The sequence below is a fragment of the Scomber scombrus genome, chromosome 5 (genome assembly GCF_963691925.1).
Source record: "Scomber scombrus chromosome 5, fScoSco1.1, whole genome shotgun sequence".
Classification (NCBI taxonomy): Eukaryota; Metazoa; Chordata; class Actinopteri; order Scombriformes; family Scombridae; genus Scomber; species Scomber scombrus.
In genome coordinates, this window is record NC_084974.1 from 1,097,747 (window position 1) to 1,207,972 (window position 110,226).

The 110,226-nt window shown below is 40.7% G+C and overlaps 4 protein-coding genes across 6 annotated transcripts; 1 reads left to right on the forward strand and 3 right to left on the reverse strand.

Annotated features, from left to right (window-relative positions):
- The first annotated feature begins 2,819 nt into the window (after positions 1–2,819).
- Positions 2,820–92,381, forward strand: nf1a (neurofibromin 1a). Of its 3 annotated transcripts, none has more exons than XM_062418456.1 (57): positions 2,820–3,033; positions 11,240–11,383; positions 18,343–18,426; positions 20,551–20,741; positions 21,379–21,485; positions 21,610–21,677; positions 22,754–22,829; positions 23,046–23,203; positions 23,372–23,545; positions 26,676–26,804; positions 26,909–26,983; positions 27,078–27,209; positions 27,717–27,854; positions 27,997–28,110; positions 28,607–28,686; positions 29,509–29,632; positions 29,818–30,064; positions 30,180–30,253; positions 31,119–31,202; positions 32,211–32,600; positions 33,311–33,450; positions 34,783–34,905; positions 35,027–35,110; positions 35,224–35,340; positions 36,122–36,303; positions 36,416–36,627; positions 36,734–36,895; positions 37,073–37,170; positions 38,051–38,186; positions 40,631–40,693; positions 50,446–50,604; positions 51,436–51,533; positions 52,125–52,271; positions 52,355–52,501; positions 55,605–55,715; positions 72,573–73,005; positions 73,145–73,485; positions 74,148–74,350; positions 75,369–75,562; positions 75,687–75,827; positions 79,497–79,776; positions 79,859–80,073; positions 80,241–80,302; positions 80,392–80,533; positions 80,729–80,830; positions 81,189–81,329; positions 82,189–82,315; positions 82,690–82,821; positions 83,334–83,469; positions 84,225–84,385; positions 84,480–84,602; positions 84,693–84,811; positions 84,933–85,033; positions 87,640–87,782; positions 88,128–88,174; positions 89,011–89,227; positions 90,678–92,381. In XM_062418456.1, the coding sequence occupies exons 1-57, from the start codon at positions 2,974–2,976 to the stop codon at positions 90,818–90,820; spliced, it is 8,331 nt and encodes a 2,776-aa protein (XP_062274440.1). In that variant the 5' UTR covers positions 2,820–2,973; the 3' UTR covers positions 90,821–92,381. The 3 variants fall into 3 exon arrangements, with proteins under 3 accessions (XP_062274440.1, XP_062274441.1, XP_062274442.1); XM_062418457.1 differs by having other exon boundaries at positions 32,214–32,600; XM_062418458.1 differs by lacking the exon at positions 40,631–40,693.
- Positions 59,472–61,633, reverse strand: omgb (oligodendrocyte myelin glycoprotein b). The gene is made up of 2 exons (XM_062419552.1): positions 61,440–61,633; positions 59,472–60,492 (listed from the first exon to the last, which is right to left on the reverse strand). The coding sequence occupies exons 1-2, from the start codon at positions 61,631–61,633 to the stop codon at positions 59,499–59,501; spliced, it is 1,188 nt and encodes a 395-aa protein (XP_062275536.1). The 3' UTR covers positions 59,472–59,498.
- LOC133980534 (uncharacterized) lies at positions 66,375–69,221 on the reverse strand. Its single transcript, XM_062419287.1, has 2 exons — positions 69,109–69,221; positions 66,375–68,573 (listed from the first exon to the last, which is right to left on the reverse strand). Exon 2 carries the CDS (start codon positions 68,564–68,566, stop codon positions 67,307–67,309), a length of 1,260 nt encoding a protein of 419 aa, XP_062275271.1. The 5' UTR covers positions 68,567–68,573; positions 69,109–69,221; the 3' UTR covers positions 66,375–67,306.
- Positions 70,216–72,314, reverse strand: LOC133979932 (uncharacterized). Its single transcript, XM_062418471.1, has 2 exons — positions 72,211–72,314; positions 70,216–71,935 (listed from the first exon to the last, which is right to left on the reverse strand). Exons 1-2 carry the CDS (start codon positions 72,268–72,270, stop codon positions 71,303–71,305), a joined length of 693 nt encoding a protein of 230 aa, XP_062274455.1. The 5' UTR covers positions 72,271–72,314; the 3' UTR covers positions 70,216–71,302.
- Positions 92,382–110,226: the final 17,845 nt, after the last annotated feature.

Below are 110,226 nucleotides of genomic sequence, written 5' to 3' on the forward strand. Positions count from 1 at the left end.
TTAGTGTATAAGAGTTGGACCCAGCTAACAAATTTCCTGCCAAAACCAAAAGCCTACAGGATAGAGAACCAGTATTGCCACTCCACCATGTCAAATGCCTTTTCAGCATCCAAAAGAGGTCTGCAGCAGGGGAAGTTTCATTTTGGGAGGCCCTCATAATGTCAATCAGATATCTGGTATTATCAGCTGAACTGCGAGTATGAATAAAGCAAACTTGGTCGGGCTGAATCAGGCTGGTTACCACCTTGTCTAACCTTACAGCTGGGATCTTTACAAGAATTTCACTGTCACAGCCAACCAAGCTAATTGGTCTATAGCTTCTGCAGTCTAATGGATCCTTATCTTTCTTTAAAATAAGAGAGATAAGTGCTTCAGAATCAGTCACTTTTTCAACTGCAACATACAATTCTGATTGTATGTATGTGTCATAAGTCAAAATTGATCTTAACTAATGGTAACTAAATTATCAAATCATCTTACTTAGCACGTGTTTTAACAAAACATAGAGTTAGCACTTCAGATATCTTTACTGAACAGAAATACAGAAACACTAGTACTTCCCTTAATTGCAAGTAAATGATCATGAGCAAACAAGCAGTTATATACTTAACTTTTACCTATGGTGCTCAAAATGTTCTGATATCTGGTCTGGCCTAAGAAATGTATGAGGATTACTAGTTGTGACAGTTTTCTGACAACATCATTCTTCAACTTTAAGGCCTGCATTCATGTCTCAAAATGTCACAGGACTAAAAGAAAGAAAATGTTTGTGGAAAAATATGTGTGATTAAAGGTTTGAAGAGCTCCAGTGACCACTGTATTTGTCATAAAGATTCACAAAAGGGCTCTAATGAAAACCTAGAATGTCCCTTTAAAAGGATACCAAACACATTATTTAATATTGACAAATATCCTGAACATAAGTCTAAACCAAGATATGCACCAGCGTCCAAAATGCATTTTTTCTAAGTTGGAGGTTAACTTCAACAGCTGATAACTGTAATACAGCTGTGACTCAGGAAGGGTTATCATACCAAAATATTATCTACACACATGGATCCTTTCAAAAATGATAAGTAACCTTTGCCACCTTGAGTGGTACCAGCATGTGGTCTGGCCCATGGACTATATTACATAAGTTACATCTTACATCTCAAACATTACAGCGTGAAGCACAACGGTTGACATGACTAACGGACTCAGCAAGCTAGCGCAGCTTCACTCAAAGAAAGAAAAGACAGAAATAATAAAGAATAAAACGGTGACACAGTCATAGTCAAAATAACTCAAATAGCATAACATGTAATTAAAAGCAGTTTCATAGATGAATATCTGATTAAATCACGGAGCTGTTACAGTACATACTACATCTGCGGTCGTCAACGGCAACAGGGACAAACTGACGCTGTTGCCGTTGACAACGGAAACAGCGTTTTTCCGGTCGTTCTATTTATCACCACTGGCCACAGGAGGATACTTAATTACAACAAATAAAAGGAGCCTTACATAGATAAACACAAAATGTTCATTTGTTTCACAGGAAAATAATGAAAATGGAAAACAACAAAATATCTTGCTTTCAAAATTAAATAAATATTGAAGTAATGTAAAAATACATTTTGACGAACTTCATTAATCTATAAACTGTTAAATAACTAGGCTTACCTGTGTCAATTTATAAAATATGATATTAGTTCTGGGTTTTCCTTTAATTTGAAGTGTTCCTGTTGTTTTCACAGCCTCCATGACACATTTTTTTTCTTATGCCCATTGTCATGTTTCATTCAAGAAATACATGTGTTTAGTGTCATCTTCAGATGGTAGCCTAATGTAGCCTATCTTTTCAACATTCTTTATTGCCTTTAATTTAATAAAGATCCCCGCCATACATGTTTTATGCCATTTAAACATCCTGTACTTGGAATAATAAACTATATCTGGCATAGTTTTCCACAAAAAAACAAACTGCACATACATCATTGTGCACAGAGAAGAGATCATCATCCAAATGAAGGAACAAAAAGAAAGACACACTTTTACTTAAGAGAGACTTTATGCTTGAGTCATTTCATAAAGTAGGCTATTTAAATGATGAACTTTTAACATTCTTCAGTTTTTTCTCTATTGAGGATCAAACTTTTTCTTATACAAAGTATAACAAGTATTTTTTGTGGTCTAAATAAGCTTTAAATGATATTTGAGTACACTGTATACATAGAAGACATGGTAAATAGTTTAAATAGCTGGTGTTGAGCCTCCATATTGTGCGCATTTGTTTGTGTAAACACTTTTTAATGGTTAATGACAACAATAAAATGCATTGGAAACATCCTGATAGGCCTAAATGTAGTTGACGCATGCGCTCCGAGCAAGCTGCCAATGTGCCAGTTTTCTATATGAGAAACGGAAGTTTGAACAATCTACTTCAAACTAAAACACCAAAATAGAAACAGTTACGATTGTTTTGGCAGAACAGCTGATCCCAGCTGTGTGGGCTCTTTCAGACAGTTGATGTTTTAACATAACACAAACATATGACAGCAGAGACAACAGAGATGTATCATAAACTAAACGCAGTGGCCTGAAAAAAACCTTTAACAGAACAGAAGGAGTTGCAGTTTTCTTTAGAAGGTGCAGATGTGACCCTCTTCAATTCACCACTGCATATGTATTCATAAACTGGAGCAACATGTCGTCATCATCTGTGTTACTTTGAAGCTTGTGTCTGGAAGTGGACTTCATCCTCGGACGCTTGATCCTGGTCTCCAACACCTCCCATCAATTTCTGTGAAGAAGACTTCCGGTGGTGTGTCATGGCGGTGGCATGGTGAATCCTACAGAAAGGGAAAAATACTTGCCCCTTTCGTCCTTTCCCATCGATTCAGGACACATTTTCATGCATATCTGAGCCTGTCAGCTCCGGCCTTACATCTTGGATCCAGCAGCACAGCGTCGCGGTTCCTCCGCCCGGCCATGGCGGCTCACAAACCAGTGGAGTGGGTCCAGGCCGTGATTACTAGATTTGATGAGCAGGTAAGATGGGCTAATATGATTCAGTGGATGGGTGTAGCAAGCTTTGGTCGCGTTGAGGCCCCAGTCGTCCGGCTAACGTTACAGTTAGACAGAGAGTAAACACAGGAGCTATGTTCTCTCTGTTGTTTGTTCCAGCTGCTAAACACTGAAGATGAGCTCTGTCTAGCTAGCGCCGTCTCCTCCATCAATTAGCACATTTATTCCTCATTTGTACTCGGCTATGGACGGAGTTACCGGCCAGCTGACAAAATAATACACAGTAAAGCAACGTGTCAGTGACATTTAAACCTCCGTACAAGCCTGTGTGTGTCAATTCAAGTTCCCCAGCTAACGTCTTCTTTCGTGCAGCTAGGTAGCTAACATTAGCAGGCCTAGCTGTCTAATGTAAACAAATAAGCTGTGGCTGGGTTAGCACGCTGCGTTCATAGCAGCACATCACCTCAGTGTTCATGTCCCAACCACTGCTGTCTGCCCGCTGTGCCAGCTCAATCTACAGCATACAAGCTTCATTCCACCTTTTACTTATTTAGAAGCACTCTGTAGCTACAACTGATATGACTGAAGATGTTCCTGTGCTCACACTAAAACGGGTCACAGTCACTAGTTGGCATCTTTAAGTATGATCAATCAACAGGATTGAATCGTGTTGTAATACGGAACTGTGAAACTGTGTGTGCTATTGTAGCCAACAGTCAAACTATGCAACTAATAACAAAGATGAAATCCAGAGCAAAAGGTGAATGTAGGTCATGTTTAAACTTCCTGTCAGTTTGCATTACCAGATGAAATGTATTTTCCTGTTCAGAGGGAAATCTGACAGCCACTTTGTGTTGGATATTAAAGCAATGCTTGTCATTTAAAAGTGATTGAGCTGTGTTTAGTCTCCAGAAGTCTTTGCATCAGGCGTTAGTTGCCACTGATCATGGATTGTAGCCGGGCTTAGCAGCTCAGCTAGGATTACTTCAGCTGGGTAAAAGTGGCTTTAGGAGTTATATCTACTCCTTGGTCATTGTAACCCTAAGCCCCAGTTAAAGCCTTCCAATGTGTTCATTTTACTGTTTGTTCTTCTAAAAGTTCAGATTTACTGACGCTAGAATGTATTTCCTCTTGTTAACCAGCTAATCATCATCTGGTGTGTCTGGTATATAGCAGTGATAACATTAAGCTTGATATGTGGAACGTCCTGATTATGGATCTGAAGCTGGCTTACAGTAAGATTAGTAAACCCAGACTAGTTTAGGTGCATCATCTTCACTGACTGTTTAGTGTCATATAGCTGGAGAGCAGATGGTCAGTGTGAAGTGTTGATGCAGGAACACAATGTTGAAGTTTAAATGCAGCTTCCCACCAACAGCACTACAACCACAGAGCACAGGTTCACCTGAGAAATGGAACAGAAATGATAATGGCTGGCTGCTGTTAATTGTTGTTATTGTTGTGCAGGTCAGTGCTCATATCACAGTTTATTAAGTAGTGGTTTCAGTGCATCAGTGTAGCACAGTGGGGCGTGTTCCAGAGCTGCTGCATCACACCTCAAAGTGCAAATGACAAAGATTAAGACATTTGGAGTTTTTAAAATACTCACAATAGGGCTTTAACTAATCATTATTTCCTGTGTCTGTTAATTATTATTATTTTGACTAATTGATTAGACTTGTGTATAAAATGTCAGACTGGTGAAAAATGTCTGTTCTAACCTGTTAAAGCTCATGGTGATATCTTCAAATGTGTCGTTGTCAGATAACTAGAACTAATCAGTCAGTTTTTAATTGTTGCAGCTGTAATTCATAGGGATGTATTTTGTATAATGGTAAATAGACTGTACTTATACAGCACTTTTCTAGTCTTTTGACCACTCAAAGCACTTTTACACTACATGTCACATTCACCCATTCACACACATTCATACTGTACACTGATAACAGGAGCTACCACACAGGGTACCAACCTGCTCATCAGGAGGAAACTAACATTCATACACTGTTGGTGCAGCCATCAGGAGCAATTAGGGGTTAAATATCTTGTCTAAGGACACATTGACATATAGACTGGAGGAGCCGGGAATCGAACCACAGATCTACCTCCTGAGCCATAGCCACCCCACTAATGTGGTTTAGTAGGGGCATGGTTCATCATGTCTGCATTAATGCCAGCACATTTTCATTCTAGCATATGTGCATGAGCAGGGAGATCTGTTGCATCAAAACTCCCAATTTCTCCTTAAATTGTATCACCCAAACACAAGTCTGCATTACTTCATGTGACACCGTGCAGAGGAAGAGGAGGGCATACCTAACATGTGTGTGAGACAGGAGTGAAATACAGTGTAACAAGAGAAATAGAGCTGCAGTGACCAATTGATTCATAGAAAAGTTAATAATAATAATAACAATAATACATTTTATTTATAGAGCACTTTTAACAATAATCAAAGGTGCTTTACAGGAAGAGGATAAACTGAACAGAATAAATGAAAAGATAATCAATAAATCTATCAAAACAATCAAACAGTAAAAGCAGAAAGGTGGGTCTGAGGTCAGTGCAGTCATGGAGGGATTTGGGGAGTGAGTTCCAGAGGGTGGGCGCGGAAGGTGAGGGTGGAACTGAGAAGGCTCTGTCCCCCCCAGGTCTGGCACTTGGTCCTGAGAGGGTTGCATCTAAAACTAAAACTAAACAAACATAAAATAGCTGCCATCTATTAAATTGTTTGACTACTATTTTGATATTTGATTAATCATTTTGAGTCAAAGAAAAATGTCCTAATGTTGTGGTTCCAGCTCCTTTTAATGTGAATATGTTCTGGTGTAGTTCTTTCTGACAGTACAGTGAGTGTCTCTGGGTTGTGAGACAAAACTAAATATTTGAGGGCGTCACTTTGGGATTGGTGAGACAGTTATTGACTTTTTTTCTTTATAATTTTCTAACATTTTATGAACCAGCTGATTGATAATGGAGAATTTAATTGACAGATGAATCAATAATGAAAATAATAATCAGTTACAGGTCTAATGATGATGAAGATGAGCTGTGATGATGATGCAGTTATAAACACACCTTACTTTGAAGGTTAATGTCTCACCACAGACCTTACATGTAACAACAAATTCAATGTGAAGAAGTGATTAGGGCCCAGAAAACTGGAACAACCCTGACATCATAACAGGAGCCTCATACAGTTGTACAGTACACTACACAACATGGAAGACTAACCTCAGCTAGCCAAACCAAAAATCTGCTCAAACAATCAAAGTTAAATGTTCTATCTTGAAGGACACATATTCTGCACATTTCCAGCTCTATATTTACACTCTGAGACTATATTGGAATATCATTCCAATTAAAAACTCTTTGTTTATCTTCTACTGGTTCTTAATACAGCCCCTCAGTTCAGCCTCTGTCTCAAACAGGCCGTTTTAGCTCCTGTCTCTTTAAGGCAATGAGCTCACTCTGCTCTGATGGACTGGCTCTTGGACAATGATTTCACTACTTTTTTTTTTTGGTGTGTGTGTGTAAGTGTGTGTGTGTACTCTGTATTTCTAAGTGCTGGTATATATGTGTGGATATTTCAGTTATAATGATGATATTAATAACAACAGCAGCAAAGAAAAAAATAAAAATAAATAATAATAATAATAATAATAATAATAGAATAAATAAGAGGGGAAAAAAAGAAAAAAAAAGATGTGTTGCAAGGTTCTGTGGAATTGAGATCAGGCATTTGTAGAGGTGGATTTTTGAATAAATGTGGACCAAGTTTTGTTGAAACTATTGTGATTTGATCTATTAACAGATTCTTCCAGTGTGTGATATTCAGTTGATTTCTTGTTTTCCAGTTTAGGAGGATTGTTTTCTTGGCGACAGCTTTCAAATTTCGCTACTTTTTACTGAAAATATCACCATCTCAAATTCATCTGAACATATTGGAGCCTAAATCAGATGTCAGATATGAGAGTGAACAACGCAAAGTACACCTGGAAAACCCTTAGCAACGACCTTAGCAACTAAGGCTAGAGAACGGATGGCCTTTGATGGGCGTGCATGGTAAACTGTCAGCTTGTCAGGAATTAGTCGGCCCTGAGTTTTGACTGGCAGGCAGCATTTCTACATATACGTTCACCCCAAGTTTTGGAGCTGTTACCATGTTTAGCATAGATATCTGACATCATACACACACACACACACACACACACACACACACACACACACACACACACACACACACACACACACACACACACACACACACACACACACACACACACACTGATGGTGGCAGAGCAACTCAGGGCTTGCTAATTGAAAGGATAAATGCTGTAAATCAAATGCTACTCATTGTCCAATCATAGTGCATACTCTTACTGAAAAGGAAACTGACTTTTAATCTTAATAGTCATTTTGAGGACTGTGCAGCATTATTCTGAAGTTTTGAACATGTGCTGTGGTAGAAGGTGTGTGTATGAACAAAAGCCTCCAGTTCACAGCCTTAACACAGCAGCACTGAACACTTCCACAGCAGCTGTAATATTACCAATCACTCACTGCTGTAAATATAGCTGTAAGCTGAAATTTATAGAGGTCCATGAAGCAAAGTGCAGCACTCCCAGGTACAATGAGGGCATGTCTGCATTCATGGCAAGTCTGATCCTGATTGGAGACAGCATCGTAAAGACACTTCCTGTTTACGTGATCTGCAATAGATGATGTGTGTTCCTGACACATCTGGAGGAATGTGAACTGGTCACTCACTGCTTAAAGAAACTGATAAGACAACTGTCTCACAGCGTGACTCATGATGAGTAGGTCTTCTAAATGACTGGTCCCATCCCAACCCAGGCAGTGTTGATGGATTGTTATCAGCTTCATAAAGTGTGATTCAAAGTTCAGCCGGGACAGTGACTGCATTAATGACATAATTACATTATTAACCCTTACATACTGTTCATATTCTACACCCGTAGTGTTCTGGGTCAGTTTGGACCTGGTCTAAGAATCCCCTCATAAAAAGTGTTTAAATCACATTTTGATCAACAGATGTGTTTAGAAAGCATCAATAGTCGATCTGACTGATCAATAAATGTGATTAAACCTTGATTCATGTTTCATTTCTCATTTTTGGAGAAAAAGCATCTACTATCACACAATATCATGTCCTATTTAACCTAAGACATGAAAATATAACAGTAATAATGATGTAAATGTATTTTATGTAAAGTGAAAATGAAGTGTGGGGTTTATTGTATAACCATTAGAGCCATCAGTCTTCACTGTTACATCATAAAAAGAAATGTGTAGCACAAATATTATAACATTTTATAATATTTTCATTTTTGAACATTTTGGGACAAAAAGTCATCAAATTTCAGGGTAAAAGACATTTTGGATGTTTTTACAGCTGTCAAATGTCAAAAACGTGTCAAATTTGACCCAAACTGTATGAAAGGGTTACAGCACTTCATCACACTGATAAACAATCTAATACAAATCAATCCACACAACACAACAGTCCAGCTCATTGATTTAATGATCTAATACATACCCAGAGATATTAAAGAGATAGATACCATGATACAAACAATACAGCACAATCTGGGTTTGTTTCTGGCCTCTTGGTTTCATATTATCATATGTTGTACTTACTGCTGTCAGCATCACACTAACACATCAGCAGTGTGTCACTCAGCTGTGAGTGTCAGAGGAAAACAACATACATTCAGCTGTTTTGGAGCCCAGAAGTTTTCAGCTCCTGCACAGGTTTCCTGCTCATGTTTCTACATTAGCATCTGGGTGCAGTTGATGTCTGCGTGTCCTTAAGTGGAGACAAACAGCATGTATGGGAAAGATATGTTTGACCTTTCGAGGAATGGCTACGCCTGGCTGTATGAAACAAAGAGCTCAGTGACCGTGCTGCGCTGCACTGGACTGCAGACAGAGACATGGCCTGTTTTACATTGTGTGTTATGTGCATGTGATGGTTGGACAGGCTGACTTCATGATAGAACCATGGGGCTGTAATGAGCTCCTATCCCAAGACTTCCCATCAAGAGCTGAGTGTGAGGCCCAGTACAGCTGAGAGGAACTGGAACTAACTTTGGTGAATTGTGAGAGAAATATTAGAAATGATTGAGTGTATTACAGAGACACACAGTGTGTCTGATGCTGTAATGTTTGGACACATCTTTGTGTCATTGATGGGGAAAAACTGCACGATTTTGTAATTGGTACTCTGGATTTGATCATTGGTGGTTTTGATTTAACTTAACTTTGACATTAATGTTTTTTGTCCCTCACACTATCACCATGAGCTACTTGGATTTAATACTGTTTTATATAGATCTTTATTGTATAGATATACTGTGCACTGATATGTTAAACACTAAAGCCACATATCACAGGATAAAAGAATATTTCACTGTCACCACAGTAATGATGCTGCAGATGTCACCCAGTTAATAAAAAGTCACATGTGTTCTTGGACTTCTTCTACTCTGTGTAAAAAGGTGACCTGTACAAAGTCTGTTAACATGATTAGGGCCCGACCCATACTGGATATTTGGGGCCGATGCTGACTTTAGGGAATAAAAAAATTCTGAGATTGATATTGATCAGCTGATAATCTTATATATCCAGAATATATATGTTCACACACTTTTTTTTCCTCCAAATGTGGTTATCAAACACTTGTTACAAAGATATGTAATGGAGGCTGTGATATTTTACAGTTAAAGAATAAACATCATTTTTATACAACAGTAAACTTCACTGGGAATTTAATATGTATATATTAAACTTGAATTAGGAAAAAGGATTAAATATACATAAAATGTGGCCTGTATATCTTTTTTTTCTTCAACTATTTTTATTGATTTTTCTATTAGTTCCATGCATTTATTTGCAGCATATATTGAAAATTATAATATTCACAAGAATAGGGCAGCTGCATCATTCAAATGATTATAATTGTAAACGGTACCCAGTCCACCCCCCTCCAGAACCCTCCCAACCATCCCCACTTGTCCCTTAAAATGGGGGGCGGGGATCTTATTCCTTATTTAATGGTATTTGTAAGCTCTTATAATACTTCAGAAAAGGGGTCCAAATCTCCCTAAAGTTTTGCAGGGAGCCTTTAAGGGTGTATCTGAATTTCTCAAGTTTTAGAAAATGCATAGTATCTCTAATCCATCTTGGAAAGTTGGGAGTTGTTTCCTCCTTCCAGGAGAGAAGAATGAGACGTCTTGCAATCAGGGACGTGAACGCTATGACTACACAAGCTTTGTCTTTAGGGAGCGAGTTTTTACTGTAGGCACTAAAGATGTTGGCCCAAAATGTGCTGAGTTTTGGGGCAGGACCAGAGCATGTGTGTATAATGGGATGGGTAGTGTGTGTGTGTGTGTGTGTGTGTGTGTGTGTGTGTGTGTGTGTGTGTGTGTGTGTGTGTGTGTGTGTGTGTGTGTGTGTGTGTGTGTGTGTGTGTGTGTGTGTGTGTGTGTGTGTGTGTGTGTGTGTGTGTGTGTGTGTGTGTGTGTGTGTGTGTGTGTGTGTGTGTGTGTGTGTACGAGGTTAGAACAGTGCTCTAACTAACAGCTTAAAGAACACCTAACTTGCACTAGAACTCTGTTTTCAGAAAAAAAAAGCGGAAGTCCTGGCCTGCATATCTTTAAAAAAATATTCACACATATCAGACCGCTTTAACACCCATACCGATGATTATGATAATAAAAAGCACAAATATGTGTTTTTGCAGCTGTAATTCCATCAGTATTTCAGCAGTTATTTCTCTTTTTAACACATATACAGAACGTTTATTTCATTTGCATGAAGAAAAAAAAATAAAATCATATTTTTAGAAAAATATAATAAATTCCTTTGAGAATAAAGACCTGTCTGAAATGAATGCTGAGTTAACAAATATCCTGCCTACTATTTGAAGGGTTTACTGCAGTGTATCTTCTCTCTGCATGTGTGATTTGTGTGTACATTTTTATCAGTTAAAGTATGTATAGCTTTCTCAACCTTAATAGTGATTGTTTCATTATCACTCCATCATTCTATTCAATCTGGGAGTGATATAACATGTTGTGAATGACGTTGGGGAACTGAGTTCTTAATGTATTGACTGTAAATATTGTGTAGTAAAGACTGAATATCGTGGGTCATTGTGAGTGGACTACCACACATCATAATCATCCTCTCCTGTCTTTCCCTCCAGCTTCCCATTAAAGTCGGACACCAGAACACTCACACCAAAGTCAGCACAGAGCACAACAAAGAATGTCTGATCAATATCTCCAAGTACAAGTTCTCCCTCGTCATCAGCGGCCTCACCACCATCCTCAAAAATGTCAACAATATGGTAAGAGAGCACCTTCTTCTTCTGTTTGACAAGTGAACGCACAGTGGAGGGATTCTTTATCTTTACTACATTATCTTCCTCTCAATACTACAGCTTATAGTGTTACATGTGGAGCCAGGTTTGAATGATAATGGCAAAAATATCCTATCATGATTCAGTTTTAGGCAGGATCATGATTCACAATCTTATCACCATTCTTATTCAGGACTATTTTGCAGTCTACTTTTATTGTCTATCACATGATAAAAATGGTTAGGGGCTCACAAACAACACAAAAACATACACATATGAAAGTCTCATAAAATGACATTAAAACACTACCATAAATAAATAAAGCAGCTGTGCATTAAAAAGTAGTGACAGTCTATATTTAAAATAGACGTTACAGTGTTAAACCAAACTAACACAACAACCAAACTAGTTACACAGCTGAAAACAGGTGATGATGTGTGGAAGTGTTAGTGAACCATTTCAGATAACTAGCAGAATGTGCACCATTTAAAAAAGCAGCAGAGCTGACATCATGCAGCCAGAATGATAAAAGTTAGTGCTAACCGGTTAGCAGGCGAGCTAACAGCTAAACTGTGGTGTTTACCTGCAGCCCAGCTGTTAGATTAACATGATGCTCAGACTAGGGCCCAATCAATACTGATATTAGGAAATTAAAAAATTCCAATATCGATATCTCAGCCGATAATCTTATATACAGTGCTGCTTGAAAGTTTGTGAACCCTCCAGACATGGTCATTGTTTTGTAAAAAAAAAGAAAAGAATAAATAACCCTATTAAATATACATCCAAACACCAATTAGTGAAGGTGACCTTCCAAATAATAGACACAAACAAAAGAAATAGATATATTTTAATTATTTATTCAATAAAAATGGTTCTCAGAAAAAAAAGAAAATTTGACATGCGCAAAAGTATGTGAACCCTTTCAGTTAATAGCTCGTGGCACTTCCCTTTGCAGCCATTACTTCAACCAAACGTCTTCTGTAACCACTAACCAGTCTCTCACATCTGGTTTTGGGAATTTTTGCCCACTCCTCCTTGCAGAACTCAGCCAGTTGAGAGAGGTTGGATGGACATGAACTGCCCGCTTCAGGTCTTGCCACAACATTTCTATAGGATTTAGGTCTGGACTTTGATTAGGCCAGTCCAGACTACGAATCCGCTTTCTCTTAAGCCATTCCTTTGTACTTTTGCTTGAACACTTTGGGTCGTTGTCCTGTTGCATAATCCATTTACGACCCAGCTTCAAATCCCTGACTGATGGCATTAAGTTCTGATCAAGTATTTGTTGATAGGCCTGAGAATTCATGGGTCCCTGGATGATATGAAGCTGTCCAGGTCAAGAAGCAGATAGGCAAAGCCCACACCTTCACATTTCCACCCCCATGCTTCATTGTTAGGAGGAGGTTCTTTTCTTGATATGCAGTGTTGACTTTCCTCCAAACATGGTGGTTTTGATTGTGACAAAATAATTTAATTTTGGACTCATCTGTCTAGAGAATGGACTTCCAGAAGGCCTCTGGTTTGTTCAAGTGCTCTCGAGCAAAGTTCAAACAGGCAATTTGTTTTTTTTCTTGAGAGCAGAGGCTTCTTTCTAGCGACCCTCCCATGAATGCCATTTCTGTTCAATTTTCATCTGATTGTAGACGCATGTACCTTTACCCCAGATGCTGCCAGAGAGGTCTGCAACTCTCTAGATGTGATGTGTGGGTTGGCTTATACCTGATTTATTATTCTTCTGGTTGTTCTTGTTGATCATTTTGATGGGCATCCACTTCTAGGCTATGTTGCGGTGATGTTAAATGCCCTCCATTTGTAAATAATTACTTTAACTGTTGACGGATGGGGCTGGAATCTTTTAGAGAGGGTCTTGCAGCTTTCCCCACACTGATGGCCTGTCACTACTCTCTTCCTTACATCCTCACATAGCTCTTTTCCTCTCGCCATTGTTGATCTGTGTCAGTATGCCTTGGCACTACAGTGATTTGGTTGGTTTCCTCTCTTAAGCAGTGCTGACAAACCCTTTCCAAAGGATGTCTCATTTCATTGGTCTGCTTAATTGGTTAAAGTAGCACCCAAATGTGTTGCACTTTAATCTATTTCTTACTTGACTTCACCAATGCAGCTGGGGGCTCACTTACTTTTGCACATAGACTAATTCCATGTTTCATGATGTTTTTTTGGCCACTCACACAATTCCCTCTAAACATGCAATTCAACTAGACATTAAATATATAAATAAGAACTGTTGATAAAATAAGAAAATCATGATGAAACAACAGAAAAACTCTAAACTGCTCACAGGGTTCACATACTTTCAAGCAGCACTGCCTACAGAATATACACATAAACACCCTTTTTTTCTCCAAATGTGGTTACCAAACACTTCTGACAAAGATATGTAATGGAGGCTGTGATATTTTACAGTTCAAGAATAAACTTAATTTTTATAAAATGACATCAGTGCTCTGAAATAGTAAACATCTCTGGGAATCAGGGAACATGTATATATTACACTTGAATTAGAAAAATAGGTTTAAATATACAGTCAAGCCTGAAATGATTCATACCCCTGGCAAATTTTGACTTAAAGTTACTTTTATTCAATCAGCAAGTTTTTTCTTGATTGGAAATGACACAGGCGCCTCCCAGAAGATAATAAGACAATGTACAAGAGGCATCATTGTGGAAAAAAAATATTTCTCAGCTTTTATTTACATTTGAACAAAAAGTGGCATTCGAAAATTATTCATACCCTTCTCAATAATGAATAGAAAAGCCTTTATCGGCTATTACAGCAATCAAACACTTCCTATAATTGTTGACCAGGTTTTTGCATGTCTCCACTGGTATTTTTGCCCATTCATCTTCAGCGATGAGCTCCAACTCTTTCAGGTTGGAGGGTCTCCTTGCCATCACCCTGATCTTTAGCTCCCTCCACAGATTCTCAATTGGAAGTCAGGACTCTGGCTGGGCCACTGCAAAACGTTAATGTTTTTGTCCACTAACCATTTCTTCACCACTTTTGCTGTTAGTTTTGGTATCTCGATGTATTGCTCTTTTTTCATGGTGCCGTTAACTGTGATTAGGTTCCCTGGTCCATTGGCTGAAAAACACCCCCAAAGCATTGGTTCCCACCACCATGTTTGACAGTGGGGATGGTGTTCTTAGGGTTGAAGGCTTCTCCTTTTTTATGCCAAATGAAGGATACATCATTGTGGCCAAACAATTCAATTTTTGTTTCATCTGACCATAAAACAGAAGACCAGAAGTCTTCTTTGTCCAGATGAGCATTTGAAAAGGCAAAGCAGGCTTTTGTGTGCCTTATCTGGAGAAGTGGCGTCTGCGTCCGTGGAACCCAGCAGTGTACCATGTCCGTTGGACTAGTGTCACTTTTGGCTTCCGACCACTTCCTCTGAGATTTTCCATAGTGTGGAACGTCTTGTATTTTTTAATAATACTTTGCACTGTAGCCACTGGAACTTGAAAACATTTAGATGTGGCCTTATAGCCCTTTTCTGACTTGTGAGCAGCCACAATGCGCAGCCGCAGATCCTCAGTGAGCTCCTTTGTCTTAGCCATGACTGTCCACAAACCAACTGCAGAGAGCTGCTGTTTTTCACCTGTTGAGTTGATTAAAACAGCTGTTCCCAATGAATCAGGGTAATTAGGATGCTTTAGAACAGCTTGGACTATTTGGAATTGTATAGAACTTTGGATTTTCCCATAGACTGTGACACTTTACAAAGGGTATGAATAATTTTGGACATGCCACTTTTTGTTCAAGCTAAATAAAAGCTGAGAAATAATTTGTTCCACAATGATGGCTCTTGTACATTGTCTTATTATCTTCTGGGAGGCGCCTGTGTCAATTCCAGTCAAAAAACAACTTGCTGGTTGAATAAAAGTAGCTTTAAGTCAAAATGTGCCAGGGGTATGAATAATTTTGGGCTTGACTATACAAAAAATGCTGCCTATGCATCTTTAAAAAGTCAGCACATATCAGACAGCATAAACACTGATACCGATATATCAGCCGATGATATGGGTTGAGCGATATATGGGTCGGGCTCTAGCTCACACAGGTGTCAGGCTACCAGTGAGGTTGAGTCTTTTACCATTAAAAACATGTAGTTTGGGCTCTTGATGTGAACTAAGCATAGTTTGCTTGTTTTTACTGGAGATCCGTGTCACTGGAACTCATTTTCTCCAGCAGATTGGAGATGTGGTCATGTCAGTGCTGTGCTCAGTCACAGGGTGTGCACATTATCTGTGCAAAGGCACATCATAGAACAGTTTAATCATTTGTGATTTAATATCAGATCACACAATGAGCATCTACTCAATCTACATTCATTTAATGTGACATTTGCATTAAAAGTTCACTATGTAAGAATTGTGAAGCAGTTTATATGTATTAATGGTTTTTATTGCCAATGAATGGATGGGTTGGGAATGGATCGGAACTATTGAATTGAATTGAACTGATAATCAGTGAAAATTATTTCAAATCATTTTGTAAGAACTTTTCCACATTCTCTGACTCCAGCTGCTCAGATATGAATATTTTCTGCTTTTAAAGTAAACCGAATGTCTTCAGGTTGTGGACAGAACTAGACAGTAATGGCGCTTTTCCACTATACAGTTCTAGCACTGCTCGACTCGACTCAGTTTGGTACCAGGAACGACCTTTTCCATTACTATAGTACCTACTCAACGTGGGCGGGGTCGTCATAGCACGGCTGTGCGAAACTGCCGTGACTTTGTTTTATACGCGACACAAAACACATAAACAATGGAGGACATGGAGGCGATGGTGTACTTGCTGCTGTATGAGGCTTTTTGTCACACACAAAGCAAGAAAATTGAGCCGTATGGCTGTAACTATGGTTGTAATGCTGTTGCCGGTATTTAAAAATGCTGGGTTTAATTTTTGTGTGGGACGGCTCGTGACTCTTCCAGTAATGACACTCTCTGACCAATCAGCGGCCGGCAGTTGAAATGTTGACGTCACATTTATGGCGCTTTTTCACTACACAGTTCCAGCACCACTCGACTCGCCTCGGTTCTTTTTGCGTTTCCACTAGGGAAAGTACCTGGTACCTGGTCCTTTTTTAGTACCTGCTCTGGTGAGGTTCCAAGCGAGCCAAGCCGGTACTAAAATGTGACGTCGACACACTGCTGGCCGCTGATTGGTCAGAAGAGTTGTCGCTGGAAGAGTCATGAGCCGTCCGGCATTTTTAAATACCGGCAGCAGCGTTACAACCATAGTTACAGCTATACGGCTCAATTTTCTTGCTTTGTGTGAGACAGAAAGCCTCATACAGCAGCAAGTACACCACTGCCTCAATGTCCTCCATTGTTTATGTGTTTTGTGTCGCGTATAAAACAAAGTCACAGCAGTTTCACAGAGCCGTGCTATGACGACCCCGCCCACGTTGAGTAGGTACTTTTTTGTAATGGAAAAGGTTCCTGGAACCGTGTCGAGGCGAGGAGTAGTGTGGAAATGTGTAGTGGAAAAGCGCCATTAGTATCGACTCGGCTCGCTTGGAACCTCACCAGAGCAGGTACTAAAAAAGTAGCAGGTAGCAGGTAGCAGGTACTATCCCTAGTGGAAACGCAAAAGAAAAAAGAGTCGAGTCGAGTGCTAGAACTGTATAGTGGAAAAGCCCCACAACACACTCTAAACTTGGGAATTTGGGAAACATTGATCAACATTCTCAAATAATGAATTGAGGAAGTAATGGACAGATTCGTTTTTTAATGAAAAAATGGTTAGTTGCAGCTCTAGACAAGCTGCAGTTGTTTAGGTTGCAGCTTCTTGAATGTGAGGATTTGAAGCTTTTTCTGTGTCATACATTACATCTGTAGATTTTGGTACATTTTATAAACCAAACAATTAATCAGGAAAACAGAATCAATGATGGAAAATAGTTAGTTGCAGCCCTATCAGAACACTTGGTACAGCAGAGGGGGCTTTGCACATTGTCTGACACCAGCTGTCAATCAAAAAAAGAGCAATAGAACTGGACACATGAAACACAGTTACTTTATACAATCATTAGAAGATTAATGACGTGATTTAATTTGTTTGTTTTTAAATTCTGGTTCCCGTTCTTGCTCATGATTTTGAGTTGACGATTTAGATAAATGCCTTTACAGATTCATTTCTTTGATGATTTACCAGCTGAACTTGTTTTGACACACCATCATCTTCTGTTTTTAATAATAATAATAAATATAATAATAAAGGGACCTATGTTGCATGTCGTACCCACTTCTCTCTCCCCTTTTTTCCTGTCGGCCTCTCTGCCACTAACTTACTAATAAAAGGCAAAAAAACCAAACAAAAAGTAAAATAGTGATGTAAGGTGAGCGCAGAGAAACGTTCCTCCTTTAGCAGGTGAATGAAGTAAAGTGAGTATAACATTGTATAACAACAACAATCAGGCAAATAATAGTAATAGTTTGAATGTTATTGTAGTAGGAGGTTATATATGTGTGTGAGTTAATGTACAGATATATTCACACAAGGACTACAACCCTAAATTCAACTTAAAAAATAAAAAAGATTGTGAGCAACTGACTGTGTATTGGTGTTAGATAGTAATTAGGAGGTTTATTATCATTATTATTATTACTATTTTTTATGTTTTTATCGTTAAACCTCTGAAGGTTCTGTTATCCTGATCACTGCACCTGATTTGGCAAAAAACCCCAAAACCAAATCAAGTGTCTCCTCTTTATTATTATCAGAACAGGATGTTGACTGAAATAGGGGGTTAGTCTCCCCCCTTCACAATGTAATGATGTCAGTGTGGCTGAGGTGACTAATCAGTTCATCAGTAATGTAACACTAACACTGTTAATATGACAACAGTAAATGTGAGCTTTCATCCAGCTGTGTGCTCATGTGTAACAGCTGGCTCAATGTTGCTTCTCCACAGCGAATATTTGGAGACACGTCTGAGAAGAACCTCTACCTCTCCCAGCTCATCATCCTGGACACACTGGAGAAGTGCCTGGCTGGGGTAAGTACCCCCCCCACACACACACACACACACCCTGCTGCCCCCACTGTAGAAAACAACAAGCAGCATATAGACACTCATTTTTTTTATCAAACTAGAGGAGAATTGTGTCAATATTAAAATAATCTTACCACATTAGGATGGCTTTTAAAAAAGATTTTTAAGACTCAGTATTTGTTCAGATGGTGTTTCTAAATTTAAATGTAAATCCAACCTGAGTCACATAAGATGTGATGTGTTTTTCTGTTTTACTCTGAAATCCAACCCAGAAGTGTGTGTGTGTGTGTGTGTTCACACGCAGACACAAACTTCTGTTAATGTATTTATCCTCCATCAATCACGCTCTCCTCAGCCGTCCAGCAGGCCTGGATGACATTAACAGGTGTTTCCTCCTCACTCCAGTCAGTGAACTGCTCTCAGCTTCCTGTACAGGTTTTTGTCATTAGTGTTAACAGTCACATGGAAGCCAGATACCTGTCTTTATGTGTGCTTCTCAATTACAACTGCTCTTATATTTGCATCCATGATTTTTAAAGAAAGTAGAGTAGTAGTAGCAGTACAGCTCCTGCTTTTCCATCCACATACTCCATAATGTACACCCCAGTCATCATCACTGTTAAGTTTTACTGTATCAATTTAGATCATGGCACATGTATGCAACATCGTTTAGGTAAAACTTCTGTTCAAAGCAATAATCTGTTACATTGTACATGAAACTTTTCATATGTGTAAATTCAAAACATTAACTCATTTTATGAGTTTTAATGGCAGACTGGAATAAAAACAGACAGTCATATCATCATAATTAGAGAGTTCTGCAAAGAATCACTAAACAGTGTCACCAAATTACTGCCCACATCTCCATGTAGATAACTGTTCAGCCCTGAGCCCATATTTATGAAGCTTCTTAACCCCTAATTGCTCCAGATGTGTAGTGTTGAGTGGTCAGACTAGAAAAGTGCTGTATAAGTACAGTCTATTTACCATTTACTATGCTCAATAGAAAATAATCTTATGAGAGATTGTTCACACAATACATTTCCTAACATTTATTTATTAGTTTTTCTTTTACAAAATTTAGGTTTTTAACTGCAATTAATTCATTTAGTTGTTGTGTTTAATCTGTTGTGTTGTCTGTGTGGTTTTTTCTGTATTCCTGCTGCAAACTAAATGCCCTTCTGTAGGTGTAGTTAAATGAATTGAACAGTGGAACAGATGATGTTATAGTGGTGTGCCACACCTTACTATATGTGTCTGTGTAATATATGCAGGATGCAGCAATGTTATGGGAATTTTAAAACAATGTGGGTGAACAGGGCTGATTGTACACAGCTGAGTGAAATGAGGTCTACCTGCTCTTTTAATGTACTTAGCGTAGAGTGTTCAGTGCTGTGTTAACCTGCTACACTAACTGCATGTTACAGCATCACAGAGCATACTGTGCCTACAGTCAGCTGACATTAAATACAATGCACACTCTAAATGTATGTGACAATTGAAAGGATTGGAAATCAATCATATTTTATTTAACAGATAGTGATCCATCAAAAACATTTCTGGAATTCCTGATCCTTATCCAGATTCTGATCCCAATCCTGATCCCAATCCTGATCCCAATCCTGATCCCAGTCCTGATCCCAATCCTTATCCCAATCCTGATCCCAATCCTTATCCCAATCCTGCACTCCTTGATAAATTCCCAGTTAAATGGAAGTGAATCTCTCAGGAAGTGTTGTTGAAGAGCTTGATCACTACATAAGATTTAGAAGTTATAGTGATAGTTGTTTTTAACAACTGTTTAACACATGGCTCCTTTGTCACCAGAGTTAACTGGGAATGTAGCATGAAGCTAATCGAAGTGTTGTTGCTATGGTTACCTGTGATTAATTTACCTTTAGATAAGTTAAGTTTACCTTGATGCAGAAACACTGATGATATGGATTGTTAACATCTGGCCCACACTCCATCCACTCAGTGAGGTCAGTGTGGACAGTTTAGGGGTTCTGCTACAGGCCATGTTAGAAACTGACTAAATGTCTCACTGGGCCAGTCAGTAACCTGTTTTAACCTGTTCTTTGACCTGGAGTCTGACTGCCTTCCTCTTACTTGTCCTCTCCTTCTCAGCAATCAAAGGACTGCTTGCGTCTGGATGAGACCATGCTGGTCAAACAGCTTCTGCCAGAGATCTGCCATTTCATCCACACATACCGCGAGGGCCACCAGCACGCCGCCGAGCTCCGGGCCTCCGCCTCAGCCGTCCTCTTCTCTCTGAGCTGCAACAACTTCAACGCCGTCTTCAGCCGCATCTCCACCAGGTAGCCCTGCTCACAGTGTGTTTATGGGACAGCGTGTAGTGACTAGAAACTTTTTGATACTTCAGCATATGCATACATAAGGTTAATATATGGACCCCAGGAAGAGTAGCTGTTGCCTGGGTAACAGCTAATGGGGATCCAAATAAACTAAACTAAACTAAACTAATGTAAATTTATTGCACATAATACAAGAAAAAAAAACATGCAAACATTTTTTGAGATAAGGAAAAGATAACATTAAGCAACCAGAGAGAAATGTGCAGAAGGAGCCAATAAAACCCATAAGGGCTTGTTGGGTGGCCCTCCTATGATGAGACATGCACACAACAGAAAACCTTAAGAGTAAAGAAATACAGACAAAGACATACCAAAGCTCACCAAAAACAAACCGTAGATTACTGATCAAAGATATTGTATACACACAAAGTAAAACAGACATTACATAAATGATTAATTGATAATGAAAAGAATCATTAGCTGCAGTTTGTGGATGACTGGAAGTTAGGACTGCATGGGTAATAATTGAGTGTATTTTTATACGACTAGACTTGTAGGAGAATCATATCATGATGAAGAAGTGTCCCTGTGTTTTTGACCAGTACACTGCAGCAGAATACATGTGTGTATGTGTCCTCAGGCTACAGGAGCTGACTGTGTGCTCGGAGGACAATGTGGACGTTCATGACATAGAGCTGATGCAGTATATCAATGTGGACTGCTCCAAGCTGAAGAGGCTGCTGCAAGGTTAGCTTCTAATGTCCTCACATGTTTGCATGATCTTAAAGGTGTGGTGGTGGTGTAATGTGATTATATTCTTATCATTAGAGCTTGTCTTTAGAAAGCGTTCATTCTGTGTGTTTTCTTTCAGAAACTGTTCTGAAGTTTAGAGCCCTGAAGAAGCCTGCTCAACTAGCAGTCATCAACAGTTTAGAGAAGGTTGGTCTTTCATTGTTCACAGGTATCTCAGTCCTGAAATGAAATAGTATAGTTTGTTTACTACAGCATACATATCCTCTTTGTAGATCACTGTAGGTCATGTGTTCTCCTCTGAGAACAAACATTCAAAAACAAAAGAGAGAAATTTATATTGAATATTTTATGGTTGGTGCCCTCTGGTTTTGCATTAGCTGGACAGAATATCATTACTTTCTTCTCTTTATATAGCTGAAGAGCTTATTTGGGTACAGTATATCAAACTTTACATAAAGAACTAATGTGGCATTCTATCAGAGGCAGAGCAGACAGTCACACTAAGCCTGACAGCATCCTGCTACACAACACAAGAGCCACAGACTGAGTAATAACTCACACTAGCTTTCCTGCTAAAGCTCATTCTTATCGAACTTACATGAATATGAACACACATGTTGTCCTGCACCTTAGCTTGTTCAATGAGCCACTAAACAAACATTCACAGGGGAAAAGGGCACGGCTAGTGTCAGGCTAGATAGCTGCTTAGCTGCAGCACAGTAAACAACATGTAAACGTAAATGCAAATGTTACTTCACACTTTTAGATGCTGCTGTGGTTCTTACTCTTTAACATCACTAGTTGTTCCTAGTAAACAAACTGCTGTATCTATAAGTGATGGGCAGACAGTGTGTTGTTACTGTTACTTATTGTTTACTGTGTCACCATTGGCTGCCAGCTGCTGTCAATCAAACACAGACCTTTTGAGTCTGAACATCAAAGTACATCAAACTTTTTTTCTTCATTTTAAAAAAATAAAATCTATTTTATTGAACAGTTTGGTTTATAGACATGAAAATGAGTCAGTTGTTTCTCACTTAACATAGCGAAATGATACACTGTCCACTTGACATTCGGTCACTACACAATGAAGAATGATTAAAATAAAAGCAGAATAAACTGACAATGAAATAAGGGGGAAAGGTAGGGTGGCATCAGTTGCACATGTTTTAAAATCCACATCATTATACAGAGTGTATTGCAGTGTGACAGCTGTAAACTTTACACATTCTTTCCTCTAAACATTCTTTATCACTCTACAGGCTTTTTGGAACTGGGTGGAGAATTACCCAGATGAGTTCACCATGCTTTACCAGCGACCACAACAAGATATGGCAGGTATGAAGATATTGAAGGAGTTTAGTACATCTTCACTTCAGTGTGCTAACCCTTTTGGAAGTGAAGTGGCTGTCAATAACTGTGTGTGTGTGTGTGTGTGTGTGTGTGTGTGTGTGTGTGTGTGTGTGTGTGTGTGTGTGTCTGTGTGTGTCTGTGTGTGTCTGTGTGTGTCTGTGTGTGTCTGTGTGTGTCTGTGTGTGTCTGTGTGTTGTACAGAAGCTGCAGAGAAGTTGTTTGACCTGGTGGACAGCTTTGCAGAGAGTGCCAAGAGGAAGGCAGCAGTGTGGCCTCTACAGATCATCCTCCTCATCCTCTGTCCAGAAATCACACACACCATCTCCAAAGACACCGTGGAAGAGAGCAAGGCCAACAAGGTGACAGGAAAGCGCAAACACACACACACACACACACACACACACACACACACACACACACACACACACACACACACACACACACACACACACACACACACACACACACACACACACACACACTCTCCAACACTCACTGTGTTCCTTCCCTGTGCTGTGTGTGTTCAGAAACTGTTCATGGACAATTTGAGGAAAGCTTTAGCGGGCCAGGGTAGCAGCAAGCAGCTGATGGAGAGTGCTGCTATCGCCTGTGTCAAACTGTGTAAAGCCTCCACCTACATCAACTGGGAGGATCACTCCACCATCTTCCTCCTGGTCCAGTCCATCGTCATGGATCTCAAGGTCTGATCCCCTTTCTGTAAACTCTGTTCATGTTGTAGTTATTCATATTTTCATAGAGGTTTGTTACTATAGTTACTAGAAATTATACTGGTGAATTTTCCACAACATTCCTTTTAAAACCCCAATTCCAAAAAAGTTGGGACGCTGTGTAAAATGTAAATAATAACAGAATGTAATGATTTACAAATCTCATAAAACCATATTTGAATCACAATAGAACATAGAAAACATATCAAATGTTTAAAGTGAGAAATGATACTGTTTCGTGAAAAATATTAGCTCTTTTTGAATTTGATGGCAGCAACATGTCTCAAAAAAGTTGGGACGCGGGCAACAAAAGGCTGGAAAAGTAAGTGTTACTAAAAAGAAACAGCTGGAAGAACATTTTGCAACTAAATAGGTTAATAGGCAACAGGTCAGTAACATGACTGGGTATAAAAGCAGCATCTCAGAAGTAAAGATGGGCAGAGGTTCACCAATCTGCAAAAAACTACGTCTACAAATTGTGGAACAATTTCAGAAAAACATTCCTCATTGTAAAATTGCAGAAACGTTGAATATCTCATCATCTAAAGTAAATAATATCATCAAAAGATTCTGAGAATCTGGAGAAATCTCTGTGTGCAAGGGACATGGCAGACAATCTATATTATATGCCCCTGATCTTCGGGCTCTCAGGCAGCACTGGATTAAAAACAGGCATGATTCTGTAATGGAAATCACTGCATGGGCTCAGTAACACTTCCAGAAATCATTGCATTCTGTTTTTATTTACATTTAACACAGTGTCCCAACTTTTTTGGAATTGGGGTTGTTATTGGACAGAATTATTCTAATTTTCTTTATACCTCTGTGCTGGTGATATGAATGTTTTCAGGTTGTCCGTCCTTCCATCTTTCACATTCTTTTATAAATGTGATATCTCAGGGAATATCTTGAGGGAATTTATTCAGATTTGGCACGAATGTTGACTTCAGGGGTATTCTATTCAAATTCACTGAGGTCCAATTAGTGAAAATGTCCTCAAGTAAAGGTCTGGAACATCATCTGTGTTATTTTTCAGTAGCTTGAAGTAGCATTGTAGTTCCAACAGCATCTGTGGCTAGATTGGAGACTGTCAATAAATACAGTGGAATTCATTTATTAAATGGTAAATGGTAAATGGACTGTACTTATATAGCGCCTTTCTAGTCTTTTCGACCACTCAAAGCGCTTTACACTACAACTCATTCACCGCATTCACACACATTCATACACTGATGGCACAGCAACGGGAGCAATTAGGGGTTAAGTGTCTTGCCCAAGGACACATCGACATGTAGACTGGAGGAGCCGGGAATCGAACCGCCAATCTTCCAATTGGAGGACGACCGCTCCACCTCCTTAGCCACTTAGAGTTTACACTCAACTAGTGGGATTCAAATCAATAATTAAATAAAATAATAAAAAAAGATAAATAAATGTTCTTTTCTTATATCAAATAAAGATGGCATTTCAAAATAAAGTGCATTACAGAAAGCTTTTGATAGTGCTTCTTAAATAAAGTGATTAGTTTAAAAAAATAGGAAATAAAATGCGCCCGTTAAAATCAAAACGCTCACTCAAAATGTAACGATCCTTAATATGTCATCAGGTACAGGTCTGGTTCCGGATAGGATGGCGTCTGGATCCGGATTCAGACCGCGGTCCTCCTATTAGTGACATCTGGTCTACTTGGACTCAAGGATGAACTGATCAGATTAGATACTCGACTCGGTTTGGTACCAGAAACGACCTTTTCCATTACTATAGTACCTCCTCAGCGTGGGCGCGGTCGTCATAGCACGGCTCTGCGAAACTGCCGTGACTTTGTTTTATACGTGACACAAACACATAAACAATGGAGGACATGGAGGCAGTGGTGTACTTGCTGCTGTATGAGGCTTTCTGTCTCACACAAAGCAAGAAAATTGAGCCGTATGGATGTAACTATGGTTGTAACGCTGCTGCCGGTATTTAAAAATGCCAGGTTTAATTTTTGTGTTCATGACTCTCTGACCAATCAGTGGCCGGCAGACTGTTGACGTCACATTTAGTATCGGCTCGGCTCGCTTGGAACCTCGGCAGAGCTGGTACTAAAAAAGTACCAGGTACCAGGTACCATCCCTGATGGAGACACAAAAAAACCCGAGTCGAGAAAAGCGCCATAATAGGATAAAATGATGCAGTGATGACCTTTTATATTCAAAAGTTCAAAGGTCAACTTCACTGCTACATTATAATGTTCTGCAAAAAAAATAACTAGATAAATAAACAAATAGATAAATAAATGAAATAAATAAATTAACAACAACATATCAAAACAAGGTTGGATAAAATAATAATTAAAAAAAAAATTTAAAAAATTAAATAAAATAAAAAGGAGAGACTAAAGAGGAGAAAGAAAGGAGGGATTTTCTCTCTCTCGCAGACTCTGCCTAGGAAGTATCATCAGTGTCTGGAGCAATAAGGAGATTATTAGCAACATAGGTTAGCAAGGGATTCCAGATCTTGTGGAAAGATTCAAAAAAGACTTTTCTGACCATTATTCAACACAATAACTCAGTATTAGAAGGGGAGATGTATAGAAAGCAGTGTAGAGATCAGTTTGTCAGCTCTGGTGTTACTGATCAGCTGCATGTGTACTCTGATAGAATCTGTCTGTATTAAGTTGATGTGGAGATCACAAGAGAAAACACAGATTCAAACACATGGGACTGTATCCATGTGTGTGAGACTTTTGGTTTCATGAAAATATTAAATGTGTCAACTTTGGTATATTTTAACATCTTCATGCATTGTCTCGTATAGTTTTAATAGTGAACGGAGTTGTACAAGTAATCACTGTTATATTAATTAGAGATATAAGGGGGAGGATGTCAAAGTTATGTTCCAAGTATAGTGGAGGGTCCAAAGAGAATAATACTAAAACTGTGGAACTCAGTGATGTTAGTGCAGACCCTAATGTTGCATGTCTGCTGGACCCTGAGAAGACTTAGGAGCACTACTTAGTTTCCATCACTTCTTGCTCTGATAAATTACTGAGTATATTTGATCACAGATGTGCTTTTGAATGACCTTTTGTGAACTGTGGCCCTCCCTGTCCCATCAGGCTTTGCTGTTCAACCCAGCCAAACCCTTCTGGAGGGGGACGGGCAGCCAGAACGCTGACGTGGAGCTTATGATGGACTGCTTCGTCTCCTGTTTCCGCATTAATCCTCACAACAACCAGCACTTTAAGGTGGACTGGAGTGATGAGTTAAAGTTTGCAGTGTTAGTGCGTAACAGGATCCTCTGGGTAATCCAGTGGACACAGCTGTGATCGGTTTGTTCTTTGTCTTGAAGGTCTGTTTGGCCGCCTCCTCCCCCTCCACCTTTCACTTTGTCCTGGTCAACTCGTTGCACAGAATAATCACCAATGTAAGTGTGAGGAGCTTTTTCAGACGTCAGTGTTAAAAGAACAGCTTTGTGTGTGTGTGTTCACCTGTCCCTCACACTGCACCGTCTGTTTCAGTCTCATTTGGACTGGTGGCCTAAGATCGATGCAGTGTACTGCTACTCCGGTGAGCTTCGCTTCATGTTCTCAGACACCCTTAACCGGGTGCTGCAAGGCATCGGCACTCACGCTCCACTACGTATGACACCGGTAAGACTACCTTTACTCTATTTAACATATTACAGCCAGTAAAGATGTCACTTTTTTTGAACTTGTGACCAAGATACACGCTGACTGGAACGTTTTACAGTGTAAAATCAACCTCTGTCAGTACTCTATAGTGAACAGACTAATGCTGTTACTTATTGGCCGACATATACACCAATACCGTTACATCTGCAGTAAGCTGATATCTGCTGATACATCATTCTACTTCTAATGTTGCCTGAAAGGGCCACAAAACATGACCTGAGCTGTAATGACTGTATAGTAATTATATAGTAACATCATTTCCATTCAGAGTTGCATTTCAGAAATGATGTGGAGATCTTCTCTCCACAAGACTTATTTCCATTGTGGTCCTTGAGGACATTAAATCCTGTTGTCATCAGTAAATCTCATGTGCAATGTGTTCTTCCCTGCTCAGTCTGTGGCTCTCAGATCCAAGCACACTCCATCCTACTGAACATTTGCTGTCCTCCCTGTTGTCTCTCACAGAGTCTGACATTCAAAGGGAAGATGACCACCAGCCTTAAGTTCAAAGAAAAAGCCACAGAACTGGACACTCGAAGTTACAAGTGCCTCCTCCTCGCTCTGGTCAAACTAATCCACGCTGACCCCAAACTCATGTTGCATGTGAGTGTGCTGCTGCAGCCTGTGATTTTTATTCAAATCTCTACATATATATTTTTTTTAATGGAATGGCTTTTTGAAGCTGAATTTGACAGACTTGGCACTTTGCTCATACTTTTTTTTCCATGTGTGTATTGTGTGTTAGAACCCAGTGAAGCAAGCTCCAGAGATGCAGAGCAGCACAGCAGAGCTCATCACCGGCCTGGTGCAGCTAGTGCCTCTAACCAACACCACCCAGCTCTCACAAGAAGCCATGGAGGTCAGAGGCACAGTCCTTCAAACATTCCATCTCTGTGCATTTCATGCTCTCACCTTCATGATAGAAGACCAGACGAATTCTGACCTTCATCAAAAGAATCTAAATTGAAGCAGCTGAGGCAGAGATATCCTGACACTTCCTGCAGATGTGTCATATTAAAAGCCTGTCAGGAATGGCAAGGATTATGCCCTTTAAAAACACTGGAATGCTTTTAATGTGAAACTTCTGTGTGGGAAGTTCGGAGTTACATTCATAGTTTCATTTAGGTTTTAGAAAAGGAAAAAAAACAGTTATATGTTTAAAAATAGAAAGTAAGAGCAGCAGAGTGGTGAAAGTTGAGTCACTGTCTTAGTTTATGACTAAAATAGAATTTAAGACATTTCATTATGTTTGTGCTTTCTTCTCTTTAATCCTGTTTAGCTTTATTGCATTGTTGCTTTTTGTCTCCCCCCCCCCCTCGGTTTGTCCTCCTGTTTTGTGTCCTGTCTCTGTCCAGGCTCTGTTAGTTCTGCACCAGCCAGAGACCATCGAGCTGTGGAATCCTGATGCCCCTATAGAAACGTTCTGGGACATCAGGTACTCAAAAATGATCTCATCTTTCCATAAAGAGAGGAGGGACAGGCTCTGCAGGTGTCTGCTGTGACTCAGTCATGATGTACACAGTAGCTCTACAGCATCTATACAGCCCTATGCATTTGTCAAAACTTCAGACTGGTACCATATATGTGATCTATCAACAAGTAGTACAATGGTTTTTATATTTTAAAAAACTGTATACAAATGGGTGGATCCATGTTGGTGGAACAGTTGATAGTTTAGTCAATGGATATAAAATGATTGACCTTTTTCTTAAATGCTTCCTTCATGTGAATGTTGTGGTTTCTGTGGTGCTCTATGATTTTAAGCAGAATATCTTTGAGTTGTGAACTGCTGGTTGGGACAAAACAAGACATTTAACGTTGCACCTTGGGTTTTGGTAGACTGTGACTTTCTCCATTTTATGTAGCAAACTGATTAATTAAGAAAACAATTGTCAGATTTCTGAATAATGAAAATAATAGTTAGTTGCTGGTCTGGAACATTCTGAGCCTTAGTTCTGTCCAAACATGAAATGATGGTATAAAACATTTGAATTGAATTTTGAGATTTCACTCCCAGTGTTCCCATCTTGCTTAACAGGAAGTTTGGTGTTGTCATGGAAATGATGACCAGTCAGCTGTTACCCTGTTTTTACAAACGTATTAGTATTTTGTGAATCTGCATGGTGACCATGGACCTATAGACATCAATCACCTTCAATAGAATAGATCTTTATTGTCCATCAGGGTCTTTCTTACAACAAATATAATTGTTGAAGTTTCAGGATAATGACCTTCCTCCACCCGTGTCTCTCTTCAGTTCACAGGTGCTCTTCCTCATCTGCCGCAAACTGATTGGCCAGCAGTTGGTCAATGGGACAGAAGTTCTCAAATGGCTGAGGGAGATCCTCATCTGCAGGAACAAGTTTCTGCTCAAGAACAAGGTTTGTTACCACAGCTGTAATAGAGATGTGACATCAATCTGAATGCTAACAAGCTTTCATCTTCAGAACAAATGATGCAATCTCTCTTTGGGCCAATCAGTACAAAGCAGTGACCATGTGGCTGAGTAGATTAGCGGTGGTGTGAATGTTCAGAAAGATGTGAAAGTATATCTTCAATCCTTCAGGAGTGTGCCACGATGGGCGGCAGCATCCCCGTCTGCCGGCAGGCGCAGACCAAGCTGGAGGTGTGTCTCTACATGTTCCTGTGGAGCCCGGACACTGAGGCCGTGCTTGTGGCCATGTCGTGTTTCCGCCACCTCTGTGAGGAGGCTGACATCCGCAGCGCTGCCGACGAGCTGCCCGTCCAGACCATCCTGCCCAACTACGCCACCTTCAGTGAGCTGGCCTCCGTCAGCAACATGATGGGAACAGGTCAGCCAAAAAAACTTCCAACCCTGTTCAGTTTGTGTTTTTATACGACTCATAAAGGCTTTACCAACAAGAGCTTTGACTGTTTTTATTAACATTGAGGTTGTTGTATTCACAGGCCGCTCCACACTACAGAAGAGAGTGATGGCCTTACTGAGGAGGATAGAGCACCCTACACAAGGAAACATTGGGGTAACGTTCATTCCAAATTAGTTTTCTTCCAATGACTGTCCTTCATTTATCACTGCTGGCTGAGACTGCAGATGATTCACATTAGGAGCATCCACAGCTGATTCAACTTTTTAAAATTTAAACAAAATGAAGGCTATGAATAGATTTTCAGAAATGTGGAAGTAAATTGCAAGTAATTTGAACATTTTGTCACAGTCAATGATAATAATGTTCAACTAGGACAGTCTTACATTTCTGTGACAAACCTCCACATCAAAGCTCAGATGTCTTGTTTAGTAATGTCGTTTTCCACTATACAGTTCTAGCACTACTCAGCTCGACTCGGCTCAACTAGACTCGGTTTGGTACCAGGAACGACCTTTTCTATTACTATAGTACCTACTCAACGTGGGCGGGGTCGTCATAGCACGGCTCCGTGAAACTGCCGTGACTTCGTTTTATATGCGACACAAAACACATAAACAATGGAGGACATTGAGGCAGTAGTGTACTTGCTGCTGTATGAGGCTTTCTGTCACACACAAAGCAAGAAAATTGAGCCGTATGGCTGTAATGCTGTTGCCGGTATTTAAAAATGCCGGGTTTGATTCTTGTGTGGGACGGCTCATGACTCTTCCAGCGATGACACTCTCTGACCAATCAGTGGCCAGCAGTGTGTCGACGTCACATTTAAGTACCGGCTCGGCTCGCTTGGAACCTCACCAGAGCAGATACTAAAAAGGTACCAGCTACCAGGTACTATCCCTGATGGAGACACAAAAAAAACTGAGTCGAGTAGTGCTAGAACTGTATAGTGGAAAAGCATTAGAGGCATGTTTGCAGTCTTTTGTTTAATGCTGTTAATGTGTGTTGGTTTTACCTTCAGGCTTGGGAGGACACATATGGTAAATGGGACCAGGCCACCAAACAGATCCTCAACTTCCCCAAAAACAAGGCAGATGATGGGCAGGTAAGCATGTTACATAGAGGGGGGGGTCTGTCCTCTCTTTATACCTTTTGACTGAACAAAATGTGGACTGGGCTTCATTTCTCTGTCAATCAGGGTCATGTACCAGGAAGCCTGGTTAGTAAATTAGCAGCTATCTTTGGGCATTGGTTTTACCAATATGATGAAGCTGGCTCACATTCAAAAGCCAGTTCAGATCAGTGATTCACTACAAGACAAGAGGATTGCAGGAAAAGTTGCAGCAGTTTGAGCTGGTTAGTTGCACATGTCAGAAGCTGTTGCCTGATGTCTTCAAAAACCGAATGAGAATGTAGCTGTTTGTCTTCAGCCAGTCAGGGAACAGCACAATGGTGCGTGTGCGTCACTAAACTGCTGGGGCTCACACACTTGTGGTTTTTCGACTGACGGTGTTGCTGCTGCTACCAGCCCTGTGTTTCACATAGAGTTTCACTTTGATAATGGTAATAGAATCAGTAATAGAATGTTTCATATCAATTTATTCTAGTTTTCATTTCTATTCAGTGAAGACAGAATGAAGTCAAGCAGTGTGTGCTCAAATGTGAAAAATGAATAAATAAATAGTAGCTTTCTTTCTGACGGGCATGTGTCTGGTTGGGACTGATGGTTTTTTTTCTTCTGGTAAATGGTCATGTGACCTAGTGGAACATGTGTGTCTGCGTCATCATTTATTTTTAAGTCTCCATTTCCACCCGGCAGTATTTTCAAAAGTCTGTTTTAGAGCAGCAGGTGTCTGTAGTAGATGTTATGTGTTTTAAAATGAAAATGTGTTAGTGTGGATGTAACATGTATTCTCTACAACAGCTGCTGCTTTACCTGAACTACTTCCCTTTTTAAGTCTGTGTTGTAAACCTTTATTTCTTGTGTTTGTTTTTTTTTTGTGCGTGATTAAAATGTGAACCTGTGCACAGTAAACAAACGTGTCTTTAGAATACATGTTCAGATGTAGTGTGTAGTGCTTCTTCCACTCAGTGTGTGTCTGTCCCTCCACAGCAGGAGTGGATCAACATGACTGGCTTCCTGTGTGCTCTGGGAGGTGTGTGCCTGCAGCAGCGCAGCACCCCCGGCCCAGCCACCTACAGCCCCCCTATGGGGCCCATAAGTGAACGCAAACACTCCATGATCTCCATGGGCCCCTGCGAGGTGTCCAACCCTGTGGGCGCAGCCACCTCCTGCTCCTCGTCAGCCTCCAGCGAGACACCGGTCAGCCGCTTCCTGGACCGGCTGCTGTCTCTTCTGGTGTGCGGCCACGATCGGGTCGGCCTCCACGTCCGCACCAATGTCAAAGACCTGCTGGGGCTGGAGCTCAGCCCCGCCCTGTACCCCATGCTCTTCAACAAGCTGAGGAACAGCATCGGAAAGTTCTTTGACACGCAGGGGCCGGTAAGTGCAGACACATTTTACCCCCATCACATATCTGCTGCTAATGATAACATACTGTATTAATGATGGACAAATGAGGGTTGCTGAGAATGAAAATACACACTGATGACAAATTAAAGTGGGGGTGTTTGGTAGCTCTGTTATGCATTTTGTCCCCTTAGAGGGAAGGGTCACTGCAAAGTAGTTGTGAGTGATCACCTTTATCCTATGATGAAACATTTCTGTCCTGATGGGAGTGGTCTGTTCCATCTATAGGACAGGAGGGCTCACTGAATGGTTTGATGAGTATGAAAATGATGTGAATCACATGTTATGACCTTCACAGTCTCTGCATTTAAAACTATTTTGACCAACATGTTATATGGTAGCCCAACACCATACTAACACACGTTATGTTGGTTTGTCCTTTAATTTGTCCCCTGTCTGTACATGAAATACTAAAATGTTTCTTGTATAACAAACGATTAGGAACACTTTTCAATGTAATGCACTCCAGTACATCACCATCACCCACTATGACCTCAATAATAAACATAAAGTAGAATGATCACCTTCTGACAACATCAACAAAAACTGATTGCATTAGATTGCACAGGTGTACCTAATAAAGTGCTCAGTGAGTTTAAATGTGTAATATTACAGTTTTTAAGTTGTGTATGGCTTCATAGATGTGTATCTGACATGTGCTCCATGGCTCTGCTCTCTTCCAGGTTCCTATCAATGACACTAACACCCAGTTTGTGGAGCAGACCATAGCCATCATGAAGAACCTGCTGGATAACCACACAGAGGGCAGTTCTGAACACCTGGGACAGGCCAGCATTGAGACCATGATGCTCAACCTGGTCCGGTCAGTACTCGCACCCACTGATGGAGTTCAGCTTGACTTATACCTCCAACAGAGATTCCCCCACACCCCAAACCTCTAAGACGAGCACAGAGAAAAACACAAAAAGCTGAAATATCTCAGGTGAAATAACCAAAACTGTTCATGTAGAAAGCTGATGGAGGAAGTAGGTGACATCAGTTGTGTTATTTAGATTAAAAGTCCACTGTAGAGCTCATGTTTTTTATAAGTATCATAAGGGGGGGGGGGGGGGGGGGTTTGTTGTTGCAATCTGCAGCCTCACCACTAGATGCTACTATTGGCGCTTTTCCACTACACCGTTCCAGCACGACTTGACTCGCCTGGACTCGCCTCGGTTCTTTTTGTGTTTCCACTAGGGAAAGTACCTGGTACCTGGTCCTTTTTTAGTACCTGCTCTGGTGAGGTTCCAAGCGAGCCAAGCCGGTACTAAAATGTGACGTCGACACACTGCTGGCCGCTGATTGGTAGTTGTCGCTGGAAGCGTCATGAGCCATCCCACACAAGAATCAAACCTGGCATTTTTAAATACCGGCAGCAGCGTTACAACCATAGTTACAGCCATACGGCTCAATTTTCTTGCTTTGTGTGTGACAGAAAGCCTCATACAGCAGCAAGTACACCACTGCCTCAATGTCCTCCATTGTTTATGTGTTTTATGTCGCGTATAAAACGAAGTCACGGCAGTTTCGCGGAGCCGTGCTATGACGACCCCGCCCACGTTGAGTAGGTACTTTTTTGTAATGGAAAAGGAACCGTACGGAGTCGAGGCGAGTCGAGGCGAGGCGAGTCATGCTGAAACTGTGTAGTGGAAAAGCGCCATAAGTCCTACTCACCGGACCTTAACACTCCAGTGGTATGTTCAGTGGGAAACAGCCTCTCCTCTGACTATCTGCAGGAGCAACAAATCAGCACAGAGCCCACTGAGGGTTTAATGAGGAACACAGATTAAAGCAGAAACAAGCAGCCAGTGTAGACTTTCTAAGGTACAACAGAGCAAAGAAAAAGAACATTACAGTTATTGACTCAAGTATCCATTATTTGGTGTAGACAGTATTTTTCAATCTCAACTTAATTGTCGCACAAGAACATCTCATGTGTAGAAAAATATATACTTATATAAAATAATTTCAAAGCATAAACCATGTAAACATTGCATTAAATAGTGTGATTTGTGGCTGAAGATTTGAATGTCAAATTCTGACTGACTTCTCTTGGAATGAAAAACCAAATATTGCTGAAGAATGAGTTGCCACAGTCTAAGACAGACCACACTGGATCTGTTTTAGATGTACTGATTTGTGTTCCTCCCCTTAGGTATGTACGCATTCTGGGTAACGTGGTCCATGCTATCCAGATCAAAACCAAGCTGTGCCAGCTGGTGGAAGTGATGATGGAGAGACGAGATGACCTGTCCTTCTGCCAGGAGATGAAGTTCAGGTCAGTGACATTTACACACACACAAACACACACACACACACACACAGTGACAAGTCTTAAACCTGTGATGTGTTTTCTTTGAGTCAGTTTGGAGCTGTCATTTGTGCTCTGTTGTTTGTAGGAACAAGATGGTGGAGTACCTGACTGACTGGGTGATGGGAACCTCCAACCAAGCAGCTGATGATGACATCAAGTGCCTGACGAGGTACAGCTCTGTTTCATCTCCCCACGATACAAAGACTGAGGCGAGCACAAGAAAGCACACTTCTTAACATTTCTTCATCTATGTGATGTGTGTGATGTGTTTGATGTGTTCAGGGACCTGGACCAGGCCAGTATGGAGGCAGTCGTATCTCTGCTCGCTGGTCTTCCTCTGCAGCCCGAGGAGGGAGATGGAGTGGAACTGATGGAGGCCAAGTCCCAGCTCTTCCTTAAGTAAGAACACAGAGGTCACTCAAAACTGAAAAACTAGGAATGGAAAATAGCACTAATTATGAGAAGTAAAGACCATAACTCACAGTTCAGTGTGACATTTGAGAATGACAGACTTTACTCAGCTTTTATTCTGAGTGTATCATTCTGTTTAACACAATGGTTTTTGTGCACACGGTTACTTAGATTGCTGCAGGTCACTGTGAGAGATGGTGACAGGATAAATCCATCTGCATTGGAATGTCACGTGGAGGTTTTGTTATTGGATGAAAGATACAGGAAAACTGACCACACTGGCCTTATGAACTTCTCTATTTGTATATTCAATTAAAGTCCAGATGAAAGGAAAAATGCCTTTATAACCCATTTAGATCACGTAGGTCATATGGTGTAACTTTTTAATTTATGCCAAAAAATACAAAAAAATAATTTTCTTTGTATTCTTCTATCAAAATTCAATCATGTTTTTCTCCTGTAAAACAAAATCACAACAAAAGTCATCTCAAGGCGCTTTTCACATAGAGCAGGTGTAGACTGTACTCTTTAATTAAATTTAAAGAGACCAGCAGTTGGAGACAACAGCAAGGAAAAACTCCCTTTTAACAGGAAGAAACTTCAGGCAGAACCAGGCTCTAAGTGGGCGGCCATCTGTCTCCACTGTTGGGGTTGAGAGAGAGAGGGAGAAGGAGAAATAAATGATTTCATGACATCTACCCATCAATCAATCTGAGAACAAATGTGTGGTACATTTTCTAACCACACTACTGGTGTTGGTGCTGTGCAGGTACTTCACCCTGTTCATGAACCTGCTGAATGACTGCAGTGAGGTGGAGGATGAGGGTCAGGCAGTTGGGGGACGCAAGAGAGGAATGTCCCGCCGCCTGGCTTCACTTCGTCACTGCACTGTTCTGGCCATGTCCAACCTACTCAACGCTAACGTAGACAGCGGCCTCATGCACTCCATCGGTAAGACAAACATATCACCTCACTCTATTTAACAGCATTTAAAAATGTCACTGTGTGCAGAGAAGTTACATCATGTTGGGTAAAATTCCTCCCTCCCTTCCTTCCCCCACAGGTCTGGGCTACCACAAAGACCTGCAGACTCGAGCCACCTTCATGGAGGTGCTGACCAAGATCCTGCAGCAGGGGACAGAGTTCGACACGCTGGCTGAGACAGTGCTGGCAGACCGCTTTGAGAGGCTGGTGGAGCTGGTCACCATGATGGGAGACCAGGGAGAGCTGCCCATCGCCATGGCGCTGGCTAACGTTGTTCCTGGCTCTCAGTGGGTGAGTAATCAGTAGTTTACCATTATCAACCCTCTCTGTACGTATGCACTGACATGCTGCCATCAGCTGTGGGGATGGGAACTGATGTTATTTGTGGTACGTGCAGGACGAGCTGGCCCGAGTCCTGGTGACACTGTTCGACTCGCGCCACCTCCTCTACCAGCTGCTGTGGAACATGTTCTCCAAAGAGGTGGAGCTGGCCGACTCCATGCAGACACTCTTCAGAGGAAACAGCCTGGCCAGCAAAATAATGACCTTCTGTTTCAAGGTAGAAAACACTGCAAGTCACCTGAGATCTGTATTAAAAACATCCTAACATGTCAACATGATTAGATTACATGTTGAGCTGGAATACTTGATGATAATTACAAACACCTCCAGTATATGTGATATGACTTCTGTCTGGTTGCATGTATGTAATTAACTGAGTTGTGTGTGATGTCAGGTGTATGGAGCAGCATACCTGCAGAAGCTACTGGAGCCTTTATTAAGAGGAGTCATCACCACACCTGATCACATCAGCTTTGAGGTGGATCCCACCAGGTAAGAGTCTGCATTACTGCTGTGACAACATGTCCTATTCATACAGTTAAATTTTCACACAGCAGCTCAACATCACTCATAAACTCGAAAATGTCATCGTGTCTTCAGGCATTAAAAATGAATCCCGCTGTCCACATGGTGGTGCTGTGAATACCACATGTTCAGATATGTTCCTTCCACACAGTTCCTAACTCCAGCCTGAGACCTTTTCTACTTCTTTTAACTCTATTAACAAAATATTAAATACAACGGATGTGTACATGTATATTTAACATTTGCCACTGAGCTGAAATTCCAAAAGGACCAAACAAACAAAAAGAGACAATAGGAAAACAATCCACTATTCAAACTGTTTGATACTGTATTTAAACTGACACGTGCCAGTTCACCCTCTTCTGGACCAGGGTTAGATGTTGGTCAGACACTGCCCAGCTTTGGTAAACTGGTGTGTGTATCAGGGTCATTTAAAGAATAAAACCTAATTTTCTAAATTTTTCTTATTGTCGACAAATCTTGTGCTGATATATCTTGTTCCTCAGTGCTGTAGATTTCTGTTGTTGTCCAAAAAAAACCAAAAACACATGACTGAGCCACACTGCTGGACTGGGTGACATGTTCCTTCCTCCCTGAAAACGGAGGTTACTGTAGCTTCTTTAGAGATGGCTCCAATTCAATAAGATATGAAGCTGCCCAGGTGTGGAAACATGGCTCCCTTTACAGAGCTTCACTGTCTTGTTGTGCCACATAACACAACCTGTTCCTCACCTTGACTTTGTACTGAAGTGCTTTAACAAATGTATAGATAGTACAACACAAGGTCAAGAGATGTGAAAGTTTCTATAGCAGCTGTAAAACAGGAGCTGCTTGTTTGTCTCATCAGACTTGAACAAGGTGAGAACCTGGAGGAGAACCAGAGGAACCTGCTGCAGATCACTGAGCGCTTCTTCCAGGCCATCATCGGCTCGTCCAGCGAGTTCCCCCCACAGCTCCGCAGCGTCTGCCACTGTCTCTACCAGGTAGACCCCCCTCCCCTTTCTCTCTCGCTCTCTCTCTCTCTCTCTCTCGCTCTCTCTCTCTCTCGCTCTCTCTCTCTCTCTCTCTCTCTCTCTCTTGTGCTCTCTCTCTCTCTCTCCGCTCTCTCTCTCTCTCTCTCTCTCTTGCGCTCTCTCTCTCTCTCTCTCTCTCACTCTCTCTCTCTCACTCTCACACTCCACCATGGCCCCAAGCTGCTCACCTTGCCCCCTCTGCCCTTACCTGTTTGTGTGCAGTGTCACTTACACATTTCAAGCTCCCGCCTCTCCACTCTGAGGCTTCCTGATGCTTCCTGATGCTGCTCAACTCACTGCTCTCTACATCACACGCATCAGTGCACAGCAGGACATTATCTCTCAGCTAAATAGATTCTGATCTTCTGTTTGAACATTTTCACGTCCCAGAGTTTCCACATGCTCAGTGTTGATACTGTAATGTCAGGGCAGGCAAGCACCTGAAGCATCATGGGACAGTAGAACCTTAGTCATTTAAAACCAGGACCTTATATTCTTGGTTTTTGCCATCAGTTAATTGTTTACGTACCTCAGTCTAGAAGTGCAGTTGTATAGTAAACATCTGAACTCAGTCTGTAGATGAAAAGATCAATTTGGTCAAACTGGAAGAAATGTTAACATCAATCCATTTGTGGAAATGATTAGTGGACCCACAGTGTGTAAACAGAATATATCTTGGTTGTAAAGTGACACACATTCTGTAACACAGGAGCACATAGCAAAAGCATTGGTAGTCTCATATTAGAGACAGTAATATATATATATATCATAATAATATCACAGGCGGCAGCAGTAAATAGCCAACTTCACAGTTTCCCCTCATATGTCTTTGTGCTCATGGCTCCACTCTCACCAACCTTATTTCCAGCAGCTCGGCTAAAAGAAAGCAAATCACAGAAACATGAAACCAAATGAATGCTAATGTACTTTGTGTCCGCTCGATGTGCAAAGTTGACTCTAAGTTTGTTGTTTTATAGTTATGCCAGATGTTTTTTGTTTTGTTTAACAGCTTGTTCAGGTTCCACCAAGTAGTCATGAAAAACAGTTAATGCAGGTTTGAATGCAGGTGTCTTAGTGAAGTAGAATCAAAAACATTTCTTCCACTCAAAACACATGAACATGACATAGATTGATCCAGACTTCCACACACAGCACAGCTGGTCTAATGAGTTACCAAAGCAGCAACTCCCTTTCTTTACATGGAAAAGTAATATATAGTAAGACATTTATACCCAAAAGATAAGCTGGCTGTTGCATGTACTGCATTACACTTATAAGAGGTGAAATGTAGTGTTAACAGTGGATGAAGTGTCTGATGAGATTCTATGATTGATGGCAAAAACCATCAAGATGAGGTCCTGTGTCACACGTGTAATAGGTGTTGACTCTACAGCTGTGATCACACCTCATCTGTCAGGCCATGATGTTTAGACTCTTTCACATCAATCTTAATCAGAGGAGAAGACATGTGCTTCCATCTCTGTGGAGCATGAGAACCAGATGAGCTGTACATTGTTCAGTTTGAAACCAGTGACATAAACATGGAGGTTTGGTTTAGCAGGAAATATAGAACCCTGCCAACTTCTTTACCCTACATAGAGTTTAAAAGACAACATTGTTTAAGATGTTAAAAATAGTGAGCAGCACCTAGACATTGATAGGTGTATCCATACACACATCTACACTAATAAATGACCCAGTGATGCACTAGCTGTGATCACATCATAGGAAGATGATAGCTGACTGACATATGAATATGTTGGTCTAACAGTACACACAGTCCACATCCACTGAGTTTGACTTTGCTTTTATTTCAACTGAAATGTGTGAGCAGCTTCACTCTGCTGCTGCTGCTGCTGCTGCTGCTGCACCACCCCTCCAACTGTGGAACAGAAGCTCCCTTCACTGCTTGCACCCTTCAGCTCAATGAATAGATAACATTGTTAAGGTGTTCAATTAGCCACTAATGTAAAATGCTTCATACACACAAAACTTAAGTGTTTTGGGTTTCTGATCACAGATTTTGTATTTTTTTTCCCATCTGGTTACATGTTTGATTTCTCATTCTCCATTTTGGACTTCCTTTTGCAGCTGTGTAGACACAAACTCACACACACACACACAGACACACACACACACACACACACACACACACACACTAAAAGAAATCAAAGCACACCAGCGCATGCATGGACACGCTTCAAGTCCCCTGAGCAGTGTTGAACTTCTTTAACAGCAGTTTTGACATTTTTTTCTGTGTTTTTTTACTGTGAATGTGTTGTACAGCTGGAGTGGTTAGGGCTGTGCTATGTGTGTGTGTGTGTGTGTGCGCGTGTGTGTGTGTGTGTGTGTGTGTGTGTGTGTGTGTGTAAGCTGGTGCTGTGACCATGATTGTGCTCATCTCTGTTCTGTAGGCTACTTGCCACTCTCTACTGAATAAAGCAACAGTAAAAGAAAAAAAGGAAAACAAAAAAGCAGTAAGTTTGGAGAATCTATTTTCCCTCAGACACTTTTCCCCCTAAAGCAAAAAAGCCTTTTTTGCATTTTACTCATTTGATTTATTTTCTTCATTTTTACAAAAAAAAAAATTGGTTTTAATTTGGTGTTTCTCTGGAAATGTTTTATTCTTTTTTCCATATTCAACTTTGTGTACAACCCTCTTTGAAAATCATCGTACTAATATCGGCGCCATTTTTATGTATCTTTAATTAACAGTTCTCAGGAAACAGTGGCATTCTTTCTTCTCTTTTTCTTTCTGGACTCTCTGTTTGCACTCCGGTAGACATTTTCTCAGAACATTTCATCTGCACTCAAATCATGTTTCTCCACCTTTTTATATGAATCATTTGAATAAATCCAGTCACACACAACCGCACGCTTCACCTGCTTCACATTTTCTACAACACATGAAACCGCCTCTAGATGAAATATTCTGATAAACTGGCCTCTCACTGTCATGGGTTGACTTCCACAACTCTATGGTGTTTTTCTTCCTGCCGTATATATCAAGAGCAACTTGAGAACATGATTCTGTACATTCATATTTTTCCCCAGCGCTCTGAGGTTCCTCAAAGTAAAATGAATCCACCCTTAAATATAAATATCTGATGTACAGATTTGCCCTGATCTCGCTCAAATCTGTATATGTGCCCCTCAAACATACGTGTGATTGATTCTTTGTGCTCACAGGTTTAAAATGGCCATGTCCATGTATTCTCAAAGGTTTAGAATCATCAGCTGTTTTCTCCAGGATGTTGCCGGTGCTCATTTTTCACTTACAATGCAGGCAGGGTTGAGTTCTGATAGCATCTAGTTTAGACCTGCTGTGAAGTTCCTTCTGGTATCAAAGGGGACCTATGATCCTTTTCCTTACTTTCAGTCAACATATATAATGCTATTGCAGTCATGTGGAACCAAGGATACCGTGCCAAAAATTCAGAATATTCTTTAATAGCAGCACGCAACACAAATGCTTTGGAAATTGAGGTTTGTGGTCAAATAAAGTGTGTGCTGATTGTTAGGACATTATTATGTAGGATATTATTGTTAGTAGTTGTTTTTAGTCGGTAGCAAACCCACCTGAACAGAGAGCAGCTGCCTCTTGAGTGAGTGTCTAAAAATGAGCAGCGCACATTGTCCTGGAGGGGTAACAATGTATCACAGTGATAATTGATGAAAGACTTACCACATTCTGAGTAGAAACCCATGGGCACAATGTGTGATATGAAGACTTCTTTAAACAAAACAACATCTGGGTAACCAAGCATATGTTTGACTTCATACAGTTTAGCAGAGGCTTCAGGAAGAGCGATGGAAATTATGAATATGAATTTAAGTGATGCTGTCAAGTTAAAAGCACATGCTCTTAATATATGTGAGAGATAAACAGCATACAGGTGGTATCTGTATGGGAAAGTGAAAATTCACCCTAAAACTGCAAACTTTTGATAAGTTTTTACTGTTCAGGTTAGATGTGTAAACAGTAACCCCTGTGTATAAGCACAGTGTTATATCCCAAGTGAAAAAAACACTGAACTTTTAGCAATTAAAGGAATAGTCTGACATTTTGGCATCCCCCTCTTGCTGTCTTGCGAACCAAATGAGAATATAGACATCAGTGTCATCTGTGTGTTTAGTATCCTAGATTAGCACAAAGACTGGAAGCAGGGGCAACGTTATATTGTTGCCTTAAAATAGTGTATGAATTTATAGACCGTTGTTCCAGCTGGAATATTGATGTGTTATTGCAGGGAATGCACAGGTGGAACTGATAATGTTATCAATGTCTCCATTCTGCAGATTATTGTAATGCAATGAACAATGTCAGTACTTACACGTGAGCATGACCAGTCAGATGTTTGATGTGAAAAGGTCTGTTCAACTTGAGTTTCACTACACGTTTTCTTACCACACAGGCATGACTCTGGCACAGTAGCATGACTCTAGCACAGCAGCATGACTCTAGCACAGCAGCATGACTCTAGCATAGTAGCATGACTCTAGCACAGTAGCATGACTCTAGCACAGCAGCATGACTCTAGCACAGTAGCATGACTCTAGCATAGTAGCATGACTCTAGCATAGCAGCATGACTCTGGCACAGTAGCATGACTCTAGCACAGCAGCATGACTCTAGCACAGTAGCATGACTCTAGCACAGTAGCATGACTCTAGCACAGCAGCATGACTCTAGCATAGTAGCATGACTCTAGCACAGTAGCATGACTCTAGCACAGCAGCATGACTCTAGCACAGTAGCATGACTCTAGCATAGTAGCATGACTCTAGCATAGCAGCATGACTCTGGCACAGTAGCATGACTCTAGCACAGTAGCATGAGTCTAGCATAGTAGCATGACTCTAGCACAGTAGCATGACTCTAGCACAGTAGCATGACTCTAGCACAGTAGCATGACTCTAGCATAGTAGCATGACTCTAGCACAGCAGCATGACTCTAGCACAGTAGCATGACTCTAGCACAGTAGCATGACTCTAGCACAGTAGCATGACTCTAGCACAGTAGCATGACTCTAGCACAGTAGCATTCCAGCTGGTGAATATTACAAGGTGTACCTCAGAAAGTATAGTTAAAGGCTATAAGCACCCTGGTTTTGAGATGGACAAACCTTGAAAATATTGTTGACACTGATATCAATGTTAAAGAGAATTTTAACAGCCTGCTCGCCAAAATGTTGACTGTTTCTTTAATACATAAAATATTTGTATCCTCTAAATAGTAGAAACGTGTGATTATTATTATTCTGGTTCTTTATAATGAGAATGAGATGAAAGCTGTTTTTTGGTGGACTTTGTCCTACTGGAAGTTGTGGAATCACAAATTCATCATTGAAGCTCCCTTAAGCATCCTTTGTAGTCTCTGAGAGGTTTTCAGGCATCAGAAGCTGAAGCTACATGCAGTTCACTCTGTCCAGGTTATCTACTCTAAAAATTAGAGCCAGGCTGGTAAATGTAAGCTTATTAATTTAATAAAAGAATAATCTTTTATTGTCATTGTCGTTGTACAAAGCACAATGAAATTGAGATGCCGTCCTTAAAAGTGCAGAAACAATAATAATAAATAATTACTTCTAAAAAAAAGCTTTAGCTGTTTTTTAATCTGTTAGTGCGTAATTTCAATGACCTGAAGCGTTTGCCTGAGGGCAGCAGCTCAAACAGCGAGTGTCCTGGGTGAGATGGGTCCCTGATAATATGGAGAGCTTTCCTGAAACAGCGGGAACTGTACAGATCTTTCGGGGAGGGGAGAGGGCAGCCGATAATCTTCTGAGCTGTGGTGATGACCCTCTGGAGCGCTATCCTCTCTGCAGCTGTGCAGCTAGAGAACCACACACACATGCAGTAGGTCAAAATGCTCTCAATGGAGCAACAATAAAAGGACACAAGCAGTTTTTGTGAGAGTTGGTTATTCCTGAGTACTCTCAGGAAGTACAATCTCTGCTGTGCCTTCTTAATAATAGCAGTGGTGTTGATGCTCCAGGTCAGGTCATCCTCTATGTGAACTCCCAGAAACCGGAAGTCTGTGACCCTCTCCACACAGTCCCCACCGATGAACAGGGGCGGAGTGTCCGTTTTATTTCTCCTGTAGTCTATGACCAGCTCCTTTGTCTTGGTAGTGTTCAGTGCCATGTTGTTTTCTGTGCACCACACTGACAACTGCTCCACCTCGTCCCGATATGCAGACTCATCCCCCCCAGAGATGAGCCCCACCACAGTGGTATCATCAGCGAACTTGATGACGCAGTTGCTGGAGTGGACGGGGGTGCAGTCGTGGGTGTAGAGGGTGTAGAAAAGGGGGCTCAGCACACAGCCCTGAGGTGATCAAGTATTTAGGATGAGCGCTGAGGAGATGTGGGGGCCTACTCTCACCCTCTGGGAGCGGTCAGACAGGAAGTCTTGATCCAGAGGCAGATGGAGTGAGATATTCCCAGGTCTGACAGCTTGTTCACCAGTCTGTTGGGGATGATGGTGTTAAACGCCGAGCTGAAGTCCACAAAGAGCAGCCGCGCGTAGCTCCCCTGCTGCTCCAGGTGGGACAGAGCAGAGTGGAGAGCTGTGGCTATAGCGTCTTCTGTGGACCTGTTGGCTCTGTATGTGAACTGGTGAGGGTCAAACCTGGGTGGAAGATTTGAAGTGATGTGCTTCCGGACCAGTTTCTCAAAGCGCTTCATAATGACAGGTGTAAGAGCTACTGGTCGGTAATCACTCAGGATGCTGGTGTTGTTCTTCTTCGGGAGTGGGACAATTGTGGAGGATTTCAGGCAGGAAGGGACGGCAGACTGAGACAGTGACTGGTTAAAGATCTCGGTGAAGACCCCAGCCAGCTGGTCCGCACAGTCCCTCAGCACCCGTCCAGAGACACCATCGGGTCCTGCCGTTTTCCTCGGGTTCACAGCCCTCAGTGTGCACCTCACTTGGTGCTCTTCCACCATGCATGTGGCTGCTGTGGGCTGGTGAGTGTGGTCAATCAATCAATCTTTATTTGTATAGCGCCAAATCACAACAAAGTCATCTCAAGGCACTTTACACATAGAGCAGGTTCTAAACCGTACTCTTCAGGTTTTAATTTTAAAGAGACCCAACATTCCCACATGAGCAGCACTTAGTGACAGTGGCAAGAAAAAACTCCCTTTTAACAGGAAGAAACCTCAGGCAGAACCAGGCTCAAAGTGGGAGAACATCTGCCTCGACCGGTTGGGGTAGAGAGGAGAGAGAGGAAGAATAGGAGAGAGAGAGAAGCACATAGAAAATCAACATTGAAGCTAGAAGGTCCGGGACTGGAATCTGTCATCCGGACGTCTACAGGCCCAGATTACCTGTGAGACGAGAAAGCACAGACAACTCCGGGGAAGAAGTTTAGGTGATTGAATGTATTAATAGTACATGAATGTTAATGGATATAGATGGATGGATAGAGAGAGAGAGGAGGAGAGAGGAGATGAGTGCATCATGGGAGTGGGAGTCTGCAGTCTAAGCCTGTAGCAGCATAAACCAGGAGCTGGTCCACAGAATGTAGTGTGGCTGCCTCTACTGACATATAGTATCAGTCAGCCATGTAACAGGTTATTTAGCAACACAGTTTCTATTCCATAGTATGTTCCCCAGAGATCTGACAAGTCTCAAATGTCTCACTCACTACATATCATGGTGACACTTCTCTAATAAGCAGATTTAAGGGATTGTTTATTTATTAAGCCCTGAAATTCTCCAGTCATACCATATGAAGCATGACTGTATTTATGTTTAATTCTTCATTTATGTACATTGTGAATAAGCTCCATCAACCTGTCATTTCATCAGTCTACATATAGGACAACATGAACCTCATTCTGTTGTTTCTTAAACTGATGTGTCTGATTGTCATCATGATGTCACACTGCCTGCTGTAGTGGAGTTGCTACAGTGTTTAATTGTTTGTACATCAAGGGCACAGCATGTATATTTTTGTGAGAGAGAAACCCTACACCTCTTCACTTTATCATCATTTAACCATTTTTTTTAAATATGAAAAAAGACAAATACAGAAACACGACAAAAATGAAAAGCAGCAGTCTGAGGCAGAAACATTGTAATGTTGTGGTTACTTGATATTTATGTGTCACCTTTCATATCATTCATTTTTGGCCAGTAGCTGCAGTTTGTTGTACGTCGTCTGTTTGCCCTTTACTACCAGAACATTTACATATCTGCATGAGTATGTCACCCAGTTTGTGCCTTCTTCAGTATATATTATCCAGAAATTTGGGGTGCATCATTTTGATAAATAAAATCAGGTTAAATCTTTATTACATGAATGTATTTACTGGCTGCAGGTTGGAGCTGTTGTGATTGTGGTGATGTAGATTGGGATAAATGTGATGAGGCCGGAAGCAGCGCAGCTTCTCAGGAGAGGAGTCGGTCACACTGTGGGAAGATGTTTCTATTTATTGTGTATTTCAAACATAGGTGTGTATGGTTCAGCTTGGCTTTTTGAGAGGTTTTACAACTAAGTTTCCACTGGCATTGCTGTAAATGTGTCAGATAAAACCTTTATACCATGTGATGTGGTTTTATCATTTGTTACAACTTATAAGTAGTTTCCAGGTCTGGGAAAATACCCTTCAAAATAAGACAACAGTTTTAATGTGTTGGATTTTTTTTCTCCATATTCTTTTATGGAGAACAAACTGTATGTCAGAGTTCAGCAGCTGAAAGTTCAGGTCTTAATCAGGTTTACATTGAGGTGATGTGGTGTGTGGAGTATTTTAAATGGGTAATATTTGGTGTTGGTTGTAAAACACAATGAAAGGTTCATTCAGTTTAGCAGCTCAGGTCTTCCACAGGTCATATAAAACTGCTGGTGTGCAGCAGAGCAGCACGTGACTGACAGATTCAACTGGAAGGAAGAATGATTGTAAAGATGCTGCTGCAGACTGCTGTGGCTGCACCAGCATCTGATCGAGTCACATCGACCTGCTGTCTGGAGAACTGCATATGTGCTGCTAGAGTCAGAAAAGAACAACATTGGATGCATTGACATTAAGTAAACTATACTAAACTTGTTTCCATGTTGCAGGATAGTTCACTCACGTTTCTGCCTCATTTTTTGAGGTTCGCCACAAGAGCACAGAAAGGGGGAAGCTTTTCTCGTTCACTGGATGAAATAGTGCGTTGTCATCAAGTGCCATTGACTGAGGGGAAAGGTTTTAGTCCAGCTTGTGATTTATCTCTGAGTTCTCCAGGAAGTGGAGAAACAGCTGACTACTCCCCACTGTCTGACTTTTTTAATACGCAGTAAAAACCCATTCCCATCATCTCTAAAGAGAGGTCAATTCAACAAGGTTATCTACTCTTTCATTCTTATTTTTTCTTTTTAAATCATATTGATGTACCCAGTCCTTCAACATACATCCTTTAGTGTTTTCATATACACACGTCAGTTATTCTTCTTACTTTGAAGAAACAAAGATGTGTGTGTGCTCACTAAAATAATGGTCTCCTAAACAGAATGGGAATTGAGCATAGGAAGAAGTGGAGATTAAAGGCCAGTGAATGTATGGGTGTGTGTGCTCATGCATGCAGATACAGTACGTGTTTCACTGTGTGGGTTAACGTCAATGCTCCCTTTATCGTACATACCTCCAGTCTAACTGATCAATGTAGAAATGAGATTCCAGTGTATTTAATATTGCATCATTACTGTACAGGACAATATCATCTAAGTATGTTTTTCTGATCCAACTCAAACCATTGTAGGATTTAAATCTGTAAACAGTGTAGTGTGGCACAGCAGCTATGGTCACTGAATGATATCAGTTACAGAGTATTCTGGTGGTGTCACCTTTTCACAGCAGGAGAAAATATAGACGAGTCAGAACAATTTTGTAACTTGTTGACGTTCGTGCCAAATATTCCTAGTTTCGCTAGAATTCAGATGCAGTGAGTTCATCTGTGTTTAGGTTTAGTTTAGGATCCCTATTAGTCCTTGCACTGGGTAGCAGCTACCCTCCCTGGGCTCAGCAATTAACAGAAAAACAATACAGTTCTAGAAACCCACAATAGATATTCAATACAACAAAAAAGATGAAGGGAAAAAGAGAGCATGCAAGAGAGTAGTAATATATGTTCAAAGCTTGCAGGGGACAAAACACTAGAAAGAGGAAAAAGAAATATAAAACTACACATTGTTAAAGAAAAGAAAAGAATGTCATCCCCCCATTAGTTCAGGATGACACACATACTGTAGTAGGTGAAACATGAAGTTCACTGGACAAACTGACTGTAGACAGAGGATTCACTGGTTTTGCTACAGATGTTGGTTTTCAGTGTGTCCCAATTGGAATCCATTCTTACCAGTGTAGTTCCGGCTGATATTAGGGCAGTTTGTGGTTGCTGCTACTTACTGTTTTAAGGGGTCATTCCAGTTTATTACAACTCGGGATATAAAGAGTGAAGAATAGATTGATTGATGGTGGAATAAAGGAAGAAATAAGCTTAGAACACTCCACAGATCATTTCCTTTATCACCTCTGCATGTCTTCAAATTGAACACATTATCAGTGTGATTTGGCTAATACTCATGATTCTTCAGACACAGCGGAAATGCAAACAGGAAAGCACACAAGAGATTTTTACTTCCTTGTTTAGTTGAGTGTACTTCCTGTGGCTCCTTAGTACAAACATGTTTCATTGCTTGTGTTTCTGAACTCATCTGACTTCTTTTAATGATGTCACTGTGTTCTCAGAGCTCAGATTTACTTGTTATTATTATTTTTATTATTATTAGGAATGAATATAGCCCAACCAATACTGGAGTTTTGAGGCCGATGCTGATACCAGTATTATGGAGTAAAACTATTCCGATATCAATATATCAGCCGACATATACTTATAGGATATATACATGAATACATATTATTTACAATGATTCATCAAAAGTGGTCATCACTTGTGACAAATATATGTAATGAGGACATATTTGACAGATTAGGAATATACCTTATTGTATTAAATGACATCAGCAAACAAAAAGAGTGAACTTCACTGAGTATTTAATAATGATCAAAAACTATGAACAAAAAACAGGAAGAAAATCCATGTATGTATATATCAAACTTGAATAAAGAAAAAGAATCAAATCTATATAAAATGCTGCCTATTTAACTTTATAGATTAAAAAAAGAAGAAATTCACACGTTGGACAACATACATACCAATACATCTGTGATAGGTCAATATCGGCCAATAATATCAGTGGACTGATCTGTGGGGCTCTAATAATGAGACCTAAGTTATAATAAACCAGACTCTTCCTTCAATGGGCAAAGGATAACAAAACGTGTTAGTAAACATTAGAATGGTGTGCCTCTGGTCTGTGTCGTCATATATATTTTAGGGATTTGTTGGAACTTTTTAGCTGCTCATCCTTCAGTGTAGAAAGTGATATAAAGCCCTAGAATGATACATGTTTTTAGTAACCGTTCATACATGTTGTAGACTGATCGGAAGCTCAGCAGCACTGACCGTGTCCGATTCTGGAACATGTGACGTTAAATTGTGTCTCCTCTGGAATGCGTCACACACACACACACACACACACACACACACAACCCTGCTTTGCCTCAAAGCAAGATGTGACGTACGGGTTGTGATGTTGTTGGATGGTCACATGTGTGGCTCATCCACTGCTTTGCATCACAACTCATGGCTCTACATCTATTACATCTGCCCCCTTCTTTTTTTTTTGTTTTTTTTGTTGGTAATGATGAATTCCAGTTCACAATCTTTTTTCCCCAGCAGAGAGAAGACGGTTGGGTTCCTTGTCTTTCTCTCTCTGTCTTACTTCTTACTTGGGCTTTAATTGGAGACAGAAACTTCCTCGCTCTTCTTAACGCCCAACATGAATTGCGATTGTTTCTAAGCCTCTCTTAATGTCTTTCTCCACTGTTGTTCCTCCTGAACCCAACACCTTTTATCATTTTGGTCATGGCTCACCTCACTCCGCTTTTTCACCCGTTACACATATTGATACATGTATATATTCTTTTGTTTTTTATCATTCCCTCATTCGTGCTCCTTCATTTTTTTGGAAATCCATATTCAATATTTTCTTCTTTCCTTTGCTTAAACCCGTTTCCCTGCTCAAACTTTTCTCCTCTGTTCCATTTGTTCTGCATTTCCCCTTCGTTTCCCCTCCTTTGTCTTCCCCGGCCCCTTCCATCCTCCTTCACACAGGTGGTGAGTCAGCGGTTCCCACAGAACAGCATCGGTGCAGTGGGCAGCGCCATGTTTCTACGCTTTGTCAACCCGGCAATTGTGTCCCCCTACGAGGCTGGTATCTTGGATAAGAAGCCCCTGCTCAGGATAGAGCGAGGTCTCAAACTCATGTCCAAGGTAAAAGTGACTGGATGAATCATTTTGAATAGTTTCAGTCATGTGGGGGTAGCAACATGTGGTACTGATTCAATCAGATACAAGAAATGTTTTTAATTATGTACTTTAATTTCATCTTTGTAACATTGAACACAAATTGTCTCGTGAACAGAATCCAATAAAGCCATCAAAACCACTGACTGTCAGCTTAACAGACCCAAATGACAATTATCAACCCAACCCATGTTCAAGTGTCAGTTGCATTTCAACAATGTTCACAAAAATCCATCAAATATAAAATAAAGAAGGAAAGATTGTGATTGACACAGAGAGAGTTCATAGGGACAAAATGAAAGGTATTATTATTATTATTATTATTATTATTATTGTTGTTATCATTAGTTTATTCAGCTTCCTCATCACACTGTTGATATCAATGGATGCCTCAGTCATCTAGTTTCATATGATACCACTATCTTCACTCTGAAACACAGTAATGCTTTAACACATTCAATATTTCCAATTCATTCAAATATGAACAGGTTCATTTTGCAACACTACTAACAAGTACTGCGTGTGTATCAAAGTCTGATATATTGTTTTCCTTTGTGCTGTAGAGCTGAGCTCTGTTGTTTACCAAAAACGATCAGAAATACATCAGTGAGCTCCATCACTGCACTGGGTGACATGGAAATAAATGATGAAATAATATGTAGTAGAGTCAAAACTATAGTTGAGGTAGGCTGGAAAAGACTCTGTGTGTGTGCTGTTAGAGGCCAGGCCATTAATCAAATGTTTGATATCTATCATCCCTCATATTTAATATGTGTATATTTTTGTCTTTTCCTCCAGATTCTGCAGAGCATTGCCAACCACGTGTTGTTTACAAAAGAAGAGCACATGAGGCCTTTTAATGACTTTGTGAAGAGCAACTTTGATTCAGCCAGGAGGTAAAACACGTTCCAGTCTGAACACAGAAATCCTCCAAATACAACAGCTGCAGTAATAAACTGTGGGCATGGTGTATTGCTTTGGCTAGAATTATAGTTAGAATTATGGTTTGGTTAAAAGTGTTGATTTAGCTGAAAACGACATATGGTGGCATCTGAAAGGGCTAAAACTAGAGGATGTCATGGCTTCAAATAAATGGACCCATGATACTGTATAACTACAGAAAGTATGCTTAAATATTAAGTAATGAAACAATCACTTCATTTGGTAGACAAGACATTTTGATTGTAAAGCAGCTGTATAACTGTGGGTTTTATAGAGAAATACAGTGTTCCTGTGTCTCAAAGCCAGCATAGTACTGTCATTTATCATGTTGCAGCTCTGAAGAATGCTCCTGTATTCTGACTCCATCTACATTAGGCAGGCTAAATGATTACCTCTGTCCACAATAAAACAAAAATGGGTCATTCTCTCCCTACTGGGCATGTGCAGAGGACAGATAAGCAAGTTAGGCATAGTAAAGCAGAGAGGCTGATGTGGTGGATCCTCTGTGTGTAGGTTGAATGTGTTCTCTCTTCTCTCCACCACAGGTTTTTCTTGGACATAGCGTCTGATTCTCCACCCAGCGACTCTGTCAACCACAGCCTGTCCTTCATCAGTGACGGCAATGTGCTGGCCCTCCACAGACTGCTGTGGAACAACCAGGAGAGGATTGGCCAGTACCTGTCTAGTAACAGGTCAGCATAGATGAGTTTGTTAAGCATGTTGTATGTTTCTACTGTGCAGGTTCGTCACTGATAAATCCTCATCTTATTTCCAGGGACCACAAGGCTGTGGGGAGGAGACCTTTTGACAAGATGGCGACCCTGCTGGCCTACCTGGGTCCTCCTGAACACAAACCTGTGGCTGACACACATTGGTCCAGTCTCAACCTGACCAGCTCCAAGTTTGAGGAGTTCATGACCAGGTAGGATTTGTACCAGCCTGTTACATAATGTCTCCTCATGAAGTAAACCAAAGCTCCTCTCTCTTTACTTTTACCAATCAAAACCTCTCTGCTGAGCCTCATCTTTCTTTTCATTCTGTAGCTGTAATGTTTCATTTTTACATAGACTGATACTTTATGTGCTACCTAGTGTGAAATGTTTTCCCACAGCGTGTGCATTGGTCATGTGATACTTTATATATTCAGGATGTGGTGATTGATATTATCACTGATTATCAGAAGTGGAGTGTAGACACACTTAATGAACCCTAAATGGAAAATGTGTTCTAAACCTCACTGCCACCTCATCACTGTCTTAAAGGACAGGTTCACAGATTTTCAAGTGCAGCAGTGATGTGTTCATATAAACAGTAAAGAGGTTTTCCTCACTGTAATCATTCCTCATGTTCATACTGACTATCTTCAATTTAGGGGTGGGAGTCTCTGTGCACCTTTAAATTCTGATTCAGAGATCTATGATGTGATGATAAATGGATTATTAATGCATCTCAATGCATCAAAGGCTTTGTCAACCTCAAACACACAGTTTGCTTAGTTGTCATGGAGATGTTTCTGCTGATATCAACAGCATGTCGACTGAGCCCTGCTGAAGTGAAAAAGCTCCCACTTGACTTGTCAAACTAAGTTAGTAGCATCCACACACACACACACACCACACACTCGCTGCCTTAAATGGTACAGGTGTCACTCAGTGTGTGTGTCAGTTGGGTTGTAAATGTGTAGCTCGCTGTAGGAGCTTGATGAAGTGTTTGGATGATACTCTGTGGTGACACATATCCTGTTTGGCAATACGTGACATTTGTGAGATATTGACACACAGTGGTTCCACTGACCGCCCAACATCCACTTTAGTCAAACCAACTTTCATGTTGATAATGTGAAGGTCACATCCCATAACCACACTACAAACTCTGTGCTTAGTTTAAATCTACCTTCAACTAGTCAGCTTTCACATTCAACTAGTCTGTTTGTAACTGCATACAGAGGAGAGAATAGCTGTTATAGCTGCAGCTTCCAAAAAGCTTTCAGAGCAAAGCAGTATCATTAGCACTAATGGGAACTTGTTATATTATGTCCATAGACTGGGTCCTGTAACTGTTCTCTGTTTGGATACAAAGACATTTAGTTCATCTGCACTCAGCAGCACAGATGTAGACAGACACACTTAAAAACTCATAAAAGTGACTGCATATGAACAGTAAAGAGGTTTTCCTCTCTGTAATCATTCCTCATGTTCATACTGACTATTAAAAGATCTTCAATTTAGGGGTGGGAGTCTCTGGGCACCTTTAAATTCTGATTCAGAGATCTATGATGTGATGATAAATGGATTATTGATGCATCTCAATGCATCAACAGTTCTGATTTCTGTGCATGATTTATTTTCTTCTCAGTTGTCAGTCCACTGAAATACAATATAACAGAGCTGGCAGATAAATAGTCCTCAGCCTTTTTATTTAAAAAGGTTAACTGCATTAATTCATGAAGGAATGAATGTGAAAGCGTCTTCTAGTCTCCTGCCTGTATGACAATAACTAACTGAGAGGAGGAGGAGTGCTGTGCTGTGTTGTTATTAAAGTCATGTCTCCAGCAGCATCACTGTCCAACATGCAGCTGCAGGGTTGTTGAGCTCAGACAGACTGAGAACCCAGTTCTATGCTTCACCTCATAGCTGGTTTAATGACTTTAATGCCTTCAATGCTGCAGTATATGTTGGTCAGCTGCTCTCGTTTGTTAATGCTGGAGTTCACCACCTCTGAGTGATGGTGCTGAAAGTTCATAATATACTTAACATCTATCTCACAAAGGTCATTATTTATACAAGTTTCAATCCAGTGAATTGTGGATTGTCTTCTGACAGTAATACAAAGTTCATTTTTGGTAGCTTTCTGTAGCCTTTAGTTTGTAACTGTGTCACTCCTTCCAGTGCACACAATCCTGTGTTGGTGCAGCTGGTCAGTGCAGTGATATGATAAGATAAGATAAACGTTTATTGATCCCACAGTGGGGAAAATTCACAGCTACAGCAACTCAAAAGATAGTGATATGAGAAAAACAATGTTAAAAAACATACAGTACCAGTCAAAAGTTTGGACACGCTTGGAAAGGTGTGTCCAAACTTTTGACTGGTACTGTATGTATAACAACAAGAACATTTCAAAACTAAAAAAGGACCTTAAAAGTGCAGGTGTGCACATCAGAGAGAAAAGAAGAAAAAAAGTGCAACTATAGTGCAGCATTGTACAGTCTGACTGCAGTTGGAATGAAGGACCTGCAGAAGCGCTCCTTCTTACACTTGGGGTGTATTAGTCTGTGGCTGAAGGAGCTGCTTAAGGCCTTCACAGTCTGAGGCTGGGAGGTGTTGGTCTCCTCTCTCCCACCACCTCTATGAGGTCCAGGGGGCAGCCACAGACTGAGCTGGCTCTTTTTATCAGTCTGTTGAGTCTGTTCTTGTCCCGCTCAGAACATCCCCCTACCCAACACACCACTGCATATGAGACCACTGATTCCACCACAGAGTCCAAGAATGATCTCAGCTGTGGCCTGCACACACCAAACGATGTACAGATGTGTGTTCAGGTGCACGCACTGTTGCTTTTCTATTTCCTCTTTAAAGCTCACTTTATGTAAGTCGTAAGTCTGTTTCCTCTTTAAATTCCTCCAAGCAGCAAAACACCATGCTGCAATGCTCATGTTTTGTGTAGCGTCCCTGTTTCTCCTGTGCCCACTTCCCTCTAACTAACCCGTTGTTAACCATGCACAGCCTCTCTGACACTCTGAAAACAACATCTAGATTAGAGAAGTAAACAAATATATTCACATCCTCTGATTCTAGCTTTTTAAATGTGAATATTTGATGGTTTCGTTCGTTTGATATTTTACCATTTTTATAATATTATATGAACTAAACTCCTCACCGTGAATTAAATAACTGAGACATTAACAGATAATGAAAATAATAGTTAGTTGCAGCCCTGTTGTTTTCTCCAGCAGCAGTGGATCATGAACGCTGTCAAATAAATGAAGGTGTGACTGATGCTCAGCTGTGTGGTTTGTCCTGCAGGCACCAGGTCCATGAGAAGGAGGAGTTCAAAGCCTTGAAGACCCTCAACATCTTCTACCAGGCAGGAACCTCGAAGACCGGCAACCCAGTCTTCTACTACGTGGCCCGCAGGTAAGCCTTCTAGCCTGTTTTTTTTTTTTTTTAAATGTTATGAGGTACCAGTGAGACGGTGAACTATGATCCAGAAAGTGCAGCTGGACTTAGAGATGAATGCATTGTAGGACTTATCAGAAGCTAAAACACTACTCATAGCGGCAACTGTTTTATCTTTCATTGTGATGATCATGATGTAAACAGTCAAATACAGCATTCATGTTACAAAATAATCCACCAGGGATGTGCAGTTGCATGTATGTGATTGGCTGACACTGTATGATCACCAGACCCAAATGGAATCTGCACTTTTATGTTAGTTTTCTGTGGTGATCCAGGATGAAAATGTAATGTGATAGATAATAATATAGATAATATTCATTTAAGATAACAAAGATGTTTTCAATTAATTAGAGTTCATACACATTGTTCTGGACATAGAAACAAAGTTTTCTTTGCCACTTTAACCCCAATCTCTCTCCATATTGCTCTGTGAGCTACTATGACTCACAGATAGTGAAGTGTGGGTTTATATTTCCTGTGTGGACGGATACTCCCTCAAAGTCACATTTGATAGGCTGAACTTTTGTAAATACCTCTTACACATTATGAGCAAACATTTGAAACTATTTTACAAAAAGAGATGTAATGATGTAAAAATATTGATTTTATGACATATTTGGCATATAGTAGAGATAAATAAGCAACTAACACAGGGACACAGGATTAAAAGTGGGGGAAAGTCATTTTCATTTCACTGGATCTTAACAGTTTGAGCTTTACAAGCAGAATCTTTATTAGTGGAAAATCTGTGGTAATCTACAGAAAATCTACATGCGCATATTCCGTGTGGGTGTTATGATCACACTGCCCCATTCAAATGGATGAGAGAGCAGCTGTTCACACATTGAACCCTAATTGCAACAAATAAAAAGCAGCCAGAAAAAAAAAAATCCAACACATCATACATACTTTTGTTTTGGAAGCTGTGGTATTTACATGATATTATAAGCTGTTTCTAATATAATCTAGTCCAGTATGATAACACCACTACCTGCTGCAGAACTGTGTCAACACACCAACAGATGGATCTGTGAGCATCAAAGTACAGTGTTAACTTTGCACATAGTAACAGTAACTCGTTGTCAACTGATTTGTTTTTTTCCGGAGCTTTCAGTCATATCACATGGTCTTCAGAGGCATATTTTGTCAACCTCAAACACACAGTTTGCTTAGTTGTCATGGAGATGTTTCTGCTGATATCAACAGCATGTCAGCTGAGCCCTGCTGAAGTGAAAAAGCTCCCACTTGACTTGTCAAACTAAGTTAGAAGCATCCACACACACACACACACACCACACACTCGCTGCCTTAAATGGTACAGGTGTCACTCAGTGTGTGTGTCAGTTGGGTTGTAAATGTGTAGCTCGCTGTAGGAGCTTGATGAAGTGTTTGGATGATACTCTGTGGTGACACATATCCTGTTTGGCAATACGTGACATTTGTGAGATATTGACACACAGTGGTTCCACTGACCGCCCAACATCCACTTTAGTCAAACCAACTTTCATGTTGATAATGTGAAAGTCACATCCCATAACCACACTACCAACTCTGTGCTTAGTTTAAATCTACCTTCAACTAGTCAGCTTTCACATTCAACTAGTCTGTTTGTAACTGCATACAGAGGAGAGGACAGCTGTTATAGCTGCAGCTTCCAATAAGCTTTCAGAGCAAAGCAGTATCATTAGCACTAATGGGAACTTGTTATATTATGTCCATAGACTGGGTCCTGTAACTGTTCTCTGTTTGGATACAAAAGACATTTAGTTCATCTGCACTCAGCAGCACAGATGTAGACAGACACACTTAAAAACTCATAAATGTGACTGCTTTAACTTAGTATATAATATCACATGTTACGCTTCTGCTGATGGTGATCATATCCTGGAAAATCAGTACAAAGTTTCCATAAAGTGAAGGTTAGATAAAGACATAATTAGTCATGAGCATTAGGTCCATCTTTATTTAGTGATCAAGAAGCTCATCAGTCTGGATTTTATTATCTTTTATACTTTTATTTTATTGGGCTGCTGTGGCCTCAGGAAGTAGAGCAAGTCATCCAATAATCAGAAGATTGGTGGTTGGATTCCCGGCTCCTCCAGTCCACATGTCCATGTGTTCTTGGGCAAGATACTTAATCCCAAATTGCTTCTGGTGGTTGTGTGTATGTATGAATGTTAGCTCTTTCTGAGCAGGTTAGCACCCTGTGTGGTAGCTTCTGTTATCAGTGTATGAGTATGTATAGTGTGAAAGCTCTTGAAGTGGTCAAAAGACTAGAAAAGTGCTCTATAAGTACAGTTATTTAACAGATTTCATTTGAAACACAGTTTTAATAATGGAAGTTTAATGTAGATTTTTTTTCAGATTAAAATAAAATAGCTGGTTCAACCTCTTCAGTTCAGTCAATAAATCACACAGACTGGTCACTTTTTTCTTATTTATTACACAAATAGTCCAGTCAGAATATAGTCAGGAGTCTTTCTACTTGGATTAAAAGGGTGGTAATGTGTTGCTGTACCAGGTCCTAGTTTAAGGCTCAGGTTCACCATGCTGATAGCTGTAAAAATGGAACACACTGACTCTGCATGTCTGTGTTCAGAGGGAAACATTCAGGTTTTACCAGCATTAGAGGGAGCTACTGATTCTAAAATCACATTTTTAGTTAAAGTATGTGACTTTTTCTCTCTATCACTGTCCACACAGCAGCACAGGTTACACTCCCAGTCTCCTACACCTGTCAGTCTGAGCTCACCCTGCTGCACTTCTCAGCTCACTTACCATGTTGACTTTATATAACTTAACTCCTGATCCAGACCAGTACTTCCTCTCCTGCCGTTCAGTGTATATGACCCTGTCGGGAGCCATGCTGAAGGGGGGGGGGGGCTTTGTATCTGGACTGGTCAGTTAGAGTATGAAATAGCCCAGTTTAGAATGAAACAGAAAACACTTAGCAGCAGCACCAACATTCAGAGACACAGTAACAGCTCACTGGATATGACACAACAATCAAAGAGCTACTTCTGGAGTCTTTGACAGTAAATTACAAAATGTTTTTAATGGGTCTGCTTCCTGGATGATTTTGTGTTGGTCTTTTTGTGCTTTGGTTTTTCTTCTTGGAGTTTATTTAGTTGCATACCATATGAAATCATCAGGGATTCATGATATTATACTAGAACAATGTTTTCTAATCTTTTTATTTCACTAACCTACAACTACTCTACGAAGTCCATGTTTGTTTTACCTACAGTAGCCCTTTATTGTTAACCATAAACGATGCTCCTCACTCCTCTGTGACAGAGTGAGTCAGATGTGGCAATAAGGGGCTGTGGAATGTTAGTGAATATAGTGTGTATTGTCAATCCTGTTTCAAGTGTCTCAGCGGCACTAACTGTAGCACAAGCATCAGTATTATAAAGAAAGCAGAGAGCACAGCAGACAAGCATTATACTGAGAGTGGAGCGAATCCTGTATTCATATATTTTGAATAATTTTCTGTCTTGTAAGTTGATACAGTTCGTGTGTGTGTGTGTGTGTGTGTGTATAAGAATGTTGTACATGTTCAGCTAGTTGGTAAGAAGGTGATAAAGTTGATAAAGTGACAGAAGGCAGTAACAGTCGCAACAGTTTCAGGAGGGGAAATGAACATGGAGGGGATAGGTGGAGTTAATTGGTCGTACATTCACTGTCCATTATAATCCAGTAAGCAGTGTGTGTGTGTTTGTGTGTGTGTGTGTCCAGTCAGGCTGTTTTCAGCAGGATGTGACTCATAACTGCAACAGTCAGAGTGACAGTTTGACGAGTCTCACAGAAGAGTCCGCCGCCTTTATTCCGTGAGTTGGCTATTTTAGGCTTCTTTGTTGCAGACTGCGGGCGCGCTGTTGTGCTTGTGAGTGTGGAGAAGCTGTCCAGACTGGTAGCAGACGTCCAGACAAACATCATGTGGTCCGCAGACTCTGTCACACCTCTTCTGTCCTGATAGATTCCAGTCTCAAACAGCGCAGACTTGGCCTGGTAGCTAGACGTGGCCTCTGCCGTCCTCGCCGGCGACGGAGGATCGTGCTCTTCACCGTGACTGTTAACCCACAGCGGGGGCTCTGTGAATAGCGCAGAGTGCCAGTCCCCCCCTGGTGTCGCCTGATGGGTTTGACCACAGATGGGTCTCGTGTGACAGGGGCAGCCTAAGATTGTCGCACTGGATTGCTCAGCCCAGCTCAGTAGCGTGGTAATGTTCTCTTCCTCCTCACAAGCCCAGGGGTTATCCCCGAGACTCATCAGCTGCAGCCCACTCAGCTTATCAAAGACCCCGTCAGACAGCCAGGTGAAGCGGTTAGCATGGAAGTAGAAGTGAGTCAACCTGGGCAGACGGTCCAAGGATCCAGGCAGGATCTGCACCAGATAGTTATGTGACAGATCAATGCTTTCCAAGTTGTGCGGCATGTTTGTGGGCACAGTCCAAAACCTGTTGTAACTGAGGTTGAGAGTTTGGAGGCTGGGCAGCGTATTGTTGATGAAGACCACTTTCTCCAGCTCGTTGTCCGACATGTCCAGCACCTTCAGGTTCCAGTGGTACGCCGTGTCGTTTTTGTCCAGCGAGCGTATGTGATTTCCTGCCGCTCGGAGGTCCCACAGAGAGCGAGGCAGAGCAGGAGGCAGACTCTCCAGACGGTTATAGGACACATCCAGAGTTCGCAGGTGGACGTAGTGGCTGAGCTGGTTGTCCAGACCCTGCAAGCTGACAGAGAAATGCAATATATATACATGTATATGTTACCAGCTAACCCCCATACTGTTCATATTCTGACTCATAATTAATCTCTACACCAATTCACATTCATAAATTCACCATCAGTCATTAATTAATCCTTAATGAAGCTGTAAGAGTTTAATCTATTTATTTATGGGGGGGGGGGTAGACATTCACAATCACTATTTTATAGAATATGATGGAAAACATGTTCAAATGCTGATTTTTTAAAAATCATTTTAATAAACACAGGTGAAACTTGTACATTTCCATATATAAAAATGTGTATCAGCTGCACAAATACAAAAAAGATGCATTTTACTTCCATTTTTATAGACTGTGGGTCACATTTAAACCAAATCCAGCTAAAAGAAATGTAAAACTGGGTCAAATTTGACCCTGAGTAGTGTGTAAGGGTTAAACAGCTGTAAGCTACTGCAGCCTCAGGTAAGATATATAGTATAGTGGGAGATGATAAAACATAATGTAGCAGTAGCAAACAAAACTGACTGTTGACTAACTGACATTATTACCAGTAGCTAACATTAGCCACCAGAAGCAGCTGTTCATTACCAGGGCAGACATTTCTAAGCAGTTATGGGCTTCATTTGTAAGAGGAAGAATGGTCTATTTCAGTCCTCGCACACCACAGTACGTCAACTTATCATTGTGACACTTTACACTGCAAGTCAGAAAGCAGCTTATGAGGTGATAAGCTGCTCTGCTCTGTCTAATTTAGTCATGTGAGAGACAGAATCTTATCTGGGACAGCTACATATTTATATCATTCAACCACCTGTGTTGTTAGTGCACATAGCAAGCAGGCACTTATAGGTTGGATTGAAAATAGAAAGTAACACTACCACATCTAAATGTGGCCTAACCGTTAAGAAAACAATAGATTAGTCCAACAGTGTGTTGCTGTGTCTGCTTACCTGTTAAATGACAGGTTGAGAAAGTGGATGTTGTGCTGCAGGCTAGGAGGGAGCTTGGTGAGGCCTCGCGAGGAGCAGTCCACCACACGGTGTCCTCTGCTGCAGGAACACACAGGGGGGCAGATGGACAGCACCCAGCCCCCCAGCAGCCCACACAGCAACAAGAGCAGCAGACACACAGAGCAGGCAGGCATGGTCAGGGCTCTGAAGTGAGGTAGAGAAGACGGTGAGAGAGAGAGGTATAGAGCTAGAGGATGAAGACACTGATGTTAAATGGGAGACAGTGTGAGGTTTTTAAATGTCTACATTTATATGCAGCCATTCCATAGAATGGAATGGATAATATGATATATAAATGAATAGCAATGCTCTCAAATTCCATTGTTTAACTGGTGGTAAAATGTTTCTGTTCCATCTCTTTCACTGTCCAACCTGCTCCAACACTAGAACACAAGAATCCAAGTATAAAGTGAGAGTATTGTATTTCTTTACATTGCACCAGGTTAAAGTTCTGTTTATTGTGTCTTCTTAAAATAACACATTATTACAATAACACTAAAGAGGAATGTCAGAAAAGCTTTATATGATATTAAGTGACAATGTATTGTATTATTGCAATGAAGTCTAGTGTGGATCTAGACTTAGCACATACATCTGGAAGTCTTTTACCACTAGCAGCTTTAGAGTAGTTGTTCTGACCATAGTAAATATTCTTTGTGAGATGTTTACATTGTCACTGTGAGCATGTGAGCCTGTTGACATTAGCATTTAGCTCAAAGCACTGCTCCGCTTAAGTAAAACCTCACACAGTCATTTATATTGAGTGAGGGAGAAAGCAGAGACAGTGTTGAGGTTAGTTTCTAATGTTGTGGCATCCATCTTTAATGTGACACTATATTAGGCGAGCCACTTTTTCTTACTGACTACTTTACATGATCAACATTGAAAAACCCACATTTTCAGTATTATTTGAGATTTCCTGATGTGCTCACGTTGAAGAAGTTTACCAGCAAACACCAAGATGCTCTTCCCCTAAGCATTCCTGCCAATCACAATGATTAAGTTTGAGACTTTCCTTTCTGTCCATAACTGGTTTGAATCCTGCAGTCTGAGCCCACCTATGATTGATTCATCTGTGTTTTATATGTATGAGCTACAGCAGCAATGGGCGGCTGCAGTCAGTGTCAGCACATCACTTCAACTCAACCCATTCATCTGACTGTCCTGCCAGAAGCAGACCTCTGCTAAAGTGGGACACATAGCTTAGCTTTCTGCTCCTAATGCAATCTGTGCGGGCGCTAGTCCTCCTGTGTGCCAACCAGCTTGAATCATTGCCAGTGGGACGAGAGATCAGAATGCTGCAGTGAGACTGAATGGATAGAGGACAAGAGACAAGTGTGTTGTGTGTAACTGCACACACGCTGCTCTAAAGATTGAAGCTGCATGTGTGTGTTTGTGTTTCCAGAGGCAGGAGTGTGTGACATGCTAACACCCTTGAAAGATATTCCAGAAACGTCCTCACACTGTGGCATTGTTCAGCTGATGATGGCAGCTGATGCTCGATCTGATTGGGTCTTTTATTACTGAATTCCTCTGCATGTTTAAAAAAAAAAAAAAAAAAAAAAAAGCTTTAACAGCACTTTTTTCATCTCTACACTGAATATTAAATGAGAAATCTGCATAGTGACAGAGCCTCATGAGCCATCACAACATCACACTGTAGTTTACTGCATCACTATGATTTACAATGAAATACCTCACTGCCCTGCCCATCAGGTGTATGTGGGTCGTTCTTTTTTCCCCCTCCTCATCTTTCCATTTTAAAATCACTCACCTCATTTTTTCTAGTGTTTGTCTGTCATCTCTCCTTTTTCCTGTCGTCTCCTCCTCCAGCTCAAGCTGTTTTTTTTCCCCCCTCGGTTCTTTTATTGGTTGTCTGTCGTTGAGAGGTAATGCTCTCCAGCTCTTTTTTCTGGCTGTAGTGGATGTTGTGGCGTGGCACTAAACATGCTGCCTGTTAGCGCCAACCTCCATCCTGCTCAATGCTCTGCAGGCTCCCGATGCAGCTGGAGGTCCAGGCTAGGATAGGGAAGGAGAGGTGCATAGAGGAGAGGGGGGGAGAGAGGGAGAGAGAGAGAATTGCAGCAGCAAGCCGGCCCACTCTGCTGCTGATGAGGCAAGCAAGAGCTGGAAGTGTGTGTGTGTGTGTGTGTGTGTGTGTGTGTGTGTGTGTGTGTGTGTGTGTGTGTGTGTGTGTGTGTGTGTGTGTGTGTGTGTGTGTGTGTGTGTGTGTGTGTGTGTGTGTGTGTGTGTGTGTGTGTGTGTGTGTGTGTGTGTGTGTGTGTGTGTGTGTGCAACAATCTTTCTATATCTAGGCCCTGCATGCCTCACAGCAGCAACTCTCTCTGTCCTGCACATGCACAGACTTGATGAAACAATAGCTGTTAATTAGTCATTGTGCGACACAGCACATCATTCTGTTTTCACAATTTCTCACGGATCACCTTTTTGGTTTTTGTTATAAAAACTACCTGAGCTGCACTTCATATTTATATTCATACGAGTAGATCCAGTGACAACATGTGATGGACTGCCTCCAGCTTTAAAGCAGTGATAAGTGATGCTGTACAGGCAGCTGTTCAGTAACAGGGGAGAAACAAACTGAGCGACTCGCCTGTATAGAAAGTTGAGCATCTAACAGTTGATGAGCCACATATTTTTCTCAGCAGTTGTTGGAAATCAAACCAGAGCTAAAAGCAGAACTGATACAGATGGAAGCATGGAGAAAAAAAGTCAGATAATTCAGGATTATTTATTCTTAATTAATGAAAGGTATGCAGCTTTTAATGAAAAGTATACAGGACTACTCAACAGTTTGGATACACTTTCCCATTCCCCTGAATGAGAAATGTGTCTAAACTGTACTGTACACTACATGATGCACAGCTTGTGACCAGGAGGTTATCTGTTCAGTCCCGGGACTGTCTGCCCCTCCCCTCATTACCATTACGGAGGTGCCCTTTAGCAAGGCCCTCCACCCCAGCTGCTCCAGTGGAGCTGCTCAGTGGTTAGCAGATCACCCTGTGGTTGTACTGGGCAGCTTTCAGGTGTGAATATGTGTATCTAAAGAGAGGTTTCGTCTCAGTGAACCTTCCCTTAATAAATCCTCACTGTACCTTACACAGTTTATGTACCATAGCAGTGCATTGGCTGCTCTAAAGTGAGCATAACTTAGATGAGGCTAAGGTGGCTGATCAGTTGATAGTTCAGTCCTTGGTCTATGAGGTTTTAACAGTGACAATATTGTGGTTTGTGACATCCTGTACACATATTAAACCATAAACACACAAGCCATAGCAGCACTGAACAGAAACTCCTCACACTAACACATTTACTGTTTTCTATTGTGCACAGTAAAATGATTCATCTCCATCTGGATCACCATAAAGTAATCGCAGTACCTCATTAGAAATTCTTCAAAGATGTTTTGAAGATTTCTAATGAGGTACTGCAGTTCAATAATGAGGACTGCAGTTTAATGAGGTACTGTTGTTTCCAAATCCACACTGGGGATCACTTCTTCCTTTGTCCACTGACTCATTTTACAACATCTTTGATTAGAATGTGTGAACACATGTTGTGATATCCTGCTAACAAAGTCTTCTGTTTCTGTGGCTAACAAAGCAGTCCACAATACATGTACTTGTTACTTTGCTGTTACTTACTTTTTCATCTTGAGTAACTTGACTTATGTGTAGTTGTCTTGTATGACTTCAGGTATAAAGCCCCTGACATTGAGCAGTAGGTGCAGCTGGGAGCTGAAAATGCTGAGCACAGGGATGTGGGGATGTGGGGATGTGGGGATGGAGGAGGAGGGTGGAGGGGTCTTTTGCAGCTTGACGAGCAAATTTGTCATGTAAGCAGAGAGTCTGTAATTCCATTTTTTAGACTTATTGCACAAGCTTCACAAAACAATACAATTAGTTTTGACTGAATGTAATCTGTAAGGCAGACATCGAGAAATTTTCCCTGAGAAAATTCTCAAGAAAGTTTTGAAACAACATATATAAAATAAAGAAGTGTAATGCGTGTCAGATACATGATGCAACTGAAATGCCTGCTGTGTAGATGAGCTGTAAGTTAAATATAGAAAATGAAGTCATATTATTAGTCATATGTTAATCAGTGTGCTCGCCCCTCTGTTCTGCTGAATGCTGAAAGTTTATTGTCACTGCCACATATTCTTCTGCTTTTTCTATCAGCTGCAAAACACTTTGCTTTCAACACATGTCTTATAGTTATTTATATTGTTCCAGTAACAGTCTGGACAGGCTGGGCAGAGAATAAAGCATTTACTCTTTTCACATGGGGTGACATTTTGACATAGTGATAAAGAGAATACAGTAGGTGTGTGTGGTGTCCTTACATCCTCAGTAACGGTTGCAACAACATGACAAGCTAACATTGTCATTTCCATCATGCAGGATTGAGGATCTGAAAACGTGTCTCTCTGCAATTACTGATGTAGTTTTGAATCTTGTGCATATTTTATGACATTTTACTTCAATTGTGGTATTCTGTTATTACCACACTGCTGAGCATTACTGTTCCACACAGAGATCCACTGCAGCATTGCAGTAACTCACTTACTAATAAAACTATACCTGCCTTAAAAGAGGCTCTCCTCCCTCTGAGTCTGATCCACTCACAGTGAGTCGTAAACAGTTATTTCATCGGTTGATTGTCTACAAGTGAATCAGTAACATCTGTAATAATTAATCATTCATTTATCAAGAAAAAAAGACAATTTCTCAAATGAGAGAATGTACTACTTTCCTCTTTTACTTACCTAGACTAAACATTGAGCAATTCATTGAAAAACAAATCAACAGTGTAACTGAAAAATGACAATAATCATCAGTTTTAGAACTTGATTTTATTGCTTCTTCTTTGTTGCCTGATGTATTTAAGACATCCCTGCTTTAGGTGTTAGACTTTTAACAGGCTGATAGTAACACTTTGGCTTGGCTGGCTGGTTGGCTAATGCTGGCAAGTCACAAGAAAACAGACATTTAGCTAAATGTTCTGTGTGATAATGTGAAAAATATGACTAGTCTAAGCTAATATGTTCAAAAAGCATGACACAAAAGCAAGCAGTTAATGTTAAAATATAGTTTTTCCATCGTGATGTAGTTTGCCCCAAATTATGACACCAAATTCCATTGTGCCCCTGTACATGACTGACTACAAGTAGTACAGATACACAGATACACATTTGACATTTTTACAAAAATACATTCATACAAAAATACTATATTCACACGTCTTCTATTTCCTCTTCATTAAATAAATCATTTGTACACTATATCAAGCTAAAACAAACTTAAATATGTATGTGTATATATGTGTGTGTGTATATATATATATATATGTATATAATATATCTTATCTCATCTTATCTACTTTTGCTTATACTGTTAAAATCATCATACTTATCAAAGAATGAGATCATAAATATGTTAAATTTGTGGGGGGTTTTCTATACATATTCTAATTTTACTAAATTTTAAGTGTGAGCAGCAATTTAGAGATGCAGCAAAATGAAGTACATCTTTTACAACTTATTCTAAAGCCTTATTTCATGGAACAGTGTAGCTTTGTAGAAATAATGGTTTCAGAATCTCAATAGACCAAGTTATCAACTTCTTAAAAGACTTTGCACAGTTTGCAGTAATGACGTAGATCAACATTACTTCTCTCTTGTCTTGATGTCATTCCTGACATCACAGTCACAGTAGAAGCCGCCTGGGAACCAATGAAAGTCTGAGGGGGTATAATGGATGCATTAGGGGGTTTTGGGATTTAGTTCACTGTTCTGTAGAGTCTTCCGCAGCTTCAGATTGAGTAGGGGGGTTGGCAGAAACGTCTTCACTAAAGTTTGCAGTCTCTGGCTTGTCATTGGTGGACGGCGCATCATTCGTTTGTGAGGAGGTCACTGAGACAGAGTCTTCAACAGGCTCTGCAGTATCTCCTGTGCTTTTCATTTCCGGATTAAGTGCTGCAGTCCCGTTGCTTTCTTTTACATCATTTCCATCTTCCTCTCGGCCAAATGAACTCCCTTGATTTTTACCTCCAAAGGTACTACCTGCTGTAATCTCTTCTAACTCATCTCCTTCCGGGAGCAAAGACAACCTTTTAGATTGTCTCTGTGGCAGGAAGCCGGTAAAAGAAATTCGGTTGGACGACCTCAGTGATACTTGGCCATTGTCAGCTCCATCCTGTAAAAATGGTGAAGGTCCGGCCCATTCACTAGTTGTTATCTGCTGCTTCTGAAGCTTCCGTTTCTTTATATAGATGAACAGGAGTCCAGCCATCATGAGTGTCAGGGCTCCACCTATAAGCCCTGCCACTACTTTACCATGGTTATTTTGGTTGTCTGCACTGTTTTGTGAAGGATCTGGTTTTTTCTTTGTCTTGGTGATGCTTTTGACTGGTGTCCCTGCAGTGGTCTTTGAGGTTTTGTATAAACCCGTGGACTGTGTATCACCACCACTTGTGACTGGAAGTGTCTGTGTAGATACGGGCTTGGTAGATGATATTATAGTAGACACGTGGTTTGTAGACTGTGTCAAACTTGTAAAGGAACGGGTGGTTTTATCGCTGATGAATAGGGAGGTTGACGTCTTTCTTGCCTCTTGGCTTTGGGTGGAGCCTCTTAACATTCGAGGTACCCTTGTAGGTGTGGTTGGGTTGCTGGTTTGATTGCTTACAACCATTGTTGCTGACGTGACTTCACTGCCCGTTGTTGAGCTGCTCGACTGAGACAAAATGGAATAAGTTGAAGTTGCTGTGTGAATATCTGGTTGGAGAGTCTTAGAAGGTGTTGTTTGATGTGCTGGCAGTGAAGGTGTAGCACTGGTTTTCATAGTTTCATTATTTTTTGTAGTTACGGCAGCGATGATGGATGTAAAGTTGGACATCGCTGGTGTCACCTGGTCAGGAGTCAACTTTCCTGTTGCCACAGTGTTGAAGTCATTCTGGCTGTTTGCAGTCAGTGGCAGCATGCATATGAAAATTAGGCGTATGACCGTCATAGTTTTCTTCTGCCTTGTGGCTGCTTGCTGCATCTTTGAGCTAGAAGAAATTACGTTTTTTATCAGTGATGCACAACATGGAATCTGTACAAATACTGTCTAATGAGGAACTAGCTGAAGGAAGTTTGAACAGAAAAGAAGAAAAGTTGTGAAAAGCAATCTGATGTTTCATAATTTCCTCTAAATGCAACACTAATTAAGCAATGGTTCATGGTATTTTCGAAGCACTACAGTTTCATCTGACTTGCATTCATTTCTCCACTGGTCTTTTAGTTACATTTTCTGTAAATGATCTTAACTAAAGGAGTTTTCAATTGAATGACATTATGAGCATGGTTTGATCTTTTTTTTAATCAACTATCACAATTACAAATGGCTCTTAGTTGTCATTCTTGCAGTTTAGTTGTGGTGGGGCTGTTTTAGCCCATGAAATATATACATGTTCTCTGTATACAGACTTGAATACACTTTTGTGTGGACACTTTTTACCATTATTAGCATCAATCTTAAGCACCCCAGATCTTCAGGGGATCTAAGACTACATTACCAATTGAAATGATCAGAAATGTACTTACCAATGTCTTAAGTCAGAAAACCTCTATAACCCTTTAGCTGCGTCAATCCAGAAAGTATTAAATGTCAAATAGTTGTGGGATATATATACCCGTTGCGCGCCTGACAGGATGCCCCTTCAATATAAAACAGGAACTCGAGGCATAGAGAGCTTTTCTCTGTTGAAATGACTGAAGTCTTTTCTCATTTACAGGAAGTGTGACATGTGAAACTGATGACAAAAGTACATTCTCAGTCTGCTCGTGCTAAACATAGTAATTCATGTTTCACATTAAAGCCAGACTACATCAAATCTGAACTATCAAGAAACAAATCACTGACTTGAAAAGCGCTGAACTGAATTAACATGTTAAAAATGTGTCCAGTAACTTGACTTGAACGATTTCTAAGGCCCAAACATTTAACTTGTACTGTCATGTATGCCTGGTGGCTTACACGTACTATTAAGGTCCTTACAACCATCATGTTCAGATCGTGCAGAGCCCTCTATTCTGTTGATTCTCATCAAGCATGGTGAGCAGAGTAATGGACGCATATCCATGTTGAGGGTTCATCTAGCTGCTATTTCAGCTAGGCATGTGAGCATGAAGGGTTATGGGTTATGAATGAAGCACATCCAAATAAAGACTTACATTTTCTGTAAAAGAGTGCATAACACTCTTCAGATCAGCGGTGCTTACATCTTTATGTTTCAGTTTGCTCTGTTTTGAGCCTGCTTGAATAAATGCATAGTAAAATCATTTAAAATAAGCTTTCACAAACACAGAATGCAAATCCTTTCCATGCAACATGACTGGAGTTGTTTATGCAGTGAATGAAACAGTGATCCAGTTTTCACTGGCAGTACTTAAGTATCTGCTCAGACTCACTAGACCAAGAGCCAATAAACTTCAACTCATGCGGTGGAAGTTTAGCCAGCATCTGAACATGGCCATACCTTCAGTCTTAGCAGAAGAGGAGTGTCAATTCAGCTTGCTCAACTTCTTTCCCAATAATATAATTCCTTGCATAACTTTAAGGTTCTTTTATTACATTTCTGCTTACCATATAGTGATATCAACCTGAGTTATGAATATTGATTTGAAGCACACAGACATTCACACATTGCAAAAGTCAATTTATTTAAAACATTGCATTTAGACTCTTAAAATGCTCTTTTTCCTGTACACAAGAGTTATGACATTACAGTCAGATTAGACAGTCTGCAGTACAGGTAAGCGATCATAGACAGCTCAACTGACAGAAGCAAAGTTCAACAAAAGTTAAATACAAGGACTGTTGGCAGACAATTTACCAAACCTTCTGACATTCGTTCATTTCAACACAGGTTTGGCAACACATGAGATCCCTGGTGTCAAATCCAAGGCTAGATCTTCGGATCTTGTTCACACAAATCAACATGTATTGATTTACACGTGTTGGTCTACCTTTTAGTCTGTTTTTTAAATTACGATCTTCACTCAGTTATGTAATTAAACAATTAAATTAGGCCAAATCAAGCAGTCTTACAATGACTCAAATTTGCTAAGCAAGTGCATAGAGAAAGAAGTGTATCATGTTAGATGTTTAAAGTTATACCTAACTGATCCTCATGAAAAATGTACATGTTCCGTTTTTAAGTTGGCCAAGAAGACCTTTTTGCTGTTTTACTTTTGAATAAAGACTTGCCTAAAGTATTTAAAATAAGAGTAGTTGTATGTACTTCAGATTTTTTTTCTAATAGTTTGAACTGGTAGCATCATAAATAAAACTATTTACACATTTTGCTTATGCTGAGAATCAAACCTCAATACATTTCTGCTACCTACCGAATTGTCTGGAGCACTGAGTATCAAAACGCAGTCCCAAAAGCTGGTATCAAATACTTTCTCTAATTGGTAATTATAGTAATCTTTGATTTAGACTAAAATGAATAAAACTTTATGAATAAAAAAGGTTCATGTAGAGAAATGTGTTTACATCTCTCATAGTAATGTATCAAAAGATAAAATTCTGGTATTATATTGGCAAGTATCTAAAGTTTCAAATAATACCCAGGCAGCTCTAAATTTTACTGAGGTCGTAATCAAATTCTGTGAGATTAAATAAACTGCAAAGTAAGTGGATGACCCACAGTACATCAGCTGAACTGAGTGGTTACTGTTTGTCTTGAGTCAAGTGTCTGGGGCTGCAGTTTATCATCATGAGGTTACCTCCTCACACAACAAGGGGCATATTCTCTAGATCCCTGGGAATTTCCAGACAGGAGTCCCTGGAGCTGGAGCTCTGCATCTGACTGGCCTTTTCCTCAGGATCAAAAGCCATTGCAGTCGCCCCTTCCTCAAATCCTGCCTCAGCCCCCTCGTATGGCTCTTCTATTTCAGGCTGCCTATCCTCCTCCATCCTGCTGTCTGCTCTCACCTCCTCAAGCATGACACTGGCATCACATGGCCCAACCAGTCCTTCGACCTCGGGCAGGTCAGTGCCCCAGTAGCCCGTACCACTCACCAAGTCTAAGTTGGAACGGGAGGTCCGGGGAGCATTAACCCGGCGCTGAAGTTGGCAGACCTGGCATGCCAGTACCACAGTAGCAACCAGAAGGCACATTATCAGCCCCCCTGCTGAACCTATGGCAATCAGTCCCATCTCAGTGTCAATCAAGCAGTCGACTACGGGGCAAATGTTTGTGTCATTGGAAGGGAGGGATGTCATAAGGGTTGAGGTGCCACTTGTAATTGTGCCTTCGCTTGGTTTCATGGTTGAAGATGTTTCATTAGTAAGACAGAACGTCAGCTGGTTGAGCAGGAGAAACCACAAGAGAGAACTTCTCGTGCCACCTTCCATTGTGCTCTGAAATTAAGAGGAGGTTTTTTTAAGAGTAAATCCAATTTAAAAATTCAGACTTTCAGCATGACTTACCTGTGTGCTTCTGAATAGTTAAAGGTCAATTTGAATACTCTTAATTACTCATAGCGCTGATGAAGCTACTACTTAACTACTTAAGAAATGCCATTGCAAAGAATTCATACTAGAAACTTGATTTTACAATTACGTTTTCCACAAGATTTCACTTTCCATTTGATTCAAAGAAAGAAACTGCATGATTTTGTATTGAAAATACTTACTAGAAGTAGTCTTGTGTGGAGGACTGAAGTGAGGGCTGAAGTGAGGCACCTGCTGCACATAGACTCTTAAGATGTTGTGAACTCACTTCCTGACCTTGTGTGTGGGTCTTTGTCTGGGAGGTTATTTAAGGTCTCTGGCTTGTTACCACAGATGCTGAAGAGGTCTTACAAGAAAAGAGACAAAAGAGAAATGTACTGTCTAACGAACACTGCCTTCAGTACTATCACATATTCATATGCAAAAAAAAAACATTTTTAGGCAAGCTTATGTGTAGACACTTCAATCCAAACATGCATCATTTGTTACTGAATGCTTGAATTTGAATATGGCTTTTCTGATTTTCTTCATTTAATTTCTTTAGATTCAAAACAGGCCAGATCAATGGTGACCTGCTCATCTACCACGTACTTCTCACCCTTAAACCCTACTACGCCAAGCCCTATGAGATTGTGGTAGACTTAACACATGTGGGACCCAGCAATCGCTTCAAGACGGACTTCCTATCCAAATGGTTCGTGGTCTTTCCTGGCTTTGCCTATGAGAATGTAGCTGCTGTCTACGTCTACAACTGCAACACCTGGGTGAGGGAGTACACTAAGTACCATGAGCGGCTGCTGACTGGCTTAAAAGGCAGCAAGAGGCTCCAGTTCATTGACACTCCAGCTAGGCTAGCTGAACACATCGAGCCTGATCAACAGAAGCTGCCTGCAGCAACACTGACCCTGGAGGAAGACCTCAAAGTGTTCCATAATGCCCTCAAACTGGCCCACAAAGACACCAAAGTCTCAATAAAGGTGAGGTTGCAGCCATAACTGAAAAAACTCCTCAATACCTAGACTGAAAGGATTGGGTAAGAGGAGGTTAGAAAGATCACATGAGAGTTGCGTAGTCTTGTTTTTTTTTCCTGAAACAATGTGTTTTCTTGTTGATCAGGTCGGCTCAACAGCAGTGCAGGTGACCTCAGCCGAGCGGACTCGTGTCCTCGGCCAGCCCGTCTTCCTAAACGATGTCTACTATGCCTCAGAGATCGAGGAGATTTGCCTGGTTGATGAAAGTCAGTTCACTCTCACTATGGCCAACCAGGGCACACCGCTCACATTCATGCACCAGGAGTGTGACGCCATCGTCCAGTCCATCATCCATATCCGCACACGCTGGGAGCTGTCACAACCCGACTCAATCCCCCAGCACACCAAAATCCGGCCAAAAGACGTTCCTGGCACTCTCCTCAACATCGCTCTGCTCAACCTGGGCAGTTCTGACCCCAGCCTCAGGTCAGTTTGCATGGCATTTGGAGTTCCATTAAGCAAGGTTCTTTTACCTTGCTTTACAAGAAAAAAGTTGGGCCACGGTTGTTATTTCTGCTGTGTGGTTTTAGCATTGTATACACATAGCCTTGATTTTACTATATAGCCAAAAGTATATGGACAACCTGCATTGATGTCATGTCATTCCAAAACCACAGGCAACAATGTGCTTTCATTTAGCCACAAGTACATGTTAATCATGAGCTTTGGCTCACAGTCAGAACTCTGTGCAGGCCAGCCAAGTTCTTCCACACCAAACTGTGAAACCATTTCTTTATGTACCTGGCTTTGAGCATCATGTTGAAAGACAAGGTCTTTCTTATAACTATTGTGGCAGCAGTTGTAAGCAACCCGCTGTCTCGGACCAAATCATGTTTTACCATATGGTGTTGTTTGGGTAGGTTTAGGGCTTTAAACTCCTTCATTTATTATATTTCAATGAAAAACAAGAAAATTCTTACGTCATGCTTTACCTTTTACAATCTTCCATTCAGCATTATGTAGTAAATGACCAGCTGTTATTTGCATTTTCTGCTAAACAACTATGGAATGGTAAAAATGTAAAACCACACTTGCACTAAACATGGCAAAGCTCAACACCTCTGACTTGTTGTCTATCCTCCACTCAGGTCTGCAGCTTACAATCTACTGTGTGCTTTGACCTGCACCTTCAACTTAAAGATAGAAGGCCAGCTGCTGGAGACATCGGGCCTCTGCATCCCAGCCAACAACACCCTCTTCATTGTGTCCATCAGCAAAACTCTGGCTGCCAATGAGCCCCATCTCACACTGGAGTTTCTAGAAGAGTGCATCTCTGGCTTCAGCAAGTCCAGTACGTCCCCTCAACACAGCTGCTAGCACATACGCATACATTGTCATACAGCTGTATCACTTTATACTAACATATAATAGACAATCTCTGCTCATATGGGTTTCTAAACATCTGTAACGCCTATTCCAGACAGGAGATGTCAGAGAATTTAATTTATTTTCTTTGGGTATCAGACATGTACAATTTATAAACTTTAGTATATTCATCATATTCAATGGGTCAGCTTAGCCGGAGTGGAAAACTGACTGGTCCCCCATTTAGAGAACCACAGTTCATATAAAAGCCCTCCTAGAGACCATCTTGTTCTTAAATACAGCTGAAACAAGCAGTTTGGACCAACCATACAGTGTTGCATTCTTTAAATCCCTGTGCTCCTACCAGCTTTAAAGAATAAAAACAGCACTTACTTCACTAGTAATGAAAATCATTTTAGCTCCTGGATACACTCAAAAGTAATTATTTATTTTAGCGCCTGCCTCTTTAAGGCCCCCCTCCCTATGAGCTCACGCTATTCTAATTGGCCAAGGACCAAGTCTGCTGAGGACTTCTGCCAGCTCCAGAGACAATGTAAACAAACAATAGTGGTCAGATTTAACTTCTTTCACCCTTCTTTTCTCAAAATATGAACTTCTCAAATCCATCCAAACACGTTGGAGCCAGAATCTAATCCAAATTATGAGAGTGGACAAAGTGAATAACACATGGATGAACCTCAGCGGCAGAGACTATAAAACAGGCATGTAGGAATGATGACACATCAGGTCAACGGGTTCAAACAAAGTATGATGGTTGTCAGATGTGACAAAACTCCTGAGAAACCGAAATTATACAACAGTTTTCACAGGGTGAGGAGGACCAATAACTTGGTAGAGTGCCCCCTTCAGAGGAAATGTTGTAGAAAGTGTTTAAGATGGGCTTTTTAACAAACAAAATGAAGTTCATTATTATGAGCTACTCCAAATAACTGACAATAAAAAAGAGAAAACCTATTTCATTCACAAATGATGATGTTCTGCAGGTATTGAGCTGAAGCATCTCTGTCTGGAGTACATGACACCCTGGCTGCTAAACCTGGTTCGCTTTTGTAAACACAACGACGACGCCAAGCGCCAGCGTGTCACCGCTATTTTGGACAAACTCATCACCATGACCATCAATGAAAAGCAGATGTATCCCTCTATTCAGGCCAAGATCTGGGGCAGCTTGGGCCAGGTGAGTCCACCACTGTAACACTACCTCTACTTCTGCAACTGATGTAACACTTGTGTCCACTTAGTCATATGATTGTAGAGAGGTGCTGTGAATCTGACCTGTAGCACTTTCACTGCGCCCTCAGATAACAGACCTGCTGGACGTGGTTTTGGACAGCTTTATTAAGACCAGTGCCACAGGAGGCCTGGGCTCCATCAAGGCGGAGGTCATGGCTGATACAGCAGTGGCTCTGGCTTCAGGGAATGTCAAACTGGTCTCCAGCAAGGTGAGACACTGAGCTAGTACATACTGGAATGATGTCTTCATGTTATTATGCACAGACTCGTGGAAATCTGAAGATGTTGATGCCCTGCACTACACTTTCACCAGGCTTTTAAACAAGCTACTCAGCACATGTTATATTTATACCGACCTTAATATTACATTCAGGTTAAATAATATTAAATGCACATTTCATATTTAATAACTAAACATAAATCTAAAATATTAATACAAAAGTGATCTATTACAGCTTTGAAATGGTTTTATTCATTATAGCTCGGTGACAACATGGCAAAGGTTAATGCATATTTATCAGAGGTTTAGTGTCCGTACTTATTTGACACTGATGTGAGGAATCATCAGTAAATATTATAATTAAATACTTACCAACTGAAGAAATACATCCAAAGCAGTAAATCACTCCTGACTCCAAAGCGACAAACTCATCCACTCACTATCCATCATCTGTGTGCTCTGTATCCCCAATTCAGCCCGCTACTCAGAAAAACAAACACAACATACACAGGCAGACACAATAGAAAAAGCCAGGCCCTGGCTCCTATTATGGCAGACACCAGTACAGCACTCAATGGTGGCCATTGTGAAGACTGTTGCCTAAGAAAAGTCAGTCAGTGTTTAACTTGAAGTGCTTATCCTCACTGATGTTCTATAGTTCAACCACAGTGTTGTAGTGGATGGAAGAATATTAAATTGACCACTGCACATAGTTGTTGGAGCATACATAAGTCTTAATGCTGGTGTTATCCGCAGGGTTGCTGTCTGATGTCATGGCAGGACAACCTACTGAGCACAATGGAGCCTTGTCTGCAGCTTGAACTCTTTGTCACCCGAGAGTGACAAATGCTATTTTCCATGCAGTTATAACTGTGATATATTGTCATATGTATCAGCTCCAAATCCAAACCCACATGAAAGTGTTAAGTTAGGATCTTCACTGTGGCCTGCTTCATTAGACATATTTGTCAACACATCTAGAGCTTATTTGAAGGTATAGTGCAGCCTGACAGCTCTGAGTTGATTTGGCAGCTCAGGTTTATGGAAGGTTAAACATGCTCTAATCAGTGTGTTTCAATTAACAATGGAATAACTTTATTTACTATATTGGTGAAATAACATGGCAAACAAGGATTTACAAAGATACATGGTGACCTAGCAGACATGAAATTAATTAATTAATTGAATAATAGACAGACAATAGACATAACACAAGACAGTTACATGGTGTAGTTTGGATGGGCAGAAAGCCCACAAGTGCAACATGAAATCTGATCCCATGGAATTAGAAGTTCTAGGGAAGAGGTTAACAAATATATTGAGTTCAAATATTACTAGAAAAAAACGCTTACTCGAGTCCATAAGAGCTGACACTGTGTGTAAATAGACTACTGCACCCGAGTCATGCTTTTGCACATCGTGCTTCAACATCAGTTTGGTCTGTAAATACTAAAACACCACAGCAACTAGTGTCTGAAATACTTCTGATCAACACACAATCATACAGCAGTAACGGCTCTATTTTCATTAGCTGCCGACACAGCTGGAGCACGCAGCATGTGCTTGACACAGCTGTTTATAGGACGTTGTAGTTCGTAAGTGTGGACGCGCTCATCATTATCTTTACAGTTATAGTTATTGTTCTTATTGTGGACAGCCCTTTACATACCTATTATGATTTCATTATGATTTTATATGAAAAAATATTGCATTAAAAGTGCGTCTTTTACACTGGTATTTACGGTAAATCACAATGCGTGTGCTAAATAACATATTTGCATTTTATCCTCCCTGTATTTTGCACACTGGGGTAAAAATGCCCCATTTGCAAATTCATTATGGCAAACGTACTAAATGGACAGCGTGTATTATCTTGCACATTAAAAAGACATAATCATTAGTGCACCCTGTTAGTAGATTGCACATTTTTTTGTGGGTGATGAAGTTTACACATGTTTTTACACATGCAAACCTTTAGTAAATCAGGCCCTTTGTCTATTATTTATATCATCTGTATGTAATAGAATGCTGGTGGTTTGTATATACTACTTCACACCTCACATCAACTCCATTCATTGTTCTATGTTTTAAAGTAGCAGCTGGAGACCAAACAATCAGCCTGTTCTGAACAGATGCACTACACTAGTTCAATAGAAATGGACCATGTGTAACATCATGTGATAGAATATGAGCAATGCAGCCTCAGGGATATGCTGTATATTAATATAAAACATTACTAGATAGTCAACAGTGGGGTTACTATCTATCTTTGTCTTAATGCTTGTGAACCAACATTTGGTTGAAAGCAGCATAACTCTGAAGACACAGAGGACAGGAGAGAAGGTGAATGTACAGAAAACGTAGTGAGATCTGATCTATATGAAGTGAGATGTCAGCTAGCTTTGGTGGATCAGTATAGCCACATGTGTTGCTACCCAGGTGTACTGCATTGACATCATATACATTGGGGGAGAGTTGACATGATAGCCACCACAAATTGTATTTCTATGTTTTCTCACCTTAGCTCAGACACACTTTTCCTCTCTTCCAAAAATAACCCTGACCCGTTGTCATACTACTGCACACACAGCATCATCTGAGCTTTACCCTACAGTCACCCCGCTTACAGATAACAGACGCGGTCACAGTGTCTCCTTTTAAAAAAACACTTTAATATGGATTGTGCGTCTACATCACTTCGTGAGGCGCTGATCATAGATTGTAAAAACAAGGAACTTCATGGTGCATTCAGGTGCACCTCATAACCTCAGAAATCTGTACTTGAATAGCCACAAAGGTTTTAAAATGGGACACTTTCTTCTTCTAGTTTTCTTTTGTTGAAATATATACATGTCATTGCTTTCTTATTTTTTCACTACATTTGCAGCAAACCTCAGCACAGTCTTATGCTAAAATACTAAAAACAACACTGCATTTACTTCTACATAGCACTAGGGCCTGACCGATACTGGATTTTTGGGGCTGATGCCGATACTGATATTATGGGGTAAAAAAGATTCTGATATTGATATATTGGCTGATAATATTATATGTAAAGAATATATACATAAACACATTTTTTTAATGATCCCTCAAATATAATGAATTACATTTTAAAAATAACATCAAGTGTACTTAAAACTGTGAACTTCTCTGGGAATTAACAATAATAATAATAATAATATTAATAATAATAATAATGAGAAGAAGAGGGAGAAGAATTAGAATTAGCTATGAATTTTAAAAAAACAATACAAAATACTTGAATTAGGAAAAACGATCAAATATACATAAAACGCTGCCAATATAACTTTAAAAACGTCTAAAAAAATATCATCACGTTGGACAACATATTCACCAATACCGATATATCTGTGATAGGTCAATATCAGCTGACCGATATCAGTCTGGCTCTACATAGCACATTATAAAAATGGTATTATTATTATTAAATCTTATCAAATTGTCACATTCAATACACACTAATACACTCCAGCCCTCCCACCCCCACCTCACAGCTACCACTGAGCAGCCTACACAGAGAAGGTTCAAATGTTACCAAATAATGTTTTATTTTCACATCAGCTGTCATCATTATGAGAATAATATAAAAAAGTCTTTTGACTGAGATGTCTGAATGTCCTGTGCTCCGTGGCAGGTGATAGGTCGGATGTGCAAGATCATAGACAAGACCTGCCTATCGCCAACGCCCACACTGGAGCAGCATCTCATGTGGGATGACATCGCCATCCTGGCTCGCTACATGCTCATGCTGTCCTTCAACAACTCGCTGGATGTTGCAGCCCACCTGCCATACCTGTTCCACGTGGTCACCCTGTTGGTAGCCACCGGGCCGCTGTCCCTCAGGGCCTCCACCCACGGTTTGGTCATCAACATCATCCACTCCCTGTGCACCTGCTCGCAGCTCAACTTCAGCGGTAAGGAGTTGATTTATCTGTTTATTTGAGCATGCAGTCATATCATGGGTATAATCTAAATGTGTCCTATCAATGTTCTCAGAGGAGACCAAGCAAGTCCTCCGGCTGAGCCTGACCGAGTTCTCCCTGCCAAAGTTCTACCTGCTGTTCGGCATCAGCAAAGTCAAGTCAGCAGCTGTCATCGCCTTCCGCTCCAGCTACCGGGACCGCTCCTTCTCCCCAGGGTCCTACGAGAGGGAGACCTTCGCCTTGTCCTCCCTGGAGACTGTCACTGAGGCCTTACTGGAGATCATGGAGGTAGTCTTTCCCTCTGGCATTTTTTTCATATAGAATAACCAGAGATTCAATAATGATATTTATTTTAAATGAAATTAGACTGAAACACAGCATTCACACATTCAATCATACACACACACTGTCTGTCAGTTTCTTTTAATCTCTGCTATGTTTTTTTTCTTCTTCAGGCGTGTATGAGGGACATCCCAGCATGCAAGTGGTTAGACCAGTGGACAGAGCTCGCACAGAAGTATGAACCTGTTCCTTCTTATTTTAATGCAGCCACACTAACTACATGAAGCTGCAATGAGGAACCTGTGTGTTTGTGTGTGTTTGCAGGTTTGCATTCCAGTACAACCCGTCACTCCAGCCCAGAGCGCTGGTGGTGTTTGGCTGCATCAGTAAGAGGGTGAGCCACGGTCAGATCAAGCAGATCATCCGAATCCTCAGCAAGGCCAGCCCTCTGCTCAGCATAGACCGGGTTAGATTGCACACTCACCTCTGTCACTGTTTGTCTAATGCCTCTGCAGGACCACGCATCATTTACAAGTTCTCAATATTATGTGCCTCAATACATTTTTTAAATATTCAAAACAAAAATAATCCAAAACTTGTTCATGCATTTTCTGTTTAATTAAATGTTTCTTTCTCTCTTCCCTTCATCCCACCACATCAGGGTCTTGAGAGTTGTCTGAAGGGGCCGGACAATTACAACAGCCAAGTATTAATCGAGGCCACTGTAATCGCTCTGACCAAGCTGCAGCCTCTGCTCAGCAAGGTGAACTATCACTGTACTGTTTTAACTTGTAGTTTAGCTAGGAAGTCTGTTCCCACTTTATTATATATGTGAAATGTTTTGAGCTTTTAACAAGCTTTAGCTCAACTTCAATCCAACACACAGCACCATCAGAGTATCTGGCTCATGGTTTGGCTTCTCCAGATGACTGATTAGAAAATGAAAACCCTTTAGCAGTTTTCCACTATATGTAGCAACATAGTAGAAGACATATATTTGGAGTTCTGCCTTTCTGGAGGCATGATCTCCAAGGTGGGTTGTTATTTTCAGGAAGACTGAGAAGTTGTGAATGATCTACACTGCTGCCTTCTACCAGTCACACTGTGTATTCTGCTTGCAGGAGTCTCCCATGCACAAAGCTCTGTTCTGGGTGGCAGTAGCTGTGCTGCAGCTGGATGAAGTTAACCTGTACTCTGCTGGGACCGCCCTGATGGAGCAGAACCTCCACACTCTGGACACAATGCGTGTCTTCAATGATAAGGTACAACACATGCTATATACCACTGAAAGCAAAATATCTCCTCTGCTCATACAGTTCCACAGCTTTATTTTGTGTGAACTAAAAGCCACACAGTTCTTATTTGGTTTAATGAGCAGTAAGTGAACAGCTGTAGATGCACATCTGAATGTCGCCTCAGGCATGTAGACTGACTGCATTTAGAGATGGTTTGTGGTGCATGTGAGCACAAATATAATGCAGTGTTGATGCAGATGCATATGTGCATTAAATTGCAGTTAAAAAGATCATCTAGTAAACTTTCCATTGTTTGTGTAATACAACACAGTTAGATGACTTTTGTCTCTAGCTGCATGGATGACTGAACGTGTATTTTTTCAGTAAAAGAAAACTGACAAAGAATCTCCCAGTTTCATACACTGAAACACAAATTCATTTCATTTCAACTTCTAAACTCTGCGCATTTACTTGAATGTAATCAAATAAATGCATTAAATGTATCTCTCCATTGTCTGTCTACCAAACCCCTGACTGTCTACACCAGCATGATTCAGCTGTGTTGATGCATAGATAATACATTTGTCAATCATCTAGAATTCACAGAACCATAGTTGCATACTAACTCTGACTTCATTGTCTACATCAGATAAATGTGTTACAGCTCCTGTCATTCAGTTTTCTCAGAAGCGACTTTATATTTACACTTCAGGTTAAATGACTCAACTCTTGTTTATGACATGAAGAGGAAAAGTAGTGTTCTATAGAGTGCTCCATATAGACCAGCAGCACTGCCTCAGCATTACTAATCACATGATCACTTCCTAATCTCTTTTTTCTTTTCTTTTCTTTTCTACACTCTGTTTTACTACACCTGCTCCTCCAGAGTCCAGAGGAGGTGTTCATGGAGATCAGGCATCCTTTAGAGTGGCACTGTAAGCAGATGGATCACTTCGTGGGACTCAACTTCAGCGCCAACTTCAACTTTGCACTGGTTGGCCACCTACTCAAAGGTTAAGCCAGCAGAGATGACTGGGTGCACATCTTCATATAAATCACATGGTGTATACAGAGAGGGCATAATGACCATCAGTGCTCTCAGTGGGATTTAGCAGTACATTGGTCATCCCAGGCTGAGCTGAGCACGTTTGGTTCACTTTAACTGCAGTGTTTGAGGAAGGAAGTCGAAGTCAGCTGTGGTCTCAGTGACAGCGAGCACCACTGATGTAATATTAGTGTCTTGTCAGGGTACAGTTGCTTCTGCCTCAGCATTAGAGCTTGTTATAGAGTTAACTGTCCAGAATAAAGCTGCTTTTCAAACATGTGGATGTGTTTCTTGCCCCTGACGGTCAGACTGTATCACTCTGTCTTTTCTTTATGTGTCTAGGCTACAGACACCCATCAGCCACCACGGTAGCGCGGACAGTGAGAATTCTGCACACACTGCTGGCTCTCATCAGCAAGCATCTGAAATGTGACAAGTTTGAAGTGAACACCCAGAGTGTGGCCTATCTGGCTGGTACGTAACACCCACTGTTATTTTACATTGATATCCACATTTACACATTTCAGCCTAACATGATGATGATGATGATGATGATGATGATTATACTTTATTGTCAGACAGGTCTTGCGTCCATCAGCAGCTCCATTGCAAACAAAAAACATGCAACACTAATACACAAAAACAGTGACAACAGACAAAGCAGTGACAAACTACAAATAACATACACAGCACATTAGTGTCCCTTCACCTAGTCCTTGATCTAGACTTAGATTCAGTGTTTAGCATAAGGATCGATTGATGTACAAAGGAATGCTTAAGCCTGACTGATAATATTTTGTGAAAGCACCAATAGTCATCCCTACAATATTGTCAAAATATGGATATCGAGGTATTTGGTCAAAAATATTGTGATGTTTGATTCTGCCCATATCACCCAGCTCTACTTGTAGGTGGTGCTGGGTTTTTTTTGTGGCTCAGCATTACTGCATGTGACCTCATCATTATTGTGTTGTTGTTGTGTGCAGCACTGCTGACTGTATCTGAAGAGGTCCGTAGTCGTTGCAGCCTCAAACATAGGAAGTCGCTACTGATTTCTGACCTCTCCATGGACCCCGTACCCATGGAAACCTACTCCAGTCACATCACTGATCCCAGCTGCAGGTGAGCTGATGAACAGAGTAGAAAACCAAGGATCTCTCTGCAGCCTGATAAGCATGCTGGCTTCAGGGAACACCCTCTCAGTATTATTCTATCTCTTTTTGAGGAAAACTTTACTTTGTTTATGAAGTTAGATTTAATCATTTCAGGGTGGAGTATACAGTAGGTAGTGTGTGATGTTTACCAGTGCCTGTGATGTAACAGGGTGTGTCTCTGTTTGTTCTTAGAATTGAACCCTTCACAGAAGCCATCACCTGTGATGTACTTACGATAAGCGTAGAGTTGTTTTTTCTCAGAATTGAATTTAATTGACTAACTTGATCGGCAGCCTGATGTGCACTCATCTCTTTTGAGTTGAGTAAAGCTTTTAGTGATTGATACACTTCCACAGCTGCTCCATCCCATCCTAATAACCCCCGGCACAAATCACTGCAGTTATCTGTTCTCCTGTCTGTAGAGGAAGATGATAGATTCAAATGATCTATTCTGTAACTGCTGCTGGAGGACAGAGGGCTGACTGTGCCAAAAATGAAATGAAACCAAATAGTTCATAAAGTGAACTACCTTCTTTTTTATCTCCCTGTCCTTTTTAAGATGTATGAAAATATTCTGCTTTAAAAAAATAAATGTCTAGTGGAGTCTTTCCACAAACACTGCCTTCACCTGCCTCTTTGAACAATTCCCAATCTATAAACATGCTAATATTGTCCAGCTGTCATCTGTCACCTGACCTCTGTCTGTTCACCTTCCTCCCACAGAACTCTGCGGGAGACTCAGCCGTGGACATCACCTCAGGTTTCAGAACGATACCTTTCAGCCCATCACTACCCCACAGTGGGACAGATCAGCCCACGTACACGCAAGTCCATGAGCCTGGACATGGGTCAGCCCTCACAGGCCACCACCAAGAAGCTCCTGGGTATGACTTATCCTTCACATGTCTAACTGTTTTATGGAAAGACATTCATGAAGACAGTGTAAATGAATGTGGTGTGTGTGTGTGTGTTTCTCAGGCACCAGGAAAAGCTTTGACCATCTCATATCGGACTCCAAAGCACCAAAGAGACCAGAGATGGAGTCGGGCATGACCACCCCTCCCAAGATGAGGCGTGTTGCAGAGAATGACTATGAGATAGGTGAGAGTTCAGGTCAGGCTGCAGTCCGGGCATTTTCTTCAACATGGTACAGCTTCTTGATGAAATCTTTATATCATTTCATAATTGCAGAGACGCAAAGAATCGGAAACTCTCACCTTCGTAAAGTGTCTGTGTCAGAGTCCAATGTTCTGCTGGATGAGGAGGTGCTGACTGACCCAAAGATCCAGGCTCTTCTGCTCACTGTGCTGGTAAGGAAGCACACAACACGACATTCACACAACAAACCCACTCACCATGAAACCATGGATGTTCAGAATGAAACTGGAACTCATGGTGGTTTGTTAATGCTATGTCGCTCTAATGTTCCAGGCCACCCAGGTTAAATATACCACTGATGACTTTGACCAGCGGATCCTGTACGAGTACTTGGCTGAAGCGAGCGTTGTCTTCCCAAAGGTTTTCCCTGTTGTGTAAGTAGCCAACAGAGCTCTGTCCAGAGTCTGATACAAGAGTGGATCACTGTAAACTGTGAAGTGCAAGAATATATTACATGTATATGATTGGGTGTACTGCATTTTGGATCAGATGTATAACCATTGGGACTGACAGGTGTTTATATGAACAGTAAAGATGTTTTCCCCCTGTAATCATTCCTCCTGTTCATACTGACTATTAAAAGATCTTCAAATGTGCTTTCAATATAAAGTGATGGAGGACAAAATCCACAGTGTGTCCACACAGTCATTAAAAGTACATGTGAAGCTTATATGAGTCTTCAGCAGCCTGAGTTAATCATATCAAGTGATATCTGACACATTTACAGTCTTTTTAGCATCAAATTCCCTCTTAGTGTTTCCCTGTTGAGCTGTGGTGGAAGTATAGTAACAAAAAGACTTTGCTACTAAAAACACTGTAATGTTGAAACATAGAAGATGAACATTTGACTCATTTGGACGACTGAAGCTTCAGTCAGTGATCTTAAGCCTGACTGAAGCTTTTCAGGGGCGGACAGGGACAATAATTCAGGCCGGGAATTTGACTACATTCCAGGTTCCCTTTTCATGCAGATATCAGATATATTATGATAAAGTTATATTTAATTATTATGATTTATAACATATTGCCAATAAAATAAAAGTAAATTGCAAGAATCATATATCACACAAATATAACAACACACTTATAATTTGATATTGCAAATCCAGAGGTGCAGTGTTTCCCACATAATTCTAAGAGACTATAGTAGTTGGACCTCAGTCCACCCTGTAGGGGGGGGGGGGGGGGGGGGGGGGGGGGGGGGGGGGTCTGGGTCTGGGTGGATGCTCCCCCTGAAGAAAATGTTGTACATTTTTAAATCAAACGCATCATTCTGGTGCACTCTGAGAGCAACATTAAGAGGTTATATCTTGAAAAAAATATTTGTGCTTTAGTAATTTAACTGTTCATAAATGTTCCAAACAAACTATAAAAAAAGCTAATGTCCATTTTTTAGCTCTGAAACAAAGAAAGCAGAAGTGATTATTCAAGTTCAACATATAAACTGTTAGATTTTGGCTTTTTTCAGTAAATATCTTTTTCTACATTGTGTTTCTTTAAATAAGTAAACTGTCTTTGCTGCTGATCAGTATAATACTTCCAGATGTCTTAGAAGAGGATCAGGTTCAGAGTTGATTTATTGTACAGATGGAAATAAAGCAGATCTCTCATTAAGACTTTTTAAACTGAAGCAACGAAAGCAGCAAAAAGCTGCTGCTGTGTTTTAAACAGCATGCAGGTGTTTCACATTCAGAGGTTTGAGGCTGAGCTGCAGGGTTGAGTGGAGGTGTGTGGGGAAGTTTATTTGTGCTGCTGAATGTAACCGCTGTGAAACAATGAGTTGGAATAAAGTAGTAGTATTCCTGCATTGAACAGACTCTCTGAGAGCAGAGGAAAGCAACGCAACGAGAAGTGACAGCAAACAGCAGCAGAGGCTAACGTTAGCTGCTCATCAACTCTGTCTCGACGGGGGCGGAGCTAAACCCTCCATACAGGACAGAGACAGCGTTTGTTTTTTTGGTACCGAAATCCACTGTAGCCTGCTGTTGCCTGTCATCACCACATAGGTGGATTTGATTGGTCTGGGCATCCAGCAACTCTTTCTTGCTCACTATATTGTTGCTGGTGAAGTTGACTGTTCAAGTCAGGCCAGAACGACTATCAGGCCACCTGGAATTGTCCTGGTGCTCCAGATGTGCAGTCCTCCAGTGGCTTCTCTATCAGTCTGCACATTTAGAGAAATATAAACCCACTTTATGTTTCTCATTGTGTGGCTCTTCTCTGGTTGCTGCCCCAACTTCAGGGTGAAGAAACCCCACAAGTGTAACTACCAGCTGAAAAGTCAAAATGTAAAAATACTTGTGATGTTACAATAGATACAGAGGTAAAGCCACAGCACATACACAGAGCACCGCTTACACAGACTAACTGTGTGAAGTTTTGCTATTTTTCAAACATGTTGTTTCCTGCTGTTATATAATTGGGTGTTCGTGGCGCGCTTTAGCAGCAGCAGTACGTTTTTCTTCTTCTTCGGTGGTTATGTGTATTGTGACTTGGGTTTTGACCGGTGAAGTTGAGCTGGTGAGTTGATATACAATGTGATTATAACTAGTTTTAAATATCTTAAATATGTCCGTGCCATTAACCTAGTTATGTTTGTGTGTTATATTTTCAGTTGATTACCTGCTGACGGCACGATCACTGTATGAATACGTTAAGAGAAGCATGTGTGGAGTTGCTAATAAACACGTGGAAAAGACAGATTGAGTGTCGGAGCTGAGTGTGACACTGTTTTCGCCGGTCAAACACACCCCGTGCGGTGGGATTTATTTAGTTAACACAGTTAGGTTAATAAAACCGTACACTAACAATACACACATAAAGGTCAGCAGGCTGTCATGGTTAGGTCATCATGTTTAAACATAGAAAACGAGTTTCATATATATGTTAGTTACAAGTTAGAGTTGTCCAAGTGCCTCAACCATACTAAATCATTTTATAAATGAATGTGTGTGTGTGTGTATGTGTGTGTCCTCCTCAGCCACAACCTGTTAGACTCCAAGATCAACACTGTGCTGTCCATGTGCCAGGACACCAACCTCCTGAACCCTGTCCACGGCATCGTCCAGAGTGTGGTGTACCACGAGGAGTCGCCCCCACAGTACCAGCCCTCGTACTTACAAAGTAATGATAAGTGCCATATTCTTTGTAGTGTCCTACTGCTGTCCTCATGCATAGCACTGCACATGTTGACACAATCTATTGCTTCAAAAAAAAGCATCCTAAATGAACTGAGAAGCACAGCAGTACCATGTTTTTGTAAGGAGGCATTTTAACCCTGCCTCTCCTCTCTCCCTTGTCCTCACACATGCCCTCTCTCTCTCTCTCTCTCTCTCTCTCTCTCTCTCTCTCTCTCTCTCTCTCTCTCTCTCTCTCTCTCTCTCTCTCTCTCTCTCTCTCTCTCTCTCTCTCTCTCTCTCTCTCTCTCTCTCTCTCCCTCCCTTTATCTCCATCTCTCTCATTTCACAGGCTTTGGCTTTAATGGACTCTGGAGGTTTGCCGGACCCTTCTCTAAGGTATGAATGATTCTTTCCTCTTGTCATACTTTCTCCTGAGGTGCCCTCGGCTGCCGCGCAGGAGAAATTCAGCTTACTAAGCAATTACACGACAGCTCTGCAACCAGTCTGCCAATTGGTGTGGTGATATATGAAGCGTCTGCCCCCACGAGTACACACACACACACACACACACACACACACACACACAGCAGTGGCAGAGAAGCTGCAGATCAGTCTATTAATACTGAATCTTATAGATTCTTGTCGATTCAGAGTAGACAGCTCAGGATTATTATACAGTGTTCTCTGTATGCAAACTGACATGGTACGACTGACTGTGTGTGTGTGTGTGTGTGTGTGTGTGTGTGTGTGTGTGTGTGTGTGTGTGTGTGTGTGTGTGTGTGTGTGTGTGTGTGTGTGTGTGTGTGTGTGTGTGTGTGTGTGTGTGTGTGTGTGTGTGTGTGTGTGTGTGTGTGTGTGTGTGTGTGTATTTTCACTTAAAGCCAAGTGTGCAATAACAGTATCAACTCAGGTCTATTATCATTTGACACCACTATTACATACATACATACTGTAATGTCACTATATTTTTACCATACTTTTTTACTACTAATTTAGTTTGTTTTATTGTTTGTGTAATTACTTATTATTTATTTTTCTTTATTCTCTCTTCCATTTTATTTTACTGTCCAATTTCTGCTGCAATAATGTACATTTCCCCACTGTGGGACTAATAAAGGAATATCTTATCTTATCTGATCTTATCTTATCTTATCTTACACATTTAATTGCAAAAGAAGTGAACTTTTCATCCCACAGTTTGACTCTTGATGAACTCTACATTATATCCTCAGCAAACCCAGATACCGGACTACGCCGAGCTGATCGTCAAGTTTCTGGAAGCGTTGATCGACAGCTACCTGCCGACCGCCGACGAGGAGCGAGGGGAGGAGCAGCTGCGGACACCCACCTCCCCCTACCCCCCCACCAGCCAGAGCCAACTCAGCATCACTGCCAACCTCAACCTGTCCAACTCCATGACCTCACTGGCCACTTCACAGCACTCACCAGGTCTCGACCACACACACACACACACACACACACACACACACACACACACACACACAACAGCACTGTGCACTTCACTTCACTGATCAGGCCTCAGTTCCAGATGACAATTGCACAGCTGAGTCTTATTGTAGTTTGGCAGCTGACTGATGATTTGATAAGAAGAGAAGTGACTCTGACAGAGTTGGAGACAGCTGTGGAAAGGGAAGTGATCATTTGAACAGGACAACAACAAGATGAGACCAGGAGCAGCCTGTCTGTGCTGAGTTTACCTCTTCACTACACTCAGTTTAACAGGATTCTGATGGTCCTCATTATTTCACAGTGTCCCTATTTGTCCTGGTCTCTGTCTCTGTCTCTGTCTCTGTCTCTCTCTCTCTCTCTCTCTCTCTCTCTCTCTCTCTCTCTCTCTCTCTCTCTCTGTCTCTGCTCTCTCTCTCTCTCTGTCTCTCTCTCTCTCTCTCTGTCTCTCTCTCTCTTTCTGTCTCTGTCTCTGTCTCTCTGTCTCTGTCTCTCTCTGTCTCTGCTCTGTCTCTCTCTCTGTCTCTCTCTGTCTCTGTCTCTCTCTCTCTCTCTGTCTCTCTCTGTCTCTGTCTCTCTCTCTCTGTCTCTGTCTCTCTCTCTGTCTCTGTCGCTGTCTCTCTCTCTCTCTCTCTCTCTCTCTCTCTCTCTGTCTCTGTCTCTCTCTCTGTCTCTGTCTCTGTCTCTGTCTCTCTCTCTCTGTCTTTGTCTCTCTCTCTGTCTCTGTCTCTCTCTCTCTCTCTCTCTCTCTCTCTCTCTCTCTCTCGCTCTCTGTCTCTGTCTCTGTCATTGAAGCCCCTTTCACACATGGCAGATGTAACATTGCTTCAGTCTTTTACATGGCAGCTAGAGAGCGAGAAGCAGTGTGTGAGAACTGTTAGGACAGAAATGAAGACTGGTTGTTTTTATTCTTACTGACAGACAGAGGTAGTGCTGAACACTGGATGTTATCTATCACACACATGCACAGGCCCAGTCAACACACTGGCTGTGATCCACAATTCATAGAACTTTAGTTCCATATATATACGTATTGCTCTTGAAGTGTTAATTAATGAACGTGGCTCTGCAGAGCTGCTCTCAGTCAACACACACGTTCATGTTCACATCACTTTCATTATTTATTGTTGTTACAGAGCAAATTCTGCTGCCTGTGTTATAAAGTCCAAGTAAAGAGTCAGATACAGGAGACATGAGACAACGTGAATTGCCATCAAGTTTGATTTATAGAGGAGCATGTCTGAAAGTGTATTGTTCAGATTCTCTGTGACCTCTGACCTCAGATGATTAAAATACGTCTTAACAATCTGTGGGTTTGTCAGCAGAAACTGAATGTTTCACATAGTGAAGACAGCGAACCCTGTTGTTAGATACGTCACATGTCTTGTTGAAATGAGTGATGGAGACGTTTGTCCTCCCTGTCGTCCTCCAGGTGTGGATAAGGAGAATGTTCAGCTCTCCCCCAGCTCAGCTTTGTCCAGCGGCGGTCGGACTCGCCACGGTTCAGCCAGTCAGGTCCAGAAGCAGCGCAGCGCCGGCAGCTTCAAGAGACCCAGCATCAAGAAGATCGTCTGATCGGCCAGAGAACAGCCCCCCCACTCTCCTCCTCTTCCTCGTCCTCGTCCTCCTCCTCTCCACCCTTCCCCCTCCCCGGCCTGCCAGCCAGCCAGGCCTCATGCTGCACTCCACTTTTTACTCCACTTTTTACTCTTTTTATTTCCTCCTCCTTCTTCATCAGCAGGAGAATAAGTGTTATTTTTGTGTTTAGCATTAAGGGGGAATATTAGCAAGGGCAAACTTGAATTCTGTGCTGCTTGAGATTTTTTTAAATCTTTCATTTGGGGACAGTGTGTGGTGGAGGGCGAGCTTCTATCCAATCATTTCTGGAATAGATGATTAAGCTCTCTATAGTGTTCCGTGGCCCTGCAGCCAGGAAGGTCACACATGTGAAACGGTAGGAGAAAACCTCAGAGGTTGATGGGAAAATCCAGTCAGACAGTCTGGACATGAAGGTAGAGTGTGGACATGGTCTTGGACTGTGGGATGAAGGATCCAGACTTCATGATGAAGCTGAAATAGAAACAGCAGGTTCATAAACACTACTGTGTGCAGCCTCCCCTCAGTCATCAAGATGGACCAAATGACAGCGGGGGGCAGGGGGAGGGGGAAGGGGTGGATCTGTGAGACACGACCTTCACTCTGGACCTGCTCGGACACCTGAGTTCACCTCTCCCCCAGTCCTGTACATATTTTACATAGACAGATTATGTATAACTAGTCCTTAGTGCTAATTTAGATGTTGACGTTTTCTCCATGGTGTGCCTTTGTCAGGGTTTTTCAATGTGTACAATTTGTAAAGTAAAAGTCAAACCTTGCTGGGGACAAAGAACAGGTACTAATTATGGAGGCGTGCCGTCCATATCACCACGAGTTCACACGAGCTGCGTCACGACCGGCCTCCAATGATCGTCAAATATACAATCATCCATATACCCTGTTGCCTGAAAGTATTTATCCTGTACAGCTAGATAGTGCTACACAAATATTCTTCTTTTCAAACACTTTCCAAAAAAAAATCTTCTTTTCAAACACTTTCAATGTATGAACATGAAGATTGCAAAACACTAGGGGAAAGCGCAACCGTGTAAATAGCTCCCACGCTTCTTTTTTTTTTCTTCTTTTTTTTGTCCGTTTCGCTTTTATTTTGCTTTTTTTGTTGTTGTTGTTATTTTTAGTATGAACTGTGTTTTCAGCAGCATAGCATTTTAATTTGTTTACACAGTGACAAGGAAAATTGTGTAATAGGCAATAATCCTCAACTCTGAAACTCCTTTGTCAACCACACAGATTTTCTTTGTACATCGAACAGGGAAAACACATCACCATGTTAGCTCGGTGCAATATGATGCCAACTCTTTAGTTGCCTGTGAACATGGAGATTTAGCTCTTATTGATTACCTCTAATGACCATTTGAATAGAAAAGAGGCAGTGGACAGTGTGATTTCTGATGCCATTACACACACACACACACACACACACACCTACACCTCCATTTATTTGACCTCTACAGTATGAGCTGGACCTGCAACCCAGTAACATCAGGAGTTTGTCCTGTTGCTTTTTAAAGGAACAATCCACCCTAAGTTGACAGTAGTGATAACAAACCACACATGAGCTTCTTTCTGGAACACTAACCAAAGCTGAGTAGAAACTCCCTTTTAAATGTGTTTATTGATCAAAATCAGCCACATGTCTCAAATACATCCATGACTGCACACAACCTTTGAAAAAATGAGCTTAACTCAAAGCCCCATTATTGGCTTTTCTCTGGAGCTTTCAGTCTTTCATCAACCATGAGCACACTGTGCTTCATCTGCTGTTAAACAGTCAGATGCCGGGGGTGAAAGCTTCAGAAAAAGCTAAAAAGCAAGCTACTGTTTCCAAATCAACGTTTACACTAGTACATTAAGTTTAGACTGATCAACAAAATGAAGATCTCGACTGAAAGACTCTGAATCTGACCAATCAGCAGCATTAACTGAGGTTTGTGTGTCAGTTGTGTAGACTCACTGATTACTGGCCTGTTTAATGCAGATCATTACAACACTGCTACAGTCATGTACTACAGTGTATATTAGAGATGTGGATTCTTTCCTTGAAGAGCTTCAGTACACTGTGGGTCAGCTGTGTGATGTTGAACATCTGTATCCTCAGAGCAGATGTGGGAGCAGCACCAAAGAGGGAAACATATAGTCTGCTTTCAAAATCATTTAAAAAATGGTCAAAGATTGAATTTGAGCTCATTTACTACAAATCACAAACCACACTTTACTGCTGGCCGTTTTCCAAAGCATGCTGTCATGTTTTAGTTGAATGTGTGTTTTAATGCCTATAAGGCAGCCATTGGTTTCCATTTATCTCACAGTGTAACACAACTGATAGTAGAAGCAATGTTCAGCTGCCTGCAGGCTGTTTCTGATACTGTCCTGAAGTGAATGGAAACCAATCGCTCTCTAGTGGATAGAAATTCACATTTATAAATCTTAAACATTGTGGTTTACTTTGGAAAATGGTAAGCAGTAACAAAAAAAAAGGTGTGAGATGAGTAAAAGTGCATGCTGTGGTGTGGGCCTGTGAAGCAGCTGTGACAGCAGCTGTGTGCTCTGGTTCAGCAGGTGTAGAACAGGACTCTACCAGCAGCCTCCGTCCACAGCTCAGCTCTATCCTGCCTTAACATCTATGCATGGCAAGAGTATTGTTGTGCAACTCTGACTTTATTTCTGTCTGAACAGCATCTCCACATGTCTGCTGCTGAAAGTCTGACATCTTTTCTTACTATTTTAAGTGTTCATCGTACCGTCTGGATACATTTGTCAATCAGTTCACTACTAATGTTTTGTGTTGTATTTAAGTTGAACGTGAGGGGATATTATTTCCTTCTGTCCATGCAGTTCATTCAATTAACACATGATTACACAACAGATAGTTGCTGAATGCCGTGTAAAGGGACATTTTCATTAGAGACAGCCTTAGAAACAGTATGTTATAATTCAGCCTCAAAGAATGACATAAAGGGAAGAATGAGTTAAATAGTAACAGGGAGGAGGAGGATGATGTTTCAGCTGTCACCCTTCATCATTGACATGTCACAGATTTGCTTGTATTAAGGGAATTAGGACCAAATTTTAAAAAAATGAGTTCTCCACTGTTGAAAAGTCACAGCATCATTGTTGGAGTGAGTAGCTTGTTAAAATTGTATGATTGGCCTCCACCTTTAAGTCAAAGTGTCAGAATTGTTAAAGTAACTCAGTTCAAACACATGAAGGCACATAAAGTGTTTATACTCGTTCCAAATGGTCACACATGAAGGTGGAACCAAAAGTGATAGAGAAGAGCGAGATGTGATCAGTTTTAATGAGGATAACTTTGAACCCATCTCATAGTGTTTGATACAGTTGGACACAGAGTGATGGAACAAAGTTCATAACCAATATTTCACAGCTCCACACACACACAAAGTGATTTTGGGTTTATCTATTTCAGAGAAATATTCAGATGTAAGAAAGTCAAACATTTAAAGCATACTGAGACCTTCCCCCACTGATCATATTAACACAAAGAGACTAAATGTGTCAATCAGTTGATGCCGGGTTTTCTCAGTTCTGTTGTGTGGTTTGTTGATTGATGATTTACTACAGAGCCAGATCACACTGGCAGGCAAACTCCTACATCATCCCTCCTTCCCATGTAAATAGATCTAACCCTAGTTCAGAGTTAAGCATGGAACTTCATCACCTTTGAGTTGTTGAAGTCACATTTTCTAACACAGGATGTTTGTGGAGCAGAGACGGATCGGTACAAAGAAGTATGAAGCATCCTTAAAATGTAGTGATAATCAACCTGAGGTCCACTGAGGAAGGATCTGAAGTCAGGGCCGCTGGAGTCGTTATGTTAAAGGTACATGTTTATTTCAGCATCAGATTCCAGAGGAACATCAATCCATCGTCTCTACGCCCCACTTTTCACCGTCTAACTGTTCTTAAAAGGTACACTCCCTGATCTCCTTCGAAAAAAGCGTCCACAAAGCCCAAATCACACAATCAGCGAGTGTACCTTTACCAAAACACAACCAGGAAAAATCTGAAGGCAAGATTTGTGTTTTTTCGAGCACCGTGTAACCAGATTGCCATCGTTTCCAGGTTCTAGTTTGACTTGTGTGTGAATGGAAATATTAAGGATTATGTATTCATAACCTCTTAAACAAGTGGTTGACTTGCACTAATTTAAAGAGTCATGGGTTTGTAAAGATGAAAAACCTCAAAATGTGGCATGTTTTATTTGATGTTATGCAAAATCTAATGTCTGTAGAGTATTAGTCTGAGTTTTGTTTTTAATGCAGTATGTGTGACAATTGTAAATACTTTGTGTACAATTTGAGATGGTATATTTACTACACTGTACATACATGTGATATTGTATCATTTTGTTTTTGTAAAGCAGTTAGTTTCTGTATAATAATATACAAATTGAACTATTCCAGTGTTAGTAATAAAATGTTTTGCTCTCCACAGTGTTAAATAAACTTTCTTTGCATTTTCAGCACCTTTCATACACAAATGCAGGTTACAAAAAAGATCCAAGTGTTTCAGTATTAAAATATCAAGATACATTTACAATTTCAAGTCATTATAGAAACTGAAACATTCATTCAACTCAAGTTTAAACCAAAATAAGATTAGATAAGATTTTTCTTTTAAGGTCACTCATGTTCATGTGGTTGGCGAGGATGTTGTACACCGATCATGCCTCTTTTTTTAAATAAATTTACAGTACAGAAAAGGTTCTAAAAGGGAGTTCATCAAATATATTTAGTCATTCTATAAATCAGTTACTTTTCTTATTGTTTATCAAGGAAAGCAATTTGACAATTTAATTGAAAAAAGGGGAAATGAGGGTTGAGAACACAATCATTTCTGTTTATGGATGAGGAATATTCCCATCAAAATAAAAAAGGTTAGCCACATAATACAACAATTTATTTTCTGTTGTCATAGTAACATATCTTTAAGAGTAAACATATCAGTGACATTGGGAGGATGAAAAATTAAACAATTTAAATCAGACCAAAACATTAAGTGTCCAATCAGCTTGTCTACAAAAACAACAGGAGCTATCAGTGTGTACATATCTGTAGAATGTTGAAATTTATTTTATTCTTCATACTTCCTCACAGACATTAAACTGCCATCTATGACATCATCACCAGGCTGATATTTAATTAACTGCAATGTGTGTTGTTTTGCTGCCTCTTTATAAGCAGAAACCAAATTAACATTTTATAAATCACCAGCCAGTCATGTCTTCATTGTCAGTCAAGCACACATGGAAATCAAGGAGAATGAGCCAAAGTCTGAGGCATCAGGAGGATCACTGGATCTGCACATGCGCTGTCGAGTCCGCCATACTGGACAGTCACATACGGCAACTCCGCTTGGACACTGTTACTATAGGTTGGATAGATGTATTTCATACATGTTTAAGCAGTTGGATGCCAGTCCGCACAAAATATAGAAACAATAGAAGTTCTACACAAGTTTTTACATCTGTATGTAACCAGAGAAGTAGTAATACACTATCTGAGAGCCGTTTTTCACACATGCGTAATGTCGCTCCTGGATGTGAGTGGGACGGTGGACCTAGAGTGCCTTTAGCCATAGACATAATAAATGTTTATTATGTCTATGGCTAAAGCGTCCCTCTGGTCACTTGTGTATTGACCATAGACTGTATGGCAATGACTGACAGCGCTACACTCCCTCTGCTGGAGCCCTGCAGTAACTACAACACTCCCTCTGCTGGAGCCCTGCAGTAACTACAACTCTCCCTCTGCTGGAGCCCGGCAGTCTCTACAAAACTCCCTCTGCTGGAGCCCTGCAGTAACTACAACACTCCCTCTGCTGGAGCCCTGCAGTAACTACAACAACAGTACTGCTTCTGTTAGATTAACATAAACATAAAACTCTTCTCACAGTGCTGCAACTGACTAAATTACATTTAAACAAGATAAACTATAACCCTAGAATGGTCCTTGAGCATTAATTCAGAATTTTAAGAACTATTGCCCAAATATACAATACATTTTCAAAATGCAGGGTTAATTAATTAAGGGTCTTTACTTGTATGTTAAACAAAAAACAAGGACAAAGTCAATTTTCCGACTCAATCATTTTTATTTTTGCTTTGTCAGGTCTGTTCAGTAAATTAGGTTGAAAAACCTTTAAAGACAGAGAAACAAAAGTTAACATTTTAATCAAACATTTTAATTAAACAACTTTAATGAATTTTAAATGAATTTAAACAATTAAACATTTTAATGAATTAACCACTTAAGAATTTTAAATGGAATACAGAAACATCTACTTTCATGAATGTTCCACATTTTTAGTAAAGTTTTAACATTTAACAGAATTTTAACATTTTTAACTTTGTATTATCCTTTTGTATCTTGTACTTTTAATTTTTCAAACTCAAATTGAAATATTATCTTAACACCAACTCATTTAACACAAAATCAATGAACTCAATGGTGCAATGTGTTCCTTAACCAATCTACACAGCAGTTAAACATAAACTTGAACATATTAAGCAGCATTTCAACACCATGAAAGTAAATAAAACATTTCACCGACCATTGGCGTCTTTGGATTGAACCTATGAGTGAACTTGGAGCTTCTTCTCTCTGAAATGTGTTTGTCTGAATGACTGAGAACCTCCATGTCTTCACAGGTGCTCCAAATCAGTGACAATCACTGATCAGGTGACAAGCAGCCAGTTTGTTGCTGCTGGTGCACTCTGGGAAGTGTGGATACACTAATCTAGATAAATCTTCTGCCTTAGAAAGTAAAAACACGACCCATAACAGTAAGGTCTCTTTGTAACCAACAATTAAAAATAGTTTTAGATTTTTCAACTTTTGGCAACATTTTTTAGAGATCCTTTCATCTGTAGATTTGCTTATCGTAATTCCCAGATATTTTACCCTTTTTTTAACCTTCATACCATCTATTAAAAGAATGTCAGAATCGTGTACAGTCATTATTTCACACTTATTCTTATTAATAGTGAGGCCAGAAGCAACTGAAAACATTTTACGGCATCTATAACAAAAGGGACTTGAAGTTCATTTTGAAGAAACAGACAGGTATCATCAGCCAGCTGACTGATGGTTAGAATGTTGTCACCTATCTTAATACCTTCCACATTCACACAATTAACAATAAACAAATTAAGAAGTTCAGCAGCTATCAAAAATAAGAAAGGTGAAATCTGACACCCTTGTCCCACGTTTTACATCAAAACGTACCATGTGCTTAAGATACACAGCTATTAATATTAGTATAAAGTGTACTTATGATATTCCTGAAGTTTTCTCCAAACCCAAAATATTGTATGACAAGGAACACTGCACCGTCTTTCTCTGCCTCTGATTGGCTTACCCTGATATTCTTACATTAACCCTAAACCAATCTCAACCAACAAAGACAACTAGTGGTGGCCAATCAGAGGCAGAGGAGGGCTGGTCAAAACTGTGGATATGAATCACGCATGCGCGAGCAAATCAACCATCTTGGACAGCTAGGTATGGCAACACCACTTGGACAAACCACATAGAATAATTCTATATGAAAAGTGCCCTGATAGAACTTGTGTAGTGTAGGTGTTATAAATAAAAATGAGTTGACATGAAATCTTACACAGAGTAAATAAGTTAAATGTGTTTGTCTGAGCTCAGTTTTAGATTGTCTTGTCTATGAGTGTGCTCATTTAGAAAAACAAATAGCTAGAAACTAACTTTGTGAAGTTGCTTCAACTTCCGAGTGAAAAAGAAAGCTTGACTGTAACTATCAGTAAACTGGAAATCACAATGTAGCAATATTTGGAATTTAACTGATAAGGGGGACTTCTGGGAGTAACTAGAGTTAAGGAGCAGTATAAGTTTTCTAAACTCTATCCAGACTTTACACTCTGCCTCAATATTCTATAGGAAAATATCAAATATTCACACTAAACTTTGTGAAAGTTTGAGACTAATAGGTTATTGGCAGTGAGATTATAGACGATGTATGGCAGGATGTGATCTCAAATGTAGGAGACACAAGGAACAAACTCATCCATTATAAAGTAGTTCATAGATATTATTTTACCCCCTGGAAACTGTTTAGAATGGGATTAACACAGGACAGTAGATGCTGGAAATGTAAAAAGGAGGTGGGCACTGTGGGACTGCTTCATGGTTCTACCCCTGTGGAAGACAGTACTGGAAATCTTTGAAAAGTGGCTCAAAAAAACTCTGCCATTGTCTTCACAATTCTGTCTGTTACGGGACAAATCACATGTTCCACCAGGCCTGAGCTTCAACTGATGTTTACAGGTTTTGTTGTAGCTGTCAGGCTTATTCTACGTCACTGGAGGAGTCCACATAGGGCAGAGTTTACAGAATGGTGCAAGGGTAAATAATAATTCAAACTAAATAAGCCAGACATTCATTACAACATCTTTAGGGAGGGTATAGGATGTTGAACAGAATATGTATATGTCTGTGTATGAGTATGTGTAAAGTATGTACAGTGTATGAGTGTACAAGAAGCATAAGATACTGGGTGGGTTAAATGTAGAGCTGCCCTATTTTTTTTCTTTCTTTCTTTGTTTACTTGTTGATTGTTTTGTGGTTTGTTTTTGTTTTTCTGAAACTTTTTCAATGACTAAACTCATTATTGTACTTTTGTATTAAGCATGCTTTATCTTCAGTTGGAATTTATAAAAATGTTAATTTAAAAAAAAGTAAGAATATTTGTGCTTTTACAGTATTTATAGAAGTCTCTTGTCTTCAGCACTACAACACGAGCTGTCAACATAACCACTTTATTAGGTACACCTTACCAGTTCCAGGTTACACCTGCTTTTGCTATCAGAACTGCCTTAATTCTTCATCACATAGATCCCACAAGGTTACGGAAAGATTTCTCAGAGATTTTGGTCCATACTGACATGATAGCACCATGCAGTTGCTGCATCTATAGCAGCTGTACATCCATGATGCCAATCCCCTATTTCACCACATCCCAAAGGTGATATGTGGGACTGAGATCTGGTGACTGATTCTGAACTCATTGTCATGCTCAAGAAACCAGTTTGAGATCATTTGAGCTTGTGACATGATGCGTTATCCTGCTGGAAGTAGCTATAAGAATATGAGTACACTGTGATCACATGTGGCCCACAGTGTGGTATGTAATTATCCCCCACACCATTACACCACCAGCAGCAGCCTGAACCATTGATACAAGGCAGGATGGATCCATGCTTTCATGTTGTTTATGCCAAATTCTGAACCTGCCATCAGAATGTCGCAGCAGAAATCGAGACTCATCAGACTAGGTTTGACGTGTTCTGCTCCTCTGTATACGTTAGTTGGTAACAGGTGTTATTTGAGTTACTGTTGCCTCTCTATCAGCTCAAACTAGTCTGGCCATTCACCTGCTGACCTATTTTCTCTCTTTTGCACTAGTCTCTGTAAACCCTAAAGGTGGCTATGTGTAAGAATCCCAGGTTAGATCAGCATTCTCTGAAATACTCAAAGCAGCCTGTCTGGCACCAACAATCCTGCCACATTCAAAGTTGCTTTAACCACTTTTCATCCCCATTCTGATATTTGATTTGAACTTCATTAGATTGTTTTGACCATGCCTGCATGCCGAAATGCATTGAGTTATTGCCTCATGATTGGCTGAGTAGATTAACAAGCAGGTGAACAGGTGTGGGGAAGGGTAGTGGTTAGCACTGTCGCCTCACAGCAAGAGGGCTATGCGATTGGCTCTGGCACCCCCACCACCCTAGAGGATGAGATGGAAAATAAATGAATGTATAACCAGGTGTGCAGATATACAATCAAATATATACAATAAAGTGGCTGGCGAGTGTATATAGAGCACCATTTGCACGGACTAATAATGCACTAATCAAGCTGGGCAGGCTGCTGAATTGAATCATCATTCACACAGGAAAGAGAAAGAGAGATGAGGTAAGGCTGAATCTCCAACAGGAAGAACAAAAGGAAAAGTGAGAACAAGGAGGAGTCTGTGGTAGTCTGTCCTCTTCCCAGGTCTCCATGGTAATGGAGGTCACGTGTCTCAGGTCCTGTTCCATTTGGCAGCACCTGGAAGAAGCTTGACATCTTCTTGATCACATTCTTCATATATTGTCCATGCTGTATTTCTGTCATTTGTGTTCTATTCTGTATATCTAATGCATGTCTGTCCTTCCCGAGAGAGTGATCCCTCCTCTGTACTCTTTTCCCTGTTAAAGAGGTTTTTTAGGGAGTTTTTTTTCTTATTCGGATCAAGGGTCAAAGGTCAGAGCATGTTGTATTGTTGTACAGATTGTAAAATCCCCTGAGGCAATAAATTTAGGCATAAATAATGTTTGAGAGCATGTGACCACTGTGGTGTATCGAAAAGAATGCAGGGCTAACATTTGCACTGGCTGAGAAAACAGAAAGGTTTTATGTTTTTTTTAATTGTGGAAATAGCAGTGACTGATCTCAGGTCATCTTGTAGTTTCAGAGAGCAGGACCAAAGTAACTAAAAGCCTCAGTGAAGACCTGGGGCCTCATTTATAATCACTGCGTACACACAGAACAGGGCTTAAGAGAGGCGTACTCTATTTCCCACTGAAAGGTTGGGATTTGTGGGAATTCTGTATGCAGGAAGACAGGAGGGGAAACTGGTGATGCTGATAGCAAATTTAAAATTAAAAAAATAAATAAATAAATAAAGCTGATGACAACTTTCACATCATTTGCATCTGGTGCAGTTGTGGAAATCTGTGTTTCTGTGGGGCAGTTTGTATCCTATTTGTGTGTAGAGTTTTTAGTGGCGGTCAATGTGGAAATGTTTGATGAGTAACTCTCTTTGTTTCCTCTGATGTGCAGTGTAGAGGTGTGCTGGACCTGTTGCTGCTTCCTCACTGGGTTGCTGGGTTGAGGTCTGAGTCTGGGTTACGAAGCAGCAGCTGTTAAGCAGAGCCCCCACCTAATACAGCCACATATATACCGCAACTGACCAGCTGTTGATCAAGACCAGCAGCAACACAGCAGCCCTTGGCATGTCAGTATTGGCTCTGCTACGACAAGCTGAACACACCTATCCACACACACTGTAGTCTCCTCTCCCAACTGACTCTTGACTCCCTTGGTTTTGGCCTGGTTTTAGCCTTTTTTATTCATTAGAATTTATAAAACAAATATTGTACTTTCTTTACACAGAGCTGCAGTATGTCTTTTGCCCACTTCCTCACACACTGGTTGGTCAATTTTGAACTTGGGTTTTACAGTCCAGTTTTCAGTTCAGTCTTTGTCGAGTTGTTTGCTCTGTTGTTTTCTGCTTGTCTGCCTTGTTCCTGTGTTCCTCTTTTGCTTTAAAAAAAATCCTTGTTTGAGCCTAGATCCAAGCAGCGGCTTGGCTTTCTCTGTAAATAATCTATATTCTCTTGTTAAGTGTTTGTTTAACTGAACGAGTAGTAGCGGTGACAACGTACGATCGGTTGCAGCTTCTGCTTATTGGTAATTTTGTCAATAGACACCGGACAACAGACTGAGGAACAGCTTCTTTCACCAAGCATCCATCACTCCTTACAACCCCACCCCCCACCCATCGTAGTAATTCAGACTGATGTACCCTATATGCCTTTATTGCACTTATACAAATTTTAACAATGCTGCTATTCTGCTGCTATGCATCTGTACCAACACTCTCTGAATAACATAATTGCACTGATTTTTGTCTATTGAATTGCTGCTATTCTTTTTTTATTTTATTTAAGAGTTTATTGCAGAGATGCCTTTTGAACATTTAATTATACATCGTATAGACTATTCTATTCTCTGTGTGACACAGTCCTAATCATAATGTACACCAAGTTCACCATAACATAAATTAATACAAAATGAAAGATGTTCACATGTCAAAATTCGATCTTCAAATGATGTCCCAGTGTGTGTGTGTGTGTGTGTGTGTGTGTGTGTGTGTGTGTGTGTGTGTGTGTGTGTGTGTGTGTGTGTGTGTGTGTGTGTGTGTGTGTGTGTGTGTGTGTGTGTGTACCACTGACTTACGTGACCAAATTAATTTTGGCAAAGTGTGAAGCAGTCATTCTGATTAGAGGACTACATCAACTAGTGTTGGTCCCAGAGCTAGTGTTCTGGGACCATGAAGATTTCCTGGCCCATGATGATGACTGAGCTGTGCTCTTGGAGCTATATTCTGAGCTGAGTCCAACTTAAGACAGACCTGTCAGAACCACACCAGGATCAAATACAAGCACTGACCAATCTGGGTTTTCTGGCAACTGGCTATTACAAAAAGGAATTGGCCAACAGCTATGTGTTTGATATGATTAACTCAACAATTATATAATGTTTACTTTTCTGCCTAAAGCTCCTTTAGTGTACAAATGAATTATATTGAATTCTATCTTACATCTGGGATATCACAGCCATCCCTGAGTTCCATAATGCCTGCTTTTTGGATAGGTGCATCTCAATAAATTAGAATATTGTGGAAAAGTGAATTCATTTCAGTAACTCAATTCAAAAAGTGAAACTCATATATTATATAGATTCATTACACACAAAGTGAAATATTTTAAGTCTTTATTTGTTTTAATCTTGATGATTATAGCTTACAGCTAATGAAAACCCAAAATTCAGTATCTCAGAAAATTATAATATTGTGAAAAAGTTCAATAATGTAGACTCACAGTGTCACACTCTAATCAGCAAATTAACTCAAAACACCTGCAAGCCTGAGCCTTTAAATGGTCTCTCAGTCTGGTTCAGTAGGCTTCACAATCATGGGGAAGACTGCTGACTTAACAGTTGTGACGTACGCAGCCGACCACGGTTCGAATCCCGGCCAGAGGTCCTTTGCTTCATGTCACAACCCCCCTCGCTCTCCCATGTTTCCTGTCTATCTACTGTTGAATAAAGGTGTCTATGCCTATTTTTTTTTTAAACAACAGTTTTTGACACCCTCCACAAGAGGAGGGTAAGCCTCAAAAAGTCATTGCTAAGGAAGCAGGCTGTTCACAGAGTGCTGTATCCAAGCATATTCAAAGAAAGTTGAGTTGAAGGAAAAAGTGTGGTCGGAAAAGGTGCACAAGCAACAGGGATAACCGCAGTCTTGAGAGGATTGTCAAGCAAAGGCCATTCAAAAATGTGGGGGAGCTTCACAAGGAGTGGACTGAGGCTGGAGTCAGTGCATCAAGAGCCACCACGTACAGACGTATCCAGGACATGGGCTACAACTGACGCATTCCTCATGTCAAGCCAGTCCTAAACCAAAGACAACGTCAGAAGCGTCTTACCTGGGGCTAAAGAGAAAAACAACTGGTCTGTTGCTCAGTGGTCCAAAGTCCTCTTTTCAGAAGAAAGTACATTCAGCATTTCATTTGGAAATCAAGGTCCCAGAGTCTGGAAGAAGAGAGGAGAGGCACAGAATCCAGGTTGCTTAAAGTCCAGTGTGAAGTTTCAACAGTCAGTGATGATTTATGGAGCCATGTCATCTGCTGGTGTTGGTCCACTGTGTTTTATCAAGTCCAGAGTGTACGCAGCCGTCTACCAGGAAATTTTAGAGCACTTCATGGTTCCTTCTGCTGACAAGCTTCATGGGGATGCTGATTTCATTTTCCAGCAGGATTTGGCACCTGCCCACACCGCCAAAAGTACCAATACCTGGTTTAATGAACAAGGAATGATTGGCCAGCAAACTCGCCTGACCTGAACCCCATAGAGAATCTATGGGGTATTGTCAAGAGGAAGATGAGAGACACAAGACCCAACAATGCAGATGAGCTGAAGGCCACTATCGAAGCAACTTGGGCTTCCATAACACCACAGCAGTGCCACAGGCTGATAGCCTCCATGCCACACCGCATTGATGCAGTAATTCATGCAAAAGGATACCCAACCAAGTACTGAGTGCATATACATGACCATACTTTTCAGAAGGGTGACATTTCTGTATTAAACATCCTTGTTTTTTATTGGTCTTATGTAATATTCAAATTTTCTGAGATACTAAATGTTGGGTTTTCATTAGCTGTAAGCCATAATCATCAAGATTGAAACAAATAAAGGCTTAAAATATTTCACTTTGTGTGTAATGAATCCATATTATATGAGTTTCACTTTTTAAACTGAATTACGGAAATAAATGAGCTTTTCCACGATATTCTAATTTATTGAGATGCACCTGTATGTGTTATTTGACCCTGAACTAATTGGATTTCCTACTACCTCAACTTCAGTACATTGAAATTTTTGTTCAGTCTTGCAATTTATAAATCAAGTTAAAACAAGTTGAACCTAAAGATATACAGTAGTTGAATTCACACTTTAATTTCCTCTTGCTTTGAGTACTATAGTTCATAATTTACCTGAGTGATTTAGCAGTTCCTGTCTACTATGGAAAAAATACAAGATAATGTGAAATGAATAATATCTTCCAGAAACCAGCAATTTCTTCATTTGGCATCATTAGGGGTAGCCTCACTATGAGTCACCACTAAAAGATGTTGGGTACTTTCACTACGGGGCACCCTAAAATGTAGGAGTGGAATGGAGTTTGGTTATTAATAATGACCAATAATTATCATAAATAATTATTAATTATTAATAAGATATTGAAACGAAGATTTTTGAAACCATTTGAAATTGATATAAACAGGGCTGAACTACGTACCTATTCAGCTATGAACTATACTATTGACATGGTTGAAAGTTAAAGTGGATTCAATGATAACTCCTACATTTCTGAAACAAGGTTTAAAAGAGGGTTAAACCGGTGTCCTTTGTCTACCTGCTTGGTCCCTGACAACCTACTAGAACACTGCGCTCCCAGCATGCAGGCTTACTTGTGGTTCCTAGTATCTCTAAAAATAGAATGGGAGGCAGAGCCTTCAGTGGGTGCAGACACCCTCTCTACATTTAAGAGTAGGCTTAAAACTTTCCTTTTTGATAGTTAAGGCCAGCCAGGCTTGTCCTGGACCAGCTCCTAGTTTATGCTGCTATAGGCTTAGACTGCCGGGGGACTCCCATGATGCACTGAGCTCCTCTCTCCTCCTCCCTCTCTCTATCCATCTATCTATATCCAATAACATTCATGTACTATTAATGCTTTCACTAACTTAAACTTCTTCCCCGGAGTTGTCTGTGCTTTCTCGTCTCACAGGTATTGTTTGGGATTGTAGATGTCTGGATGACAGATTCATGTCCTGGACACACTATTCTCCCGTCTGGGACCTACTAACTTCAATGTTGATTTTTGTTCAATGTGCTTCTCTCTCTCCTATCCTTTCTCCTTCTCTCCTCTTGATCCCCCTACCCCCCGCTATATGTGTAAAGTGCCTTGAGATTACTTTTGTTGTGATTTGGCACTATATTTGTGGCTTGTCATGATCACAAATGACTTTCTGATTGCTGCTGATTCTGGTTGCATCAGCATCCTGGTTCTGCTGGACCTGATTGCCGCCTTCGATACGGTTTCCCACTCAATCCTGCTCAACCGCCTTTCTACTCACCTTGGACTCACGGGTACTGCTCTGTCCTGGTTCACTTCCTACTTATTCAACAGAAAACAGTTTGTCACCTTTAATGGATCCAGCTCCCACCCTGTCCCAGTTAACCATGGTGTGCCACAAGGTTCCGTACTTGGTCCCCTCCTCTTTACCATATACATGCTCCCGCTTGGCCAGATCATCCGCTGCCACGGTTTGAATTTCCATTGCTACGCTGACGATACCCAACTCTATCTCAGCACATTACCTTCCACCCAGCTCCCTCCAAAAGTCCTCATCAACTGCCTGCATGAAATAAAAGTCTAGATGACCACCAACCTGCTAAAACTCAACAGTCAGAAAACTGAACTCATGGTTGTCGCTCCCAAGATTCTGCTCCGCAAAGTAGGAGATCTTGTCCTCCTGGTTGATGGCTCCTGCATCTCGCTGTCCTCTGAAGTTCGCAATCTGGGTGTTATTTTGGACTCCACACTCTCATATGACACACACATTAAATCTGTCACCAAATCCGCCTTCTTCCAGCTAAGGAACATTTCCAGACTCAGTCCTTCACTCTCTGACTCAGTTGCTGAGACTCTCATACATGCATTCATCACTTCATGTCTGGATTATTGTAATGCCGTCTTGTATGGGGTCCCCAGTAAAACCCTGGACAGGTTCCAACATGTCCAAAATTCAGCTGCCAGGGTTCTCACTCGAACCAAACCCTGGCAACTGGCTTCCTGTTAAGTTCCGCATTACTTTCAAACTTCTCCTCCTCACCTATACATCTCTTCATACCCTTGCACCCCAGTACTTAACGGACCTCCTCTATGTTCACCACCCTTCACGGGACCTGCGCTCTGCCTACTTGGGCCTCCTGTCCATTTCCCGCACCAGAAGGCAAACCTTTGGGAGCAAGGCCTTTAGTGTGGCAGCTCCTACCCTTTGGAACTCGCTCCCTCAGGACATTCGCCAAGCGCCAACTCTGGACTCTTTTAAATCTAAGTTGAAAAGGCACTTGCAGGCTTTTGCCTGCTAAATGTGTGTTTTTGTCTGTACTGTACTGTTGTTGTCTGTGTTTCTTGTTATTGTGAAGCAACCTTGGGTTTTGTGAAAGGCGCTATATAAAATAAAGTTATTATTATTAGTAGTATTATATAAATAAAGATTGATTAATTTAATTTATAAAGAAAAAACAGTTTGAAAGCCGGACTAACCTGCTACAAGGTCCTGGGGCAAAAATGAATTACTGTGCTCCTACTAACACCCCATTCATCTCCCTCTATGTGCACTGTGATGCAAACATGGCATCATGGATCAGAATCCTTAAGGAAGGTTTTCAACATCCTGTGGAATCCAAGCCATGAAGAATTGAAGGAGGTCCTACACAGTATTAGTGCTGTGTTCCTAATGGTCAGCAACAATACTCAAGTGGGCTGCTGTGTTCTGACTCTACCATCGGAATGTCACAGGAGAAATTGAGACTCGTTGGATCAGGCAACATTTTTACAATCTTCTATGGTCCAGTTTTAGTGAGCCTGTGTAAACTGCAGCCTCAGTTTCCTGTTCTTAGCTTAAATGAGTAGCAATGGGTGGGGTCTTTTACTGTTGTAGCCCAGCTGCTTCAAGGTTCAATGTGTTATATATGGGTCAATGACGTATAAGGATTTTCAACAACTCAATTTTAAATAATAAAAACAAGCATATCTAATGCAGTAGTTCAAACATTCAGAATGTTGTGTACCTGACAATTCATATTACAATTTGAAAGTGATTTTAGTGGGTTTTTCAAGATTAATTGGCACTGGCCTGAAAAAAAAGTCATTTGGTGCGACCATGATTCATCTTGAAATGTCTTATCTAAATAAAAGATCATCATTTACAAAGATTTAAAAAAAATTCAAATACTTTGTTTCCAAACACTTTATATTACTGAAAACTTGTAAAAAAAGATGTGAAGCGTGTTAAGTAAATTAATTTATTTCAAGATGAATCGTGGTCGCACCACATGACTCTTTTTAAAGGCCAGTGCCAATTAATCTTGAAAAACCCACTAAAATCACTTAATTTCAAATGTATAATATGGATCTTCAGGTACACAACATTCTGAATGTTTGAACTACTGCATTAGATATGCTTGTTTTTTATTATTCTACAATTGAGTTGTTCTAAATCCTTATACGTCATTGACCCATATACAAAGGTGCTCTGCATGCCTCTGTTGTAACAAGTGGTTACGTGAGTTACTGTTGTCTTTCTATGAGCTCAGACTAGTCTGGCCATCCTCCTCTGACCTCCACCATCATCAAAGCATTTTTGCCCAGAGAACTGCCATTAACTGGATAGTTTCTCTCTTTCAGATCATTCTCTGTAAACCCTAGAGATGATTGTGTGCCCCAGGAAATCTGATGTTTCACAAATACTCAAACCTACGGAGCCCCTCTGGTGACATGGTCAAAAAAAAGTTTTAATTGTGGCCACAATATAACGTGCACACGAAATACTAATTTGTGGCCTTGAAATAAGTATAACGTGCGCACAAAATACTATTTTGTGGCCATGAAATAAGTATAACGTGCGCGCGAAATATTAATATCATTCCTGGGTGCTCGGTGCACTCTCAATGCCTCCCGTATTTCTGGTGACAGCTGCACATTGTAGAGCTCTGAAACTTTAAACTTGATGCAGCTGATTTAAACATTATGCTCAAGCTCTGACACTGTCCTATGAAATCAGTCTTTGGCAAATCAAAGTGGAATGATTATTGATCAGATATTATCTGTGGTAATAAAGGATTGCGCAATTTTCTAATCAGGGTTCTATTAGCTGTAATATAGCAGTGATGAAGGCAATGGACCCACACAGTAGTTTAGATATCCCAGTCTGGATAAACATCAGCACCAATACTTCCTCCCACTTGTAGTGTTCCCGCGTGTTAACTAACCATCAGCTATCAGGTCACTGGTGGATGCTCTGCAATAGAGTTTTCTGCCATATTAGTAGTATATAGTGATATACATAGTCATATTCAAAGTAATTCCAAATGGGACTGTGGTGCCTTCTACCAATTTTTGCCGCCATAATGCCAGGCATGGATGGATTAGCAACACACGTGAGGTGCTTGCTTGTGCAACCGCACAGTTTCAGCTAACCTTGATAGTTTCAGTTATCATTTTTTGAAAAGCCGCATTTCTACTTTTATTTCAGTTAAAAATGTTTTTTCACACCCAGTTTTCATTATTTTATTATTTTTTGTTAATGGTAACTTTGGTATCTGCAGGACTATATGCACTGTACTGCTGCCACATGATTGGCTGATTGGATAATTGCATGAAGTGAAGCTGCTTGTAGCCTCTTACTGGGCAACCATAGAAAGCCTGCTAACTTACTGCATGACAGTGTAGTATGCAGGCTGCTCTGCTGTGGATAAGCAAGAGAATGGTGAAGACTACAACATTGTCACAGCACTACCTCAGCAGAGCCACCAACATCATCAAAGACCACCCAGGTCACCACCTCTTTGAACTGTTGCCCTCTGGCAGGCGCTACCGGTTGGCAAAGACTCGGACCTCCAGATTCAGATTAAGAGACAACCCCCCCCCCCCAAGCAATTTGCACTTTAAATAAGATAAAGAACTAAGGACAATGTCTTCCACTCATGCTGCTACACACCTACACTTTACTTTATGATGTGCAATATACATTATTCATTTTAATCTATGTTCTGTGTTTTATTTCATTTAATGTTGTATGTTTTATTCAGTGACCTGTGTTTTAATGTTCGCACCATAGAGTAGCAATTTTTGATTACGTTGTATACATATAAAATGACAATAAAGGCAATCTATCTACAGTATCTGAATAAGCA

Bases quoted from the DNA above. Each gene is read 5' to 3' on its own strand.
- omgb (XM_062419552.1), bottom strand. From the start codon at position 61,633: ATGCCTGCCTGCTCTGTGTGTCTGCTGCTCTTGTTGCTGTGTGGGCTG. The intron at 60,493-61,439 runs GTAAGCAGACAC...TTTCTCTGTCAG, and splicing joins CTCAACCTGTCATTTAACAG to CTTGCAGGGTCTGGACAACC.
- LOC133979932 (XM_062418471.1), bottom strand. From the start codon at position 72,270: ATGTGCAGCAGGTGCCTCACTTCAGCCCTCACTTCAGTCCTCCACACA. The intron at 71,936-72,210 runs GTAAGTATTTTC...TCTTAATTTCAG, and splicing joins TCCACACAAGACTACTTCTA to AGCACAATGGAAGGTGGCAC.
- nf1a (XM_062418456.1), top strand. From the start codon at position 2,974: ATGGCGGCTCACAAACCAGTGGAGTGGGTCCAGGCCGTGATTACTAGA. The intron at 52,502-55,604 runs GTAGGATTTGTA...TTTGTCCTGCAG, and splicing joins TTTGAGGAGTTCATGACCAG to GCACCAGGTCCATGAGAAGG. The intron at 85,034-87,639 runs GTAAGTAGCCAA...TGTCCTCCTCAG, and splicing joins CCAAAGGTTTTCCCTGTTGT to CCACAACCTGTTAGACTCCA.
- LOC133980534 (XM_062419287.1), bottom strand. From the start codon at position 68,566: ATGCAGCAAGCAGCCACAAGGCAGAAGAAAACTATGACGGTCATACGC.